At 42.1% G+C, this 144,179-nt stretch overlaps 5 protein-coding genes across 8 annotated transcripts in view; 4 read left to right on the forward strand and 1 right to left on the reverse strand.

Annotated features, from left to right (window-relative positions):
- Positions 1–2,212: 2,212 nt before the first annotated feature.
- On the forward strand, positions 2,213–24,906 carry LOC311127342 (zinc finger protein 280C-like; the record flags this gene model as incomplete). The annotated part of the gene is made up of 29 exons (XM_084159169.1): positions 2,213–2,297; positions 2,850–3,022; positions 3,230–3,450; positions 3,640–3,739; positions 3,951–4,199; positions 4,353–4,421; positions 4,534–4,643; positions 6,114–6,313; positions 7,697–7,854; positions 8,415–8,515; positions 8,713–8,859; positions 9,526–9,660; positions 9,851–10,077; positions 11,222–11,362; positions 12,042–12,104; positions 12,299–12,417; positions 12,521–12,554; positions 13,373–13,415; positions 15,102–15,148; positions 15,266–15,338; positions 21,927–22,151; positions 22,280–22,407; positions 22,978–23,080; positions 23,188–23,417; positions 23,519–23,735; positions 23,884–23,991; positions 24,078–24,335; positions 24,496–24,621; positions 24,796–24,906. The coding sequence occupies exons 2-29, from the start codon at positions 2,857–2,859 to the stop codon at positions 24,904–24,906; spliced, it is 3,909 nt and encodes a 1,302-aa protein (XP_084015295.1). The 5' UTR covers positions 2,213–2,297; positions 2,850–2,856.
- A 207-nt stretch (positions 24,907–25,113) lies between these two features.
- LOC311128557 (testis-expressed protein 9-like) lies at positions 25,114–32,734 on the reverse strand (the record flags this gene model as incomplete). Its single annotated transcript, XM_084160744.1, has 11 exons — positions 25,114–25,449; positions 25,544–25,678; positions 25,851–25,985; positions 29,919–30,092; positions 30,171–30,253; positions 30,494–30,660; positions 30,880–30,953; positions 31,237–31,282; positions 31,369–31,454; positions 31,585–31,648; positions 32,730–32,734. 11 exons carry the CDS (start codon positions 32,732–32,734, stop codon positions 25,372–25,374), a joined length of 1,047 nt encoding a protein of 348 aa, XP_084016870.1. The 3' UTR covers positions 25,114–25,371.
- A 1,975-nt stretch (positions 32,735–34,709) lies between these two features.
- LOC311127335 (DNA-binding protein RFX7-like) lies at positions 34,710–73,321 on the forward strand. 4 transcript variants are annotated; one of them, XM_084159160.1, is made up of 10 exons: positions 34,710–35,133; positions 48,520–48,553; positions 57,503–57,585; positions 60,034–60,072; positions 60,222–60,347; positions 61,157–61,273; positions 62,719–62,803; positions 63,044–63,251; positions 65,198–65,496; positions 65,697–73,321. In XM_084159160.1, exons 1-10 carry the CDS (start codon positions 35,003–35,005, stop codon positions 69,009–69,011), a joined length of 4,437 nt encoding a protein of 1,478 aa, XP_084015286.1. In that variant the 5' UTR covers positions 34,710–35,002; the 3' UTR covers positions 69,012–73,321. The 4 variants fall into 4 exon arrangements, with proteins under 4 accessions (XP_084015286.1, XP_084015287.1, XP_084015288.1 ...); XM_084159161.1 differs by having other exon boundaries at positions 60,225–60,347; XM_084159162.1 differs by lacking the exon at positions 60,034–60,072.
- An 8,221-nt stretch (positions 73,322–81,542) lies between these two features.
- LOC311127338 (E3 ubiquitin-protein ligase NEDD4-like) lies at positions 81,543–125,968 on the forward strand. Its single transcript, XM_084159166.1, has 29 exons — positions 81,543–81,763; positions 82,978–83,051; positions 84,510–84,588; positions 84,683–84,721; positions 89,128–89,181; positions 112,072–112,122; positions 114,175–114,236; positions 114,706–114,802; positions 115,382–115,545; positions 115,793–115,913; positions 118,404–118,562; positions 119,010–119,099; positions 119,382–119,501; positions 119,708–119,911; positions 120,147–120,224; positions 120,380–120,434; positions 120,518–120,576; positions 120,707–120,772; positions 121,025–121,254; positions 121,433–121,554; positions 121,747–121,817; positions 122,079–122,174; positions 122,313–122,386; positions 122,629–122,689; positions 122,784–122,843; positions 122,940–123,047; positions 123,454–123,550; positions 123,715–123,787; positions 123,896–125,968. The coding sequence occupies exons 1-29, from the start codon at positions 81,716–81,718 to the stop codon at positions 123,996–123,998; spliced, it is 2,715 nt and encodes a 904-aa protein (XP_084015292.1). The 5' UTR covers positions 81,543–81,715; the 3' UTR covers positions 123,999–125,968.
- Positions 125,969–133,075: 7,107 nt separating this feature from the next.
- Positions 133,076–144,179, forward strand: part of LOC311128558 (protogenin A-like) — a gene marked incomplete at both ends in the record, with an annotated part of 39,898 nt that continues 28,794 nt past the window's right edge. Inside the window, 2 exons of the mRNA XM_084160745.1 lie at positions 133,076–133,142; positions 134,890–135,192. Coding sequence (XP_084016871.1) covers positions 133,076–133,142; positions 134,890–135,192 — 370 coding nt within the window. The remainder of the gene's footprint in view (positions 133,143–134,889; positions 135,193–144,179) is intronic.

A 144,179-nucleotide genomic window follows, 5' to 3' on the forward strand; every position in this document is an offset into this window, starting at 1 on the left:
AGCATGACAATGCCCCCATGCACAAAGCGAGGGCCATACATAAATGGTTTGTCGAGATCGGTGAGGAAGAACTTGATTGGCCTGCACAGAGCCCTGACCTCAACCACATCAAACACCTTTGGGATTAATTGGAACGTCGATTGCGAGCCAGGTGTAATCGCCCAACATCAGTGCCCGACCTCACTAAGGCACTTGTGGCTGAATGGAAGAGTGAAAGCTGTTATAGCATCAAAGGGGGGACCAACTCCATATTAATGCCCATGATTTTGGAATGAGATGTTTGACGAGCAGGTGTCCACATACTTTTGGTCATGTAGTGTGTGTGTATGTATATATATATTAGTGCCTTTGGAAAGTATTCAGACCCCTTGACTTTTTCCACATTTTGTTACGTTACAGCCTTTTTCTAAAATGGATTAAATTGTTTTTTCCCCCCCCTCATCAATCTACACACAATACCCCATAATGACAAAGCAAAAAGTGGTTTTTAGAAATGTTTGCAAATATATTACAAATAAAAAACTGATATACATTTACATAAGTATTCAGACCCTTTACTCAGTACTTTGTTGAAGCACCTTTGGCAGCGATTACAGCATCGAGTCTTCTTGAGTATGACGCTACAAGCTTGGCACACCTGTATTTGGGGAGTTTCTTCCATTCTTCTCTGCAGATCCTCTCAAGCTCTGTCAGGTTGGATGGGGAGCGTTGCTGCAAAGCTATTTTCAGGTCTCTCCAGAGATGTTAGATCGGGTTCAAGTCTGGGCTCTGGCTGGGCCACTCTAGGACATTCAGAGACTTGTTCCGAAGCCACTCCTACGTTGTCTTGGCTGTGTGCTTAGGGTTGTTGTCCTGTTGGAAGGTGAACCTTCGGCCCCGTCTGAGGTCCTGAGCACTTTGGAGCAGGTTTTCATCAAGGATCTCTCTGTACTTTGATCCGTTTTTCTTTCCCTCGATCCTGGCTAGTCTTCCAGTCCCTGCCGCTGAAAAACATCCCCACAGCATGATGCTGCCATCACCATGCTTCACCATAGGGATGGTGCCAGGTTTCCTCCAGATTTACAATTGGCATTCAGGCCAAAGAGTTCAATCTTGGTTTCATCAGACCAGAGAATCTTGTTTCTCCTGGTCTGAGAGTCTTTAGGTTCCTTTAGGTACCATAAAGGCCTGATTGGTGGAGTGCTGCAGAGATGGTCGTCCTTCTGGAAGTTTGTCCCATCTCCACAGAGGAACTCTAGAGCTCTGTCAGAGTGACCATCGGGTCCTTGGTCACCTCCCTGACCAAGGCCCTTCTCCCCCGATTGCTCTAGAGCGGCCAGCTCTGGGAAGAGCCTTGGTGGTTCCAATCTTCTTCCATTTAAGAATGATGAAGGCCACTGTGTTCTTGACGTCAGTTTAATAATACTTTCCTGTGGATATTTTGTCTCAAATTTCTACCCACAAAAGGACAAAATCAGTGGACAACAGGTAGAGTAAGTGAAATAACATTTGAATTCAATATTCGCGACAGACAGGGGACGTATAGGTTTTCGTCAATACAAATATAATAATAATAATAATAATAATATGCTATTTAGCAGACGCTTTTATCCAAAGCGACATACAGTCATATATGTGACTTAGTTGTCAAAGGGACAGCATAGGAACGTCGGGACTAAGTGCTACAGTGCTTTCACAGGCTTTGTTAGGTAGTTGCCGACCGAGTTCACAACTGACCAAAAGTATGTGACCAAAAGTAGTGTAAAAGTGGTAAAGTTTTAATGGGTGTAGGGTTAGTTGGTAGGCGGAAACACAGGGCTAGATAAGATAAATATATGGCCTCACACTCCAGTACAGTAGGTGGCGGTGTATGCACCTTTCACTTGGTTGCGATCCGCCAATGCACATTTCAAGAAGAAGAATTAAGCCGATCTGCTTAAAACGTGGACAGATTTTGGGCGGTGTTTGTTTGCGGACCGCCATTATACCAGAGAAGAAGAAGACGATTTTGGGCGGAGTAAACCCTTTCGCTTCGCCTCTTCCTCAGTTCGTCACTAGTTACCACTTCCACAAAGTCATAAACCCTGCCTATTTCTACTATTGACCTTATTAAAATGTGATAAACATAACCACACTGCTAACCCTAACTAATTGTTGTTTTCACGATGTAGCAAATTTTTATTTTGTGCTGTCGTAACCTTCCTCTCAGCAAACCCCAAATTTCCCATCAGCCACCACGATATTCACAGGCGCTCCATAGAAGGTATCTTTAATGTTGTACTAAGGACTAATCACCCAGTTAAACGTTAGATTAAAAGGTAAGTGGACTCTGAACTTGACCACTGGTATACTTTGAATGTTTGTATTGTTGAATAGCATTCAAACATCCCTTAGTACTACTGCATCAGGGAAAATGAAGTTGGAACAAAGAGATCGATGTTGTGTTGTCGCGCCAGACGCCATGATTGGTTGTTCACACTGTAATGGCTGGCTAGCAGAGTTAGCTAGCTACTGTAGTGAGCTAAAATAAATGGCAACTGGACGTTTTGTAGATAACGTTAGTATAGCTAGCTAACTATGTGGTGTTCTGCATTGCATTTCCAGCCTTTTGATATAGCTAGCTATGGTTTTTCGACGGGATATAAGCAAGAGGTCCATTAACTAAATTGTCGCGCGGGCGCACGGTGATGAGGAAGCAACGTTTCCAATTTCCGAGCTTTTCCTACTAACGTTAGCTAGTTACCAGGTATGCAAAACATGGTAGCTAACGTTAGCTACGTTTTCAGTTAGCTGCGGGATAACTTATTTTGACTAGTTAACACATAGTTTGTTTCTAGCGAACATTAACGTACCTCTCATCCATTTTTCAGCTTCACGATGTCCGAGCTTTTTATGGAATGTGAGGAAGAGGAGCTGGAGCCATGGCAGAGACAGACACCAGAAGTTAATTTGTTGGACGACGGTAATCATGATGACGACGACGATGAACCTATATTTGTTGGGGAGCTTAGTACTTCAAAGGGCACCATTAACACCAGATCAAGTATGTTTTCTTCTCTTGGTTAATATTACGTCTCCCAGACTGTTGGCTGTTTTCTCTCGTTTGGATAGTTTGCATACACAAGATATTCTTCCATTGGAGGCTTTCACCTTAGTTGCTCTACAAAGTTGGTAAATATGGTTATCAATATATATTTTATTGCTTTGATAATTAACCACTCTTGTTTATGTACATGTCCTGTCTTTGAAGCGAACAACCAAAGAAATGTCAAGACCACCCCAGTTCAGAGTGGTGGAGTTGGAAGACCAGCAGCCCCTAGGATGACAATGACACAACACTCCCCCCAAGCTCATCTCACTAACGTTAGGGGTCCAGTTCCCCAAAACATCATAATTCCTGGGAAAGGGTTGAACAATGCACCTCGAACCTTAACAGCAGTACCTCCACAGCCCATCATTATCAACAACCAGGTATATTGTTTTGCTTTAGCTATATCCCTTATTTCTCTTTGCTATACATTGCAAAGAACACACATTACATTTTAGTCATTTAGCAGACACTCTTATCCAGAGCATCTGTTTAGTTATAGCGATGTAACTTTTGGCTGTAATGGTGTTGGAGCGATGTTTTAAGAAAAAACTGTTTGCCTTTTTTCTTAGGGTTACATTATGACCTCACCACAGTTATCGGCCAACTCAGCTTTCCTCGCTTCCCTTGGGAAACAGTATCCCCCTGGGACATCTTTCACTGTGGTTCCAGGTAAAAATAGAAATATTACGTCGTAACTTGATACCAGGCAAGCAACAAACCGAAACATAAGACACATTTTTATATTTCAGAGCAGACATATAATTGGAAATTCATTTAGTGAATCTATGCTCTCAAGTAAACGTATGGATTCCCTATACAACTACAGCGCACACATACTGCTGTTTTCCATGTTTCATATTTGTGATGTGTGTTTTTTCAGCAGGCCAGCAGCACATTCTGCAGCAGATGACTCCAGCAGCAGGCCAGCAGCACATTCTACAGCAGGTGACTCCAAGGAAGCCTTTACCTGGGGTTATCCACAGGCCTCAAGTGCACATGATACACAACAACGTAGTGACCTTGTCCAATGTGCAGGGCCCCGCTGCATTGTCTTCCCAGCCCAACCGCTCAAATTCTACCAACCTCCAGATTGTGTCCCCAGTTATTCAAGCCAAAGGCAACAGCTGGGGTAAGCCAAAATATCTTACTTGTTTGGCCCAGAGATATTCCTGGCCAGGTCACGTGGTCAGGAAAACTCCTGGCCGTCTGTGTGGCCTCATTATCTGAAGATTGCATGTGACTTGTGATAATAAGTATTCATCTATTTTCTCCCCTCTAACAGACTATGGCAAACGAGGTTTACCTCAAGACCAAAACAACAGCACAGCTAAAAAAGCAAAGAATGATATAGGTAGGGGTTTCCTTACATCAGTTGCATGTTGTGTTATTAGCTAGATTCATTAGCACTGTTACTTTGTTATTTTTAAAGCTGAAATTTAGTTTTTTTTCTTTCGTTTTTGCAGGATCTCCCCACGCCCAGGAGATATTAGAAAATGGGGCACGTTTTTGTAAAAAATGTCCAAAGTGTAAATTTGATTTCTACCAACAAGTTGTCATGAAAGATCACATGGGGGTGAGTTTACTTCAGTCATTCAAAAAATTAATGCCTTTAGCTGTGCCAATTGTTTTACATAAATATTCTATAACGTTACTATTCAGGGCTTGACATTACTTTTTTTTTGCCATTTGTCCTTCGGACAAGTAGGACAGATTATTTTTTTTATTTTTTTACTTGTCCAAAAGCTCAAGTCACTTGTCCAAAAAAAAGGCTAACACCATTTTTACACCATTGTATGATGCAAGGAACCACTTTGCAAAATATATATATATATATTTTAAAACAATTTTAAGAAATCAGATTAAAATGTAGCTAGGCTACACTCTGCCTATTGGCTTCTTTGCATATTCATGCCTGTCTCAAAATACAACACTGCCCCTTTAAGGCTCTCCTGGAGGATAGTTGGCCACCCTTGGTAGCCTATAAAATATTGCAACATTACAAATACAACCAAATACTTTTTGTCTTTATATATTAAAGGGCGTCCCGTCGTCCCTGGGACGATAAAACATGTATACGGTTCAAAACAGACTCTGGGACAGTTCTGAGATCTAAAGATGTATAAACTGGCATGGTTTACTAATATGACTAATATTATGCCTTTGGCTGTTGGACAGTTAAATTATTGTTGAGTTTTGAAAACCAATAGAACATGAGAAAATTGCTGGTTTCAATGGCAATTTAAGTGTTCATAAAATAATTCCCTTTTCTATGGTCATATTTTGCTTAGGCTAGACTACTTTGAAACATGGTAAGACATGCTTAACTGTTTAAAACCTGGACATGAAACTTCCAGGTTTTAAACAATTAAGTTTATTATTAAATCGTTTCAAAATGTTGACCGCCTTCGCTCAGATTCAAGGTGGGTGATGTGCGGTGTGCAACAGGCACTGTCCTTCACTCTCCGGTCTTGTGACCATTTGATCTGAACGAAGCGTGCCTTGAGTATGTCGACAGAATCAAGCCTTTAGACGTTAATGTTAATTATCCTTCATTATATTTGTCAAAAATGACTGGCGTTTAGCCTATTTATGTAATTAAAATTCTCATTGATGTTTGGCTACATTTTCTGCCGCCTCACTCATGTCAGCAACAGTTTGGACATGAGGCTGTTGCCAATATGCATATCACCTACACTTTGACGTGCATGCTTTTTTATTTATGAACTTGAATAATAGATTTAAATATTATTTCAGTGTTGGCTTCTCAGATCCAATTCTGATGGGAGTAATTGTTTGATATTTTTAGTTATTTTGTAAAAAAAAAAAAAATTACTTGTCCATTAGGACAACTTACATCTATATTCTTCTTGTCCAAATATTTGTGTTACTTGTCCCGGACAAGAGGACAAGCGTTAATGTTGAGCCTTGCTATTAGTGCATGTATGAACCAGAGCCTAATATAGAGGCACTTTATGCACTACAATATCAACTCTGCAGGTTGTAATTTGTCAGCCTAATTTAATTTAAATTACTTTAATTCCAGAAATGTTGTCCTCACCTGTTGGAGTGTGTCTTCCCCTCAACCCCGAAGTCTACTTACCTTTTTGCAAGCAAGCGCATCATGCTTGTCACAGACTTCTACTATGGTAGATTTGAGGGAGACAAACCGAAATCGCAGCAGCAGAAGACCCCATTTACCTATAAGTGCCAGAGCTGTTTGAAAGTACTCAAGAACAACGTCAGGTAACTACAGCAGGCTTTGCTTGCTATGCAGCTCTGCTTTTGTTGTTTTCTATAAGCCACTGTATTCCTGAATAATACTATTATTTGTGGTGAAAAAAGGGTGTCAAGTGTGTACTGCACAAAATGTGTTAGTTTAAACAGAAGGTCATTTTCTAATCTAAAGAACTAATCTATATCCTATTTGTCCAGTGGCATAATGAAAACAATACATTTTGCATTTAACATGTTTACATAATGCACACACAACACAATTACTGCCACCAATAAGCAGATTGGTGGACATATCTTCTATATTTATATAAACGGCTCAATGTTATTGGTAATGGATGGATACATCAACCAGCCTTTCGTCAATACGTCACCCCAAGTGGAAATGGTGTTCATGAACAAGTGTTAAATGAGCCCTCTGCCCATGGAGAGTGATTAACTTCGATGTGAAGAGGCAATCCAACATGTTTCAGCCCTCATCACAGTTTTCTCCCCCAGATGGATGACGTTATCAACCCATATTCCCACTTGGGGCCAGAGATGAATAATGGCTGCTAGTTTGGATGGTGTAAGAACTGCTCCTTTGATTAAATAACTTTGCTTCAGAACGTTGCAAGAAAAGCCTCTGTAAGCTTCTTTTAATGGGCAGATGCGTTTGTACTGAACCCAGTCTGGCAGCAGAGGTCATAGTTTGTCTGCATAAAAATCCCTATTAGGGGAGCTGAGGTAACAGACTGCTGGCTGAAAAATGGGCCTTGCCTGCCTTGTCAGGGCAGCGGTTGCATGTAGAGGTAGTGCGGCTGCTGCAGCCGTGGAGCACCACATCATTAAGCAAAACAAAAAGTTGTGTGTAATTGGCGGTATTATAATGGCCATTATGCATGCTTAGGACGCGAGGTGCAAGAAGTGGTTGCTAATTTATCTTTTTTTAAACCATTGGGATCCGAAGCGCAGGTTTGGTGTTGCACATAGGCCACGATCTGTTGAAGTGTTATTGAATACGGCTTCACTGTAATTTGGCTCAATACATTAAGTTAGTTTTTCCAAATGGGGGTTAAAGCTGAAGTAGGGTAGTTAGTTATTTATGCATGTATGCATATATTTCTTTAATTATTTACAGAAACGTTTGACTAAAAAGCTAATTAGTTTTTTTACATGAACATAACATTTTTAATGAAATGTGCTTTGGTGGACTGGATTGTAGTTACACATTTTTCTCTTGTTTTTAATAGGTTGTTTAAAAATAACATCACAGTTTACCAACAAAAAAAGGCAAAAGAAATTGAAAAGATAAACGGCAAAGCTCACACCTATCTTCGTTGCGTTGGCATTTGTGGTTTCTGATGCTACATTGCTATTGATGTCTTATCTTGCACTTTGCGGTGACTCTTGTAGGTTCATGAACCACATGAAGCACCACCTGGAGCTGGAGAAGCAGAACAGTGAGAGCTGGGAAAGCCACACTACCTGCCAACACTGCTACCGGCAGTACTCAACCCCGTTCCAGCTGCAGTGCCACGTTGAGAGCGCCCACAGCATGGTCGAATCTTCAAGTAGGCATACCAGTCAATAGCAACCAACATGAAACTTCAATGTTCCACCTTAACGTATTGAACACTGTCTCAAGCGATCAAACATTATTGTACATAACTTTACGTGTATATATAACTACACTACCGGTTAAAAGTTTTAGAACACCTACTCATTCAAGGGTTTTTCTTTATTTTTACTATTTTCTACATTGTAGAATAATAGTGAAGACATCAAAAGTATGAAATACCACACATGGAATCATGTAGGAACCAAAAACGTGGTAAACAAATGCCAAGAGTGTGCAAAGCTGTCATCAAGGCAAAGGGTGGCTATTTGAAGAATCTCAAATATAACATGTATTTTGATTTGTTTAACACTTTTTTTGTTTACTACATGATTCCATATGTGTCATTTCATAGTTTTGATGTCTTCACTATTATTCTACAATATAGAAAATAGTAAAAATAAAGAAAACCCTTGAATGAGTAGGTGTTCTAAAACTTTTGACCGGTAGTGTATAATCAACCTGTCTTTAACAAGTTGGGCCCATTTTAGTAATTTGTTCTTGTTTGTTTTGTAGCCAATTGCAAGATATGTGAATTAGCCTTTGAGTCTGAGCAAGTGCTCCTGGAACACATGAAGGATAATCACAAGCCTGGGGAGATGCCTTATGTCTGCCAGGTACATTTTGTTTATTGTACATGTTTTTATATTAGTCTGTGTTCACAAAGAAAAGTTATTCAAAGTTGATAGTAGAGATGCCCTGGCACTACAATCAGGAATTGCAACATTTAATTCAAGTTATTGAAGAGATTTGAGTTGTACTCCTGACCCTTACTTTTATTATTCACACTAATACTTGAATTGTCTCCTTGCAGGTCTGCAACTACAGGTCTTCATTCTTTACCGATGTGGACACACACTTCCGTACGGTGCATGAAAACACAAAGGATCTCCTTTGTCCTTTCTGCCTTAAAGTTCTTAAAAGTGGTCATGTCTACATGCAGCACTATATGAAGCATCAGGTAAGAGGCGGAATTATATTGGAAACGTTTCTATTGTTAAATATGTGCAACAATCCATGATCCATAATTATGTTGATTGGGTCATTTTTAATTGATTGGGCTCATGTTCTGACTGACCTGGCACACATTGTATTTTCATGTCATTTTCCTGATGGTTCAACCTCTTAATAAAGCAGTGAATGCTGCAAATAGTTTTCTCTGAGTTTGAGTTTTAAAGCTAGCTGGCTGATTTCAATTCAGCAAAAAATTGAACACGCTTGTGAGTTGCCCTACTGGCTTTCATTCTGAGGTTGGATTGATTTGGTTGTCTGCTGAACACCTTGCTGTAATACATAACTGTCTTACAGTAATGTCTGCTTCCTTTCACCTGCCTACCGGGTGCTCTCTGGCAAAAACTAACCAGATCAACTGCACAAATCACTGTATGTAGCCATAGAACAAAGCCAACAGAAATGTTAGTCCAATACCAAGCCAGCCAATGGTGTAAGAATAGAAAAGGACTCAATGACCCCATTAGCTGTGCCAACCAACAAAACACAGAAATTACCCCTTGTCCTGAAATCATACCTTTTACTAAGGATAGCTGAACCTATTATTTATCTATATGCAGTCTCTTGTTGTCTTGACTCTTGCTTTTCTATTGTACTCGTTTTGTCAATTCGCCAGAAAAAAGGAATAAATCGTTGTGGGAAATGCAGGCTGAATTTCCTCACCTACAAGGAGAGAGTGGATCACAAGACTCAGCACCATAAGACTTTCCAAAAACCCAAAGCTCTGGAGGGCCTTCCTCCTGGAACCAAGGTTTGCTCTTCTTATTTAGTCTAGGCCTACATCTCAATACCACTGTGCCAATTATCTACAATATAGAAAATCAAAAGCAACTGCAATAAACCCTCCATTTAAAAGCATGTTCTAATACAAATGTTAAAATAACGGCATGAATTCAGAGAATCGTACGTTTATGATCTGTTTTTTTAAATACATATTTCAGGTGACTATCCGGGCCTCTCTGACCGGGCCATCACCCAGTTCCGCCCGTGCTGCTGACAAATCCAGTGTCAGTGTCATACCAGAGGTCTCAGGCAAAAAGGCAGCCAATGTAAAAGCTCAGAGCAGTACATCTGCCACACAGGGCAGCAGTGGGGGGAAAGGCAAGGCCACAGTGAGCAAGAAACTCCTCAAGCAGCAGAAGAACAACCATGTGTTGCAGAGTCTCAGGTCGGTCCATCACTCAGTCAATTTGTTTGTTTCCACATGATGCAAACTACATATTTCTACATATTACAGGAACTAAACTATGGTCAGGGCTGATTTGTTAAATTATTGTTTTTTATATATATATTTTTTCCCCTTGGTTGGTTATGAACAGGGCTCTAAATTCAAATGTTTCATTGGTAGCACTGGTGATCTCAACTTAAAGTTAGGAGATAATGAGGTTACATGACTGAACAACATGTAAACAAATGCCTGCGAGTGGTTTTGGAACAGCCTGTGAAATGGTTCATAAATGTATAACCAATTCGCAATAGGATATTGCGCAGGTAATATGGGTCATATCTTTTTACCAGTTTGTGCTAGAAACAATACGTTTTCGTTGTAGTGATGGTATAACCATGACAGTAATGAATCTGTGCTCGCTTTTATGTTTAGGGCACTTGAAAACAATGGTACAGCGAAGCCTAATCATTACAACAATTATTATCTGGGAAATTTGTTTTCATAGTCGCACAGTGCTCCCAAAATAAAATGTCAGGTCGCACAGCAAAATATTTAGGAGCATATGCGACCAAAATAGTCGCACTTCAGAGCCCTGGGCCCAGATTCACAAAACCTTCTTAAGAAGAAATGTCTGCTTAACTGACATTTTTTCCTTAACTATAGACTTAAGAAAGTTAAGCAAAGTTGCTATTCCTCATGAAGGTTCTTGGCAATGTTCTTGCGCTATTTCTTATGTTTCTCCTTAAGAAAAAAGTTTTTGATTCTTGAAAATAAAGTTATTGGAAATGTTCTTAATTCCAAGATGGCTAAACCCTAATTAATGCAATTGAACATGTTTAATTCACTCACAAACTTCATCTGATAGCTAGCTAAAACGGTTGCCTAGCAACACATCTTCAGAAGATTTCTAAGAGTTATTTGAGATTTGTAAGAAAATCATTAAATCTTAAGATATTAATTTATTTTTCTTCTTAAGAAGCTTCTGAAGTTTTTCCGTAAAGTGGTTTGTGAATCTGGGCCCTGGTTATCAATAGATTACACCAATCAAGTAACTTGTATGTTTAATAATGCACCTCGGAAGTAATAGTACTTTAAATATAAAGGATGTAATGATGCTCTAATTTAGTTTTCTCTACCTTTTTAGTATTGGCGAAAGACGACACACCTGCATTGAGTGCTACTCAGAGATTGATGACTTCTATAGTCACTATCCTATGGTTGCAATTTGTGGTGCATGCAAGTATCGGACAAGTTGCAAAACATCATTTGGAAACCATATGATAAGGTAAAAGCTCCTTGAGTATCAGATTCATAACATATATATATTTACACACACACACTGTGTACAAAACTTTAGGAACACCCCTACAAGGTGTCAAACGATCCACAGGGACTCCAATGCTTCCCACAGTTGTGTGAAGTTGGCTGGATGTCCTTTGGGTGGTGGACCATTCTTGATACACACGGAAAACTGAGCGTGAAAAACCCAGCAGCATGCAGTTCTTGACACACTCAAACTGGTGCGCCTGGCACCTACTACCATACCCCGTTCAAAGGCACTTAAATCTTTTGTCTTGCCCGTTCACCCTCTGAATGGCACACATACACAATCCATGTCTCAATTGTCTAAGCTTAAAAGTCATTCTTTAACCCATCTCCTCCCCTTCATCTACACTGTTTGAAGTGGATTTAACAAGTGACATCAATAAGGGATCATAGCTTTCACCTGGATTTACATGGTCAGTCTGTCATGGAAAGAGCAATTGTTCCTAATGTTTTGTACACAGTGTATATGCACATTTTTACAATTTAGTCATTTAGTAGACAGTCTTATTCAGAGCGACTTAAAGGAGCAATTAGGGGTACGTGCCTTGCTCGAGCACATCGGCAGATGTTTCACCTAGTCGGCTCAGGGAAGATGTTTTATTGTTCATATTAAATGTATAAAAAAATATATTTGTCAGGTTCCATAGTGCCATCTCAAAAGAGCGATTCCGGAAAATGAGGAAAATCCCAGTTGTCCTAAGGTAGGTGTCCCTAACTAAACAAATATGGTCTCAAATCAAGTATTTAATGTTGCCATTGTTCTGCACTGTAGTTTTTGGTAATTACTTATGTAGTGTTGCATTTTCACCAAACATGGATCATAATTAAGGACCATGCAAGTTTATTCTATTCCATTAGGTTCATTCTGAATCAAATTTAACCTACGGTCTTGCAGGAATTTAACCCTTGTCTGTCTGAACTGTGACTTCCTGGCGGATGCGCATGGAACTGACCTCATGAGCAAACATTTGATTGACAGACCACACCACGTCTGTAAGGTCATACTAGAGAAAGGTATGAGGTTTATCGCATTCTTCACAACCAGATGCTTGGGCGCCGCATTTTGTTTATATAATAATAAAACCTGTCTGCATGTCACGTATTTCTTCTCTTGCAGGAGAAGGTGGTGCTGTAGATGATGGCATTAGAGGGTGAGTAGCTACCCTCCCAATGCAGCAGATAACGAGAACATCCTAAAAGTAACATGTCTCATAGTGTTGTAATGAGAATCTCAGAATTTGATAAAGTACTTGTGAGACTTCCAACTCCCTGACCTATGAGGTGTTTGGAAGCATCCATTATTTAGAGAAATCTTTACCATATACTTTTTACATTAAGCTAATTGGGATGCATATTAAGTGGATTTTTTAAAAGACCTTCGCAAATGCAAATGGAAGCTTTGGCCTTAATACCAGAGAACATTGCTTAATTAATGTGTGCCAAAAGTAAAGGTCGTTTTGAGTCATTGGGAAGTTGCTGAAATGAAGGGTCATTGTAGAATCTCTTTTGCAAGAATACCTTCATGTCTTAATTTGTTGTATTCCTTTGAGAAGCCAAACACACTAATAATACACATGAGATCCCAAGTTCATATGTAATCATTTCATAAATGTTGTTCCTCCTGAGATTTTAATATGCACAATTCAATGCTAATTGATATTTGTGCTAAATGTCTGTTCTGTTTGAAGAATGATTGTCTGGACAAGGACATTGGTCCTTTTGCTTCATGATTTTAATATAACTTTGTTTTAAAAAAAATACTATTTGGATACTAATGCTGTGCTGATAACCAGCCTTAATTATGCTCTGAAAATGAATGTTAAATTAAGTTTCATTACCATATTCTAATGCTATTGGAGAATTTGTCTACATGCCATGTCAACAAGTAGTTGTATTAATAGTTTTATTAAAAGGGCTCTACGTTTGATGGATTTGTCGTGATTTTCTGTCTTTTGTTCTGTTCTTTCAGAAATAAGCAAGGGATGTCTGCTGTGATGTTCACTGATATCCAGGTATACTACTCTAGCCTGATTGTACCTGAGGAAAACACGACATACAGTGCCTTCGGGAAAGTATTCAGACCCCTTGACTTTTTCCACATTTTGTTACGTTACAGCCTTATTCTAAAATTGATTGAATTCAAATGTCACACAATACACACAATACCCTATAATGACAAAATGAAAACAGGTTTTTAGAAATGTTAGCAAATGTATTAAAAATAAAAACGGATACCTTATTTACATAAGTATTCAGACCTTTTGCGATGAGACTTGAAATTGAGCTCAGGTGCATCCTGTTTCCATTGATCATCCTTGAAATGTTTCTACAACTTGATTGGAGTCCACCTGTGGTCAATTTCAGTTGATTGGACATGATTTGGAAAGGCACACACCTGTCTATATAAGGTCCCACAGTTGACAGTGCATGTCAGAGCAAAAACTAAGCCATGAGGTCGAAGGAATTGTCCGTAGAGCTCCAAGACAGGATTGTGTCAAGGCACATATCTGGGGAAGGGTACCAAAACATTTCTGCAGCATTGAAGGTCCCTAAGAACACAGTGGCCTCCATTATTCTTAAATGGAAGATGTTTGGAACCAACCAGACTCTTCCTAGAGCTGGCCGCCCAGCCAAACTGAGCAATCGGGGGAGAAGGGCCTTGGTCAGGAAGGTGACCAAGAACCCAATGGTCACTGACAGAGCTCAAGAGTTCCTCTGTGGAGATGGGAGAACCTTCCAGAAGGACAACCATCTCTGCAGCACTCCACTAATCAGGCCTTTATGGTAGAGTGGCCAGACGGAAGCCACTCCTAGGTAAAGGCACATGACAGCCCGGTTGGAGTTTGCCAAAAGACTCTCAGACCATGAGAAACACATTTTCTCTGGTCTGATGAAACTAAGATTGAACTCCTTTGGCCTGAATGCCAAGCATCACATCTGGAGGAAACCTGGCACCATCCCTACGGTGAAGCGTGGTGGCATCATCATGCTGTGGGAATGTTTATCAGTGGCAGGGACTGGGAGACTAGTCAGGATCGAGGAAAAGATGAACGGAGCAAAGTACAGAGAGATCCTTGATGAAAACCTGCTCCAGAGCACAAAGGACCTCAGACTGGGGCGAACATACACCTTCCAACAGGACAACCACCCTAAGCACACAGCCAAGACAACAGAGGAGTGGCTTCGGGACAAGTCTCTGAATGGCCCAGCCAGAGCCCGGACTTGAACCTGATTGAACATCTCTGGAGAGACCTGAAAATAGCTCTGCAGCGACGCTCCCCATCCAACTTGACAGAGCTTGAGGATCTGCAGAGAAGAATGGGAGAAACTCTCCAAATACAGGTGTGACATGCTTGTAGCGTCATACGCAAGAAGACTCAAAGCTGTAATCGCTGCCAAAGGTGCTTCAACAAAGTACTGAGTAAAGGGTCTGGATACTTATGTAAATGTGATATTTCCTGTTTTTTTATGTGTGTGTGTGCAACATTTTATAAACCTGTTTTTGCTTTGTCATTATGGGGTATTGTGTGTACATTGAGGGGGGGGAAAAAACTATTTAATCCATTTTAGAATAAGGCTATAACATAACATGTGGAAAAGGTCAAGGGGTCTGAATACTTTCCGAAGGCACTGTATGTTTGATTTTGAACTGTTTGCTCAACTCAGCACCTTTTTTTTATTACTCTTTTTTTACATAGAATGTTGAAACTGCCACTGTGAGTGGAGCTTTTGACCAATTCCACAGGTAATTAAGGGATGTTCCATACAAAATAGAACCTAAAAATATGTTTTCCCTCTTGGATGGAGTCGATTTAGATTTGATTTGGTAAGTTTTTTTCTTCTTCTCCCTTTTAATTCACAGCGTTCCTAGATTGGAGGAGACCTCCGATGTCTTGTGTATCACCTCAGTTGCTGAAAGGGAGGATGGGCCAGAGGTAATGCATGTTCAGACCCAAGAGTCAGGAAGAGGTGACATTATTCGACTAGACAACGATGATGCAGCCGTTAACCAGCTAGGAGAGGCAGAAGTGCAAGAGCTTCCACAGATATCTTTAGTGGATCAGAGCCAGGGAGTCACACAGGCTACAGAGCTAGAAACACCCATGGAAAGTTCAGTCGAGGAAGACCAGTCTTTGCAGTCAGCGCCCATGGATAGAGAAACAACCTTAGGAAGCTCAGTCGAAGGGGAGTGGAGAGAGGAGCAGTCTTTGCAGTCAGGCCCCATGGAAAGCTCAGTCGAGGGGGAGCTGAGGGAGGAGCGGTCTTTGCAGTCAGTGACCAGGTCCCCCTCTAGTTCTGTGGCCTGTGAGTTAGATGGGGAGGCAGCGCGTTTGCATGAGTCATTAAGCAAACCGGAATCTGTGAGCTGTGACGACAGTGAGCAGGTCCGCGTTTCCCTGGAGACCATCCCCTTAAAGGTTGTAGACCAAGAGGTGAAATATATCGTGGCAGCAAAGGACATCTCCTCGTCCTCTCAAAGTCCAGCTGAAGGTCCGCATCAGAGGGCAGATGACAACGACATTCCCTCCAGTCCTGAAACACTGAAGGAATCGGCAGCCTCGGAGTAGAGGAGAAAAGTGTACCGAATGTATTTTTAAGAATACTGCATACTATTGAAATGTATTTCTCTTCCCCATTTTCTTAAAGTTTACTGTCCTTGACCAGATTGAGATAAAATTAGATGTGTTATGTGTTTATTAGATTTGGCAATTGGAAAAACATGTATCATTTTTTTCTAACATCAGTGCAAGATTTTACTTCTGTCAAATTTCCAATTTGGTTGTAAGCTTTCAATGAAAGTGAAAATAGTACACAATGTGAATAATTTGACTTTCTGTAGTTTGTAAGAAAAAATATATACAAAATCTGAATGTTTATGCTTTCCTTGATCTATGAACCTGTACTCAAGTGTGAAAAATCCTTGAAATATCTTCTTGACTATCCTTCCACTAGTAGATATAGGCCTTTATGTTTATTTTGGATACCTCCTCTACATCCATTGACATTTCATAGGTGCTTTTGTGTATTTTTAATATACTATAATCCATCACTTTCTCTTTGATAAGCTGTATGTGTCTGTAGTTTGATAGCAAGCCAATGGATTTGAATCATTGAGGGAGTTTGATTCAAATGAACCGCGGTGCACCGGGCTATGGCCCGTCACGTGAACGGGCAAAAGCAGTGATGGCGGAGCGCCCTTCTCAAATCGAACAGTAGTCTGCGCCACTCGGTCATGTTGTCAACAGGGCAGCATGGTGCATCCTCCAGAAACACTTTGCCATAAAATGTTTGAATTTTCAAACTAGTTTTCATTGGGAAGGCAGATAAAGCGTTTTGATCAAAAGCAATCACTTTTTCATTTGAAACCAGAATCCTACTCATTACTCCACTTGCTTAACCTACGTCACTTTTGTTTCGAGCCGACTTTGCCGTCAGCCAGAGTGGGGCACCTGGCTCAAAAATGAATGCAATCATTTTCACCCGGCGCAAACTCCTCCCACCGGGGGCAACTGGGCCAGGTAATCGAATCCCCTCAGTGTTTCCATTGCAGTTGTGCTAACATGTAAATAAACTTTGGTAATACAGCATGAAATCTGCTATTGAGACTTGATTAAGAACTGACTATCCATGTTCATTATGGTTGAGAGAGGTGATCAGCTGTGTGTAGGCTCATCACTGCCCATCTTTCATTGATTACCCACTTACCTCACAAATAGTTGTCATAGATTACAAGCATCTTGATAGGAGTGTTGCTTGGCACTGAAATGTCTTTACCTTTGCAATGAATGTGATCATTGTGCCATCTTGTGTTAGTTTAGTGCATTTTCATCTGATGGGGAGCTTGAGAATCCAAAAAGCTTGAGGGAGAATGGTGACATCAGTTGATGCATAAACAAGCTAGAGATGGATTGAATTTTTTTGACAGGTGACAGCAAATGTGTCGCTCTTGGCAAGCATGTGCAGATAATACATACAGAATTAGCCCAAGCAGTAAAGCTAGACTGTTTTCTTGCATCCTTAAAATAGACAAGAACAGGGAAGTAATCATGTCTATCTAATGATTCTGTTTATTATATACTGTGTGTAACATCAATTCACCAGAATTGCTTGATAGTTTGTCTTGTGATCAATAGATTGTACTGTACCAGTAATAGAGGACATGACAGTGCAAAAAGGGTACACTACTACATTAATAGTAAACTAAAACCTAGATTTATCCATTGTTTCCTTTGTGGGATCCTCCAGACTGCATGTCACTGTTCAAAATCTTTATTCACATTATTGAGAGGAAAATTAAAACAAAAGAAACAAAACAATGAGAGCAGAGACCAAATTCTGTCATATATATTTTTTTCAGCATCTCCTTTACTAGCGGGGCACAGTAGGCCTAAATACAATACTCAGTTGTCACCTCAGGCTAAGTCGTTTGAAGATTTACAGATGAGGTCACAGAGGGAGGCACACTTCTGTCAAGAAATTTCAGGGCACCTTGAGGAGCATTGCCACCTTGTGAAGTGAGAACACCTCACGTATGCACAGCCCCCACCCCCAGTCATTTCTATCTGTATTTGTTTGCAAGTGTTCCAAATGTCAGCTAATGATGCTCAATGGGAACAAGCTTCATAGAATGGCTGTCAACTATGGCTGACAGTGTGTGACAGTTTCAACCAAGGAGCATGAGACTTTGGAAAGTTAAACTCAAAGATTGTGTCTCCCATTTGACTTCTATGCATATGCAAATCCTGTAAAACCTTCAAAGTCAAATCTGGAGGTCGAAGCCAGTTCCACTGCATTTTTTCATTGTTCCCCTCTAATCAGGGACTGATTTAGACCTGGGATACCAGGTGGGTGCAATTAATTATCAGGTAGAACAGAAAACCAGCAGGCTCTGTTCCTCATAGAGTAAGAATTGAATACCCCTGCTGTAAAGGCAAGATTAAAAGAAAATGACAGGCTTCTGAGAGTTTGTGTTTGTTTATTATGGTCCCTGCATCATTGTGAAAAGGATCAAAATGATTTTTTTTTGCCTTTGGATCACCTGAAATCAAGTGATATCATGGCCCCATCATTTTTCAGGCTTCAAGGAGATGGTCCAATATACCTTCAGAAAGTATACCCCTTGACTTATTCCACATTTGGTTGTTTTACAGCCTGAATTCAAAATTGATTAAATACTTTTTTTCTCTCACCCATCTACACACAATACTTAATAATGACAAAGTGAAAACATGTTTTTAGATTTTTTTGCATATTTATTAAATGAAATACAGAAATATCTCATTTACATGAGTAATCACACCCCTGAGTCAATACTTTGTAGAAGCACATTTGGCAGTGAGTACAGCTGTGAGCCTTTCTGGGTAAGTCTCTAAGAGCTTTCCACACCTGGATTGTGCAACATTTGCCCATTTATTATTTTCTAAATTCTTCAAGCTCTGTCAAATTGGTTGTTAATCATTGCTAGACAACCAATTTCAGGTCTTGCCATAGATTTTCAAGTAGATTTAAGTCAAAACTGTAACTCGGCCACTCAGGAACATTCACTGTCTTCTAGGTAAGCAACTCCAGTGTAAATCTGACTTTGTGTTTTAGATTATTGTCCTGCTGAAAGGTGAATTAATCTCCCAGTGTCTGGTGGAAAGCAGATTGGAGCAGGGTTTCTCTAGGATTTTGCCTGTGCTTAGCTCCATTCCGTTTCTTTTTTTATCCTGAAAAACTCCCCAGTCCTTACCGATTACAAGCATACCCATAACATGGTGCAGCCACCACTATTCTTGAAAATATGGAGAGTGATCCTCAGTAAAGTGTTGTATTTGATTTGCCCCAAACATAACACTTTGTATTCAGGATGAAAGTTAATTGCTCTGCCACATTTTTTGTAGTATTACTTTAGTGCCTTGTTGCAAACAGGATGCATGTTTTGGAATATTTGTATTCTGTACAGGCTTCCTTCTTTTCACTCTGTCAATTAGGTTAGTATTGTGGAGTAACTACAATGTTGTTGATCCATCCTCAGTTCTCATATCACAGCCATTCGACTCTGTAACTCTTTTAAAGTCACCACTGGCCTCATGGTGAAATCCCTGATCGGTTTCCTTCCTCTCCGTCAACTGAGTTAGGAAGGACGCCTGTATCTTTGTAGTGACTGGGTCTATTGATACACCATCCAAATTGTAATTAATAACTTCACCATGCTCAAAGGTATATTCAGTGTCTGTTTTTTTTTACCCATCTACCAAAAGGTGCCCTTCTTTGCAAGGAATTGGAAAACATCCCTGGTATTTGTGGTTGAATCTGTTTTTGAAATTCACTGCTAGACTGAGGGACCTTACATATAATTGTATGTGTGTGAAGTACAGAGATAAGGTAGTGATAAAAAAATCACATTCAAACAAAAATCATGTTTAAACATTTTTATTGCACACAGAGTGAGGCCATGCAACTTATTATGTGACTTGTTAAGCATATTTTTACTCCTGAACTGGTTTAGTCTTGCCATAACAAAGGGATGTAATACTTATTGACTCAAGACCTTTCACCTTTTCATTTTTTATTAATTTGTAAAATTATCGAAAAACATAATTCCACTTTCATATTATGGGAAATTGTGTGTAGGCCAGTGACAAAAAAATCTAAATGTAATCTATTTTAAATTCAGGCTGTAACACAACAACATTTGGAAAAAGTCTAGGGGTGTGAATACTTTCTGAAGGCACTGTAATATAATACTTTCAGACAGCTTTACTGACAATATATCTGTCCCCAGCATCGATCAAAAGGGTCAAGTATCTATTATATACCGAAGAGTAAATTATAACTTTTATATACCAGTAATCTGAAATCAAGTAATATCAGTCCCACCCTTAAGGACCTGCCAATTGAATACTTTTCTAAGATAATTTTTCCAGTTTTTAACTGGACCGGGGTAGTCCTATTATTCATGTCCATCGTTTAAAAAAAATTTAAACTACAAAATACATAGATGTCCATTGTACAACAATATTGTATTTAGATATTTTGGAGGGGGTGTCATAGCATGGGAGGGAATTGGGAGTTGTAAACTATGTATGTGTGTGGATGGGTGGGTGATATGTTTTTGAATAACTATTGTGTCAATAACTGCTACTTATTCTGCGCAGCATCTGTACTTTGGGGAAGACGGGAGACCAAGCAGACTTTTTAACCAATTACATTCGAGTTTATTGTTAGGCACAAAAGGCGCGATGTTACCAAGACGACTGGAAGCAAAACAAATTGATCAAAGTGGCAGATGAAGAAGAAGCTTTCATTAAATTTCTTCCTGGTGAAACATACAAATCAACGAGAGGCTTGCAACAGCTCCACCCAATGATGGTAAATTACTCGGCTGTCGATTATGTTTAATTGTGTTTTCCATGAAAATGATCTAGCTATTCGGTGGTTAACGTCGTTAGCTCGTTTTCTCAGCTAGCTACTGACGTTAGTTAACTTTTAGTTAATTTACCTAGCTAGCGCAGAGGTTCCCAAACTTCAAACTTGTTTGCGTCGGGGACCACATTTGTGATAGCCCCCTCAGAATATCAGAACACAACTCCTATTTAAAGTGCGAAAAAAAAAAAAAAAAAAAGGATACAAGCAGTTTTACTATGACTGCAGTGCACGGACGGACTACCCAAGTCTCGGGCACTGGGAAATAACATTTTAAAGGCTCTCTTGGCATCAGATAAAATGTTGACGTTTTAAAGTACATTTCCTGCAATTCTACACATTTTGCCTTGGGGCAGAGAGAATATTTCACAGTTTTAAAGCTTAAATTACATTTTACATTTACATTTTAGTCATTTAGCAGACGCTCTTATCCAGAGCGACATACAGTTAGTGAGTGCATACATTATTTTTATTTTATTTTTCATACTGGCCCCCCGTGGGAATCGAACCCACAACCCTGGCGTTGCAAACGCCATGCTCTACCAACTGAGCTACATCCCTGCCGGCCATTCCCTCCCCTACCCTGGACGACGCTGGGCCAATTGTGCGCCGCTCCATGGGTCTTCCGGTCGCGGCCAGCTACGACAGAGCCTGGAAATTACAGTGCATTATGTTCAAAACAACATTTTTGAGGAATACAAGAAGAATTCAGTTCAACAAATTGATCATTGATGGAGCACTCTGTGGATACCATATCCCTGTGCCTCCCAGGCACGTGCATCTGGTTTAAGAACATCAATAGCGATGAATGATATTACAGTGTATTGTATTGCACCCTCTAAACTTCCACAGATCCCTTGTCTAAAATTGGTTGATTCTGTTGGTGCTAGCAATATTCATAATAAAAAATACTAAATTGTAATAATAATAATAATATTTTGATCGGGTCCGCAGACCCCACTTTGAAAACCCCTGACCTAGCTGTTAGTGCTAAGTAAACCAAGCTTGAGTGGTACTCCAGAGATTATTTATCTTTGATTATTCCCACTGGTAGTAACCGGTATGTATTTGCTTGATACATTGACCAAAATTAACTAATGCCGTCTTTCCTCAAGGCTTCAATGAGCCAGCGGCGCAACATGACGCACAGTCAGCAGCAGAGGGTGACCTCGGAATTTCGACAGCAGGAGGAGCAACGAGAAGACCAGACAAAACGCATCACTAAGGACAGACAGATGCAAGCCAATCTAATGAGTGAGGAGAGACTTGAAAAGAAGCGATACCTACGCAAGGTGCAAGACGAGCTGCACGAAAGCCAAATTGAGGATGCTCTCATCAAGGTATGCATGCAAGGTATCGCTTTCACACAACATTCATGAAAAGCACCTGCTTAAAGGACAACTAGGCTTCATCTGTGTCTGGGAAACGGGCCCTAAAAGTAATTGCTTGCTTCACCTGACTCTTACAGGCAGAGGAGGAGAGAATATACAAGGAAAAGCAACTAGAACAAGAGGAGAGAATGGCACAAGAACTGGCCCGCATCAGCTATGAAAAGCTTAGAGATGAAAAAATTAGGCAATATATAAAAGAGAACAGGTAAGTCTCAAAATGAGGGGGTTGGCAGGGATTCACATTAAGGGCTGCCCTCCTATTGCTTGGGTCAAGTGAACTGAACAGTCACACCTGCTCTGAGGTTGCCCCTGCTCTGAGGTTGCCCCATTGGGCAGGTAATTTAAAAACAAGAAGTGAAAATAACCAAACTGCAAAGAATTCCAGGAGCCTAAAACGGATTATTCTGGTTCTTTCCCATTGTTTAAGTGAAAGACAGTCAATTTATGGCAGTCAGACAAGTTGAGCCTGCTCTGAGATTATTTATTTGACTGATAACAACCAAAATACAACAAATTCCAGTACCGATCTTTCTGATTCCTTCCCTATGTGTAGATGAAAGACAGGCAATATATGGAACTGCTCATTTAGATTTTCAGGCAAGTGATCATAATCTTTGGGCAACCCAAAAATACTCCTGACTTGCCCGACGGGACGGGAAAATGCCTTTCAGACTTTAATATAAATCCCTGGGTTAGTGTATCAACAAGAACCTGTCCATAGTTGTTGCAGGATAGATGTTTTATGTTGCTGTTAATGTTTCCTTTGTCATTTTAGTGTTGAACTCCGTGAGTTAGAGGGGAAGCTCAAGTCTGCATACCTAAACCGGGAGAGGGCCGCACAGATTGCTGAAAAGGAGTCTATGAGATATGAGACAGTGGTAAGTTCATAAATGTCCTTTCCCGGGGTAGAAGGGACATCTGAGACTTGAACCAAAACACTTGTTGGTTGTGCTTTTTGTTAATCCATATTTTTCTCTGACATTAGCGGCAGGAGGCTGATATTGCTCGTAAGATGAAGAGCGAGCATGAGCGGGCCTCTGTGGAGCAGGAGAAGCAAGACCATAAGCGCTACGAGGAGGTGGTGCAGTACCAGCAGGAGCTGGAGCAGCAGCTGGAGGATAAAGAGCACAAGAGACAGGAGGCTTATGAGGAGTTCCTCAAGGAGAAACTCATGGTCGACGAAATCGTCAGGAAGATCTATGAGGAGGATCAAATGTGAGTGGACAGTGGCAGTGTGTTTTCACAATTTGTCTAAGTTTCCTGCTTGATCAAGTGATCAGCATATAATTAAATCTAATGACCTTTCTTATTTGCAGGGAGAGGCAGTTAAGACTGGAGAAGATAACAGCCACTCAAAGGTACATAGAGGAGTTCAAGAGCCAGCAGACGGAGTGGAGACTGATGGAGCGGGAGAAGATGGAGGCTGAGAACAGACGCATCCTGGAATTTGCCAGTTACCAGCAGCTTAAGGAGAAGAACAGAATGGAGAAAGTCAGAGAACGAGAGCAGGCAAAAGAACACCTTCACCAGATGGTAAGAGGGAGAAAACTCACTTTGCAAAACTCTTGGCTATATTCATAGTTAAGAATATGTTTGTCTTTTTTTGTGTACAAAGTGAGAAATTATTTCAACAATATTGATGGCTGTTGAGGAAGTATGTATGAATGTGTCTTTCTTCTAGCTCACTGAGAAGATTGAAATGGAGAGGCAGCAGCGTGACGAGATGGAGCGTGTTCGTGAAGAGCTTTGTCTGGAGGAGCAAGCCGAGGCTGCAAGGCAGAAACAAATCGTAATCAAGCATACCCTCATTTTAAAATTTCCAAAACACCTTTAGAGGATTCAACCCTTTTGAAAATGTTTTAAATGGCTTAACAGGAGGAGATGGAGAAGAGAATCAGACAGAGACTGGAGTTGCAGCAGACCTGCCAAGAGCAAATAGCCTTCAAGGAAATGCGGAGGCAGGCTGAGAAGGAGGAGGAGGAGGCCTTCAGGCAGATGATGATGGCCAAGTTTGCTGAGGACGACCGCATAGAGCAGATGAATGCCCAGAAACGCCGCATGAAGCAGCTTGAGCACAAGAGGGCTGTGGAGAAACTGCTGGAGGACAGGAGACAGCAGTACCTGGCTGACAAGGTACAGTATATTGCTCTCATCATGAACACCCTTGTGCACTCTTTATCAACATCAAAGTGGTGTTATTGTAACTGAAGCTTTTCTGTTTAACACGGTTTTGTCTGCCTCAGAGGTATTCTGTAGGTACCTTAAGGAACATTTGTTGATCTCTCTTCCCAAGGAACGTGAGGCTGAAGAAAGAGCAATTGAACAGGAGAGGGAGGCATTGCGTCGACAGATCATTGAGGAGGAAAGGCAAAGACTTCTCAAACTCCATGCCACAAAACTGCTGGGCTATCTACCTAAGGTAAGGGAGAGGAGGTTGCCTTAGTTTTTAGTTCTACTGCAAGTGCTTTCTTTGTGTTTTTCTTTAAACTCTTGTCATTGGCTGTCCAAATTCTTTAAAAAAAAACTTTTGATGCAATGTTGCTCCAGCAAGATCCCACTTTTGAAACTGACTATATTATTCTCAAATGTTAAGGGCATATTCCGGGAAGATGACCTTGAACACTTTGATGAGGACTTCAGAAGCAATTTCCAAAAGCGACAGGCCGACATCTTTGATGAAGAGAGCTGGGGAGATGATGAATAACCACTTTCTATACTACACCACTAGATGGCAGTATTGGGTAGATGCCGTGTAGTGTTTGTTTTGTTGTATCAAATGATGGATTTCTTATGGCGATGGTGTACTCAAAAATGTATTAAGTTGCAATGACACATGTGTATTCCACTAGCTGCATATCACATATAAATCCTATCATGGAGGTGCATCAATTTTCAGGTGAAGTCATTTGGTAATTTAAAAAACTACACAATTTCCTTTATTAGGTGATGATGCAACTACAGTTTAAATTGTTTTAACCCATTATTCTAATAAAATGCTAAACTTTTCAAATCCAATTCCATTACAAATATATTCTGTATAAATGAAAAATGCATACAGACTATATAACGTCCACACAATGTTAAAGGCCACATAATCAATGTTGTAGCTAACCATAAGAATAAATTCAAGGCAAGCAGGATTGTATTACATACATTTTTCAGCATTGCTTTATGATTTCCCCCAGTCAAGAGCTTTCATGAATTCCTCTTCTGTAAACGACAACATCTTGGCAGCTTCAAAATGCATCTGCTCAAGCAAGGGGAAAAATGTCAGTTTAAGGAGAAATATCAGTAATGATACGGTCTTTTAATAATTACTTGCATTTAATATGAAGACTTACTTTTTGCCTTTTCAGTATATCAATCAGTTTGAGCTGTTTTTTAAAACCCACTATCAGTTCTGCTTTTTGCTTTTCCAGCTTCTTGTTTTCGGCTTTTAAGGTTTCTATTTTTTTATGCGCCTGGTCCGCTGTGTCCTTATGGAAAGGATAGACATAAAACAAGTCTTTTTAACCTGGGTTATACAACAAGTGACAGAAGCCTAACTTGAATACCAAAATCTGAACTATACTAATAGCATGGCACTATTTGTAGTGTAAATGATGATTGATGTGATCACTAAATGCACTGATAGGTGGTTTAATTTACCTTGCTCATCTGCTTGATCTTGCTCAGTTGTGTCTTGGACCTCTCAACTTCCTCCAAGGCTCTGTTCAGTCTTACCTCTACGGCACTGTGATTGGTTGCTGCCTGTTTTTGTGCTCTCTTCAAACCCTCGATTTCCTTTGTTAAACACACGGGGGGCAAGCTAATTCAGTAAAAGCATTTTGTGTAATGTTTTTATACCGCACCTACACACATTTTCAAAGGCACTGTAATGATAATGGTAATATTTGATTAGATAGCTACAACAACTGACTGTCATCACAATTACTTATTAACTTCATATTTCTGAAATTAAATGCTAATAGTTATTCATTTAAACAAATAATTGTGACTACTAAGCATTAGGAAGCCATCAACCATTAATTTGTATTTTCTTTGGGTGTGGACATACACTGAGTGTACAAAACATTAGGAACACCTGCTCTTTCCATGACAGACTAACCAGGTGAATCCAGGTGAAAGCTATGATCCCTTATTAATGTAACTTGTTAAATCCACTTCAATCAGTGTAGATGAAGAAGGGGAGGAGACCGGTTAAAGAAGGATTTTTAAGCCTTGCGACAATAGAGACATTGAAAGCGTGAATGGGAAAGACAAAATATGTAAGTGCTTTTGGACAGGGTCTCGTAGTAGGTGCCAGGCGCACCGGTTTGACTGTGTCAAGAACTGCAACGCTGCTGGGTTTTACACGCTCAACAGTTTCCCGTGTGTATCAAGAATGGTCCACCAGCCAAAGGACATCCAGCCAACTTGACACAACTGTGGGAAGCATTGGCGTCAACATGGGCCAGCATCCCTGTGGAACGTATTTCGACACCTTGTAGAGTCCATGCCCTGACGAGTTGAGGCTGTTCTGAGGGCAAAAGGGGGAGCAACTCAATATTAGGAAGGTGCTCCTAATATTTTGTACACTCAGTGTATGTCTCTGTTGTGATCCCTCCCAGTGGGAAATATTATACAACCATGTTTCACCCCACCCCTGGTCAAGGCGAGGGCAATGTCGCTGGGGGATTTCTCTGAATTCCAAAGATATCTGTCACATGAGCGCCGCACAACCACCAGCTGCAGGAGAGGTTCACCTTACAGGCTAATCATGTTAATGAGGCCATGCCAGGCATTCCCCTGTTGAGGGGTTGATTTCATCCTTTATTAACCTCTTAAGGATCTGACCCTTTTTTTAAATGTTGGCCTAAAATGACATACCCAAATCTAACTGCCTGTAGCTCAGGACCTGAAGCAAGGATACAGTGGGGGAAAAAAGTATTTAGTCAGCCACCAATTGTGCAAGTTCTCCCACTTAAAAAGATGAGAGAGGCCTGTAATTTTCATCATAGGTACACGTCAACTATGACAGACAAATTGAGGAAAAGAAATCCAGAAAATCACATTGTAGGATTTTTAATTTATTTATTTGCAAATTATGGTGGAAAATAAGTATTTGGTCACCTACAAACAAGCAAGATTTATGGCTCTCACAGACCTGTAACTTCTTCTTTAAGAGGCTCCTCTGTCCTCCACTCGTTACCTGTATTAATGGCACCTGTTTGAACTTGTTATCAGTATAAAAGACACCTGTCCACAACCTCAAACAGTCACACTCCAAACTCCACTATGGCCAAGACCAAAGAGCTGTCAAAGGACACCAGAAACAAAATTGTAGACCTGCACCAGGCTGGGAAGACTGAATCTGCAATAGGTAAGCAGCTTGGTTTGAAGAAATCAACTGTGGGAGCAATTATTAGGAAATGGAAGACATACAAGACCACTGATAATCTCCCTCGATCTGGGGCTCCACGCAAGATCTCACCCCGTGGGGTCAAAATGATCACAAGAACGGTGAGCAAAAATCCCAGAACCACACGGGGGGACCTAGTGAATGACCTGCAGAGAGCTGGGACCAAAGTAACAAAGCCTACCATCAGTAACACACTACGTCGCCAGGGACTCAAATCCTGCAGTGCCAGACGTGTCCCCCTGCTTAAGCCAGTACATGTCCAGGCCCGTCTGAAGTTTGCTAGAGTGCATTTGGATGATCCAGAAGAGGATTGGGAGAATGTCATATGGTCAGATGAAACCAAAATAGAACCTTTTGGTAAAAACTCAACTCGTCGTGTTTGGAGGACAAAGAATGCTGAGTTGCATCCAAAGAACACCATGCTTTGGGGCTGTTTTTCTGCAAAGGGACCAGGACGACTGATCCGTGTAAAGGAAAGAATGAATGGGGCCATGTATCGTGAGATTTTGAGTGAAAACCTCCTTCCATCAGCAAGGGCATTGAAGATGAAACGTGGCTGGGTCTTTCAGCATGACAATGATCCAAAACACACCGCCCGGGCAACGAAGGAGTGGCTTCGTAAGAAGCATTTCAAGGTCCTGGAGTGGCCTAGCCAGTCTCCAGATCTCAACCCCATAGAAAATCTTTGGAGGGAGTTGAAAGTCCGTGTTGCCCAGCGACAGCCCCAAAACATCACTGCTCTAGAGGAGATCTGCATGGAGGAATGGGCCAAAATACCAGCAACAGTGTGTGAAAACCTTGTGAAGACTTACAGAAAACGTTTGACCTGTGTCATTGCCAACAAAGGGTATATAACAAAGTATTGAGAAACTTTTGTTATTGACCAAACACTTATTTTCCACCATAATTTGCAAATAAATTCATTAAAAATCCTACAATGTGATTTTCAGGATTTTTTTCTCTCATTTTGTCTGTCATAGTTGACGTGTACCTATGATGAAAATTACAGGCCTCTCTCATCTTTTTAAGTGGGAGAACTTGCACAATTGGTGGCTGACTAAATACTTTTTCCCCCCACTGTATCCTTGCTTCAGGTCCTGAGCTACAGGCAGTTAGATTTGGGTATGTCATTTTAGGCCAACATTTTAAAAAAGGGTCAGATCCTTAAGAGGTTAATAAAGGATGAAATCAACCCCTCAACAGGGGAATGCCTGGCATGGCCTCATTAACATTAACTAAATACTTTTTTCCCCCACTGTATGCATATTCTTGATACCATTTGAAAGGAAAAACTGAAGTTTGTGGAAATATGAAATTAATGTAGGAGAATATATCACATTAGATAAAAGATAATACAAACAAAAAAACATGCGTTTTCTATTTTTTGTTTTGTTCCATCATCTTTGAAATGCAAGAAATGCCACAATATAATATTGCAGTTTAGGTGCAATCTAGATTTTGGCCACTAGATGGCAGCAGTGTGTGTGCAAAGTTTCAGATTGATCCAGTGAAGCATTGCAATACTGGACTATTTTGTATCAAGTCTGCCCAAATGTGCCGACTTGGTCAATCGATACATTTTCAAGTACATAACTATAGAGAACATACAAAAATGATATGGTAATACAAAATGTAAGTTCACACACTCCCAGGAATGTCATACATGATGGATTATTTGCTTATACACTAACTTTCACACATCTAGATGGCCGGGCGGGGTGGGTATGGAGCCAGAGACAGCAAGGGTTCAAACTGTAGAACCCAGTTCCAACATTTGAATATAAAAATTGATTTTATCAAACAAAACTGCTACATTTTATCTCTGGGACCCTCAGGTTGACAAATCAGAGCAAGATTACTGAATGTAAGTACATTATTTACCTTCAGAGGTGAATGTATCAAACCAGTTGCTGTAATAAGTTTGTTGTTGTGCACTCTCCTCAAACCATAGCATGGTATTTTTTCACTGTAATAGCTACTGTAAATAGGACGGTGCAGTTAGATTAACAAGAATTTAAGCTTTCTGCCCATATAAGACATGTTTATGTCCTGGAAAGTTTGCTGTTACTTACAACAGTCATGCTAATCACATTAGAGCACGTTAGCTCAACCATCCCATATACCGATCCCGTAGAGGTCTAAGCTGTACAATGCCTCCCTGCCCATTCAGCAATAAGACCGGTCTATAAACGTCTTGGTTTCTCTCAGTCACTGTTCATGGACTTCATGATTACAATATGTGCTGTTTATAATATTACCAAAAGACTAACTAGAAAGAGAATCAATGTAATAACTGTTTTATCCTTGACACCCACCTTCTGTAGAGCAGTTACTTCTTGCTGGAGCCCATCACATTTTCTGTTTGACTCCTCCGCTAAAGTTCTGTGTTTCTCTATCTGGGTTTGCTGAATGTTTGTGGTCTTCTGTAGTCTGGTTCGATCCTCCTCTATCCCCTTTATGTTGGTGCTTAAACTACTGTTTGCATCATCCTATAACAAATAAATGTTTTATACTTGTTTCAATGTTACTCCAAAAATATACCTAATCTCTCATATTTCTATCATTACCTTCTTGTTGCACTCATATGCTAGCCGGTTTAATTCTTCTTGCATTACACAAAGTTTTGCTTTGAGAAAACGGATCTGAGCATCTAAAACACAGCACACAAAAAAAAGATACTATAGTTACATAAAGAATGATATAATTTTAAGGATATGCGAGAAGCTCGATGAACAGAAGGCTGAAACAATTGATATTCTGGAACTCTGATAAATAACTTAATTTTTTGTAATGTCATGTTTTTGCAAAGACCCATTCTTGTGCTCCAGATGTGATATTGTGAATGTGTGAGAATGCCACAGAAAGTGTAATACATGAAATCAGAATTCACCTGATCCCATCTCATCCCCAACACTGGGCATGACGTCTTCCATAAGATTGTCATGAGTATCTCCATCATCCAGCTTCCCCTCAATGTTACGTATTGTTTTAGTCAAGGAAAAATCCACAAAATCTTCAAGAACTGCAACATCCTCAACTGCAGATGCCTTTGTTGTTCTGAAATAAAATAACAAATAAACAAAATACAACTCAAACAAAAAGTTAAAAAAGTCATAACAAACATGAGGAACTGAAGATCCACAATGATGGACACTCATTAAGCCATAACCTTTCACATTAATCTTCCAGTGTTTCCAATAGATATTTGTGTGAACATTTGTGACAAGGATTTAAAAAAAAAATAAAAAAAATAAAAAAAAAGGATAACATTCTTACTGTGCCTTTCTCAGGTTTCCAGGAGGTCTGTTTTGTGAATTGGATTTTGAAGTGACCCTTTTCTTTGTCACTACCTGAGCAAGGGAAATATGACTTAGGGAGAATTTCAATTGCATTTCCTTGATTCCTCACATCCTCTCACCTCGCCTCCTTCTCAAAACCCATTGGATGAGAAGGTCAGAGGTACCTCCCCTCTGACCTTCTCATCCAATGGGTTTTGAAAAGGAGGTGAGGGGAGAGGACGCAAGGACTCAAGGAAATGCAATTGAGATTCTCACCTAGTTTTACTAAGTGATTACATTACCTTTGCCTCTCTGAGATTACATTTTACATATCAAACTGAATTGAATACTGCACCTTAGCAGTGGGCTTCCTAACTGAAGATTCCAGCATGTTCACATTCCTAAAGACAAATACAAATACATATATTCTTATCCAGTCTACTACACTGAAATGGTATACGTTTTGAGCAATGCAATATTGTATTACCTGAAATCCTCCTCCTCATCCTCATCCTCAATGTCAACATCAAGGTGGAAAGAGATTGGCTTTGACAAGACTTCATTTTGGTCACTCTGAAAAAAGAAAAGAAAAACACTAATCAGGACAAAAAGTTTAAATAAAACAAATATGATGTCTAAAAATGAATGTTTTATGTTGTTCTGAAGAGTGTCAATTGGTCAGGTAGCTAGCTAAACCACTTACCATAACCTGTTCCGCTTGCCTTACTAGTTCAGCTGTTTTTGCCTCCAGCTCTGCATTTATACGTCTGGAATGGGAGAAATATGCTCATTTTTTATGCTATCTTCATCTGGTTACAGCATCTCATATGATACAGTCTACATTGACTCAACAGATGTTTGGGCAAGGAACCTTACTTGTATTCCTCCTCTTTAGCAAGTAGGTCTATCGTGGATGGATTCTTTGAGGGGACAGAGGCTGGACGTCTCACAGATCTTCCTCCTTGAGACCTTTCTGCCTTGGATAACATGGGTATTTTGGGCTAAATAAACAAATGTAGTAAGTTAGGTAGCTCATAAAAATACAGTAGTTGTTGGTTCTTTTAGCCAACAGGCATATAACATTTCAAAGGAACAACACGTTCATTGAAAGTCAGTCTGCGTATAATGTACAGTTATTCACATAACCTACGATCTATCTCTGAGTTAGGCTAGTTTTAGCGATATCAAAGATATTGATAGGGTTTCCCCATAGACTTAAATAGACATCGCATCATTGTATCTGTCCTATTATGGCGTCTGTGAGAGCATGGGCAGAGCCATTTTGAAGTAGTCAAATGTCTTCTTCTACTAACGTTACTTCTATGAGTAACAAACAAACGGAAAGGGTGCACACTGCCACCTATAGTGTGTTGTTTGAACAGGTAAAAAGTTGGCGATTTACTGCCACCTGCAGTTATGGAATGTTTCCTCAAGAGTATAATTAATCGGCTGATCCCTCGTGACAACGGAATTATGTGATCCTCTGAAGTCCCGCGTTCTTTTATAGCTCAACGCTCCCACCCAGTTGACTACTTCACATTGGTGGAAGTCGTCAATGGCGCTACCCATGCGAAAACGGGTCCTCTATCTATCTCTATGGGTTTTCCCTATTTATCTGTGGCCATACATAACGTATAGTAGCAGCTAACGTACTGTTTTAGCTAGCTAGCATGCTAACTATCTAGCTAGCAGTTAGCTAACTTAGATCTTAAACAGCGATATAGCTAGGACACATAAAGGTGACTATAGCTAGTTAGCTAGTTCTTCTTGTATTTGTGAATGGGTATGTTACAGTTTTTTAGCAGTATAATACTGTAGCCAGTTGTTTGAAACAATACATTGACTCACCTCATGCAGTCTTCTTTCAGACATTTTGTTGTGCTGAATCTGGCGGGTGGCGTTGCGGTTGCATAGCAACAAGTCGAGGCTAAATGTTTTTCTCGACCGTGCAACCAAAGGCGGAGGAACACGCACTTTTGCTGTGTGAGTCTCTGTTTTTCACAATCTTGACTTTGATACATTTAGCAAAAATATGATGTTAGGTGCCGTTGTGGACTAATGAACACATTCATTTGAGTTGTTAGCTAAACATAAAATGTGTTGTAAGCTGAAATGTGCAAATGTGTAGGACAGCATGTGCTAAGGCTAACAGATTCGCTGCATGTCTACACATGGAGCATAATGCCAATATAGACATATTCATGTGTTTACCATTGATTGCAAATAATTGCATTTAAATGAAATAGCAATTTCAAAATGTTATTTTACAAACTCATTGGATTATTGAAGACCACGACCATAGTACTGCTCATTCATACATTTTTATAAAGCATTTTTACTGTGGACATTTAAGCCAAATCATGTTGCCATTAGGCACACAGTACTTTGCTGCTCACCACGGCGGTGTAAAAACCAAAAATAAAAAGCTGGTTATTCTTCCCTCGTGTACTGCGCCTGCGCCGCAGAAGCCTGACAGCAGCAGCAGGAGTAGCAGCAGCATATTACCGTTCTCTTAGCAGCAGGATATTATGCTGGCAGCACGATCGCGGATTTTCTATTTCAAAATAAGAGTTCTCCTGCAAAGACATGCTAAACTGGGAATGTAGATTTTTTTTGACGTATTTTGTATTTATACCATTATTTATTTTGAACGTTTACACAAATACTGGAATGTTGAAAGCGATTCTGTAGGATATATTTAAAGAAATACACTTTTAATAAAATACAAATATATGTTACTGGAATTATTCAAAATATAATTTTCAAAACTTAAATGGGTCTCTTGTGCTGGGCAACGGGTTTAATACAGAGTACTGGTGACTCCTTACTCCACCCACTCCTTTCACTGCAACTCAATACACGGTGGGATACTTATTGGCTTGTAGAGAGATAACTTTTCTACCTGTCTGAGCTAAAGTGGGGTGGGAAATACTCAGTAGGATGTAGTTTTGGAGGGGGACTGTGTCGCACGGCCTGCTGCTGGCTTTTCACTCCGCCCCTCCATAGCCCCCAATGTAATACACTGTAATTGACTGTACATGGGATACATATTGGCTTGTAGAGAGAGAGAACGAGGACAGGAAAAAAACTTTTTGGTGAAAAAGTAACACATTCTAAAAAAATATGTAGAGGGAGCTCTACAGCTATATTGGTCTGCTAATACAGGACTAGTAAAGGCCCAGTGTACAACTTTTGTGAATTTTTTGCACCCCTACTTCCCACTCCCAAAACTAACCATATTTGGTTAGTAGAGACCCTACTGAGTCTTCCCCACCCCCGTTTAGCTGAGACAGGTAGTAAAGTTCTCTCTACAACCCAATATGTATCCCATATACAGTATATTACAGTGTATTGCATTGGGGACTATGGAGGGGGTGGAGAACGAAGTGCTGCTGGGTATGTACGACACAGTCCCTCTCCAAAACGACACATATTTGATTAGTAGAGACCCTACTGAGTATTTTCCACCCCACTTTAGCTGAGACAGGTAGAAAACTTCTCTCTACAGCCCAATATTCTCAACATACAGTACCAGTGTCAACATATTTTCATTATTGGTATTAAAAATTATATTTTTAAAAGCATATTTTTTATTTGTTGTCATAAATTATTGATTGCATTTTCTTGTTGTCACAATAGAAGTGGCCATTGATTAAAATGCAATATATTTTGAATGTGTTATCCACATTGCAATGTTTTGAAATGCGGGCTTTTATTTAGAAGGTGTCGACATTAACATACAAAATGACGTCATTGTTTGTGCTGCTGGCAGAATACTAGTCAGCATCACCAACACTTCCACCACTAGTGTTTGCAAACGCACGGGTCGCCCCAAGGCTGCGAAGGAATCCTGAGGAAAGCGTGCATTTTGTATTCCTCTGTACTTGTGATTTTTTAAAGTAATTTTTTTTCTTTTTTATATGTCTGTGCATGGTGTTCGAAATTAACCGTCTAACCATGTTTTCCCGGCACCGTTTCTACCCTGGAACTGAGTCCACGTACATCGCAAATGAGAACGGGTGGGTCTGTAATGTACAGTAGAAAAATAACTGATTTCTCGAGGTCCAGGTTGAGGCCTGCATGTTAAAGATCCCCTTCCTCCCATCCTGAATCTCATCGTGATGACTGAGGATCAACAACCTGATCAGCACCCGAAGCTGGGCTCTGGAATAAGCACGTTACCATCCCTAGTTCCTGGACTGCAAGGGACTGAGGCCAGTGCGTTGCAGCTCAAAATAAAGAATTCCATCTGGTAAGGAGGACCATTAGCTAGCATTTTGCTACTTTGCTTGCTAGCTAGTTCGCTTACGTTAGTTGAGCCAGCTTAATATGTTTTGCCATTATAGTGTTGCTACCTCTAGCTAGCTAGCCAGATATTTAATTAGCCAGCTCATTACTAACTAGCAGCTTCTGTGTGTAATTTAGCATCCCCCGCCCCCATTTCATCAACGTAAACATGTCAACATTTGTGTTTGGCGTTGACAATATGACATTTTTTACACTTTTTCGTACATTTCCTGGACCAAGAACTAACAATGTTTACTATAAATTATTTTTTATATAAATTGTACGCACATTTTGTTATGAAATAGCGCGTGCGGCATGGCATGTTGGTCACGTATTCATGACGACAGCAGCAAGTTATCGGTGCCTTTTCGTGGTATTCGACAGGTCCTGACTAAAAGGGTCAAAATGGGTGATTTATTAACAACCCGGGTGCTGCAAGAAACCTCGCCGTTGGTAACTAACATTAGCTAGCTGGACCCATTGAGGTATGTATTTGCTGGACCTGTGCATTGTGCATGGTTTCCGTATCCTCATTAGTGCAAGCGCTCTAGCCAATTTGCGTAATTTCTGGAAAACAGAATAATATGTAGCTAGTACGCTTGCCCGCGGTACAACTAAGTTAGCTAACGGGAGTTAGCCAGTGTTGCACGCCTGCGCTAACTGGGTTGAAAACCACTACCACCGTCATTGTTTTTGTTGCATGTCTCGACATGTATTTAAAAATCCAGGTATGAATGGCTATGGTAATAATAGCACAGCCTTCCCTGCACCGTAGCATATATTGATACATAATCAATGACCTGCATGTTGTATCAGTACAAACCTGCAAAATATTATTCGGCTACATTCAACAATCTGTTCACAGATCTGTAGGTAAAGATTGTTGCACTCATACATCAGTCAGCTTCCAGAATTAAATGCTCCATTTGCACTGATATGCACGTTTCACCTGTTGTTGCCTTAACCTTTTTTTCATATAGAAACTGCCTACATTAATTATGAAGTATCATAAGGAACCATAATATGCTAATAGATGTGGGTATTTTTTTGTTGCGTTTGAACAGTTGTTGACTGATGTTTCAGATATTCAGACTTAAATGTTCATGGTCTAACTTAATACCACCGCATTATGTGGTGCACAATCATTCAGAACGACCTGTTATTTGTGATTTGTCTTGGTTGCAATATTGTGTGAATAGTTTATTAGATTATATATAGTGAAATGGCAGGAACTGAAACACACAGACTGTGGAATTACAACATTGGGGAAAGTCATGACTGGCACTTTTATAAACTTTTCTAATATAATGAACATCAGATAAAAAATATAAAACCACTTAGGTAACATGTAACCTTAGCCAAGTCATAAATTGCAAAATGCCACCACCTAGGCTTATATTAATCATATCGGAAAATAATATGCGACAGTATATTTGTTGATTCTCTGCACAGTAATCTGCTGTAAGGCTGGTGTCCCCTAGTGCTACCCCCAAACCAGTGTGAAGGAATTCGGCCCTGGATGACATGGATCCATACGTGGGATATCACTTCCCTACTTTGAAGGGTATCATTTCCATCATCAATACATTGACTTGATGTTTTATGGTCAACATCAGAAATTCTTATGGAAAACATTTTTTCAACTATTTTCCATCCTAAAATTAGGAATAAGCAAAGGCTTTGATTTCTGGTCAAACAAAGGGGTCCCCTCTGTTTCCATTTACTGTAACCAGCGTCCTCAACTGACTCACTGAGCACCGACCGACACCAGACGTGCATGGACGTTGAAAAGTAGTTTCACAAGTTTAGACGGCACATTACAGTACAGGAAAGAAAAGTAGAGTATATATCAGCACAGTACAATACAGCACTGTACAGTAGAGTAAAGCACACTAGAGTACAGTATAATGTACTGAACTCTACTCTGCTGTACTTTACTCTGCTCTACTATGATGTCCAAACTTGAGAAACAGACTTCTATGATTGGTTCAGATTTGGTCAGGTCCGTACCAACCAAATGTGGTCGTGTTTGGGGGGGAGCACATTAGAATAATAGCCAATGTGTAGAATAATACCCAAACATGCAAAGAAGGATATTGCATTTTTCTACGTTTGTGTACCTATTCAGGATACATCACAATGAATACATCACATATCCATAATTATTAGGGATTTGCATCTTTCCCTTTCAAGACGAGTCGATACGTATCTAGATACTTTTGTATATATAGTGTATGTGGACACCCCTTCAAATTAGTGGATTCGGCTATTTCAGCCACAACCGTTGCTGACAGTTCGAGCACACAGCCATGCAATCTCCATAGACAAACATTAGCAGTAGAATGGCCTTACTGAAGAGCTCAGTGACTTTCAACGTGGCACCGTCATAGGATTCCACCTTTCCAACAAGTCAGTTCGTCAAATTTCTGCCCTGCTAAAGCTTCCCCGGTCAACTGTAAGTGCTGTTATTGTGAAGTGGAAACATCTAGGAGCAACAATAGCTCAGCCGCGAAGTGGTAGGCCACACAAGCTCACAGAACGGGTTCGGGCTAGGCCGCTTAGTTCCAGTGAAGGGAAATCTTAACACTACTGCATACAATGAAATTCTAGACGATTCTGTGCATCCACATTTGTGGCAACAGTTTAGGGAAGTCCCTTTCCTGTTTCAGCATGACAATGCCCCTGTGCACAAGGCGAGGTCCATACAGAAATGGTTTGTCGAGATCGGTGTGGAAGAATCTGACTGGCCTGCGCAGAGCCCAGACCTCAACCCCATCGAACACCTTTGGGATCAATTGGAACGGCGACTGCGAGCTAGGCCTAATTGCCCAACATCAGTGCCCGACCTCACTAATGCTCTTGTGGCTGAATAGAAGCAAGTCCCCGCAGCAATGTTCCAACATCTAGTGGAAAGCCTTTCCAGAAGAGTGGAGGCTGTTATAGCAGCAAAGGGGGGACCAACTCCATATTCATTCCCATGATTTTGGAACTTTTGGTCATGTGGTGTACATGGTCACAAAGCATAATACCCATAAAAACATATGGTTCCAATGGTTTTTCCACCATTAATTTTTCACATTGTGAATAAGCTTACCTTGGCATGACGTTTTGATAGCCATGTAATTCTCTCTCAGACAAGGTGAGTTTTATTAATATATTCACCTCAATTGCTATGATAATTATTGATAAAAGTTACCTTGTCCAAGAGAGATTTGTGCGGTTATCAAAACGTCACGCCAGGGTAAGCCTACACGAAACACAGACCTTGTATGAAAAATGAATGGTGAACGATTGGAACCATTTCCAGGTTTTATGACTCTATATCTGCCTTCCATATCAGCGGCGGAAGGTGGCCGAGATACAGCGGTGTTCGTCAGACCATGAGACATCCCGAAAGATCATTATTCTGATGAAAGGGGAGACTCATGAACCCTATGGTGTTCTCCATTTTGCTCTACGACCCCCACAAGTGTCACGGGACTTGTCTGAAGTAACCCATACAAATGAATGGCAGTATGGAGGTAGTTTTGTGCCAACAAAAATAAGATGTTAAGTATGTGTCCAACATTTTTTTATAGGACAGACACTTCAAAATCTTATTCCTTATGATTTATTTTTTGACTGTCGTTTTTGCAGTTTATGAATTTGTTATTCAATGCATTTCTATGGGCTATAGTAGTAAAGGCCAAATTCAATATTTTATTAAATCATATAAAAAATAAATGTGATACCTAAAGGGGTCCTAAAATTCAAACTCAATTAGCTAACGGGTTAGACTTTTAGAGGTTAACTTTCATTCTGAAACAACTTCATATTTCCGAGTTATTCATATATTAGTTTAGAAAAACTTGAAATTGGCATGGAAGCTAGATAGCTAGCTAGCAAAGCTACCAGCTAGCTATAGCTAGCTACTGTAGCTGCTTATCAAAGGTAGATAGCTAACTGGTTAATTTAACAAATAAATGTACAAGGTATTTCTTAATGTTTCTGTAGCTGGCAAATTTATTTGATCATGCTTTGTGATACACGCTGTTTAATCCAAACATATCACCCACTCCCCTACAGTAGAACCTAATAAACAGCATCAGGCGGAAACAATAAAATTTGGCGACACTTTTTGTCCTACCAGATCTGCGACGAGAAGGTTCTAGCTAGTGTATCCCTCTGTCTTTTGACTCTTGTTGGATGTAGTTGTCCTGTTTATCATGTCCCAGGCTCCCATGGCTCTTATGATTATTTATTTACAAGTTAATTACAATTTGCTTTTTGCTGTACTTGATAGAGCAGACCTAGGCTCATGTGCAGAAGTAAGCCTTCTGGCGCGAGAGATTCATAGGGAGGAGGAGACTAGAGCATACTCGGAACGTCTGACTGAACGGACGCACATTTGAGCGCCCCAGTACGGTCCATTTACTTTGTGCTGTTATAATTTATGCTATGAAATCCTGCGATTTCATTGGAGCAGTTCTCCCTCTTAGCAAATAGCTGGCAAAACAATCGAAGCAATGTTCGCTTGACCTTGAACGCAGAGCTGGCAGTCACTGAGGGGCAGAGTAGTATGTAACTGAACAGCTTGTTTTGAACAATATATTTTTGAAACCGGAACATGTACACATTTACCCCAGTTTTATGAGCATTTAAAACATAATCCATATATTTGTTTTTATATACTATAATTTTTTATTGCCAATCAAAGGTGGGGTGCCGTCCCTAACGATGAGCCGCCACTGGTTTACAGAGATCTCTTCTCCTCACTTCGGCCATGCATTATGCCTCGCAAAACTGATTGCTCGTTACCCTGTATATCTAAAAATGACCATATACACACTGATTGTTTTAAAGCAAAACTTCCAAAAACTATTGCTGATGGTGAACCTGAACAATCAAAATAAAATATATTGTAAACCCCGTTCAGCAGGTATAGCCAGATGAGACTTGTCTCCGGTAGCATACTTTATTCTGGTAAAACACAATTTTCAACAACGCATAGATAACAATAACCTAGCAAATTACATAGGTTGTCACTCAACTAATATCATGCAAGCCATTTTAGCATTTGAAAGCTGAAGTTGCCATGCAGATGTGTAAGATCAGGAACAGGCCGCCTACCTCACGTTGGTCAGCACGCAAAACTGGGCACAGTGCGCAGTTTGACTAGGCTACTGATATTGCCTGGGGTTGTCCGGCTCGCGTGCAAAATGACTTGTAGATCAATGACTGTCCATGCAGTTACATGTAGTTCGACACTGAAAGAGAGGACACATCAGTTGTCACAAAATATGAGGTATTTTCTTTTCGGAAGGTAGAAAGAATGTAATAAGAGCAAAACAAATGTGTGAACAGTTGATTTGTAACATTTAAATCCGTTTTATGACCGATGCATGCTACATTTGGATCGGTTTGTGGTCGAGGACCGATGCATTCATCTTAAACATTTGAATATACATATCGGTGAATCGTTACATCCCTAATAATTATGCATTTCTGTATAGTACAGATCAGGGACCCATGATGTAATTCTGTTATCAGGTGTTGATCCACTTCACTTACTGTAGTTCAATAACCAAAGTAGATTTTTTTTTTTTTTACTCAAGGTGTCATATCATAGTTGAGACCCCATTCTTTCTGCTGACATCTTTTGAATCGTAATTCAGAAGAGATAGTTTTTGGAAAACTGAGGGAGATTTTACTGTCATTCTGTTACAAAACTTTACATCTGTTCTTCAAGTAAATGTGTTTTTGTAACATTGTCAGTGGAAATTGTTGAACGTAGTCCTTGTGCATCGAGTTGTATGGTTTGTTTAACTTTGCATTCAAAATCGGAGTCTCGTCATTCTGTTACCATGGTATTGCCCTGATGTTACCTATAGCATAGAGTCCTGAATGGTGCACATTACACTTGACTGGGTGAGTGCAGCTAAATGTTAGTATAGCCTGAGTGATAGACGATACCTATGATCTACATTTGGAGAGCTGGCACACAAGCAAATGCTGCCTCCCATGGAAAATATCTGTCCTTGGCTTGGTTCTGGTGGTGCTGGACTGCCCTTTGGAAAGTTACGATGAGAGCTTTACATGTCTCTCGAGTCCGTGGGAGACTGAGGATTGATTAGGCAGTTCTTTCACTGAATAAAAATATAAACGCAACAATATAAATGTAAAGTGTTGGTCCAATGTTTCATGAGCTGAAATAAAAGATCACAGAAATGTTCCATACTCACAAAAAACCTGTTTCTCTGAAATGTTGTGCACAAATTTGTTTATATCCCAGTTAGAGCATTTCTCCTTTGCCAAGATAATTCATCCACCTGACAGGTGTGGCATATCAAGAAGCTGATTAAACAGCATGATCATTACACAGGTGCACCTCGTGCTGGGGACAATAATAGGCAACTCTAAAATGTGCAGTTTTGTCACACAACTCAATGCCACAATGTCTCAAGTTTTGAGGGAGTGTGCAATTGGCATGGTAACTTCAAGAATAGGCATGGTAACTTCAGGAATGTCCACCAGAGCATTTGCCAGAGAATTGAATGATCATTTCTCTACCATAAGCAGCCTCCAACTTCGCTTTAGTGTTGCCATACACCGCAGACCACGTGTATTGCATTGTGTGGGCGAGCGGTTTGCTAATGTCAACGTTGTAAACAGAGTGCCCCATGGTGGGGTTATGGTATGGGCAGGCATAAGCTACGGACAACGAACACAATTGCATTTTATTGATGGCAATTTGAATGCACAGAGATACCGTGACGAGCTCCTGAGGCCCATTGTGAGGCTCATATTTGTAAAGGTATCTTTGACCAACCGATGCATATCTGTATTCCCAGTCATGTGAAATCCGTAGATTAGGGCCTAATAAATGTATTTCAGTTGACTGATTTCCTTCTATGAACTGTAATTCAGTAAAATCTTTGAAATTGTTGCATGTTGCGTTTCTATTTTTATTCAGTATATTTACCTCAATTACAGATTGTCACATCTTTAGGCTTTGGCGTTGTTTTGCTCACACATATAGGCTAGAGATGCTTGCTTTTCCATGACTCTTGTCTCCTTTTAGGCCAGAAATACAACATCTTAGGAGAAAGAGAGTGAGATTTTAATATTTTGTCATTTCAAGACTCTTGTCAATTTTTCCCCGTGAACCAGCAGATGGGGTTGTCTGAGTAAAATACAGTACATCGGATTAAAATTTAGGCAAGTAAGTCTGTAATACATTAGATTAGGTAAATCTGCCCTTTAATTGACCTTTTACTGATTCACATTCAGTGTGTCTGTTATGCTGTGTGATTGAGTGTTCTGATAGTACGTTTGAAGTTTGAGCATGACATGTTTAGCTCTCTACATTGGAATAGCCAATAGTCTTGTCGCATGATTTATGCAAACACATTGTGGCATTAAAAATGTACCATCTTGCGTCTGTTAATGGAATGAAAATGGAGCTGAATGTAGCGTTTGAATTGATTCCACCGTTGTCTTCTCTCTCTCTGTCTGTAAGGACTGGGGAGGCAGTGTTTATCAGAATAGGAGGGGAAACAGGATAGAATAGGAAGGAGGGGATGAAATACCAACACAATGAGGATGATCGTCTTCAAAGAGAATTGAAAATGAGCTTCACCATGGCAAACATGAGGCGGTTTTCAGGAGTGCAGAATTCAATAGAAATTTTCACCGCTACTGTCGTGGTTAGAATTTCTTTGTAGTCTTGGAGGTCATTTAATTGCGTTTGGTGCTGTTTCTATATCTTGAGTGACATTTCCTGTCAATTTTTGTAGGGAATGCCATCGTAACAAAATGCCTGTAGATGTTTTTCAATTTTTACACTGGTCAGCATTTTATCAGATTTGTTTTTGCCAGATTACTGAATGACTGTCTTTGCATGGGGTCACAAACAATCCCCTGCATTTTGGTCAGCCCTTAATTTCAATTAAACTAACAAATAAAGGAGGAAAATGAGCTATGTGAGAAGGACCCCTTAATGGATTCACTCCCTCCAAGCATGATCAGATACTGTATGTTTCTATTCCCTCTCTCGTTCTCACCTTCCTCTCTCAAGGAACTTTTGGAATTCAGTTTAGAATTGTTTTGTGCTTGGAGCGAATCTGATACAAACCTGCGACGCAACAGAACAAGCATTGTGGCTTGATTTGAATATTAGATAGGCCTGTAAATTCAAAGGGAACAGTAGAACATTAACTAATGTCAGGAATGTCAACTGAAAATGTGTTAAGGATCATTTTCGTTTCTGGCTCTGTGCTTGATGGACATTTTATTAGTTTAAGTGCATTCACATTGAGGGGAGGTAGGCCTACTATCTAGAGAAAAGGAGAAAATACATTCCCTATTCCCTTAACCCTTGCTCTCTTTACGTGACACATGTATGCATTGCATGCACGTGACCAATAGGGCCTGACCTATAGCATATCATAATCACATCAATAAATTGGTTATAACAAACTCTGATCACCGTAACACATGTGAAAGAAAAATGGATGCAGAGGACGTGACAAACTCGAAACGGGGGAATGTTTGTTTACTGGTTGCTCAGGAGGTAAAGGGGAAGTCAGATGTGTGGAATACATTTGACTAGTTGTGGAAAATACTGGAGATCAAGAAAAATAAAGTAAGGAGAAAGCACTGCGTGTGCCAAACAGGGGCTGTTAGATTACAATCAATTTTTTTTGACCATTTGGAACAATGTAAACAACACAAAATAAATTCTAAGTGTACCAGAGAGTATGTTGTAATGTTTTTATTTTTAATTTTTTTGTAAAGCCTTTATTACAGCAAAAAAAAACAGTTGCATGCATTCGTGAATGCAATTGCCGAAATGGAACGGTTTATTTATTGTTTGCAGCTAAGGGTCGCTTTGTTATTTTATTTTAGAACTAAAATGCTTGTTTGCATTTCAAATTATGAATGACCCGTATGCTGTGTGATGACATGAACGAATGAATGATTGGTTGATACAGTAGCTTATAAGTATTGAAATATAGGCATAAGCATAAGGAAGTTACGGTATTAAGACTAAACAGGAGGCTCTCTTAGACCTACAGCTCGATCGATGATGGTTATACAAGGCTGCTATACTAAGCCTTCTAATGATAATGACATGACTTATTATAATGATGATCATAATAGGGATAATAACAATAAGAACATCAAGAAAAAGGAGGGTTATCATTTTTCAGACAATTTGGAACAGTGTAAACAACACAAAATAAATGATAAGTAATACTAGAGAGGCTGTTCTAACGAGAGAGAAACAAAGTGTAAAGCCTTTATAACAGCATAGCAAAGATTAAAAACAGCTGAATTTGTGAAACTGTTTATCCGACATGTGGTTGCGTGAGGCTTGGTGCTCACGGAATCCGTAGGCTATTAAACAAACACTCAAACATGCAACAGAAGCAGGATCTGTCTTATTTTTGTAGATATATAGTGCCTTTGGAAAGTATTCATACCCCTTGACTTCTTTCACATTTTGTTATGTTACAGCTTTATTCTAAAATTGAGTCTGGCCACTCTACCATAAAGGCCTGATTGGTGGAGTGCTCCAGAGATGGTTGTCCTTCTGGAAGGTTCTCCCATCTCCACAGAGGAACTCTGGAGCTCTGTCAGCGTGACCATCGAGTTCTTGGTCACCTCCCTGACCAAGGCCCTTCTCCCCCGATTGCTCAGTTTGGCCAGGTGGCCAGCTCTAGGAAGAGTCTTGGTGGTTCCAAATTTCTTCCATTTACGAATGATGGAGGCCACTGTGTTCTTGGGGACCTTCAATGCTGCAGACATTTTTTGGTACCCTTCCCCAGGTCTGTGCCTCGACGCAATTCCTTCGACCTCATGGCTTGGCTTTTGCTCTGACATGCACTGTCAACTGTGGGACCTTATATAGACAGGTGTGTGCCTTTCCAAATCATGTCCAATCAATTGCATTTACCACAGGTGGACTCCAATCAAGTTGTAGAAACATCTCAAGGATGATCAATGGAAACAGGATGCACCTGAGCTCAATTTCAAGTCTCATAGCGAAGGGTCTGAATACTTATGTAAATAAGGTATTTCTGTTTTTTAATACATTTGCAAAAATGTCTAAACCTGTTTTTGTGAGACAGTCTGTGTACTGAAAAAACCTCTGTGTGGGTAAATGGTGGCTTTCAACGTTTGACTGACTCTTGAGTGGAGAGAGGGGATGTCATGTCTTTGGTGTTAGCTCCATTTAACAGTTGACCTACTGTATTTAAACCTCTGTGAAAGGTATGTTAGAACTGATTATAGTCCAATTGTCTACTTATCAACTTTTACCCCCAATTGTCCTATTCAGTTGAAACACTTTGAACTGTAGTGGGCTGTATCTGCTCCACACTCAATGTGGTGGCTGTTCAGATGGTATGTCAGGCTTCAGTTTAAAAGGTTCACCATCCCCACTCTAGCGTAAGAATATGAGATCCGAGAGGTTCAACGGGGTTGGATGTCTGCTCGCCGGGAGAGAAGTCAGCAATGTCCCCCCCCCCCCCCCCCCCCCCGGTCTCCCCACGTTGATCATTCAGAATAACACAGCTTTGGTGCTCCAGCCTTCCCCAGTGTCATGCTACTGTCTGCGGTCGCTGGGGTTTAGAGGTGAATGTCAGGCAATCCTCTTTCTCCCTGAAGCAGCCATATTGAGGGAGGTTGGCAGACAGTGAGCAGCCAGGGCTGCCCCTTCCTGCCGGCTCTGACTGTTTACGTTCAATAGGGGCCAGCTGGGGGGGTGGGGAGAGTCTGCTCCGCTGCCTTTGGAAATCAGGGCACTCTTCAGGAAAAAAAGATACACAGTCCCTATTAATGTAACATTTTAGGTTGAGTGTTTATTATTTCATAAGATGTGGATTATTTGCACATGTCAGGTCATATTACCAGTTATCTTTTTCGAATGTTGTTGATTTGTGTTTTGACTTTAGGCTCTTATCTCTCAACGTTTCAGAATGATTTATTGAAAGGCTGAAATAAGACCTGTTGTGTGGTAGATGTAGGCACATTAGTTGATGTTCATTCAAGGGTTTCTGAACCAATATGCAGCAGTTAGCTGCTTAGTGCAGAAAGGTTTTTGTGAGAGACAAAATCCAGCAAATATATATATATACAATCAATCATGTAAATCTCAAGCTGTGGCGGTTGGTGCATTACACTAAATAAAGTAAAATAATTAGAACAGACATGTTCAAGTTTACCTCAGTGACCTGGTGCAGCTTGGATATAGATGAATGAGGCCAACATAGGCAGGGTGAGTGGGCTCATCACTCCGAGCTGAACTCCACTACTGCCAGCCCAGGGTTCAACAGGATGTGTTTAGAAACCAGACTTCCTCAGTCTTAACGTACGTACAGCCCTGCATGGCAATGGGTCCATGTTTCACATGAAAATCACCAAACTCAGCATTTAGGGACAGGGAGAGATACAAACTCTGACCCACAGGAATGTTTTTATTTCATTTTTTAAATCAAAATGTCAGAGGAATCTGTGCCATTTTTATACTGCAGGTTGATTTACCCCTAAACCCCCTTTGTAATGCCAGTCATCAATATTATTGTGTACCCTGCCCAGTGAGGTTATAGTCCTGACTAAGTGATTATAGGCAGAGCTTGTTAAGTAATGCTGTGTGGCCAGAACGGGGGTATAATTGCTGCAGAACATTTTAAAACTGGAGTGATGTGCAGTAAGGATCCGGCAGGGAGAATCTAAATCCTGTCTTTCCCTTTCGCAATCCCCTTCCAGCTCTCCACAGCAACAATGGCTTAACGAGGCACTCTCTCTGTACCTGCCTGGCCTTACCTAGAAACAGCTTAATGAGAGGAACCTGGCAGACCTGCTTATTATCAACACTGAGAAATCCTGGCCTCACCTAGTAACAGTCCATTAAAGCTTACTTTCTCCGTCACAGCTAATAACAGTCTCCTGATTCTGACCTGCCCTGAGTAACCTAGTAACAGCCCCTCAGTCTGACCTGGCCCCATATCACACAGCAGCAACCTGACATTTGAACCTGACCTGTACTTTTACTTAATAACAAATAAGTCCTAGGTTCTGCCCCTTCATTGTAATAGATGATCAAATAGGAGCTGCCTGCCTCATTATGACCAGTTCTTGTATTGATTCTTAGTAGTGTGAGAGGCCATTGCATGAGAGCCAAGTGGCGCAGTGGTCTAAGGCACTGCATCGCAGTGCTAGCTGTGCCACTAGAGATCCTGGTTCGAATTCAGGCTCTGTCGTAGCCGGCCGCGACCGGGAGACCCATGGGGCGGCGCACAATTGGCCCAGCGTCGTCCAGGGTAGTGGAGGGAATGGTTGGTAGAGCATGGCGTTTGCAACGCCAGGGTTGTGGGTTCGATTCCCACGGGGGGCCAGTATGAGAAAAAAAAAGATAATGTAAGTCGCTCTGGATAAGAGCGTCTGCTAAATGACTAAAAATGTAAATGTTATCAAAGTAAACTGACTTGAAAGCGAGCTGTGCCACAGAGAGGGATTTACCATGTGGTTCAATTGGAGAAGTGTCATGGACCACTCACCTCTTGAGCTGCAGAATGTGGATGCACGCACGCACACACACACAGAGTGAGAGAAAGTGTTTACAATTCTGCATCTCTCAATTAACCTTTTGAGTTGTGTTGTGGTTCACACCAATATCCAGGACTGGCCTCACGTGATGTTTCTGAAGGCTATGGAGAGGAAATTGGGTCAATTCAGGCTATGGGAGTAGATGTGTGTTGTTTTTGAGTGGGCGGACTCAGCAAGGGGCCACAAGAGTCTCTGACTGTGAAAGCATTAGCGACCTCTCCACTCACTTCACTGTGAGGAACTGTAGCAGGCTGTCTGTGAACGATTGTAACCAACAGTCAGTGAGTCCGTTATCTCTTTGATTTTAACTGGCTGTCAGAGAGCGTGTGTGTGGCTTTTAGGTCCTTTGACTAATATGCTGTGGGATGAATTAATGATAGGTTGACTTTCCTTTCTGTGTTTCTAGCAGTATGACATTGCCGTGAGGTCAAGTCAGATCTTACAGTACCTTTTTATATGGATTAGGCCTAGATACCGGTTTGTACTGGATTGAAGTCCCCTCAATGACCGTCAAGGACTTTCTGAGGGAGGTATTATTAATAGGCATTGAGTGCTATAGGACATTTATGTAGTGTCTGTCTCCATTTTTACATATGACAACATGTTCCTGGGATATATTGGTTATGACCAGGGAGAAGCGGGTGGGAGGGTTGTCTCATGCCTTACGTTCCACAGATTTATTAATACATCCGGTTTATGCATGTTGCTCACATTACACTTGCGTCATACTAATTTGTCTTATGTTTCCCTTCTTTTTCAGCAAATCTGTACAGTCAAATGTGGACAATATTTTGGTGAGTCTTCCTTGTCATAAAGCCTTTAACCACAATGCATGCTCTGTTCACAATTGTTAAACTTTTCCCCCCAATATTTAAGGTATGTTTTTGACTTGAATAAGGTAAGGTACATTTTAGGTTTCTGAAATGTAATCTCTGTGCTTCTCACCTCCTCGCCAGTGTCGTGAGACTATGTTAAAGGATGCAGCATTGAGATCTACTCTGTCTGTAGTATTTAAGCAGGTGGTCCCATGTTTGACTTATTTATACCACACTTGATATCAGAGCTGAAAGTAGCCCCGTTATGAAACAGTTTGCTGACAGCCATTGCTGACCAAAAAATACTGCTCAGTCCTGTTGAATGATCTCACTGAAACTCCACTAACCCATTTCATCTTACATAATGAGTCCTATAGTTATACTACACAGTATTAGGCTCGTAATGGTCTCCAGAAGATGGGATGAAATTATTTACCTCGTTGTGCTTGGTGTTGTAATGAAAACAGTGGTCATGTCCCTTTGTCGTGTAGGCCGTCATTGTAAATAAGAATTTGTTCTTAACTGACTTGCCTAGTTAAATAAAGGTTAAATAGAGGTTAAATAAACAAATAAACAATTGTCATCACTTGATCTTTTTAGACCTTTGTGTTTTTGCTCATAGGTTCTGGACTTCAACTGAAATTCAGTCAACCACGGTGTGATTGAACATTAATAATAATATGCCATTTATCAGACGCTTTTATCCAAAGCGACTTAGTCTATCATCTAAAACTCAACTTGAGATACTTGAACAACTCAGTCAAACGTTCACACAAATCTCCTATTGACATCTGCAGCACATGGTTTACCTGAAAGTTCAAGATGTTTACGTGTGTTCATGTGAGGATTTGGCCCTATGTACTGTAATTGACCAAGTATAGAAATATTATGCCCGTCAATAGAGATGGGTGCTATACAACACTGAGGTAAGATCCAGTGCATTGCCATTCCCAGCAGGAGAGGCAGGAGACTGAGCAGAGGTCAAGGCTACACTCTAGTTACTCTGGGAAACCTGCTGTGTTTACTTTATTCAATACTGCAGGCTGGGCTTCAGCTTGTCAGAGGTGTATCTTACCAAGAGGTATGTTGAGGATAGACGGCTAGACCTGTCAAAGCAATCAAATCACCCACCACCACTGCCACATTGTAGCCTATGTTTTGCACTCAGGCTACACATATAAGGAGGTCAACGAGTGTTTGTCCTCATTGACCTGCCTTGTCCCTCTCTCCTCCTCAGTGAAAGGGGACCACAATCCCAGTGGTTAAAGTCTTGTCTCGTGTACTGTTAAGTGCAGAGTACAGAATCCCTGGAGCCCCAAAGTTTCACACAAATCTCCATGTTCGTGGCAGGTGCCAGAGTCAGCAATACACGCATGAGCTCCCGTACTCCAGTCAGCTTTACAGTGCTAAATGTTGCAATCTCACACGCCACCTTGCATCAGCTGCACTCATTAAAGGTTTATGCCTTCAGTTGTATTCCACAAGGGTCTCTGTTCTCTTACGTTGTTCAATTCCGACAGACTTTATTTTATTTTCCTCTTAAGGATTTCTAGAGGACATGGGAAAGCACTAGCGTCTAATATTAACCCCACTCTCTCCCTCTGTTTTAATTTACAGATGTTGAACATGTCAGCGGTGGTGATAAGTAGAACACACATCAATAATGAAACTTGTGTTGATACTCTGGTTGTTTCCTGCCTCAGACTGTGTCTTATGGAGATGGGAGAATGCTCTCTGGGGAGAGATGGCCGTTTTAGTCTTTCAGTGGAGTGAGTGGTATAACCCATCTGTGTGTTTGCTGAATCACTAATGCCCACGCTCCACTAGTAATGTCTTAATAATATTACTAGTCTTCCACGATCAGGGTCTGCATGAGGCATCTCTTTCTGGTGTCTGGCCTCATCTCAAACTGATTCTGTTCAGATGTCCTCAGTTAGCTGCCCTTTGTGTGAATATTCATTCGCCATAGAGCTTTGGGTTTAGTTGGAAGACTCAGAGACAGGTCAGTGGTTCTTGTGATGTGAGAGAGAGGTCGTCTGCCAGGTGGTTGAGACAGAGTAGATAACGTACAGTAACAAGCCAATGTAACCAGAGGCTTAACCCGTTTCCTCTAACAGCTTTCAGTTTCTCTGAGACTCATCACAACCAATCAGGTTTTCCCTTCATGTCTAGCTCATTCTCCTAAATGGTATCAGACTCGGTAATAATGTTGTCGGGTTGACGCCATAGCTCAGTTTTGCCGACGCATAGCATAGCATAGCTTGTTGTGTAACTGCCATCATTTCTGAACTTGTCTTTCATCCAAAAGAAGCTATAGTAGTTGGCGCCAGAATACAACCAGTCTATAATTGTTCTGTTGATGTTGTTGGTACCGAGGGGACTGATATACGATTAGGGATGGTGGTGGATGGGTATTTAACATTGGCCGTGTGAAGGTGCAGGGGAGTGTAGACTGTCTGCTGACACTGACTCATTTAGGATTGTCATCCGAGTGTGTACACTTGCCCCTGCCAAGGGTGCTGTTTGCTGTAGTTTGTAGGGTCTTCAGACTCAGGCCAGTCAAAGTGCAAATGGAGTTCAGAGATGTAAGGTCTATGAGTGGCTGAAGTTGAATGACTGCAGAAGTAGGGCTGGGCGATATGGAACTAATTTGAATGTGTGTTTTAGTGCGATGTTCCAAATGCCTGTATCACAAGAATCGAGATTTATATATTTTTCAGTTTTTATGAGCATTTTGTCTTTTTGGTCTCGTCTCCTTCGCTCCTTCTCTGCGTGTGCACCTTCCCACTCCCACACAGACACCAAGCCCCTCCTCCTTCTGTGCTGTGTGTACCGAAAGATCTCTTCAACCTCTCTGACAACAAGCAGTTTCAACTTGCTATTTGCGTTTGAGGTTTGGTCCAACAGAATTGGTCGATTCCCCTTCTAACGATGACCTTTTGTCTCAACTCCCAAAATGTAGAACAGAGCAGACCCTACTAAAACTTTGATACTGAACTAATTACCAGTGGTAATGAAAGTAAACCATGGCCAACAGTGAGGGATCTTGGACACCCAAGCAGTGATGACTACTGGTATCCATATACAGTAACAGTCAAAAGTTTGGACACACCTACTCATTCCATGGTTTCTCTTTATCTTTACTATTTTCTACATTGTAGAATAATAGTGAAGACATCAAAACGATGAAATAACACATATGGAATCATGTAGTAACCCAAAAAGTGTTAAACAAATCAAAATATATTTTGGATTCTTCAAAGTAGCCACCCTTTGCCTTGACAGCTTTGCACACTCTTGGCATTCTCTCAACCAGCTTCACCTGGAATGCTTTTCCAACAGTCTTGAAGGAGTTCCCACATATGCTGAGCACTTGTTGGCTGCTTTTCCTTCACTCTGCAGTCCAACTCATCCCAAACCATCTCAATTGGGTTGAGTTCAGGTGATTGTGGAGGCCAGGTCATCTGATGCAGCACTCCATCACTCTCCTTCTTGGTCAAATAGCCCTTACACAGCCTGGAGGTGTGTTTTGGGTCATTGTCCTGTTGAAAAACAAATGATAGTCCCACTAAGCGCAAACCAGATGGGATGGCATATCGCTGCAGAATTCTGTGGTAGCCATGCTGGTTAAGTGTGCCTTGAATTCTAAATAAATCACTGACAGTGTCACCAGCAAAGCACCCCAACACCACCTCCTCCATGCTTCACGGTGGGAACCACACATGCAGAGATCATCCGTTCACCTACTCTGCGTCTCACAAAGACACGGCGGTTGGAACCAAAAATCTCAAATTTGGATTCTTAAGACCAAAGGACAGATTTCCACCAGTCTAATGTTCATTGCTCGTGTTTCTTGGCCCAAGCAAGTCTCTTCTTCTTATTGGTGTCCTTTAGTAGTGGTTTCTTTGCAGAAATTCGACCATAAAGGCCTGATTCACGCAGTCTCCTCTGAACAGTTGATGTTGAGATGTGTCTGTTACTTGAACTCTGTGAGGTGCAATCTGAGGTGCAGATAATTGCCTATTTCTGAGACTGGTAACTCTAATGAACTTATCCTCTGCAGCAGAGGTAACTCTGGGACTTCCTTTCCTGTGACAGTCCTCATGAGAGCCAGTTTCGGTATAGCGCTAGATGTTTTTTTCGACTGCACTTTAAGAAACTTTCAAAGATCTTTAAATTTTCCGTATTGACTGACCTTCATGTCTTAAAGTAATGATGGACTGTCGTTTCTTTGCTTATTTGAGCTGTTCTTGCCATAATATGGACTTGGTCTTTTACCAAATAGGGCTATCTTCTGTATACCACCCCTACCTTGTCACAACACAACTGATTGGCTCAAACGCATTAAGAAGGAAAGAAATTCCACAAATTAACTTTTAACAAGGCACACCTGTTAATTGAAATGCATTCCAGGTGACTACCTCATGAAGCTGGTTGAGAGAATGACAAGAGTGTGCAAAGCTGTCATCAAGGCAAAAGGTGGCTACTTTGAAGAATTTCAAATATAAAATATATTTTGATTTATTTTATACTATTTGGGTTACTACATGATTCCAAATGTATTATTTCATAGTTTTGAGGTCTTCACTATTATTCTACAATGTAGAAAATAGTAAAAATAAAGAGAAACCCTGGAATGAGTAGGTGTGTCCAAACTTTTGACTGTTACTGTAAATATAGTTGAGAATCTGTGTTGGACTTTGATTATAGTCTGGTTTGTAGAGTATTTGGAAAACATTGACTTGCCCTTACTTCTACTTTGGAAGTGTGCTGTGTGAAGTAGTGGGGCTTGTCTGGCAGCAGCAGGGTGTGATGTCCTGTGCTCCGCAAGTGAAGGACCACTAGGAATCATCGCTCCTTTGTCTCACAGAGGGTGTGTAACGTAGCCCAGCGTGTCTGTTTACTCTCTTCCACTCCATCAGACTCTCGTTCTAAAAAGGAGAGTCCAGTTGGCTCCACGACGTCTGTCTGTCTGCGAGCCATTTTTATTTACCCCCCCATCACTAACGCTGCTCAGTGGCTGATAACTTTAGCCATTGGTGCGCTCCCATTCCCCTAGCAACAAAGAGGCGAATAGAAAAGACGGAGGGGCGAATGCGTCTATTCTTATAAACCAATTGAACAGGGGTGGGGAGCAGTGTGTTGGCAGTGTGTGTACGTACGCAGTGTGTGTACGCTGTGGCTATGTTCGGCGGGGGCTGCTGACCACTCCGCTAGCAGAGGCCAGTTCAGGGGAAAGGGTTAACGGCAGGGGATTTCAGTTTAGCTCACAGTCTGCCGGCGCTGCGCACAAACCGATCCCCCAGCCCCGCTGATGGCTTTCTGGCTCTGTGCACTCATGCTGTCAAGACACGCTTGTCAGCATCTCTGTGTGGTGTGTGTGTTTGAGTGTTTGTCCCCTCCCTGCTATGGCACCCAGAGCTTCTCTTTATGATCATGTGTTGGGTGTTTAGCTCTTTTCCATAACGTTGGTGTCAGAGATGCTGCTCTGGAAATGTTGGCTGTCCACTGCAGTCTGCACCACAATGTAAACCACTGGTCTGGTGGTCTGATGTCCCCTAGCATTGGTCTCCTACAGCAGACACCATGAAAACAAAAGCTTGTTTACGTGAGCTTAACTGCCCGCTCTGCTAGCCCCCGGATTAGGTATTCCTCGGATTATTGCTACCTCCGATGACTTCCTCTATGGGGGGTTGGGTGGGTCATTAAAATTCCATGGGACTGTCTGTATCCCTTCTGCTTTTAGATGTTGTCGTTGTGGTCTGTCAATCGGTCTTGAAAGTAAATAAACATCATTATTAATTTGTGTTTGTCTCTGATTTTATTAAATTTTTTGAGATAACAAGTAGGTGCTAGAAAAAACAATCGCACCACATGTTGGTTACTGTTTTAAAACTGTGATTATTGTGTAGTAGACAGAGGCACCATGGCCCCTTCAGATGAGGATGTTGTTTTTGGGTGCTAAAGCTCTACTACGGTGCAGCTCTTCAAGAATCCAGAACGTGATGTGTGAGCCCCCTCCTCCCTGCAGGGCCCTCCCGCTCTGTGTTGGAGAGTTGTGCCTGGAGCCAAAGTCTCTCGTCTGCCGCCTTCTACTCCAGCAGAATTTAAATCACTCCTGCCCCGCCCTATCATCTTCCCTATTCCCTTTGAAGCAGCTAGTTGGAGAGGGTTGTTTGTCGTTTGTAGCTCTGGGCCCAGTCATCCTCCAAACACTGAACTGGGTTGGGTTCAACTAGCACCCACCATCCATTGTAGTACTGGGGTAGAGAGAGGGTGAGATATACAGATTGTGCTTTTATTTATTTTTCATGCCTGTGTATGAGCCAATGTGTTTCACAGCTGAGCTTAGCTGTGTGTGTGTGTGTGCGTGTGCATGCGTGCCAGCACGTTTCAAAGCTTGCCTATGTGTGATTGAGGGGGAGGTTTAAGCGAGAAACAGTGAGTAAGAGTGCAAGTGTGATCCAGTGCTTGCTTGTTTGTTTACTGTTGTAAGTTGTACTTATCTGTGGCATGTGTGGCCACTTGTCGTGCTGTTGTTGTGGTGCTAATGCACTGTCCAGGCGGTGAGTGGATGTGGTCACTGAGCTGTGGAGGTCAGATCAGATCATGGCGTGACACAACCCCAAAGACCATATGTCATGACATCTGTGAGACCCAGTGCTGCACATGCCAGACCCTCTGCCCCCGTGCCAAAACCCTGCAAACACAAATACCAGATTTAGGCTACCTCATCATCTCCTCTGTTTTGGTGGGGACTTTTTGGCATGCTGTCCAGTCACTCAGTGAAATAGCTTCCAAATACTGAAACCATTCTCTCAGTTAATGTTTGTTGATGTGTTGTAAAACATTGGGTAGCTGGGCTACACCCCTAAGGCATCTGTGTGACACCCTAATCATCTGCATTCACATGGAAAAGTCTGCCTCCAGCATTATTTGGCTAACCGTAATGAACTGTCTAAAAGCAGTCTGTTTGTTAGGTTAGCAGGTATCAGTGCTTGTTAAAGTCATAACACTGACCCACGGTAGCTGTAACAACCCCCTCTGGATATTGCAGGGCTCCATCACCTCGTATTTATCCTAATGTTCCTTCAAGGTATCTGTTAGGGTGTTTTCACATATAGTCCTCTTTAAAAAAACAGATATCATATGTCTCATGTTGTCTTCTCACACTATTCAAACCCCATAATCTAATTATGAAGCTCTCTTAGCCTATAGATCACACATTTCAAACAAATAATCTGAACTAAAAACTCCACACATATTTTGGTATTTCTGTGCATCCTTAACAATCGCTAAAATCAATATCCCAAAAATGGCACACGTTTTTCCCGCGAACCTGCACATCATCATCTTCTCTCTTTTGTGGCACCAATGTGAGAGGGTTTATTGCAATAGTCTAGTGTGTGGTGTGGGAATAATGACAAGTGAACCTGGGAACTTTAGTGTTCACATTGCCCTAAAAAAGGGAACCGGACAGTCGGAATTCTAGCGAACCGAACTCAGACCACCTTTCGAGATGGTCTCAGTTCGGTTCGCGTCAGGGACTCTTTTGAGGGGCCTGAGTTCCTTTGGAGTGTTCACACTGCACAAAAAATGTATTGAACTGCACTGAATTTCATTTTTTGCTGAAAGGGACCAAGTGTGAAAACATCCTTAGGAGCTCTCAGTGCAAACCACACACACACACACCAACCCTCTCCCCTCGATGGAAACATTTGTTTGATCTCATTAAGAGATTTCCTCATGGCTTTTGTCATTGCGGCAGGGATGAGGACCCCCTGTGTTGATCTTTAACACCCTGTGGTATTTACTGCACACACACAAATGTTTTAGAAATGTTCAGAATCCATGAGGTTGAGTGTTTCTGTGTAATTTTGTTTATCCTGACACTCGTCCACATTGATCTTAGCTCGAGCACTGTTTATCAGGATGCAGCCAGGATCCTTCTGAACAAGACCGCACAAAGATCAGTGGTTCTCTCTGCAGCAACTTCCAGCCCTTTCCCTATCTCTCTGATTTTATTATCTCTCCTTTACGTCCCTAATCTCATTTGCAGGATCATCCATGTTTTTGTTTTCTTGTGGCGGGGGGGGGGGGGGGGGGTATTTGTTCCTGAACATTGTTTGTTGTCTTTTGGGGTTTTTTCACACACAGTTTTGAGCTATAGTTTGTATCAGAGTTTGAATATTTGTTACATTGTATTTTTTTCATTTGGTCCGGTTGGTTTCACATTACCAAATGTCAAATGAACTAAAACTCCTAAACAAAACCATGTGTCCATGCAAGTAATTTGTTTATTGGACAAAAATGCGTTGTTTCGTGCGCTCCCGGGTGCGGATAGTGTTCAAACTAGTCCAACCGAACTAAGGGGGTTGTTTGAAATGGTTGTTTTAGGTTTCACTGGAACTGAAGAGTCTTTGTCTTACATTTCATAACTGTTTAATTTACATCTTTACACTGATGGTGCCTCAACGAGTCCTACGTTGTACAACTAAACACTTAGCTTTCTGTGTTACTACAGCAGAAACAGAGAACACCTGACTTCACTCAGAGTAGACTAAGAATGGACCATTTAAAAAGGAAACGTTTCTGTATTATTCATGCTCTTCTAGCTGGAGTAGAAGGTAAACTGTCAACCTTTGTGGAACGCATTTTAGTGGATTATTGAAGTAGTGAGAATTAAAAGAAGCATTTCCTTTCTCATGGACTGGACTGTGTTTGGCCTGAGAGAGACATCAGTCAAGCATGTTAAGTCAGTGGCGTGATAAAGACACTACCATGAATACTACTCCTCCTCCTCTTCCTCCTCCTCCTCCTACCCTACTCATCACAGGGATGACAGAACAGAAGAAAAAAAATGGCACTTGAAAAAAAACCATGAACCTATTTGTTATCTCTCTTCTTCCCTGTGCTCCGCTTTTACAGCAAGATGTGGAGAAGTTTACAGACATCGAGAAACTCTACCTCTACCTTAAGTTGCCTTCTGGTCCCAGCAACAGTGAAAAAAGGTAATTGATAATTATTTCATTTGATTGAACAGCGTTTGTTTTGTGTCATGTCTGCATGCATGCAGTTCCGTGCCATATGCACATGACTTAGCCGAATGTTGATGATCTACCCCATTATCCATTAGCCTAGTAGCATAATATACAGTGCATTCGGAAAGTATTCAGACCCCTTGACTTTTCCCACATTTTGTTATGTTACAGCCTTATTCTAAAATTGATTACATTGATTAAAACAATCTACACACAATACCCCATAATGACAAAGCAAAAACAGGATTTTAGAAATGTTTGCTAATTTATTACAAATAAAAACAGAAATATAACATTTACATAAGTATTCAGACCCTTTACTCAGTACTTTGTTGAAGCACCTTCGGCAGCGATTACAGCCTCGAGTCTTATTGGGTATGACGCTACAAGTTTGGCACACCTGTATTTGGGGAGTTTCTCCCATTCTTCTCTGCAGATCCTCTCAAACTCTGTCAGGTTGGATGGGGAGCGTCGCTGCACAGCTATTTTCAGGTCTCTCCAGAGATGTTCGATCGGGTTCAAGTCCGGGCTCTGGCTAGGCCACTCAAGGACATTTAGAGACTTTTCCCGCAGCCACTGCTACATTGTCTTGGCTGTGTGCTTAGGGTCGTTGTCCTGTTGGAAGGTGAACCTTCGCCCCAGTCTGAGGTCCTAAGCGCTCTGGAGCAGGTTTTCATCAAGGATCTCTCTGTACTTTGCTCCGTTCATCTTTCCCTCGATCCTGACTAGTCTCCTAGTCCTTGCCGCTGAAAAACATCCCCACAGCATGATGCTGCCACCACCATTATTCACCATAGGGATGGTGCCAGGTTTCCTTCAGATGTGACGCTTGGCATTCAGGCCAAAGAGTTCAATCTTGGTTTCATCAGACCAGAGAATCTTGTTTCTCATGGTCTGAGAGTCCTTTAGGTGCCTTTTGGGCTGTCATGTGCCTTTTACTGAGGAGTGGCTTCCGTCTGGCCACACTACCATAAAGCCCTGATTGGTGGAGTGCTGCAGAGATGGTTGTCCTTCTGGAAGGTTCTCCCATCTCCACAGAGGAACTCTGGAGCTCTGTCAGAGTGACCATCGGGTTCTTGGTCACCTCCCTGACCAAGGCCCTTCTCCCCTGATTGCTCAGTTTGGCCGGGCGGCCAGCTCTAGGAAGAGTCTTGGTGGTTGCAAACTTCTTCCATTTAAGAAGGATGGAAGCTGCTCTGCTCTTGGACCTTCAATGCTGCCTAAATGTTTTGGTACCCGTCCCCAGATCTGTGCCTTGACACAATCCTGTCTCGGAGCTCTACGGACAATTCCTTCGACCTCATGGCTTGGTTTTTGCTCTGACATGCACTGTCAACTGTGGGACCTTATATAGACAGGTGTGTGCCTGTCGATATATGAATTTACCACAGGTGGACTCCAATCAAGTTGTAGAAACATCTCAAGGATGATCAATGGAAACTGGATGCACCTGAGCTCAATGTCGAGTCTCATAGCAAAGGGGTCTGAATACTTATGTAAATAAGGTATTTATGTTTTTATTTTTAATACATTAGCAAACATTTCTAAAAATCTGTTTTCACTTTGTCATTATGGGGTATTGTGTGTAGATTGATGTTGTTATTTATTTAATTGATTTTAGAATAAGGCTGTAATGTAACGAAATGTGGAAAAAGTCAAGGGGTCTGTATACTTTCCGAATGCACTGTGGATGTTCTGCACCCTATACCATCCCCACATCTATTACAATGGCTGTCAACCTTAGCTTGGACTGTTTTTATGTAAAACTCTGCTCATTATGTTAAACTCTCTCCCTTAGAGAGCAAATAAGCTTTGGCAGTTTCTTTAATCATTGCATTGATTGATTTGATATTGATTTCCCACATAGGACTACAACGTGTGTGTGTGTGTGTGTGTGTGTGTTCTGATTGAAAGTCCTTACTTAATAACTTGTTAATAACGTCTTTCCTCAACCCTTCACATTTTACCTTTTTGCAAAATATGTGTAAATGTATGTCTTGTATTCTCTCTCGTGTATATTTGATCTGTAACACACACACACACACACACACACACACACGCTTAATTCCAAATCGACCGAAGCCCTTACTCCCTAGGAATGTGTGTAGATCTAAAAGGATTGGATATGTATTAGGCCTAAGGAATACTGTTATAGCTTTACCTTGCCTTCTGATAGGCTAAGAGGAATTTCCCTATATTACTTGAACTTATCCAATCCTCTCACATCTACAAAAGTGTCCAGGGGCCCGGGAAGTGGCTTGAAGTTAGTTTAGGATCAGGTGACACACACTGCTCATTGATGTTGTCATTATCACACCTTGATTGAAAAGCAATGATCAATTCCTACTTGTTCTCCACATCTAATCCTCATCACCTCCACCACCTCAACCCCCCAACACTGCACACGATGCCCATCAGGACTGAGAGAGGGTCTGCCAGTCCTGGAGAACTCTCATGGTACATAAACCTCTCTCACTTAAAACACAGAGACATGGGGGGGATTTGTGTTGGTTGGATTTGAAAAATGGGGCGGGAAAGGTAGATTCGGCAGTCATGTTTTTTTGTGATTGTACTGTAAATAACCTATTTTCTCCTGCTTTCTCTAGCAGTGATCAGAGCTCCATGTCATCAAGCCGCACTCAGCAGATGCACGCGTTCAACTGGATCCGCAATCACCTAGAGGAACACCCAGAAACCTCTCTGCCCAAACAGGAGGTCTATGACGAGTACAAGTGGGTATCTGACTGTGAGAAAGGGGACATAGGGAAGTGTGAAGCCAAGGGGACTTTGCCCAGCTCGGGTCATTTTCAAATCACTAGCACTGTTAAATACAAACAGAAAACACTGTCATCCTGTTTTGATGTTCTGGAAACGGACACCACACCAATTTAGAAACATATTGATAGCACTGTGTACAGCTATTATAGGGTGTTTGGAATACCTGACAGGTTAAATTCCATACCAGGTGGAAATGGATGGATTTACTTTTGAATTTGATTTCCATGAACACTTGACTTCTAAGAGGTTTCACAAGAACAAGGTACACATTTGTATGACCGTTTTATTTTATGACGTGAGATGCATGTTATGAAAGTACATAGCATTTGGCATTAAGCACTGTTACTAAAGAAATTATCCTTTACCGTACACTGCCAGCTATGAAGGATCTACATACTGCCAGCCAAAGCACCAATATAGATAGATGTAGAAAGCATGGGAAAAGATGTGCACCATGTGTTGGTAACACTAGAACGGAAAGTCTGAAACAGTCATTGAAATGCTATGTGACTGTTACGTAGCACACAGTTTGACGTCCTCATTCATTGCAAATGAAAGTACTAATAATGGTTCTGATTTCTTTGGGAACGTCTTCACCCAGATGTCACTGTTTTTATGTGACTCTTTATTTGATACTGTCTTTATTTGATATTTAACATTGTTTATTTGGTTTTACTGAGATTTCCAATGCCTTGTTTATCTGAACTTTACTTCCCCTGACGAACAAATGTTTACTCTCTGTTTGTCTGTCTGTCTGTTTCAGGAGCTATTGTGACAATCTCTGCTACCACCCACTGAGTGCGGCGGACTTTGGAAAGATCATGAAAAATGTATTTCCAAACATGAAGGCACGTCGACTTGGCATGAGAGGCAAATCAAAATATCCTTCACTGGAATGGTTTGTAGCGAACAATCTGGCCTCTCTGGACTCTGGTCGCAGAACATCTGTTGTCTCAGTTCATGGAGACTCTAAATATAGAACTGAAATTAAATCAAATAAAGCGGCCTCTGCCTGGAGAGCAGTAGAGTAGGACAGAGACACTTAGGGGAATCACTGTGTACTTGACCTTCAGGAAACAATTTGTGAAATGTCTTTTCAATGTCTTTTCCATGAGATCACGACTCTAGACTTGGCAAAGCTACAGTCTCCAATGAGATTAGTGTCCGTTAAATTAGTATAGTGACAAATGAGTTTATTCTTATTTTGTTGAGGTGGAGTAAAAAAAAAAAAAAGTATAATATACATTTACATTTTAGTCATTTAGCAGACGCTCTTATCCAGAGCGACTTAGTTAGTGAGTGCATACATTTTATATACTTATACTTGCATATGCATGCACTTTTTATTTTCAATGCGGAGCCTTTCTGAAATAGACCTTGTTTTTATATGGCGGTTGCAATAGCAACTGAAACTCAATATGAGCGCCCAAGTCAAATCAGACTAAGTCAGAACATCTTGAGCTGTGGCTTGCTTAGTAATCTATATCTCTCTTTTTAAATGAACTATTTTCTGTTTCCAAATGTAATACACACTCTACGAAGGTACAAGTTAATTCAAGATCACGCTCTTGGACCTATTTGTCTATATTTTATTATTTGTTTTGTGTGAGAGAAAGTGAGTCATTCATAACTGTGCTATAACTCTGAGTAGCTCTTTGCCTGGTTGCGTGAGACACCTCCTAAGTGTCTGGAAGTGTTCAGCAGGGAGCACCTGCTGTCACCCTCTCACACCAGCGTCTGATAAAAGGCTAGCTCTCACCACAAATCCACACCGCCTTATTTTGGGCAGTGGGGTTGGTCACAGCATGAAAGGTTGGAGGGGGAAGAGAAGGTTCAGTGGGAGTGTGAGAGGCCTGAGGGGCTAAGGGATTAGTAGTGGAGTGACTAGAAACTGATGCTGGCTGGGAGATAGCTGTTTTCAGCTTCGGGTGAGAAGGCTCTTCCTTAGATCCGTCTGTGGGTGACAACTGACCTTCTGCCCTGAGGCACTTTTCTTACCCTATCCTGTGGGGCAATCCCAGTCTCTCAGTGCTAGAATGGTCCCTGAAGCACTAATGCCCTGCTCTTTACAGACAAACAACCAACACATTTTAGCACATCCATAAATTAACTCTTAAATAATAATATAATAATAATATGCCATTTAGCAGACGCTTTTATCCAAAGCGACTTACAGTCATGCGTGCATACATTTTTTGTGTATGGGTGGTCCCGGGGATCGAACCCACTACCTTGGCGTTACAAGCGCCGTGCTCTACCAGCTGAGCTACATAGGACCACTAAATGTTTGACCGTTCAGTGTTTTTGACCTTAACCCCTGCTCACATACTGCTATAGTGGACTGAGGAAGAAAGCCTTTGTCCACATGCCATCTTTACCCAACCTGGAGTTACATAAAACAGGGGACGGGGTAAGTTATCTGTACGCCTTCCTCTCTCAAGGTCTTTACCTTACTTAAATAGATTTTCAAGAAAATAAATAAATAAGCATGAAAGGTTTGCCTAACTGTAGTCCAACCATAACATAACTTTATTTAATGTAATGTGTTAAATGACCACATTTTGAGGCTTCATATTGAACTGAAAATGATACAGGGATATATACGACTATAATTCCTAATACCTGTACATGTGTCTGTGTTGTGCTTCAGTGTGAGGTGCTGGAGCCCTCAGGTCAGCTGTGCAGTGCGGAGGAGGAGGTGCGCTCTGCGGCCTGTGGCCTGGTGTGTGAATGGGCCCAGAAGGTGCTGAGCCGCCAGTTTGATGCTGTGGAGGACCTGGCTCGCTTCCTCCTCAACAGCCACTACATCGGCACCAAATCTGTGGCAGCCCTCACGGTCATGACTGGTACACCAACAGGTGACAATACAGTGCATTCAGAAAGTATTCAGACCCCTTGACCTTTTCCACATTTTGTTACGTTAGCCTTATTTTGAAATTGATTAAATGTTTTTTCCCCCCTCATCAATCTACACACACTACCCCATAATGACAAAGCAAAAACGGGTTTTTAGACATTTTGCAAATGTATTAAAATTAAAAAACGGGTATCACATTTTACATAAGTATTCAAACCCTTTACTTAGTACTTTGTTGAAGCATCTTTTTTCAGCGATTACAGCCTGGAGTCTTCCTGGGTATGACTCTACAAGCTTGGCACACCTGTATTTGGGGAGTTTCTCCCATTCTTCTCTGCAGAGCCTCTCAAGCTCTGTCAGGTTGGATGGGGAGCGTCGCTGCAAAGCTATTTTCAGGTCTCTCCAGATATGTTAGATCGGTTTCAAGTCCGGGCTCTGGCTGGGCCACTCAAGGACATTCAGAGACTTGTCCCGAAGCCACTCCTGCGTTGTCTTGACTGTGTGCTTAGTGTTGTTGTCCTGTTGGAAGGTGAACCTTCGCCCCAGTCTGAAGTCCTGAGCGCTCTGGAGCAGGTTTTCATCAAGGATCTCTCTGTACTTTGCTCCGTTCATCTTTCCCTCGATCCTGACTAGTCTCCCAGTCCCTGCCGCTGATAAACATCCCCACAGCATGATGCTGCCACCACCATGATTCACCGTAAGGATGGTGCCAGGTTTCCTCCAGGCATGACGCTTGGCATTTAGGCCAAAGTGTTCAATCTTGGTTTCATCAGACCAGAGAATCTTGTTTCTCATGGTCTGAGAGTCCTTTAGGTGCCTTTTGGCAAACTCCAAGCGGGCTGTCATGTTCCTTTTACTGAGGAGTGGCTTCCGTCTGGCCACTCTACCATAAAGGCCTGATTGGTGGAGTGCTACAGAGATTGCTGTCCTTCTGGAAGGTTCTCCCATCTCCACAGAGGAACTCTGGAGCTCTTTCAGTGACCATCGGGTTCTTGGTCACCTCCCTGACCAAGGCCCTTCTCCCCCGATTGCTCAGTTTGGCCGGGCGGACAGCTCTAGGAAGAGTCTTGGTGGTTCTAAACTTCTTCCATTTAAGAATGATGGAGGCCACTGTGTTCTTGGGGACCTTCAATGCTGCAGAAATTTTTTTGTACCCTTCCCCAGATCTGTGCCTCAACACAATCCTGTCTCTGAGCTCTACGGACAATTCCTTCGACCTCATGGCTTGGTTTTTGCTCTGACATGCACTGTCAACTGTGGGACCTTATATAGACAGGTGTGTGCCTTTCCAAATCACGTCCAATCAATTTAATTTCCCCCAGGTGGACTCCAATCAAGTTGTAGAAACATCTCAAGGATGATCAATGGAAACAGGATGCACCTGAGCTCAATTTCGAGTCTCATAGCAAAGGGTCTGAATACTTATGTAAATAAGGTATTTCTGTTTTTTATTATTTTTAATACATTTGCAAAACCAGTTTTTGCTTTGTCATTGTGTAGATTGATGAGGAATTTTTTTTATTTAATCCATTTTAGAATAAGGCTGTAACAAAATGTGGAAAAAGTCAAGGCGTCTGAATACTGTCCGAATGCACTGTATGTGTTGATAGTCAAACTTCAGTCTCATGTATGATGAACAGTGAAAGGTTTCCATCTAGTGGCAGCTTCTTCTCAATGACCAGCTTTAGCATTTACATACCACCTCCTGTCAGTCCCTAAAAGCCATCACACTAGGCATAGACGTCAATTCAACATCTATTCCACATTGGTTCATCGTTATTTCATTGAAATGATGTGAAAACAATGTTTATTCAAGCAGTGTGTGCCCAGTGGGATTGTTATGCTTTCTGCAAAATAGAAGCTGCTCTGCCTAGGAGGACCATGGCAATTTGTTTACCCAAAACATGTGTTAACCTGTTTCGGTCTTCCTCTGTCTCCTCCCTTTAGGAGTTAAAACGCCGCTGCAATCCTCAGCATTCGCCCCCACAGCTGAAGCCCACTCCTTCCAGCCCCAAGTGAAGACCCTGCCCTCTCCCTCCATCGATGCCAAGCAGCAGCTCCAGCGGAAGATCCAGAAGAAGCAGCAGGAGCAGATGCTGCACTCCCCCCTCCCCGGAGAGGCTCAGGCCAGGCGGGCTGACGTGGGCACGCCTGGGGTTGGCTCCATTACCTGTAGAAGCCCAGCCCTGCTCTCCCCACATCCCACCATTGGCATTGTGGTAGCTGCAGTCCCCAGCCCCATCACGGTAAGCTAAGCTTGTATTCTACTTCTGTGTTTGTCTAAGCTTACTGTATATATCCCACTGTCTTTGCAATGTTCCTGTTACTCGTCTATACAAGCGATAACTTTGTGTTGCCTATATCACATGTGCAACAGAAGCTATTCATAACTTTTACATCTTGATAATACTTTTTTGTGTCTTGTTTTGCTTTGCTGTATATGCAGGTACAGAGGAGCAGGCAGCTGATGTCCCCCAGTCCTGTGGGAACATCGGAGGGCAAGATTCTGCCTGTCAACTTCCAGGTGGTGACCCAGTCAATGCAGCCTGTCAAGTGTCCCAAGACCCCTCAGAACATTTCAGCCAGCCCTGTCGGGGACCGCTCTGCCCGACACCGCTATGCCCAGATCCTGCCTAAACCCTCAGCTACCAGCGCCATCACCCTGAGCTCGCCCCCCACCCTGCTCATCACCAACAGCCCCATCAAGACGGTGATGCAGCCCACACCCCACGTCACCTCTGTCAACGTGGTCAAGATGACCACCATATCCCTGGCTCCCAACTGCAGCACTACAACCACCCTAACCAACACCACCTTACGGCCTGCCTCTGCTGGCATGGGCAGCACTGTGGCCCTGGAGGAGAGCAGGCCCAGCCCACGGGCCAGGAGTGGCTCTGCAGCCCCCATCCTGTCCCCCTTAGCCAGGTCAGGCCGGGCCACCACCACCCCTACCATCGACATCAAGATGATGGAGGGTGAAGCCATAAGTGAGGGCAGCCCGGCCCTGGTTGCTAGCCGGCTTACTATGACTGAGGAAGCTGCAGGGGGCCAGAGGGCTGGAGGGGCTGTACCAAGGGCTGCCAGTGTGCCCACACCTCACACTAAAGGCTCCCTGGGACTGGAGGCAATGGCTGGAACCAAATGCAACGGAAAGTCCTCTTTGAGCAACAACACTGTGGCAGCTACAGCTGGTAGCAATAACACCAATAACGAAAGCACTTTGTATTTGACGGTCTCCAATCAGAATATCAGCACCACTCTGTCACCCAATGGCGGCACTGTTGCCACATCACTCATCGCCTCCAAGAGCCCCAGGAAGCGCCCAGGCGTCGGCCCAGAGTCTTATCCCACGCCTGTCAAAAGGGTTTTCATCTCCCAGCAGCCTGTTGGGGGCTCCGATGGTTACAGACATGGGATTGGTGCAGGAGTGAAGAAACTCCCCAGGGCAGGAACCCCGGTCAGACCTGAAAGTGCACCAGCCATCGGCAAAGTTACTGTGAAACTGAACTCCACTGTCCCAACTCGAATCTTGTCACTCTCTGATTCCCCCATCGGAATCAGAGGCTTCCAGACTGTTGTCAAACCACAGAGCTCCGTGCAGAGAAGAAACACTCCGACCACCATGGACACTAGCAGCATCGGCAACGTTAGTGCCCCAGCTGGTCATGCACGAATTCAGCACCAGCAGCACATGACGGGTAACATGCAAGCCATGCCCAACAACTCTGCCCTACTGGAGCAGTCTGCTGTGAGTGACCTGAGGAACACCATGTGGGCTGGGGACCAGCTGGAGGGAGGTAAGCAACAGCAGCAGGCCTACGCCCAGCAGATCACAGAGCACAAGCAGGCATCCACCCCGATCATGGAGCCCCTGGCCATGATGGGCCAGGCCCCAGCCTCTAGCCAGGTCTCCATGCAGACAGACATGGACTACTTCCACTTCAATGATGACGATATGACCCAGGACAGCATTGTAGAGGAGCTGGTGCAGATGGAGGAGCAGATGAAGCTCAACAGCAGTCTGCAGGCCTTCGGAGCTGACGTGACGCTGCAAGGCCATCAGTCTATAATGCAGGGCAACATGATGTCGTCCAACCAGACAGTGACCTCTTACTACCAATCAGTACACAGCAGCACCACCCCCATCCACACCCCCACCCCTACCCCAACTCCCACATCCACCTCTGAGATGATGGGAGGAGGCCAGGGCCTGACCAGGGAGAGCCCCTGCTCCCGCATAGCCCCCACCACCCCGGTGGACAGTGCCCTGGGGAGCAGCCGACACACCCCCATCGGCACTCCACACTCCAACTGCAGCGGCAGCGTGCCCCCCAGCCCTGTGGAGTGCAGGAACCCCTTTGCCTTCACGCCCATTAACTCCAGCATTACAGGCTACCACGACGGCAGCCTCGTCTCCAGCAGCCCCGTCAAGCCCATGCAGAGGCCCATGGCTACTCACCCAGACAAGGCTAAACTGGAGTGGATGAACAATGGTTACAACAACAGCGGGGGGAACTCCATCAACGGCATCAGTATCCTCCCCAGCTATCAGGACCTGGTCGACGACCACTTCCGAAAGCCCCATGCCTTCGCCATCCCTGGCCAGTCCTATCAGTCTCAGACGAGGCACCATGATGGACACTACGGCCGTCTGACACCCATCTCTCCGGTGCAGCAGCAGGCAGCCACTATGGCCAACCTGAACAAGCAGGAGGGCTTTGCTGTGCCCGCCCCTCTGGACAACAAGGCCACCAGCACATCCTCAGCAGGCGGGACCTTCCGCTGTCGTAGTGTGAGCCCTGCCGTGCGCCAGCGAAACCTGAGTGGCAACCACGGCCTGCAGAACATCCCCCGAACAGTGGTGTCCCCCTTCACCTCCCCTGTGACCCCCGAGATGATCAACATCATCGCCAACAGCCATGGGGACGTTAGTGTCAGCAGCATGGCACAGAGGAGCCAGTCTGTGCCTGTCAACGTGATGATGCAGATGGAGGTACTGCCCATGCAGGGCCAGAACAACAGCAAAAAGATCACCAACGTGCTCCTGAGCAAGATGGACGGGGACAGTGACGACGCGGTGCGGGGCCTTGGCATCAACAACCTGCCGTCCAACTACACAGCCCGCATGAACCTCACCCAGATCTTGGAGACCACGCCCAGCTTCCCCAGCAGTGCCAACCACCAGACTCTGACTTCCAATGCTCAGAATGCGTACGAATTTCAGAAGCCCGGTTACCTCATGAAGAACTCAAGGAACGAACAGATGATTCTCTCAGCAGGTGACAGCCAAGCACAATCAGCTCCTGGAGAACAGCAGCAGCTACAAGAGCAGCAGCAGCAGCAGAGCCAGCCTATGCTGCTGGCCCAGAACCTTCAGCAGCAGCAGCAACAACAACAACAACAACAACAACAACAACAACAGCAGCAGCAGCTAGATTTCAGCACCACCGTTAAAGACCTCTTAGCGGACGGCAGCCTTACTCCTGGCAATCAGCTCGTGGGACAGGTGTCAGAACTCAACGCTGTGGGGTCTGATTTTCGACTGACCTCTGACCTTTCCAGTAGCATCAATGACCTGAACAATTTGGACACAAACCTTCTGTTTGACCCCAATCAGCAGCAGGGACAATATGAAGACTCTACACTGGAGGAACTGAAGAATGATCCGCTGTTCCAGCAGATTTGCGGCGAGACTGCAAATTCCAATGGATTTGATTGGCTGGAAAGTAAAGACCAGCCCACAGTCGGGTTAATGGGTTAATATGGGCTTTGCTTTTATTTCATGAGGGTGAAATTGTTTATACGTATTGTTTTTTTAAAACCTTCTTTGTAATTATTCACATTGACATTGTATAGCACACTGCAACACTCTGGATACAATGACTTTTGTCCAGTCTAAGTGCCAGGCTGAACAGATATTATCACTCTTACAAATATGCTGGTTTTCTCTCTCACAGCTCATCGCTGGTGCTGACTCATCCATTTCTCCCTCTTCAGACGACATAAAGTCATTCAAGAGCATTTAAATCAAGACAGTAGAAGAACAAGTATTTGTACCTTTTCAGAAGGACACAGAGGATATGAAGAGATCTCTTAAAGATGACCAAACATCTATCTGTAGACTGTATCATTTTTTGTTCAGGAGCTGTTGACTAAATAGAGAGGTTTGGCAAATAATTGGCAACTGTTCCTCCCTCTGTAAATTGTTTTACTTCCATGGAAGTAGATCTGAAGATAGACTTTATCAGACAAATCATTTGGAACTGCTTTAGAAGCATACTGTTGTGCAAGAATGTTAAATGGGGTGTATGCTCACCTAATATGCCCCTGTACATCTCAATTAAGAGTTGAGATACCTAGGCTATTGTATGTACAGTACATGACCTTGAGAGGGCATTTGCAGTAGCATGCACTAGTACTAATGTTTCTCATTGCCATTTCAAGTCTCCTTAAGGATTGCAGGTGCTTCCAGGTGCAAGACAAAAATATACCAAAATCAATCAATGGTTTAAAAATATTCCCCATAATCTGTAAATAAAAATGTATCATTGGTCTACTTACAGACCATCCATGTTTTATATATTTCCACTGAGCTTGGAATAATACTGTGAAAATTATGATAATGCCCTTTTTAGTGTAAAAGCTGTTTGAAAAGACCGCCTGAAATTTCAGCCTGTTTTGGTGGGATGGAGTTTTGGCCTGGCTGGTGACATCACCATCACATTAGTTAATAGACCAATAAGAAATAGTTCCAAACCTTCTGCCAAGAACAGCTAGTTTTTAGTTTCCCCCTCCCCACTCAGGCCTTGCAAAATTATTGCTTGAGAAATTGCTCTTTGCTAAGAAACTTTTTGACCATTTTTAATTTAAAACAATCACAGTAAGGTAGTTCATTTTTACCCAGAAATAAATTATGATATTGAGATAACTGCGTTGGACCTTTTAACATTTAATTGTTTGCAATGATATTGAGGCAAACTAGTTCCATTCTCTCAGAATTTGAATTTTTAGTAGTAGGAAAAAGGCAGCAGTTTGAAAGAGAATGTGTGACTACAGAATATTATTCAAACTATAGATTTAAAGCTCAAGATTTACTATCTGTATACTAAACTTGTCAGAAGATGTCTGATTGTCAGTTTTGCTGAAACGTTATGCAAACTTTACAAATAAGATATTGACCACTCAAATTCAAGTGTGCATGGTACCAAAAATTTAGGCTAGGAATCGAGATTTGAAATTGATTGATATTACCATGGCTTTTCGCCTTTTCAAATGTCCTCTCAAGTCCCAGTAGTTAATGCACTTTTGAGTACAGTGAAACTGTGAGAGCAGGTAGCTGAGGAACAACAGATGTTATCTGTTAGTTGTCATTTTCCAGGCTTGCTTCACACATGATATTTTGCCCTGAATGCTGACATTCTTACTGTAGTTGAGCTCCCCAGTCCTTAGTGTCAAAAGGAAAGGAAAATGATTGCTTTGTTTGGAATAGTATGTGTTTATAAGACTTAAAACAATCATAATAGAGACCTGTAATGGGGATAGCTTGCACTTTTGTGTCTGCAGAACTAAAGGAAATGGGCTTTAAGATGGAGCTCAAAGGACAGTTAAATATTGTATTAAACAGTATGTAATACAGAAGATTACCTTTCTCACCTCTATCAAGCTTTTTAAGACTTGTGTAGGGCATTGGTGGTTTTTTATTTATTTACGGTCTTTGACTATTTGGCAGGTATCATTTTAATTAACAGAAATATATTGATTTAAGTAAGGAAGTGAAGGAATATATTAATAGGAATTTAACCTTATGACACCCCTATACCAAAGTGTATTGACTGGAGGAGACCCTGCCCTGTTTCAGTCGTGTATCTATTTGGGGAAAAATTACTTTATCCTGGTTCTGATTTATTTTAAAACTATGCATTTTTTTACTTATCAAAGCGGCTGCTACTGTCAAAGTAGGTTACTGCAGGTTTATGTAAATGTATGTGGTTTTTCCCTTCTCTTTTTATTTGTTTCATATGTGTTACATACATTCAGTTAACAATGTGATGGATATTAAGTAATTTAGATTAAATTAAATCTGATAGTTTTCCTTCTATGGTAAATCCAAAAAGTTTCTCCCAAGGATTTGGAAAAAAATATTATGCCATTGGATATTCAAAGTCATTCCTATAAAAAGGCACTAAAGTGCATAATTTACTGTCATACATTGAAAGCTATTCCCCTTACATTAATCTAGATCCAGTAGAAAATAGAATATTTGAAGGAATGCGGTAATACAGAATTACAAAAACATTTGTATAAATTGTAATTTTCTTCCCCATGAATAATGTTCTTGTTGAGTTCATTAATGCACTGCGTTTTATTCTAACAGTGAAGGGACGTGTTTCACCTGGAGACATAAAAAGGCATTTAGTGGTAAAGTACGGGTCATCTACTACAGGTTTAAATAGCTTATTGTATAGTGAAGAACAGTGTGTGAATAAGGCATGCAACCTATGAAGGGAATAGTGAATTTGCCAGATCCTGTGGTGGTTATGGACTTTTAATCTTCTGAGCCTTATATCCATACCAAAGAAACTAATTAGTGAGAGAAAAAAAACCATTTAAATAGGATTTTTTAGAAGAACCCACAAATTCCCAGTCTTTTGCCTATTTGCCTGACAAAAGTCAAATACCTTTTATATGGCCATTTGGAATTGTCCTTCTTTCAGGTGGGATGGTTGAAACTAATATGAGGAAATGTTGAAACTGACAACTGATCTGTAGCACTGGAAAACATGCTGAAAACCACACTACTGTTCTGGTTTATAAAAACCAATGTAGCAGGACAATATTGGGGTTAATTCAGTTGACTGTTGTAAGTGTTCCTCTCATTTTTAACCCCACAGTTTGTAAATATCAAAGCTCTGACACTGTTATAATCTATACTGGTTCTGTGCACCTGCACCCTCTGAAATGCTATATTGGTGATTTTGGATCAGGAGCCAGCTAAACTGTGCTTGTGTGTTTGGCCGCTGGCGCCCTTTCTTGTACAGATAATGCCGTTTTTTTCTTAGCTTGGTGTTTGTATTTTGTTTGCTTCCTGAGATTTATATTGGTTGGCTTTTTGCTTCGAGTGAGAAAATAGCATGGGTATTTAAAAAAAAGTATTATGTATTAGCAGGTTGCATAGCTATCTTTCTCTGACAAATTTTGTGTCCAGAACATTGCAATGGACACTGGAATGTCATGGTTAAAATTTCAACAAGCTTTGAAGGTTCATGTTATTGCACTAAACGTTTAATGAACCAAGGCTTTGGCACCTCTGATAGGACATGCATCAATTGAAGCCTCCTAAATATTTTTTTAAAGAGCTTAACTAAGTGAAAAAATAATTTAGAGAAGTGTCAATCAAGAAATATGAGAACGCTAATTGTCTTGTGTAGCAATGTACATTAATCTCAATGAGATACAGTTTTTACTTCATTCTCATACATGAGAATATGAAACTCAATTTAAAGAAACATTTTAAAAGAAAATATTCTGAAATAAATCTTTCACCATGTTAATAAATGATATGTGTGCATGTTTGTAGAATTCTATTGTACAGAGTATTTGTAACCACTTTGCTGTAATTCAGGATTGGTCCTGTCAATCGGAACAGAAAGGTATAGCGACTCACAAGTTACTTGCATTGTTTGATGTTTACTAATTCAGATTCATATTTGTTCTGTATGTTCAGGTTTTGAATCCGTTCTGTTTATCTGGATGTTTTTACTTTTTATGTATCTGTGAAAAGTTTTTTTCAGAAACCATTGAAAATAAGCACTGATGTTTGTACTTAAATGAAGACAAACCCTGTCTGTTCTTCTTTAAGTGCACAGGGGCAGCTGAGTCCTGTGCTGTACATTTCACAGACCTGGTATAAAGTCCCTTTAACCCTCTTCTTCATCTATACCTGTAGAAAACCCTATGCCGTGTTGTTGTCTAGTGTACAGCAGACCGTACAGTAATTTGATAAAGTTGCTATAGCATTTCAGCAAAGTTTCTTCTTTCTTTTTTAATTGAAAGTGCTCACTGGTGTTGAGATTTTTTAAAAGGGTTTTAAAAACCAATAAACTTTTTTTTAAGTACTTGAATATCTTGGTTTCAATCGTTGTTTTCCCCCCCCTCTACATGCATTGTCATTCCCTTCACTCTGCTAGAATCTTCTGGTTTGGTCCCACAAAGGTTTCATCCCCAGAGCTGACTAAATATTTATTTACTTTACTGTTAAATCACACTTTTGGTATTCATTGTCATTTTCCTCACCATAGCTTATTACGTTATTCAATATGAAGCTAAAAAGATATGGTGTGCCAAACAACACATTCCATAGATCCTGTATCTATTCTAGTTGATTAAGTCACATGAGTGTGGAAGACTGGTTTGAACTGATCTTCTCGAATCCTGTTCCATAGGGGTTATAGAAAATGTTGCAGTACCACAAAATGAATGGAACCCCACTTGTGGGAAGTGTATTCCCAATTATGGTTTTTGTACGTTTTAGCATTTTAGATGTGAATGTGGTGGTAATGTTCCAGAGTGGCTAATCTGTAAACAGTCTGATGCAGCTCATGATAGGGAAACGATGGCCATTTGGCATCACTCGCACCCTCTGTCTGATAGATTTCAAGCCTCTGCTGATGAGTTGGCTAGTAGAAGAGCAGGAAAAAATGTCTGCTTCTAGTCTTTGTAAACTGCTTATTGCCCCTATGCTAAGTTATATACACTGAGTGTACAAAACATGACAGACTGACCAGGTGAATCCAGGTGAAAGTTATGATCCCTTATTGATGTCACTTGTTAAATCCACTTAAATCAGTGTAGATGAAGGGGAGGAGACAGGTTAAAGGATTTTTAAGCCTTGAGACGGATTGTGTATGTGTGCCATTCAGAGGGTGAATCGGCAAGACAAAATATTTAAGTGCCTTTGAACGGGGTATGGTAGTAGGTTCCAGGCGCACCGGTTTGAGTGTGTCAAGAACTGCAACACTGCTGGGGTTTTTCCCACTCAACAGTTTCCCGTGTGTATCAAGAATGGTCCACCACCCAAAGGACATCCAGCCAACTTGACACAACTGTGGGAAGCATTGGAGACAACATGGGCCAGCATCCCTGTAGAATGCTTTGGACACCTTGTAGAGTCCATGCCCTGATGAATTGAGGCTGTCCTGAGGGCAAAAGGGGGTGCAACTCAATATTAGGAAGGTGTTCCTAATGTTTTGTACACTCAGTGTAGTTCTGTTGTAAAAATGGCGAGAGGAGAGATTACCATTTGGCTTAAAGAGTTTGTCTGCAAAAACATGCTCCAAATTAGAATGGTCCGCTGGTGAGAATGTTCCATTACGTAATGAACCAACTTGAACAGACTACTGTGCAACAGCAAACTGTAATTGGTCTGGTAAATACACTGTCCCACTCCATTGTCTGTTTTTGGAGTTGTCAGCTAGCTGATACTGAACTAAGAATAATAAAACATTCCCAGTGATGTGGTAGTTCAGTGATTTTGTAAATGCTTGGTAATTGAGGGAGAACAGCTGAATCAAGGTTTGAACCCAGGGCAAGTAAACTACCTTCCAAAAAGGTCAATATCTTTTGGTAGAGGACATATTCTCCCAATTATTATACAGTGCACTCATCGTACTCCTTTATAAACCGAAACTGGCTAAAGGTGAGCTAGCTAATGTTACATTTTACAATGCTATCGCCTTGATTTGATCAAGATGACCCTTGCTGAACACTATTACTGAATAAAAAAATTATAGTCCAAGTCCAACCAAATTTCACTCTTTTTTACTGATTTTAATTTCTTGACTTTTTATACAGGTTCCAGAGACCGACGGCATGAACGAAAATACTTCTAAGCAAGGTCAGTTGGATCAAGTATCTATGAATGTGAACAATATAGGTTGAAGGTCGTTTAATGCACGCCTAGTGCTCCTTTCCCCCATCTCATGGGATGTGAATTAGCCTGTGTGTCATTCAACCGGTTTCCTAAATTATGATAAGTAATGCTTGTCTCAAGGTAACCCATTCATAGACGCTAACTACTTTTAGCTCCTATTGACGATAGTATCTTCTGACCAGGGGAGGTTTGTTAAGAGCCCAGACGCTCGTTCTGATTGTTAAAACGCATCGCTTGCGGTACAGTTTTGGAAACATAAGGAACGTATCTTTTCATATCGGCGAGAAATAATTATATATATTTTTTAAAGGTTAAATTACTATACACCTTTTATAGAGTTAGTGTTCCCACACGGCCATATTTGCATGTTACAGCGCTTGTTTACGGAAAACAAATCAACATGTATTTGTCACATGCGCCGAATACAACAGGTGTAGACTTTACCGTGAAATGCTTACTTACATGTTCTTTCCCAACAATGCAAAGTTAAAAAGTAAGAAAAATGTGCCAAATCAAATATAGTAACACAATAAAATGACAATAACGAGGCTATATACAAGGAGTACCGGTACCGAGTCAATGTGCAGTGGTACGAGGTAGTTGAGGTAATATGTACATGTAGTCTGCTAAATGACTAAAATGTAATGTAAATGTAGGTAGGGGTAAACGCAATCAGGATAGATAATAAACAGAGTAGCAGCAGCGTGTGTGGTGTCAATATGCATGTGTGTTTTGTGTGTTGGAGTGTCAGTGTAGTGTGTGTAAGTTTGTGGGTAGAGTCCAGTGTGTGTGTGCATAGAGCAAGTGCAAGAGAGTAATTGCACACAAAAAAGGGGGGGATGCAAATAGTCTGGGTAGCCATTTGATTAACTGTTCAGCAGTCTTATGGCTTGGGGGTAGAAGCTGTTCAGGAGCCTTTTTGTTCCCAGACTTGGCTCTGCGGTTCCGCTTGCCGTGCGGTAGCAGATGGAACAGTCTGACACTTGCCTGGAGTCTTTGACCATTTTTAGGGCCTTCCTCTGACACCGCCTGGTATAGAGGTCCTAGATGGCAGGGAGCTCAGCCCCAGTGATGTACGCACTACCCTCCTTTAGCGCCTTACGGTCGGATGCCAAGCAGTTGCCATACCAAACGGGGATGCAGCCAGTCAAGATGCTCACAATGGTGCAGCTTTAGAACTTTTTTAGGAACTGCGGGCCCATGCCAAATCTTTTCAGCCTTCTGAGGGGGAAGAGGTGTTGTGCACTCTTCAGGACAAAAAAGTACCCAATTGTCATACTTGAGTAAAAGTAAAGATACCTTAATGGAATAATACTCATGTAAAAGTGAAAGTCACCCAGTAAAATACTAAAGTCGAAAAGTATTTTAAAAATATATATATATATATATAAATATACACTGCTCAAAAAAATAAAGGGAACACTTAAACAACACATCCTAGATCTGAATGAATGAAATAATCTTAATTAAATACTTTTTTCTTTACATAGTTGAATGTGCTGACAACAAAATCACACACAAATGATCAATGGAAATCAAATGTATCAACCCATGGAGGTCTGGATTTGGAGTCACCCTCAAAATTAAAGTGGAAAACCACACTACAGGCTGATCCAACTTTGATGTAATGTCCTTAAAACAAGTCAAAATGAGGCTCCCAGTAGTGTGTGGCCTCCACGTGCCTGTATGACCTCCCTACAACGCCTGGGCATGCTCCTGATGAGGTGGCGGATGGTCTCCTGAGGGATCTCCTTCCAGACATGGACTAAAGCATCCGCCAACTCCTGGACAGTCTGTGGTGCAACGTGGCGTTGGTGGATGGAGCGAGACATGATGTCCCAGATGTGCTCAATTGGATTCAGGTCTGGGGAACGGGCGGGCCAGTCCATAGCATCAATACCTTCCTCTTGCAGGAATTGCTGACACACTCCAGCCACATGAGGTCTAGCATTGTCTTGCATTAGGAGGAACCCAGGGCCAACCGCACTAGCATATGGTCTCACAAGGGATCTGAGGATCTCATCTCGGTACCTAATGGCAGTCAGGCTACCTCTGGCGAGCACATGGAGGGCTGTGCGGCCCCCCAAAGAAATGCCACCCCACACCATGACTGACCTACCGCCAAACCGGTCATGCTGGAGGATGTTGCAGGCAGCAGAACGTTCTCCACGGCGTCTCCAGACTCTGTCACGTCTGTCACATGTGCTCAGTGTGAACCTGCTTTCATCTGTGAAGAGCACAGGGCGCCAGTGGCGAATTTGCCAATCTTGGTGTTCTCTGGCAAATGCCAAACGTCCTGCACGGTGTTGGGCTGTAAGCACAACCCCCACCTGTGGACGTCGGGCCCTCATACCACCCTCATGGAGTCTGTTTCTGACCGTTTGAGCAGACACATGCACATTTGTGGCCTGCTGGAGGTCATTTTGCAGGGCTCTGGCAGTGCTCCTCCTGCTCCTCCTTGCACAAAGGCGGAGATAGCGGTCCTGCTGCTGGGTTGTTGCCCTCCTACGGCCTCCTCCACGTCTCCTGATGTACTGGCCTGTCTCCTGGTAGCGCCTCCATGCTCTGGACACTACACTGACAGACACAGCAAACCTTCTTGCCACAGCTCGCATTGATGTGCCATCCTGGATGAGCTGCACTACTTGAGCCACTTGTGTGGGTTGTAGACTCCGTCTCATGCTACCACTAGAGTGAAAGCACCGCCAGCATTCAAAAGTGACCAAAACATCAGCCAGGAAGCATAGGAACTGAGAAGTGGTCTGTGGTCACCACCTGCAGAACTACTTCTTTATTGGGGGTGTCTTGCTAATTGCCTATAATTTCCACCTGTTGTCTATTCCATTTTCACAACAGCATGTGAAATGTATTGTCAATCAGTGTTGCTTCTTAAGTGGACAGTTTGATTTCACAGAAGTGTGATTGACTTGGAGTTACATTGTGTTGTTTAAGTGTTCCCTTTATTTTTTTGAGCAGTGTGTGTATATATATATATATATATATATATATATATATATATATATATATATATATATATATATATATATATACACATACATACACACACACAGATCTGTGGATCTGTTGGGGCGGTATGCAAATTGGAGTGGGTGTCTGGGATGATTGTGTTGATGTGAGCCATGACCAGCCTTTCAAAGCATTTCATGGCTACAGATGTGAGTGCTATGGGGTGATAGATATTTAGACTGGTTACCTTGGCGTTCTTGGGTACAGGGTGGTCTGCTTGAAACATGTAGGTATTACAGACTGGGTCAGGGAGAGGTTGAAAATGTCAGTGAAGACACTTGCCAGCTGGTCAGCGCATGCTCTGAGTACGAGTCCTGGTAATCCGTCTGGCCCTGCAACCTTGTAAATGTTAACCTGTTTAAAGGTCTTACTCACATCAGCTACGGAGAGAGTGATCACACAGTCATCTGGAACAGCTGGTGCTCTCATGCATGGTTCAGTCTAGCCCTTGATCATGACTCTGTTCCATTACATTACACAGTCATTGGACAAAGGCATCTTCTTTAGGGGGGAGTTTTGAACATTAACACCCATCGCTTGCGGTACGGTTTTGGAAGCATAACGACCTTATCTTTCATATCGAAAAAAATTAATAATAATATGTTAAATTGATACACACCTTCATAGGGTTAGTGTTCCCACACTGCCATATTTCCATGTTACAGCGCTTGTAAAGTGGACTGCCTGTGCTAATTAGCTACATTATCTGCATCTCTGAACACCTGTGTGTAAACTGAAGACAGACGCCACAAACGTGTTGTCACTGAAAAATACTGTCGGCAGCAACGATGTTAAAACCGGTTAAACCAGTAAGTTTATATTTTGCATTTGTGAAATTATATTGATGTGATATGAAAGTAGAGGGATTTATGTTTCTAGAACTGTATCACAATTGAGAATCGATACACGTTTAGATGGAGTATTTGGCTGTTTTGGCTTCCAGAGCCAATTCGCCCTTTAAACAGAACATGTAAGGTCCTTGGACTAAGCAGTAACGTTAGGCTCCTTTAGTCCAATATTGGGCTAGGTTCAGTGTTGCTTGCCTCGAAGTGAGCATAAAAGGCATTTAGCCCATCTAGTAGGCTCGCATCACTGGGCAGCTCGCGGCTGGGTTTCCCTTTTTAATCTGTGATAGTTTGCAAGCCCTGCCACATCCGACGAGCATCAGAGCCGGTGTAGTAGAATTCAATCTTAGTCCTGTATTGACGTTTTGCCCGTTTGATGGTTTGTCTAAGGCCATAGCGGGATTGTTAAGCGTCCAGATTAGTGTCCCGCTCTTTGAAAGCGGCAGCTCTAGCCTTTAGCTCGGTGCGGATGTTGCCATGGCTTCTGGTTGGGATATGTACGTACGGTCACTGTGGGGACGACGTCGTCGATGCACTTATTGATGAAGCCGGTGACTGAGGTATACTCCTCAATGCCATTGGATGAATCCCGGAACATATTCCAGTCTGTACTAGCAAAGTCCTGTAGAGTAGCATCCGCATCATCTGACCACTTCCATATTGAGCGAGTCACTGGTACTTCCTGCTTTAGTTTTTGCTTGTAAGCAGGAATCAGAAGGATAGAATTATGGTCATATTTTCCAAATGGAGGGCAAGGGAGAGCTTTGTACGCGTCTCTGTGTGTGGAGTAAAGGTGGTCTAGAGTTTTTTTTTCTTCTTCTGGTTGCACATGTGACATGCTGGTAGAAATTAGGTCAAACTGATTTAAGTTTGCCTGCATTAAAGTCTAGGAGCGCCACTTCTGGATGAGCATTTTCTTGTTTTCTTATGGCCTTATACAGCTCGTTGAGTGCGGTCTTCGTGCCAGCGTCGGTTTGTGGTGGTAAATAGACTGCTACGAAAAATATAGATAAACTCTCTCGGTAGATAGTGTGGTCTACAGCTTATCATGAGGTACTCTACCTCAGGCGAGCAATAACTCGAGACTACCTTAATATTAGACATGGCGCACCAGCTGTTATTGACAAATACACACACCCCCACCCCTCGTCTTACCGGACATAGCTGTTCTGTCCTGCCAATGCATGGAAAACCCAGCTAACTGTATATTATCCGTGTCGTCGTTCAGCCACGACTCGTGAAACATAAGATATTACAGTTTTTAATGTCCCGTTGGTAGGATAGTCTCGAACGGAGCTCATCCAGTTTATTCTCCAGTGATTGCACGTTGGCCAATAGAATGGATGGTAGAGGCGGGTTACCCACTCGCCGACTAATTCTCACAAGTCACCCTGATCTCCGCCCCCTGTATTTCCTTATTCTTCATGCGAATGACTGGGATTTGGGCCTTGTCTGGGAGCAACATTATATCCTTCGCGCCAGACTCATTAAAGAAAACATCTTTGTCCAGTTTGAGGTGAGTAATCGCTGTACTGATATCCAGAAGCTGTTTTCTGTCATAAGAGACGGTAGCATCAACATTATGTACAAAATAGCACAATTGGTTAGGAGCCCGTAAAACGCAGCCATCCAGTCCTGCATCATTCTAAGAAGACAGAGGGGCATACTTATGCTAATTAGCTATCTGTGTCTCAGAACACCTGGGTGTAAACAGAAGATGAACGCCACAAAGGTGTTGTTGTGAGACCCCTGAAAGGGGGCAATATATAAATAAATCACACAGAGATGTAGCTTCGGCTTCAAGTCCCTTGTAATGAGTGAGCTGGGAAGCACCGTGCGCCCCATAGGAATTCCTAGGTATAACCAATCAAACTCAGATCAGACATCAATAGAGCACACAGATCGTATAATCAACATTTAGATAAATTAATAGCTTATTACTTACTGGTACACATTATGATTCTGTGTTATTATTAAGGCACTTTTAATTCTATCAAATTGTCACACAAAAATACTGTTGGCTGTAACTGTTAAAACGGTGTACAGTAAGTGTATATTATGGATTTGTGAAATTATTTTGATGTGATATGAAAGAGAGCTTAATGTTTATAGAACCGTAATGCAATTGACAATCAACTCACGTTTAGATGGAGTATTTGGCTGTTTTTGCTGCCAGAGCCAATTCGCCTCTGAACAGAACATGTAAGGTCCTTGGACTATAAGGACTAAAGTTAGGCTCCTTTAGTCCATTATTGGGCTGGTCTCAGAGGTTTGTAAAATGATGCACTATTACAATATTTGAAATGGGTACATTATTTGTCCTGGTCTGCAATGGAAGTGAAGATGCAAAACTATTCATTACAACCATTTCCACTAACTACTGGACGTTTTGTTGATAACTACTTTGTATCTACTTTTTTGATACATTGTACATCACGATCTCGTGAAATTACTACGTAGGAGGTGGAGGCGTGGTAGCAGAGGAGTCAGGATCCTGGTGGTGGAGAACGACGCACGACACGTTTGAACATTTAACTAGCTATTGTGTCTGGTACAGTTCATTACTTATTGAAAGGTGAATTGGTGGAAGACCACCTACAGTGTTATCATTCGGTATATTTTACTTTAATCGACCTACAGGACATAAGCTACGGCGCTGAGGATATGAGTATGGCTGCACTTCCCGAGGTCCGCGGACTTCAGACTGATGAGGTAAATATTTAGCTAACAAGCTAGCCAATTAACTAACTGGCTACCTGGGCAGATAAATGCCGTTATATCCAAGTGTTTTAGCTAAAGTGTCTTTACATTTCTTTGGGTATTTATTGTCAGCTGTCAGAGTTGGACAGTCAAGTCCCACCATACCAATATCCATTTTATCGATGCAACGTTAGCCAGCCAGCTAGCTAGCTAGTTAGCATGTGTAACAATTGATGGTCACTCAGACTACGTCATCAGCTGTCTGTCAGCTGTCATCGTTGAATAGGCCTACTGTTGATCAGTTAGCTAGCAAACACACAATTTTTAGACAACCTATAGATAATACAATATATTAACTTAAGGATCATTAACTAATCTCTGAAGCTGGAGACTCTGATCTCCCTCACTAACTTTAAGCATCAGTTGTCAGAGCAGCTTACCGATCACTGCACCTGTACACAGCCCATCTGTAATTAGCCCACCCAACTACCTCATCCCCATATTGTTATTTATTTTGCTCATTTGCACCCCAGTATCTCTATTTGCACATCATCTTCTGCACATCTATCATTCCAGTGTTAATACTAAATTGTAATTATTTTGCACTATGGCCTATTTATTGCCTTACCTCCATAACTTACTACATTTGCACACACTGTATATAGATTTTCTATTGTGTTATTGACTGTATGTTTTGTTTTATCCCATATGTAACTCTGTTGTTGTTTTTATCGCACTGCTTTGCTTTATCTTGGCCAGGTCGCAGTTGTAAATGAGAACTTGTTCTCAACTGGCTTACCTGGTTAAATAAAGGTTAAATAAAAATAAAATAAAATAACCATGCCAGTTGGCTAAAAAGCTAGGCAGGCAAGTGGCTAAACTCAGAGAGCAGTGGAAAGGAAAGGGGTATACCTAGTCAGTTGTACAACTGAATGCGTTGAACTGAAATGTGTCTTCCGCATTTAACCCAACCCCTCTGACCCAAAGGAGTCACGCGAGTTATTATCACGTCATTATTAGTGTGGCCTAAGTAGATCTTGAATGTTTGAGATCAAATAAGTATCCACATGGAAAAACACCTACACATTTTATTTCCCTGTGAGTCATTTACTGTAAGTGACATTCATGTAGCTAACATCATTAACCTGATATTTACAGTGTGTAGTGTGTGTTTATATAAGCAGCTAATAATGTGATTTATGTCCTTAATGTGTTTTTTTTTCCAGGATGAGGCTAGAATTCTGAGAGTGAAAGTCATAGCTGGAATTGGATTGGCCAAGAAAGATATCCTTGGAGCCAGGTCAGTCTTGATTTTGAGGAAAATATGTCTTCAAATGGATAATCCAATCTATCGGTATCATTTAAACAAATTCAGGACAGAGAAGTGAACCTCCTATTAGTGAGGATCGCTTCACTGCCCCCTCCGAACGTAAAAGCACGTCCCTGTGCTTCGACCCCTCACACTTCCGGCCTTGCATTCCGATGCAATCCCACTTCTGACACCAATTTAACGAACAGCGGTACAGGGAAGCGAACCCGGGTTGTTGGTGTGAAATGCAAAGACCTTATGCATTGCACCCATAGGGTTAACCCACTTGGTGGGAATTGTTACCAGGCTCATATTAGCGAGGTTTGCTTCAGTATCTCTGAATAATTCTGGTGTCTCGTGTTACCAAAATACAGTGTCCTATCTTTGATACACTACTTTTTAGGAAACTCATGCTTTTGGCCATGTTATACCATAAAATACTAAATTCTGATTCTACACGTTCCTTAGTGTGGACTGTGGACCCTTCCTAACTTATTGGACTCCTAAATCATCTATTAGAGTTCTGTGTGCTTCTTGTGCTGTTTTGGCCAAAACACATCTAGAGTTCATAAGCAGGTCTATTGCCCCAATCATTTTAGGATGAAACCTTACACATCTACCCACTTCATAATAAACAGCAAACTGATTGTCAGTTTATACTGTAAACACTTGGTAATGAGCCCATATTTGTTGAACTTTTTTATTTTGTCAACATTGTGGACCTAGTGGTGTGCGTGCGTACTATACTATATGGTGGTTGAATGCTCTGTGCATTTAGAAATATAAATGTATTCGCCTGATACTTATTGAATACTATTAATCAAACTTGAGCGCAAAAGTCTGAGATTTGCAAAATCATCTTCAAAATGTGCTTTTCCACAGACGGAAAATGGTTGCTGTGGTCCTGTTTTGCCTTGTTGAATGGAAAGTTCAGCACCATAGCAGTGGGTTGAAAGATGGCCTTGTGTTGTCCTGCTTTGAAGAAACCTTGTGTACCCACTTCAAAATAAGAAAAGATTCTTATTCATATTAAGTAGGCTTATGTCATCTTCCAAGCGTTTCTTAAATTGTCAACTCTCCGTAGACCGTACTGTAACTGTCCTGTGCAACCTTTAGATGGCGCTATTATCAGGAGTTCTCTGCCCTTGCATACAGTAGATGCTTCAGAATCTCCAGGCTCCTTTCCCCTAAATAGCCCTCCATCATTTCCAGTCAAGTCAACACAGTACCGAATAAACACTATTTTTCTACACATGTCCATTGTAAAATATCAGTATTTCTTTCAGTGCAACTATTTATGGTTCTGATGATGACATTGGTTTGTGCTCCATATGGCCTGTGGGAGAAAACTGTTACATGCTATCCAGAGATGTTCCCTCGTTTGATCTTTGCACACCAAGGGACAGATAGACATCAAGTTGAGCTTTGTCTTTTCATTTTCTATCACAGTGATCCATATACAAGAGTGTCCCTTTATGACCCTGTCAATGGAGAACTAACAAGTCTTCAGACTAAAACAATTAAAAAGGTGAGTAACTGCGCTATCTGAGTAAGTACAGAGCATTTATTTGTTTATGTTTTGTAAGTATCCTATTTACATTTAAATACATTGTCATTTCCAGACATTGGACCCGAAGTGGAATGAGGAATTCTTTTTCAAGGTAAGTCAAATGTATGATAAAAAGAGCATTGTGAATATGTGTGTGTGTAGTTTCTTTTTTACCCAGGGCTCTGAGGACATTTAAGACTCAACCCTTCCTTGACCTTTCTCTCTATTTTTCTCTCTTTATTTCATCTCTTTTTGCTGCATGCCTCCATGTCTGAATCGTAATGGCCCAGTAATATGTTCCCTATTAGTGTTTGAAGCTGCTCCAGATTCTCACTGGGAGGTTAACATTTCACAAACAGCAAGTTAAAAGTCAGAACGCAAAAACATTTTTGTCTGTGGACATGGGATGTTTTTTTTGGTACAATGTTTACGGGTGTCTGTACATAATGAGGACCAACAGGAAGTCCTCCACTATGTTGGGCGTTGTGATTGGTCAATAAGATCCACCCAGCATCCTGTGAGATTGTTGCCCCTGGCTCCTATCTTGGGCATGTAAACACAGCGTGATTAAATGTTGAACTGGGGGTGTGAAACAGAGCCTCAGTGAGTTAGCTGGTGTTGACGTGAGTCCTTGCTCTGAGGTTTTTGTGTGGAGAGCTGCTTATGTCCTTCTGTCCTGATTGTTTTTCATTAGGTTGACCCTCTATGGTGGAGGAGTAGACATAAATATTCCCAACCCTTTAGTAGCTATGGGAGCACCGATATGAATTTGAATTGTTGTTAGTGTACCTTGAGACCTGAAGTTCAAGAGCACATTTCAAAAGCTGGAACTTTTGCTGACTGAGGTTGAATTCGTTATTTCAACAAAAATACTTTGAAAAATAGTAGGCTTTTAGGATGGTGGTTTCCTAAGCTTATTGTGGTTGCAAAAATTTAATTTTTATGTCTTGCATCTTGATGGAGAAAACCACATTCTTTTATGCATGTGGAGAAAAAGCAGAGAGGGGGTAACTTCTACCGGCATCTGGTTGTACCACATACACTACCGGTAAAAAGTTTTAGAACACCTACTCATTCAAGGGTTTTTCTTTATTTTTACTATTTTCTACATTGTAGAATAATAGTGAAGACATCAAAACTATGCACACTCTTGGCATTTTCTCAACCAGCTTCATGAGGTAGTCACCTGGAATGCATTTAAATTATCAGGTGTGCCTTCTTAAAAGTTAATTTGTGGAATTTCTTTCCTTCTTAATGTGTTTGAGCCAATCAGTTGTGTTGTGACAAGATAGGGGGGTATACAGAAGATAGCCCTATTTGGTAAAAGACCAAGTCCATATTATGGCAAGAACAGCTCAAATAAGCAAAGAGAAACTACAGTCCATCATTACTTTAAGACATGAAGGTCAGTCAATACGGAAAATGTCAAGCGTTATGATGAAACTGGCTCTCATGAGGACCGCCACAGGATTGGAAGACCCAGAGTTACCTCTGCTGCAGAGAATAAGTTCATTAGAGTTACCAGCCTTAGAAATTGCAGTCCAAATAAATGCTTCACAGAGTTCAAGTAATAGACACAGCTCAACATCAACTGTTCAGAGGAGACTCTGTGAATCAGGCCTTCATGGTCGAATTGCTGCAAAGGAAACCACTACTAAAGGACACCAATAATAAGAAGAGACTTGCTTGGGCCAAGAAACACGAGCAATGGACATTAGACCGCTGGAAATTTGTCCTTTGGTCTGATGAGTCCAAATTTGAGATTTTTGGTTCCAACCGCCGTGTCTTTGTGAGACGCGGTGTGGGTGAACGGATGAATCTGTGCATGTGTATTTCCCAACGTAAAGCATGGAGGAGGAGTTGTTGGGGTACTTTGCTGGTGACATTGTCTGTGATTTATTTAGAATTCAAGGCACACTTGAACACCAGCATGGCTACCACAGCATTCTGCAGCGATTCGCCATCCCATCTGGTTTGGGCTTAGTGGGACTATCATTTGTTTTTCAACAGGACAATGACCCAATACACCTCCAGGCTGTGTAAGGGCTATTTGACCAAGAAGGAGAGTGATGGAGTGCTGCATCAGATGACCTGGCCTCCACAATCCCCCGACCTCAAGCAAATTGAGATGGTTTGGGATGAGTCGGACCGCAGAGTGAATGAAAAGCAGCCAACAAGTGCTCAGCATATGTGGGAACTCCTTCAAGACTGTTGGAAAAGCATTCCAGGTGAAGCTGGTTGAGAGAATGCCAAGAGTGTGCAAAGCTGTCATCAAGGCAAAGGGTGGCTATTTGAAGAATCTCAAATATAAAATATATTTTGATTTGTTTAACACTTTTTTGGTTACTACATGATTCCATATGTGTTATTTCGTAGTGTTGATGTCTTCACTATTATTCTACAATGTAGAAAATAGTAAAAATAAAGAAAAACCCTTGAATGAGTAGGTGTTCTAAAACTTTTGACCGGTAGTGTAGCAGTGGACTAGGCCCATCTCGCCAGTAGACCGAGGGAAATATTTGAAATGTTTTAATTTCTCTGGCCATTGACATTGAGCAGGAAGCTTTTGTGTATATATAGTTGCACACATTCAGTAATATATCCACTATGTTTAAGCCTTAGACACTCATTACCCATGTCTAGAAACTATGGCAGTGCTGCACAATGTCCCATTGCCCTGGACAATGATTCAACACTCCCCCCAGTCAATCTGAAATGAGAAAAAAATCACGTCACCATGCCAGTTGAGATTTCTGTCTCCTACAGTCTTTTCAGGGATTTTCTCCATCATGGTTTCTTGGTACAGTAAATCAGTACTCAGTGGATTCTCCTTAGACGGACACAGCTGTTGTAACACTTACAGCTCCCTGCACCTTGTAGTACTTGTCCCAATTGTGAATGTTATTATGTTTATACCTGCCCTGGAAAGCTTTTGAACCTGTTTGATAAAATAACACGCGTTCAAACGAATATCAAAAGATCTTTTAAAACACCTGACCCCCTAGCCTATCTCTTATCTGTATCTTTTGATTGTTCTTTTGACGTTAATCATATATCATAAAGTAAACAAGTTATATTTGACGACCGCACTCTCCCTTTATGGTCTACAGGAGTTGCGGCCGATTTGGCCCACCTTATCAAAGTGGCAGTGTTAATAATGGCTTCACTTAGCAAGAGGGCCCATTTTGACAGAAACACATTTCATTTTCCAGTGGTCATGAGATGGCCTGGGGGCGGTGGCTTTAGTTACAATGCCCCTGAGAAGGTGGTGGCTGTCTTTCACTGTGCGTCTCTTCCCAGCTCTGTCAAATGGTTTCTGATGTTTTTTAGTTATAGATCATTCTCACTCTGTTTTAAGCATTGAGAGGAAATACACCTACGTTCAAAGATATTTCGGAGAAATATATTTATGTACATTTTTAAAAACTATGCATTGTTAGTTCTCCGTGTCAAATGGGATGGGTTTTGTAATTAAAGCTGGAAGATCCAATTAGCTTTCATTAGCGATGGATTGAAATAATAGCCATGTTTGGTGCGAAGCCTACTAGTTTAAGGACCTGTTTGTGCTTTGTGTTAGTCAGCCAGCCAGAATACAACAGGGCTATCTTTGCTTATGAGTGGAGCTTGATTTTAGCTTCACAGCCGACATTGGTCACCTCCATTTGTGGTGCTGAGGACTGTGCTACTGGGGAGTGGGCCTCCCTCCAAATAGTAATCAGAAGCTGGAAGCTAGCCTGAGTTTATCCGCATAGACGACTCATGTTTTACAGACCCTTCAAATCATGGGTGGGCTCGCTCTTGCTAAAATCTAGTCATGACTCAATGCACAAACACTCACCTTATTTACAGTAGGAAGTGCTTGGGAAGTTTTCGCTAGTACAAATATATTTTCTTGTCCGCCTTAGCCATTTAAAAAATAATGAATACAAAGAAGCTCCATATGCAGTCTGGTGTGCCAATGTCTGGTCCACTGAGCAATGGCCCACCTTTCCCTTTGTCCTATTTTACCTTAATTTTGTCTAGACGATGTCGCCGGTGTTGATGTTCTTTTTCTCTGAGGATTTTCTTTTGACTTTGTAATCAGTTTGCTCTGAATGTCATCTTCACCTGGTTGTGAGACCTCTTAGGAAATTGCTTAGGGGAAGTTTCCACTACCTCTCTGTGGGTTTTTGTGACAGAACTTGCTATGCTGTGTAGCCTAACTGTTTTCATGGTATGTGAGCTCTGAGCAACATGAGGTCAAATGTCATGTTTCCACATACCAACGCTTTGTGTTAGCCACAACAGAGATGTTTAGAGGGTACACCCAATTCTAAAGAAACATTCAATTGGAACTTAGAAACCAATAGTAAACTCGTCCAGTTCTATACCTAATGAAGGTAAAGGATTTGTTGTGATTGACAAGAGACTGGTGGTCTTCGGACTATAGCATGTTGGAGAGATTAAGGAGGGGATTGTTGTTGATTTTAGTTTGATGTTCTTGGACCCATTGGTTGAAGTCTATCTTTTCTCTTTCAGGTTCATCCCAGGAAGCATCGGCTGTTGCTGGAGGTGTTCGATGAGAATCGTCTAGTAAGTCATTACGATATTCCTTCAGTATGTCCAGGCCTGTGGCTTTGACACTGCCACCACTACTGCTGACTCACTTTAGTAAAAGTGGAAGTGACCTTGAAGGCACAGATATAGTGATAGTTATTATAATCCTGTGCATATTTATATCTGTTTTACCCTTTAGCACTTTATGTATCTACCCCCCCCATTTGAAGGTTCATAAGTATTTGGACAAATTCACATATGTGTATTAATGTAGTCAGAAGTTAAGTATTTGGCCCCATATTCCTAGCACTCAATAACAACATCAAGCTTGTGACTCTACAAACGTTTTGGATGCATTTGCAGTTAATTTTGGTTGTGTTTCAGATTATGTTGTGCCCAATAGAAATGAATGGTAAATAATGTATTGTCATTTTGGAGTCACTTTTATTGTAAATAAGAATATAATAGGTTTCTGAACACTTCTACATTAACCTGTTACTTGTGGAAATTGGCCTATATGGAAAGGGCCAAATTGAAATGAAGAACAATAAAAAGCATGTTATCAATTGAAAGAGAACATTTAGGAGATTATGGGGAAATGATCAAGCCAAAGGTGAGGACACAACAATTCACCTGATACAAGACTGAATCCAAACATTACACTGTTGATTTTATGTGAATTTTACATTTACTGTACTTTTCACAGCATTTGTCAATAACGAAATCTGAAAATACTGTGAATACATTTAGTCAGATAATAAGAATATTCATTGACATTTTGGAGTAGGTGCAAGATAAGAAAAAACGATTACAAGGGTTTGAGTGAACGGTCAAACTGGTGTTTCCAAGTGGCCACACACCTCTCCAAACTGCACAGTTCCTAAGTAATTTCAATGCACTTTTATGGTATAGTTGAAGGAAAGAGCCCTCAACTATAAGGTTCTTTTTTGAGCTCTCCTGGCTTTGCCATTGAGGAACTGAAGCAAGCACACTTGTAGTTTTTTGTTTGGAACAAAGCCCCACCATCACACATTACTGTTGTTGTATACGAAATCCAAAAACGTTCCATTTATAAATCGCAATCTGGGTCAGGGGGGCATAATTTGAGCTGATTCTATTGCCAACATGGCTAGCAAAGTTATAAAATATGATCTTAATGTTAGGCTTTCAAAAGGCACTTCAGACAGATTATAATTTTGGTGCACATAGAATGGAGTCATGAGTGCATTCAAGTGCGTGTTCTGCGGCAAATCTTCTTCACAATATGACAAACAGGCTCATTCTGTTCAGGACAACCCAGGGTATAACGCATGTCATCCTTGTTACTGAGGATCAAACATAGCGATCATGAATGTTGATAATGTAAATTACATGAGTTTTCAAATATGGACATGTGAAGTGCACATTTGGACTGTTGAGTGTGTGGTTTGCTTGTATGACTTCAAAGTGGTATTCATTATAAACCTCAATGGCTCATCTTTCAGAACACATCGACTCCTCCTGATTTACAGCATTTTCCTCACTCAGACAACAAATGTGCAAAAGTAGCCCAATTACCGGGAGGGACTGGGGCATCTTGTCGCACGGGGTTCTCAAGTTTATAACGTCTGTCAGTCAAAACCCATACAGCCCTGTGAACTGGACAACCGGAGCTCTAACGTCATGTACAGTGGGGAAAAAAAGTATTTAGTCAGCCACCAATTGTGCAAGTTCTCCCACTTAAAAAGATGAGAGAGGCCTGTAATTTTCATCACAGGTACACGTCAACTATGACAGACAAATTAAGGAGAAAAAAAATCCAGAAAATCACATTGTAGGATTTTTAATGAATTTATTTGCAAATTATGGTGGAAAATAAGTATTTGGTCAATAACAAACGTTTCTCAATACTTTGTTATATACCCTTTGTTGGCAATGACACAGGTCAAATGTTTTCTGTAAGTCTTCACAAGGTTTTCACACACTGTTGCTGGTATTTTGGCCCATTCCTCCATGCAGATCTCCTCTAGAGCAGTGATGCTTTGGGGCTGTCGCTGGGCAACACGGACTTTCAACTCCCTCCAAAGATTTTCTATGGGATTGAGATCTGGAGACTGGCTAGGCCACTCCAGGACCTTGAAATGCTTCTTACAAAGCCAATCCTTCGTTGCCCGGGCGGTGTGTTTGGGATCATTGTCATGCTGAAAGACCCAGCCACGTTTCATCTTCAATGCCCTTGCTGATGGAAGGAGGTTTTCACTCAAAATCTCACGATACATGGCCCCATTAATTATTTCCTTTACACGGATCAGTCGTCCTGGTCCCTTTGCAGAAAAACTGCCCCAAAGCATGATGTTTCCACCCCCATGCTTCACAGTAGGTATGGTGTTCTTTGGATGCAACTCAGCATTCTTTGTCCTCCAAACATGACGAGTTGAGTTTTTACCAAAAAGTTCTATTTTGGTTTCATCTGACCATATGACAATCTCCCAATCCTCTTCTGGATCATCCAAATGCACTCTAGCAAACTTCAGACGGGCCTGGACATGTACTGGCTGAAGCAGGGGGACACGTCTGGCACTGCAGGATTTGAGTCCCTGGCGGCGTAGTGTGTTACTGATGGTAGGCTTTGTTACTTTGGTCCCAGCTCTCTGCAGGTCATTCACTAGGTCCCCCCATGTGGTTCTGGGATTTTTGCTCACCGTTCTTGTGATCATTTTGACCCCACGGGGTGAGATCTTGCGTGGAGCCCCAGATCGAGGGAGATTATCAGTGGTCTTGTATGTCTTCCATTTCCTAATAATTGCTCCCACAGTTGATTTTTTCAAACCAAGCTGCTTACCTATTACAGATTCAGTCTTCCCAGCCTGGTGCAGGTCTACAATTTTGTTTCTGGTGTCCTTTGACAGCTCTTTGGTCTTGGCCATAGTGGAGTTTGGAGTGTGACTGTTTGAGGTTGTGGACAGGTGTCTTTTATACTGATAACAAGTTCAAACAGGTGCCATTAATACAGGTAACGAGTGGAGGACAGAGGAGCCTCTTAAAGAAGAAGTTACAGGTCTGTGAGAGCCAGAAATCTTGCTTGTTTGTAGGTGACCAAATACTTAATTTCCACCATAATTTGCAAATAAATTCATTAAAAATCCTACAATGTGATTTTCTGGATTTTTTTTCCTCAATTTGTCTGTCATAGTTGACGTGTACCTATGATGAAAATTACAGGCCTCTCTCATCTTTTTAAGTGGGAGAACTTGCACAATTGGTGGCTGATTAAATACTTTTTTTCCCCACTGTATAACATGTTACTGTACAGCCACTGGTTACGAATTTCGGCGCTTATCAATGACATAATCTGCCATTTTCAGCGAGTAGAAAGGGTTCAAGTGGATGCCACCATGATTATGGATAATCATGAATAAATCGTGAATGATGAGTGAGAAAGTTAAAGGCATAAATATAATACCCCCCCCTAAAAATGCTAACCTCCCCATTTATTGGTAATGATGAGAGATTAGTATGTCTTGGGGGTATGATGTTTGTGCCTCTAACGTTCTCACTCATCATTATTCATGATTAATTCATGATTATCCATGATTATGGAAGTGTTCAGAAACATATTCTATTCTTATTTACAATAAAAGTGACTCCAGAATGACACTACATTATTTACAATTCATTTCTATTGGGCACAACATAATCTGAAACACAACCAAAACAAATTACAAATGCATCCAAAAAGTTTGAAGAGTCACAAGCGTGATGTAGTCATTGCGTGCTAGGAATATGGGACCAAATATTACACGTTTCACTACTTTAATACACATAAGTGAATTTGTCCAAATACTTGTCACTTTCAAATGGGGGGACTAGATACAGTGAGGGGAAAAAAGTATTTGATCCCCTGCTGATTTTGTACGTTTGCCCACTGACAAAGACATGATCAGTCTATAATTTTAATGGTAGGTTTATTTGAACAGTGAGAGACAGAATAACAACAACAAAATGCAGAAAAACGCATGTCAAAAATGTTATAAATTTATTTGCATTTTAATGAGGGAAATAAGTATTTGACCCCTCTGCAAAACATGACTTAGTACTTGGTGGCAAAACCCTTGTTGGCAATCACAGAGGTCAGATGTTTCTTGTGGTTGGCCACCAGGTTTGCACACATCTCAGGAGGGATTTTGTCCCACTCCTCTTTGCAGATCTTCTCCAAGTCATTAAGGTTTCGAGGCTGACGTTTGGCAACTCGAACCTTCAGCTCCCTCCACAGATTTTCTATGGGATTAATGTCTGGAGACTGGCTAGGCCACTCCAGGACCTTAATGTGCCTCTTGAGCCACTTCTTTGTTGCCTTGGCCGTCTGTTTTGGGTCATTGTCATGCTGGAATACCCATCCACGACCCATTTTCAATGCCCTGGCTGAGGGAAGGTTCTCACTCAAGATTTGACGGTACATGGCCCCGTCCATCGTCCCTTTGATGCGGTGAAGTTGTCCTGTCCCCTTAGCAGAAAAACACCCCCAAAGCATAATGTTTCCACCTCCATGTTTGACGGTGGGGATGGTGTTCTTGGGGTCATAGGCAGCATTCCTCCTCCTCCAAACACAGCGAGTTGAGTTGATGCCAAAGAGCTCGATTTTGGTCTCATCTGACCACAACACTTTCACCCAGTTCTCTGAATCATTCAGATGTTCATTGGCAAACTTCAGACGGGCCTGTATATGTGCTTTCTTGAGCAGGGGGACCTTGCGGGCGCTGCAGGATTTCAGTCCTTCACGGCGTAGTGTGTTACCAATTGTTTTTTTGGTGACTATGGTCCCAGCTGCCTTGAGATCATTGACAAGATCCTCCCGTGTTGTTCTGGGCTGATTCTTCACCGTTGTCATTATCATTGCAACTCCACGAGGTGAGATCTTGCATGGAGCCCCAGGCCGAGGGAGATTGACAGTTATTTTGTGTTTCTTCCATTTGCCAATAATCGCACCAACTGTTGTCACCTTCTCACCAAGCTGCTTGGCGATGGTCTTGTAGCCCATTCCAGCCTTGTGTAGGTCTACAATCTTGTCCCTGACATCCTTGGAGAGCTCTTTGGTCTTGGCCATGGTGGAGAGTTTGGAATCTGATTGATTGCTTCTGTGGACAGGTGTCTTTTATACAGGTAACAAGCTGAGATTAGGACTCCCCCCTTTAAGAGTGTGCTCCTAATCTCAGCTCGTTACCTGTATAAAAGACACCTGGGAGCCAGAAATCTTTCTGATTGAGATGGGGTCAAATACTTATTTCCCTCATTAAAATGCAAAATCAATGTATAACATTTTTGACATGCGTTTTTCTGGATTTTTTTGTTGTTATTCTGTCTCTCACTGTTCAAATAAACCCACAATTAAAATTATAGACTGATCATTTCTTTGTCAGTGGGCAAACGTACAAAATCAGCAGGGGATCAAATACTTTTTTCCCTCACTGAACATAAAGTGCTTTTATTTCTAAACGGTAAAACATATGTATGAAAATAACATCAAATAGAAGGTGACATTTTGTACTGTCGCCTCAAATAAAACATTTGATCTCAAATCCAAAATGCTGGAGTTATAGAGCCAAATTAAAAGTTATAGCTTCACTGTCCAAATAAATACGTAGGGGAGTGTAAATGTGGCGTGTTATAACTTGATTAATTCTGACAATGGTCAGAATAACTTTAACTCCATGACTAGACCTAGTTTATATTCAAGTACGGCAACACTATGAGTAGGCCTACCTGTTTGTATCGCTACCTTCCAGGTGTGTTTGGCTTTCATTTGGTTATTTCTGGTCTCTGTAATTGTCACATACACATATTTTGAATGACCCAGTTCCCTCTATTTCATGAGGTGTACTGACCAATATCAAGCAGTGAATGCCAGTTGCATGTATGACCTACAATACTTAAAGGTGTGTGTGTGTGTGTATGTTGCTGCCTCAGTAACATTTAGTCTAGGCCTAGGTTGTTAACATTGGTGTTTTGCACAAAAGTACAGACATATGTTTTAACTGGTCATGTATACCAGTATACCTTTTTATAGCAATTTGTCTAAATTAAATCCAGGTATGGGAAATAGAATATCCCCTTAGGTCTTATTAAGAGTGAAAGGTAGGCTAACTGGTTCTGAACACATTAAACTAACTCAAGTATGACCAAGCAGTGATTGTTTTTGTAGCTTTATGATTTGCCAACGACCACATAGCTGAATACTTATGTGGGGCTAACTAGCTACAGCTCTGGCCTAGTTGCTGTTGATGGAATGGAGTGACAGGAGTACTGCTGTCACTGAGACCTAGTATAGTCTCCCTTTTGAGTTCTAAGTGTGTAAAGTTGTGCAAACATGAAGCCTCGTCCAAACTTAAGACACGCCATGTAGGCCTGACTTTCATGTAAATTGATAATTAATTGATATCAATAGAAGATTTGCGCAGAGCTCAACCTACTGTACATGTACACAATAAATCAGTGTTGATACTTTAGTGGTTACTGAGATTACCTGATACCCCCATGCCCATCACGGGTTGTTGTGGGAATAGTCACTATGTGGCACGTGGTGTGACGTGGGCGCCCTGACTGCGTCAGTCTCAACTGGTGAGTCATTATCACATCCAGCCTGTGCCCCTTTCATAGCATTACAGTATGGAACTGACCTGCTGCAGGCCAGGCTGACAGTAATGCCCCAGAATAGCCCCAGCCTAACACAATAGCTTTTGGTTGATATGGAGTGGAATGTCAATGACAGCATAGCAGGAATTAAACCAGCTACTGGCTGTTACATGAGGTGTCAAATGACAGGTGATGCTGCCTATATCCCTTTATGCTTTTCAAAGCTGCTTTATACATGAAATTAAGCTCTCTATAGTAGCCTACTTATGTGCCGAGCTACTGTAGGAGTGAAGTTTGTTTGTAGTAGGTGTGAATGTTTAAACGTTGAAACGAAGTTGGGATTGTTCATGTTAAGAAAAATCCCTAGCTGATAAACATTATTTTTTGTTCTTTTCCCCCCCCACAAAATTTAAATCACAGTGCAGTTACCAGAAAACATATTATTTTCTGTAGACGGTAGGCTATAAAGGCCTGGGGAAAGTTGTGTAAGTTAAATAAAACCAAATAGGAAGAGGCAAACTTGATGAATTTTTGTTATCGTTTTAACGGAAGAAGTTAATGTTTTCCATTTGTCACATCCCTAGTTTGTAGATGATCTTTATTACATTTTCCAGCCCCTTGTTCTTTTTCAATTCTTTGTTTATGTAAGTGCCATCAGCTGAAGCTTTCATGGCTTTATCCAAGCTTCAAAGAGCTGCCGATGGACTCAAGCATTCAGTTTATGAGCTTGCTGACTTTTGCAGTTTGTAATAACTATTAGTAGCTTCCCTACATATTTCCCCGGCCACGGTGGTTTCCCAGTACGGATGCTATTAGTTTTTCTGCACCTTACATGTGGAACAATCTCCAATACACCCTGAAATTGGGGGAATTGGTGCCTCTAGGGCTTTTCAGACTGCTGTTAGGGGGCCCTTCATTAATTAACTTATGAGTTTGTTATGAGTGCATTGTGTGGATGATTGTTTTGTGTGGATGCGTTTTTCAATGTTTTTTTGTGTATATTAAGTGCTTTTATTGTATAGATGTGTATTTTTGTATCTACAGGGCTTACCTGTCAAAATAATAATAAAATCAAAAAGTGTGTGTGTATATGTGTGTGTGTGTGTGTGTGTGTATGTATGTATGTGTATGTATATATATATACACACACACACACACACACACACACACACACACACACACACACACACACACATACATACATACATACATACATACATACATACATACAGTAGTACGCAAGTATAAACACCATGGGACCACGCAGCCGTCATACCGCTAAGGAAGGAGACGCGTTCTGTCTCCTAGAGATGAACGTACTTTGGTGCAAAAAGTACAAATCAATCCCAGAACAACTGCAAAGGACCTTGTGAAGACGCTGAAGGAAACAGGTACAAAAGTATCTATATCCACAGTAAAACAAGTCCTATATCGACATAACCTGAAAGGCCGCTCAGCAAGGAAGAAGCCACTGCTCCAAAACCGCCATTAAAAAGCCAGACTACGGTTTGCAACTGCACATTGGGACAAAGATCGTACTTTTTGGAGAAATGTCCTCTGGTCTGATGAAACAAAAATAGAACTGTTTGGCCATAATGACCATTGTTACGTTTGGAGGAAAAAGGGGAACGCTTGCAAGCCAAAGAACACCATCCCAACTGTGAAGCACGGGGGTGGCAGCGTCATGCTGTGGGGGTGCTTTGCTGCAGGATGGACTGGTGCACTTCACAAAATAGATGGCATCATGAGGAAGGAAAATTATGTGGATATATTGAAGCAACATCTCAAGACATCAGTCAGGAAGTTAAAACTTGGTCGCAAATGGGTCTTCCAAATGGACAATGACCCCAAGCATACTTCCAAAGTTGTGCCAAAATGGCTTAAGGACAACAAAGTCAAGGTATTGTAGTGGCCATCACAAAGCTCTGACCTCAATCCTGTAGGAAATGTGTGGGCAGAACTGAAAAAGCGTGTGCGAACAAGGAGGCCTACAAACCTGACTCCCTGTCAGGAGGAATGGGCCAAAATTCACCCAACTTATTGTGGGAAGCTTGTTGAAGGCTACCCGAACCACTTGACCCAAGTTAAACAATTTAAAGGCAATGCTACCAAATACTAATTGAGTGTATGTAAACTTCTGACCCACTGGGAATGTGATGAAATAAATAAAAGCTGAAATAAATCATTCTCTCTACTATTATTCTGACATTTCACATTCTTAAAATAAAGTGGTGATCCTAACTGACCTAAGACAGGGAATTTATACTAGGATTAATTGTGAAAAACTGAGTTGAAATGTATTTGGCTAAGGTGTATGTAAACTTCCGACTTCAACTGTATATATACGTGTGTGTGTGTGTGTGTGTGTGTATATATATATATATATATATATATATAAGTTAAATAATCTGTCTGCAAACAAAAAATAAGTCTTAACCGACTTGCCAAAACAAATTTAACAAGAAATGTGTTATTGTTGTGTATATATGTATGTGTCTGTGTGTGTGTGTGTGTGTGTGTGTGTGTGTGTGTGTGTGTATGTGTGTATATATATATATATATATATATATATATATATATATATATATATATATATATATATATATATATATATATATATATATATACACACTGCTCAAAAAAATTAAGGGAACACTTAAACAACACAATGTAACTCCAAGTCAATCACACTTCTGTGAAATCAAACTGTCCACTTAGGAAGCAACACTGATTGACAATACATTTCACATGCTGTTGTGCAAATGGAATAGACAACAGGTGGAAATTATAGGCAATTAGCAAGACACCCCCAATAAAGAAGTGGTTCTGCAGGTGGTGACCACAGACCACTTCTCAGTTCCTATGCTTCCTGGCTGATGTTTTGGTCACTTTTGAATGCTGGCGGTGCTTTCACTCTAGTGGTAGCATGAGACGGAGTCTACAACCCACACAAGTGGCTCAGGTAGTGCAGCTCATCCAGGATGGCACATCAATGCGAGCTGTGGCAAGAAGGTTTGCTGTGTCTGTCAGCGTAGTGTCCAGTGCATGGAGGCGCTACCAGGAGACAGGCCAGTACATCAGGAGACGTGGAGGAGGCCGTAGGAGGGCAACAACCCAGCAGCAGGACCGCTACCTCCGCCTTTGTGCAAGGAGGAGCAGGAGAAGCACTGCCAGAGCCCTGCAAAATGACCTCCAGCAGGCCACAAATGTGCATGTGTCTGCTCAAACGGTCAGAAACAGACTCCATGAGGGTGGTATGAGGGCCCGACGTCCACAGGTGGGGGTTGTGCTTACGGCCCAACACCGTGCAGGACGTTTGGCATTTGCCAGAGAACACCAAGATTGGCAAATTCGCCACTGGCGCCCTGTGCTCTTCACAGATGAAAGCAGGTTCACACTGAGCACATGTGACAGACGTGACAGAGTCTGGAGACGCCGTGGAGAACGTTCTGCTGCCTGCAACATCCTCCAGCATGACCGGTTTGGCGGTGGGTCAGTCATGGTGTGGCATTTCTTTGGGGGGCCGCACAGCCCTCCATGTGCTCGCCAGAGGTAGCCTGACTGCCATTAGGTGCCGAGATGAGATCCTCAGACCCCTTGTGAGACCATATGCTGGTGCGGTTGGCCCTGGGTTCCTCCTAATGCAAGACAATGCTAGACCTCATGTGGCTGGAGTGTGTCAGCAGTTCCTGCAAGAGGAAGGCATTGATGCTATGGACTGGCCCGCCCGTTCCCCAGACCTGAATCCAATTGAGCACATCTGGGACATCATATCTCGCTCCATCCACCAACGCCACGTTGCACCACAGACTGTCCAGGAGTTGGCGGATGCTTTAGTCCAGGTCTGGGAGGAGATCCCTCAGGAGACCATCTGCCACCTCATCAGGAGCATGCCCAGGCGTTGTAGGGAGGTCATACAGGCACGTGGAGGCCACACACACTACTGAGCCTAATTTTGACTTGTTTTAAGGACATTACATCAAAGTTGGATCAGCCTGTAGTGTGGTTTTCCACTTTAATTTTGAGGGTGGCTCCAAATCCAGACCTCCATGGGTTGATACATTTGATTTCCATTGATAATTTTTGTGTTGATTTTGTTGTCAGCACATTCAACTATGTAAAGAAAAAAGTATTTAATAAGATTATTTCATTCATTCAGATCTAGGATGTGTTGTTTAAGTGTTCCCTTTATTTTTTTGAGCAGTATATATATATATGTATATGTGTGTGTGTGTGTGTGTGTATATATATATATGTGTGTATGTATGTGTGTGTATATGTATATATATATATATATACATACATACATATACATATATATATATATATATACATACATACATACATACATATACATATATATATATATACATACATACATACACATACAGTGGGGAAAACAAGTATTTAGTCAGCCACCAATTGTGCAAGTTCTCCCACTTAAAAAGATGAGAGGCCTGTAATTTTCATCATAGGTACACGTCAACTATGACAGACAAATTGAGAAAAAAAAATCCAGAAAATCACATTGTAGGATTGTTAATGAATTTATTTGCAAATTATGGTGGAAAATAAGTATTTGGTCACCTACAAACAAGCAAGATTTCTGGCTCTCACAGACCTGTAACTTCTTCTTTAAGAGGCTCCTCTGTCCTCCACTCGTTACCTGTATTAATGGCACCTGTTTGAACTTATCAGTATAAAAGACACCTGTCCACAACCTCAAACAGCCACACTCCAAACTCCACTATGGCCAAGACCAAAGAGCTGTCAAAGGACACCAGAAACAAAATTGTAGACCTGCACCAGGCTGGGAAGACTGAATCTGCAATAGGTAAGCAGCTTGGTTTGAAGAAATCAACTGTGGGAGCAATTATTAGGAAATGGAAGACATACAAGACTACTGATAATCTCCCTCGATCTGGGGCTCCGCGCAAGATCTTACCCCGTGGGGTCAAAATGATCACAAGAACGGTGTTCAAAAATCCCAGAACTACACGGGGGGACCTAGTGAATGACCTGCAGAGAGCTGGGACCAAAGCCTACCATCAGTAACACACTACGCCGCCAGGGACTCAAATCCTGCAGTGCCAGACGTGTCCCCCTGCTTAAGCCAGTACATGTCCAGGCCCGTCTGAAGTTTGCTAGAGTGCATTTGGATGATCCAGAAGAGGATTGGGAGAATGTCATATGGTCAGATGAAACCAAAATAGAACCTTTTGGTAAAAACTCAACTCGTCGTGTTTGGAGGACAAAGAATGCTGAGTTGCATCCAAAGAACACCATACCTACTGTGAAGCATGGGGGTGGAAACATCATGCTTTGGGGCTGTTTTTCTGCAAAGGGACCAGGACGAATGATCCGTGTAAAGGAAAGAATGAATGGGGCCATGTATTGTGAGATTTTGAGTGAAAACCTCCTTCCATCAGCAAGGGCATTGAAGATGAAACGTGGCTGGGTCTTTCAGCATGACAATGATCCCAAACACACCGCCCGGGCAACGAAGGAGTGGCTTCGTAAGAAGCATTTCAAGGTCCTGGAGTGGCCTAGCCAGTCTCCAGATCTCAACCCCATAGAAAATCTTTGGAGGGAGTTGAAAGTCCGTGTTTCCCAGCGACAGCCCCAAAATATCACTGCTCTAGAGGAGATCTGCATGGAGGAATGGGCCAAAATACCAGCAACAGTGTGTGAAAACCTTGTGAAGACTTACAGAAAACGTTTGACCTGTGTCATTGCCAACAAAGGGTATATAACAAAGTATTGAGAAACTTTTGTTATTGACCAAATACTTATTTTCCACCATAATTTGCAAATAAATTCATAAAAAATCCTACAATGTGATTTTCTGGATTTTTTTTCTCTCATTTTGTCTGTCATAGTTGACGTGTACCTATGATGAAAATTACAGGCCTCTCATCTTTTTAAGTGGGAGAACTTGCACAATTGGTGGCTGACTAAATACTTTTTTTCCCCACTGTATATATATACACATACATATATATGTATGTAATATATATGTATATATAATATATTATGTGTGTGTATATATATATATATATATATATATATATATATATATATATATATATATATGTATGTGTGTATATATATATATGTGTGTGTGTGTGTGTGTGTTAGGACACCCATTCCTCAGTTTCATATAGAATTATGCCGGAACTCATTCCTCTTGATTTCCTGTAATTCTATACCAGTGGGTAAAAATATGTGTAGGGGCACAGCGCAGGAGAAACATTAGAATCATAGCTGCTGCTGGGAGCCAGTAGCGCCAGAGTCTTGAGTGAGTGGCCTGAAACAGAAATGAACAATTCTCCTGACAGACCTCCAGTCTGAGATGCCGAAGAGACTCCTGTGTTCTTTTTTCTAGTGAGGCGACCAGGAGGAGTGAGGCTTTTGGAAGAGGCAGGGAGGTGTTGTACACGGTCTGTCTATCTTTCAGAAGGCACAGTTGCAACAAGGCTGAGGTTTGGCTGGAATGGGAGTTCTGCCCTTTAAAACCTTGGTGCAGCTCTCTGTGACTGTGTTGAGTTCAGCTTCTTAAAGAGGCGGACCACTGGGGTTACTTCAGTCTAAGGGGCTTGTGCGTTTGGGTTGTGCCTCCACAGAAGAGCGCCTGACCTCCCCTGACTACTAGCCTCACAGAGCAGCCAGAGAGGAATGTAGGTTGTCACCAGAGCTATTTTGTGCAGCCGCTAATGATTGTAATCACAGAGCAGAACGGGACTCGGAGAAGTTGCCTTGCCGCCGTTCGTTTTTCATCCCAAGCAGGTCTCTTGCCATGCCATGCTCACTACTGGCTCCCAGGGATTAGAGAGTTAGACGAATGGCACGCCGGCTCCGCTTGCATTTTGCGTCGAGAAGAAGCAACACAGATCCTCTGTCAGAGAGCCTGAGCAGCCATGGTGAGGAGAGCGGTCTCCGTGTGTCAGTCCGCAGCCCCACAGAGAGCCTAGCGCACAGCTCTGTCCACATGAAGGTGACTCCAGGGCAGCTAGCTCTGGCTTTGCCTCCCCTGTCACCGGAGTACGGTAATTTACAGCGCTACTCATCCGTATTTATACCCAAGGTGAACACAGGCAGCGGCAGCAAGAAGAGTACTCTGCAGATCTCCCTGCAGCCCCGTGGCAAGCTGAATGGAGAGCTGGAGAACAGCATTGAGGGTGGGGAGCCAGGGGTCGGCGAGCTGGGAGCGGGCAGTGGCTCAGACGGGGGATCCTGTAGCAGCAGCATGGCCAGCGACGCAGGCTACTGCAGCAGCAGCAGCAGCAGCATCTTTGAGCCAGAGCTCCCAGATCAGCGTAGGGCAGCCCAGGAGAGAAGTCTGCCCCGTAGGAAAGCCAGGGTCCCCCTGAGACGCTGCTCCTCCTTGGTTATATTTCCACGGAGCCCCTGTAATACACCACCAGCCTCCCCGGTCAGCCCTGTGGCTCTACCCTCCCTGCCTCCAGCCAGGGGCTCCTACCAGACTTCTCACCAGCTCCAGTTGTCCCCCAGTGAGACCCCGCAGGAGGACGAGACGGGTACCTCGAAAGCGTCCATTGCCACGGCGATGAACGGCCTGCGACTCTCTAAGAGCAGCTTTCCGTCAGCGGAGTTCAGAGACGCCAGGCCCATGGTGCATTTTAACGTTCCGCTACCAGATAAACCTAAAGACAAAATGGAGGAGAGTGAGAAGACTGACCGCTCGGCTACCTTAGCTCGACTGTGTCGCGACAAGGCTGACCGCTCTGCAAATTTAGACAGACACTCCAGTGTGCTGCTGCACTTTGCCCACCAGCGACCAATGTCTGGGAAGGCATCTACAAACAGAACAACAGTCAATGTTGAATGTCCTGACTCTCCAACCCAGGTCCCTCAGTCGCAGGGTGAATGTGGCCCTCGCCACATTAAGCTGTTTCGCAGCACCTCTGCTTGCTTACTCCCCTCAGCTAAACTTTCAGAGAGCAGCCACAGTGCCGGTCGGGCAGACAATGGAAATGGAAAGGAAATGCCTGAGGAAAACCATTGTCATCACGCCTTACAAAGGAGCTTTTCTCTGGAAGTCCCCTACCATAATACTGGTATTTCATGTGATGTTTCCAACCAAAAACTAGCTAACTCTCCACATGTACACATCCATGTGTCCCACGGCTCTGGGGCAAGGTTCTCTAGCCCTGTCATTGATGTAAACACTAATCACAAAAGGGATCACATACAAAAGAGCCCTGCAAGAAAGACCACGGTGAGTTTTTTTTCCTTCACTGGGTAGGATAGGAGCAAGACTGAGAATAGAGAAATCAGGCCTATGCTTTGGCAAAATGTAGTAGAATGGGTGGTACATTTATTGGTTAACTTATGGAATTGATGTTTTCAGCTGTGTAGTATTATAGTGGATTGCCTCATTGTGATTGGTCTGTATTTGTACCATTCACATTCACTTCTAACCTCAATAAATAGAGATTGTGGTGTTCATTAAGTGGTGTATTTATGTTGTACTTGTTATGTCTGTCACCCTTAAGATGGCCTATCTGAAATGCTCCATTTGTTTCCATTTTAAAGATATTGTGCTGTACCCTACATGTTGCTCTGTTTACTCAGCCTTTGGGCTCCCTGCGAGCAAGCAGGAGCTAAGTTCAGTAACTGAGAAGACGGCTACAGCTAAGTCATGCAATTAACAAGCCCAATGTGGACAAACATTCAAAGGTATTCAGTTGTATAACAGTAAACCAGTAACATACTTGCAACCAGCAAAATGCTAAAAGAGAAAGAAAAGAAAGCCTCCCTCATGCGATACTTGTCTGCGGGGGCCTTATGAGTGTGTGTGTGTTTGAGTGTTTGTGTACACACGTGCTTTGGTTAAGAGGGGTTCTCAGTTTTTATTATTCTATTAACGCTTTGAGTAATCACTTTAAGTATTTACCCCTGGCTAAATTTAGTTGCGAGAAAAGCAGCCCCCCCTTGCTATAAATAAAGCGCCACTGAAATATTCTCCCCGACTCCAGATAGTCTGGCCCGTTGTAGTACTGGCCAGTCCTATGATTTCAGATTGAACAACGTGATACTAGAGTAGCGTTCAGACATGCCAGCCATCCGCAGGCCTGGGGATCATGTTATGTAGGTAGGGGGTGTTTGGAGACGGAGCCTTTTACAGTAAAAGGATGGTGTGTTCCCTTCCTCGCGTGTCCCCCTGCTAGACCATGTTTGTAAAGCATCATGTGTCAGTCCTTCTCCCCCTCTTTATCGCTCATCCTCCCTCGCTCCATCTCCCTCTCTGCATTTAGCAGCTTGTCAAGTAAGACCTGCACCAGCAATTAGCCAGAGCTGCTACCTTTATAACAGCTGAACTCTTATATAACCTCGTTTAGGACATGCGATATCCTCCGCTGCATACCTCTTGCTTAAGCCCAGCAGGTCATAAGCATCTGTACTCCTGGTTTATGATTTATTTGAATCCAGTGATAGAGCCTTTTAGAGAAGCTCCTCTGGAAACCTAATCTGATTAACAGTTGTAAAACATGTTTATTACATTTATTCCACAGGACACCTTTGTTGACATTTTTGACTGGTAGATTCTGGTTTTATTAGCTCCAATCAGTGCTTTTGCCTGGCAATAGCTTGTGCCATTTCAAGAGGACTGACTGATGCCATATGTTCCTCTATTTTGATGCTGTTCGTCTCAAAGTAAGAGTTATCTCTGATGTAGGGGAAACTAGATACTTGAAATGCTGGTGTATGTGTAGCCTGTCAGTGGAGCGTGAAGAGAAGGTAGAAAAAGGCATGCTGCCAGAATTGTGCCTGAATTGTCCCAGTGTGGTTTAGCCACGCGGAGAGAGCTTTGTTGTTGGAATCAGAGGCGAGCCCTCATGGCCTCCCCTGTGGCTACATCTCCTCCCCCCTTACTTTCTCTCTCTTTCCCACTCTCTCTTCTTCTGTCTGCCTCTCAGGGTCTCTTGCCCAACTCTCGCGAGCTGACCAGATGCCTTTTGGACATTGACAAGGCTAAGCACCATGTTGATTTGAGCCCTGATACCTCACTGAGCCTGATAAGAGACCATTTCTCCTGGTCAGTCGATGCACCTTAATTCCTGTTAAGGTCTTTGGCTGTTTAAAGAGCCCAAGAGTAGCAGCCCCAGAATCATGATCAGCTCAGTGTTGTGGCCAAACACCAAGTGTAAACAAGACACCAAGAATGAAGGAAAGGAGAATGAGATGAATGACAGTCTCCTAATGGAAACATTGAATCTCCCTAATCATGACTATCAGTCCCCAGGCACTGAAGTTCAACAGAGCTCAAAGGTCATGCTCGTTATATGCATCCCATCTGAGTGTTGTCCTGGATGATGCAAGAATTAACTGCTTTTCCTTTCAAGGTTATGTGTACAGATACTGTACAGTAGCAGAGCTGTTGGCACGCAACACTGTTTTCCAGGCTGGTTAACTACAGTAATCAGACTCTACTGAAAATGCATAGCAGGTGACCACATGCAATGTTCCCTAAAAAAGAATTAGCCACTAAGCTAATTTCAGGTCTGCTGAGCTCAAACATGAACATTGTGAAACTTCTGTGCAACTTCCGACGCGCGCGTTTACTGTGAACACTGGGGCTGTACCCACTTTAATTTACTGTTTTAACAGTGGCCAAGTAGGCTACTGTGACTGTGACCATAATGTAGGCCTACCAGAGTGGCCTACCATTTAAAAAAAACAATGGAGATAATGCGTCGCATAACATTTTAACATGGAAATAGCGGTTCTATCATTCAGCCCACAGAAGCAGCCAATGTGTGGTGTTCAATGTAGGCCTGCATTCCATGAGACTTTTGAAAATAAACATGCAGGTCTTGACATTGACCTGTTTATCCACTTGTCCATCAGTTAAGGAGGTGACTGAACATGTTGTTGTTTGATGCAAGAAACCACTTTACAAAATAAAATGCATTATTATTCCCATACCATTATTACAGAGAATCAGACAAATTATGCTACCCTCTGCCTATTGGCTACTTAGCTTATTCAAGCCTGTCTCAAAATACAACACTGCCCCTTTAAGACTCTTTACCTGGCTAGAAATGTTCATGTTTTGTGCTCTTGTAGGAAGCAATCAGTCCCAGGTACCAGCTATAACTGGGCTAATAACTCACTAACTAGCAAAGAATATGAACAAATGTACCCACGTGGCTACTGGCAGTTCTCGCTTTGATCTCAAAAGAAGCGCATAATAATCGTGACCGCTCATGCTGTAAAACAGTCCAGTTCAAAGTGAACGGCACAAATCCATATATGGCAATGGTCGATTTGCCTACTGCAGCTCTGATTGCACACCGGTCTGTGTAGAGTACGGGCCTGAGTCGTGCCAGTCAATGTAATAGAAATCCTACTCCGATGCGCTCTGCCTACAAGAAAATCTCTTGCGTAGTTTTGCATACTAATTATTGCGTAGTTCGTTTTGTTTCGGTATGTTGCATTGAAAATGACTATTGCATTGATTCGATCACAATTCCTACATTAAAGGGAAACGTTGATAGTGTTAAATAACGGGGAAAACTCTAGAAAGTTGAGTGAAGTTCTATCTCGTGCTTCTCTGCGCATGCTGATATTTCTTCTGCGTGGCAGTCCCTGGGACGCAGCTTAGAGGGAACATTGACCGCATGTATGTTTTTGTGTTATTTGATGGTGCATCAGAGCACCAGAACAGATTATTTTTCTAAATTGCCTTAGTAAACCAAAATGATCTGTCAGAATTGTGTAATTTGTTCCCCCTGAACTCTTTTTTTTTATCTGGCCTGTGATCTTATCGAGATCTGAGGCAAAAATTCAAGAATGTATACAAGACCACTTGTCTTGATGGATTTAGTTTCAGTAGAGAGAATAAATACAAAGTGAGTAGAGGGTATGTAAACAGTTTTTAAGATGAGAAAGGATTATGGGATTCGTCATGTTTTCCATGTTGAGGCACTCATAACGTCCATGGATACGTGTATGGAAGTTTGAGCAGTACAGTATGCCTGGCTGACCCCGTTTTTCAGCCAGCTGTGGTTTTGGGAGCTGCTACTGTAAGCGGCTTTGTTTTGTGGCTGAGTGGCTGCAGAGCAGGTGCGTCCAGACCAGAGGACCCCACATGCAGGCCCAGCTCTGTCCCCCTCTGAGGTGGTTTGTTGGTAGGCTGACTCCCTCCTTGGAGCAGAAAATTGTCGTCTTCTCCTGCACAGACCATTAACTAACTCCTTGCAGTTGAAACACTTGGCCAAGGCCATCCTTTCCCTTACATTACCATCACAACTGAGGCTTAAAAACAGAGGCTAATTGCAAAGCATTCTTCTACCTTTTTTTTTCTTTTCTTTTTTTAAGATACCGGTAAGTGGATGTTTTATCTGATAACCCTCATCAAAACAAATCACTCTGGCCTTTCTCTACCCCATAATGGCAAAGGTCTGTTCAGTAGGACCTGCACTTATTCAGAATTCTACACAACGTTTTCATTGTTTTCTATTTTCATTATTGAACTTTTCTTTTTTTAAAGGACATTCTTTATGAGAAGATAATATATCCACCACACCGGGGTTCCAAAGACTGTGTGAGAGAGAGAATTCCTCTACTTTGTGGTTTGACGTTCATTTTCAACATTTGCTGTGTTTTCCTTAGAGAACCAGGGCATGGAGGAAGACGATGAGTAATATAGTCTAGTACTTTCACATTTTGGATGGACTGTTTACTGCTCTGTTTGTGTAGAGGCCTTCCATACATTTGCGTTGTTTGAAAACCAGTTCAGACGTTAAGTAATCTACATTTAGAAACACTATACCTTTGAGGTGGACTAAATGTTTGCCTCTGCACATATGAACTTTGTTACACCTCACCAGTTATAGTAATTGTTTTATCCTTTATGTATCCCATTAAATGTTGAGATATTTTAATGTCTGGAGTGTATTTGAGCCTAGCTAGGTAATGGCAATAACAAATGTTCATGTTTTATATTGTTGAGTGAAGAAATCCGTGCTCTTACTTGAAAGTTACCCATTTAAAATCCAGACTTATTTCACCAGCTGGAAACAGTTTAAAAAATGTTTTTGTTCCAACAACAAAACTTGTAAGTTTGCCTGCTTTTGTCTGGTGGCTTTGAATCTATCATACACATACACTTCCTCTCGTTTTCAATACAATTACAATGCTGTACATCCAATATTTGGAAATAGAATAATGATGATGACTATTCGTATAGATTTGGAAACTTTAAGAAAAGAACAGTATCATTGCTATGACCTGGTCAGAAATACACAATATATACAAAAGTATGTGGACACCCCTTCAAGTTAGTGGATTCGGCTATTTTAGCCACACCCGTTGCTGACAGGTGTATAAAATCGAGCACACAGCCATGCAATCTCCATAGACAAACATTGGCAGTATATGGCCTTACTGAAGAGCTCAGGGACTTTCAACGTGGCACCGTCATAGGATGCCACCTTTCCAACAAGTCAGTTTGTCAAATTTTCTGCCATGCTAGAGCTGCCCCGGTCAACTGTAAGTGCTGTTATTGTGAAGTCGAAACGTCTAGGAGCAACAACAGCTCAGTCGCGAAGTGGTAGGCCACACAAGCTCACAGAACGTGGCCGCAGAGTGCTGAAGCGCGTTGCGCGTAAAAAAACGTATTTCCTCGGTTGTAACACTCCCTACCGAGTTCCAAACTGCCTCTGGAAGCAACATCAGCACAATAACTGTTCGTCAGGAGCTTCATGAAATGGGTTTCCGTGGCCAAGCAACCGCAGACAAGCCTAAGATCACCATGAGCAATGCCAAGCGTCGACTGGAGTGGTGTCAAGCTCGCCGCCATTGGACTCTGGAGCAGTGGAAACACGTTCTCTGAAGTGATAATTCATGCTTCACCATCTCGCAGTCTGACGGTCAAACTGGGTTTGGTGAATGCCAGGTGAACGCTACCTGCCCCAATGCATAGTGCCAACTGTAAAGTTTGGTGGAGGAGGAATAATGGTCTGGGGCTGTTTTTCATGGTTCGGGCTAGGCCCCTTAGTTCCAGTGAAGGGAAATCTTAACACTACAGCATACAATAACATTCTAGATTATTCTGTGCTTCCAACTTTGTGGCAACAGTTTGGGGAAGGCCATTTCCTGTTTCAGCATGACAATGCCCCCGTGCACAAACCGAGGTCCATACAGAAATAGTTTGTCGATCGGTGTGGAAGAACTTGACTGGCCTGCACAGAGCCCTGACCTCAATCCTATCGAATACCTTTGGGATGAATTGGAACACCGATTGCGAGCCAGGCCTAATCGCCCAACATCAGTGCCCGACCTCACTATTGCTCTTGTGGCTGAATGGAAGCAAGTCCCCGCAGCAATGTTCTAACATCTAGTGGAAAACCTTCCCAGAAGAGTGGAGGCTGTTATAACAGCAAAGGGGGGACCAACTCCATATTAATGTCCATGACTTTGGAATGAGATGTTCGATGAGCAGGTATCCACATACTTTTGGGCATGTGTAGTGTATTTAAAACCATTTTGGGAATGGGTAGCTAGATTTACATGGAAATTAAGTTTATTTCCACCAGAAACCAATCTTGCTCCCATACACCTCTGACTTGATCAATCACACACTCCACTCTTGATAATTTTAATATGGCTGGTTTGACAGTTCGTTGAGCGATGTAAGTAAGCATGTGATTAATCCCTTAATGAGTCCCCTCTGTGATGTTCCTGAGAGAATGTCACAGAGCTCAGAGTAGCACCTTCACAAGGCTGTACATTGTGTCCCTCAACCTGGACTCCCCAAAGCCTGCTTGTCTTGGCTTCACCGCCAAGGAAAGGCATGGGGAAGGAATGAGAGGAGGAGGGGCACGGTCTATATCGGTTCATATGAACTGTCTCCATACCACTGCTGGGCAGTTTGATGTGCCGAGGGTGTTTATTTGGTCATGAAGCCGACCCGCACAACAGTGTTTTCAGTTGTTGTTGATGTTGGGAGGTGGGTGATGCATGTTGCATAGGAACATGTTTCAGTAACTGCATTATAGCAGTGGTCACATTGGAGCCTGTCTCTAGACACGTCACTCAGTCAGAATCACCTTTTCTAGAAAGGACACTGCTCCACAACTACATATTAAGACATGTAATGCTCTAGCTATACTGTGGGCTGATAATCCCTGAATTATTCAGTACACATGTCTAATACAGTGGGTTCAAAACTTGGGGTTGGGTCCCCTGAAATTGAAATGGGGTCCCCTGAGAATCTGCAATCTTATCCAACAAATTAATAACTTTTTTTCTCTTCAAATAGGTGTAGAATACAACGTTTGTGTCAACCTCTTACAATAACTTCTTACACTATTAGAATGTGATTTAATGTAATTATGTGTTTTATGCGGGATGTAAAATGTAGTGAATATGAATACACAGCATTAAAGGGATACTTTGGGATTTTGGCAATGAAGCCCTTTATCTACTTCTCCAGAGTCGCATTAAGTCATTGATACCATTTTTATGTCTCTGCATCCAGTATAAATGAAGTTATAGGTAGTTTCGAGAGCCAATGACATCTAGCATTAGCGCAATGACTGGAAGTCTATGGTATATACTAGCATGCTAGCACTGCAGTTACATAGACGTCCAGTCATTGCGCAAACGCTAGTTAGCAATTGCGCAAAACGCTAGTTAGCAATTGCGCAAAACGCTAGTTAGCAACTTCCTTCAAACTGCACGCAGACACAGACAAATGCTATCCATGAGTTCATCTGACTCTGAAGAAGTAGATGAAGGGCTTCATTGCCAGAATCCTGAAGTATCCCTTCAACTAGATATGATTTTTCCAAGTTGGGTTCCCAGCATTTTCTAATGTCAGTTTACAACTAAATCATCCATGAGGGCTGATGGCACATACTGTAGTGGTGATGTAAAGGTGACTGGATCATGGAAAAGTATTTATCTATCTAGGCCAGTCATGTGGTATACTCTGTGACTCATACCTTTTGAGCTTGAGAGGTGTGTGTGCGCGCACGAGTCCGCAAACATACCCATTACATTGTAACCACTCCCTTTTTAAAATCGACTGACTCATGAATGACTACTGTATATGACTCCCCACCAAACCAGCAGGGCGGCAGGTAGCTTAGTGGGTAAGAGCGTTGTGCCAGTAACCGAAAGGTCGCTGGTTCTAATCCCCTAGGTGTAAAATCTGTCGATGTACCCTTGAGCAAGGTACTTAACCCTGAATGCTCATGTAAGTCGCTCTGGATAAGAGCGTCTGCTAAATGAGTAAAATGTAAAAATGTAAAATGTAAATTTACAATCTCTTATTTCCTTACACAGACACGTGATGACTTTCTGGGGCAGGTGGACGTACCTTTACACCAGATACCGGTGAGCCTAGTGCAAGGAAATACTTTATTTAGCACTTGCATAATGTATGTGGAAATCAATTCTCCTAAATCAACATTTCCAATCCCACGTCTAAAGGAGTAGGCTAGTCTGTGCTGTTTGGTGTTCCATGTTCTCCTTTAGATACAGTGGGGGAAAAAAGTATTTAGTCAGCCACCAATTGTGCAAGTTCTCCCACTTAAAAAGATGAGAGAGGCCTGTCATTTTCATCATAGGTACACGTCAACTATGACAGACAAAATGAGGGAAAAAAATCCAGAAAATCACATTGTAGGATTTTTAATGAATGTATTTGCAAATTATGGTGGAAAATAAGTCTTTGGTCAATAACAAAAGTTTCTCAATACTTTGTTATATACCCTTTGTTGGCAATGACACAGGTCAAACGTTTTCTGTAAGTCTTCACAAGGTTTTCACACACTGTTGCTGGTATTTTGGCCCATTCCTCCATGCAGATCTCCTCTAGAGCAGTGATATTTTGGGGCTGTCGCTGGGAAACACGGACTTTCAACTCCCTCCAAAGATTTTCTATGGGGTTGAGATCTGGAGACTGGCTAGGCCACTCCAGGACCTTGAAATGCTTTTTACGAAGCCACTCCTTCGTTGCCCGGGCGGTGTGTTTGGGATCATTGTCATGCTGAAAGACCCAGCCACGTTTCATCTTCAATGCCCTTGCTGATGGAAGGAGGTTTTCACTCAAAATCTCACGATACATGGCCCCATTCATTCTTTCCTTTACACGGATCAGTCGTCCTGGTCCCTTTGCAGAAAAACAGCCCCAAAGCATGATGTTTCCACCCCCATGCTTCACAGTAGGTATGGTGTTCTTTGGATGCAACTCAGCACTCTTTGTCCTCCAAACACGACGAATTGAGTTTTTACCCAAAAGTTCTATTTTGGTTTCATCTGACCATATGACATTCTCCCAATCCTCTTCTGGATCATCCAAATGAACTCTAGCAAACTTCAGACGGGCCTGGACATGTACTGGCTTAAGCAGGGGGACACGTCTGGCACTGCAGGATTTGAGTCCCTGGCGGCGTAGTGTGTTACTGATGGTAGGCTTTGGTCCCAGCTCTCTGCAGGTCATTCACTAGGTCCCCCCGTGTAGTTCTGGGATTTTTGCTCACCGTTCTTGTGATCATTTTGACCCCACAGGGTAAGATCTTGCGTGGAGCCCCAGATCGAGGGAGATTATCAGTGGTCTTGTATGTCTTCCATTTCCTAATAATTGCTCCCACAGTTGATTTCTTCAAACCAAGCTGCTTACCTATTGCAGATTCAGTCTTCCCAGCCTGGTGCAGGTCTACAATTTAGTTTCTGGTGTCCTTTGACAGCTCTTTGGTCTTGGCCATAGTGGAGTTTGGAGTGTGACTGTTTGAGGTTGTGGACAGGTGTCTTTTATACTGATAACAAGTTCAAACAGGTGCCATTAATACAGGTAACGAGTGGAGGACAGAGGAGCCTCTTAAAGAAGAAGTTACAGGTCTGTGAGAGCCAGAAATCTTGCTTGTTTGTAGGTGACCAAATACTTATTTTCCACCATAATTTGCAAATAAATTCATTAAAAATCCTATAATGTGATTTTCTGGAGAAAAAAAATCTCAATTTGTCTGTCATAGTTGACGTGTACCTATGATGAAAATTACAGGCCTCTCTCATCTTTTTAAGTGGTGGCTGACTAAATACTTTTTTTCCCCACTGTATAATTTGTTGGAGATCTGTACACTTTACATAGATACCTTCACCCTTGAACTGTCATAGGCGCACTCATGTAAACATAAACACCCTCATGTCAGAGTCTGTTCCACAACGTTGTCCATAGTTATGGAAATACAGTCCACAATGTTTGTTACTTTTTCCTATCTTTACATGGCATTTAAATTAGACCTACTATACATCTGTCCACTGTCTATACAGGGCTTGTTTACTGTTGATATATTATACAGTTACTGCATGCGTAGATGTTATTCAGCAAACATCTTTATAGAGCATTTCAGCTGTTAAAATACTTTTTATTTATTTTTATTTCAGACAGAAAATCCTAACATTGAAAGGCCATACACATTCAAGGATTTTCTACTTCACCCGAGAAGGTTGGCATTATTTAATGATTATTCAAGCCGCTTATCCTTCCTGGTGTAACATGGATTTACTTTGTGACATTTTCCTTAACATTTTTATTACATTCAGTCTCTTGGCATTGCATAAATCTATTTGAATAATATCTTGAGTTCCATTCCAGTGAGTTTGCCTAACGTTCAATACCTTTCTTTCCTGAGGTGTATAAATTAAGCTCAAATAGCTACATAAAGTAACTGTAAGTCGCTCTGGATAAGAGAGTCTGCTAAATGACTAAAATGTGAATGTAAAATATTGATTTTACCTTGGAGAAAGCTCAAGTTCATGTTTAAGTCAGTCACAATGATAGATTGTTAGTATGACATTTATTGTGTAACTGATATTTGATACACCTAAGAGGCTCACATTACTCTCATTTAGAAAGTGCACTGTTTTCCATGTATATTTTTGGGGGGTAAGTGTTAACTTTTTTTTTTGATGCAGTCACAAATCCAGGGTCAAAGGTCATCTCCGGCTGAAGATGACCTACCTACCCAAAAACAGTTCAGAGGGTGCTGCAGAACAGACTGAAGACATGGATGTAAGACCGCCACCCACCCAACCTACCCCTGTCCTCCTGCCCTCTGTCCCCCCTGACCCCCTGATATTGAATATTCCCACGCCGTCACCCCCCTCCTCCTTTGATTATACAGTGTCTAATCTACGTGCCTTGGCTGTTGCTCAGCCGGCGTGCTTCAGTATATACATGTAACAGCATATTGGTGCTCAGAGCCAGGAGAAAAGACACCAGGCTCGTTTTACCAGTGTCAAGCCAAGATGGCTGATTGCCTGCGATTTCCCTCCTGATGTAGTTATTGATAAAACCAGCCAGTCATCATTCTTGAACATGCTTAATGTAAGCACTGGCTAGGAACACCATGTCCAAAAGGCAAATCTATATTTGTCTCACCATGGGTCCATGGCCTTTGAGGAATATGCTGACATCTTCCTTAGAATGACTTGAATCCAAGCTTCAGTACAGTATGAGTCCCTATGCTTGCTACTGAATATTCTGAGTAGTGGCCAAGACATTGTTTGACTTGAACAAACATGTAGAGGATTTGGGCAATTTTGACGTCTGCGTGTGCCGTGTTGTGTAACAGCTGTTTTTGTTGTGCAGCCTAGCTGGGAGTTTCTAGAGGGCCAGGACATGTCTGGTCCCAGGCACAATCACCTGCTGCCTGCAATGCCCCCTGGCTGGGAGGAGAGGCAGGACAACCTGGGCAGGACCTACTATGTCAACCACGAGACCAGGACCACACAGTGGCACAGGCCCATAGTACAGTAAGTCTGGGGTTATCCTGTCATGTCCTTATTCTGACAGCTTGAACTTAATCTATTTTAACACATTGGTAGTATTGGAATACGATAACACCCGGTTGGAATACAATAACACCCAGTTGGAATACAATAACACCCGGTTGGAATACAATAACACCCGGTTGGAATACAATAACACCCGGTTGGTCAAGAGATGAAAAGTTGACTGTGATCTCAGGTTGACAGAGTGTGTGTGTGTTTCCCTGTATAGAGACAGCCAGGTGGAGGCAGAGCAGAGGCAGAACATCCACATGGAGGCCCAGCACGCCTTCACCGCCCGCAGGCAGATCTCCGACCAAGAGGACTCCGACAGACAACAAGAGTCTCCTGAGGTAACTTTCAAGTCAATCGAAATTCAATTCATGTATTGAAAAATTCACATTGAAGTTAAATTACACTTTAAATTCATAAATGTAATTACAATTCTCCTGAATTGGCTATTGAAATGGAGACGAGACTGTTGTATCCTTTTGCGGTCTCTGGTACGATTATGAAACAACCGTACATGGTGTGCGGTCTAATTATACGACCTGTCCTATAAGATATATACAGTGGGCTCCAAAATTACTTGCACCCCTGACTGGCAATGCACAAACAATACTTAAAAAAATATAAACAATATAATTATAGAGAAACTCAAAGTACCAATGTGAGAAATACTGTGCTATATTAATCTTCCAATGGAACCCACCAAAATTATTTATTGATTTAATTAAAAATCAATGTCCTCCAAATCAAGGTTTCACAATTAATGGCACCCTTAAAGATTATTGTAAATAACATCTACCAAAATTAATCCATTAATTAAATTCCACTTATTTAAGTCTTAAGGAACTATATTGAGCCATTACATCACTTCCTGTTTCACTAGGGTATAAAAATGAGGTAACGCATGCAATATCCCTTTGTCGTCCAACACCATGAAGAAAACAAAAGAACTGGCAGTTCAAAAGAGACAGATGGTTATAGACCTTCATAAATCTGGTAATGGCTACAAGAAGATCCACAAACGATTGAATATACCACTGAGCCCTGTCAGGGCAATTATTAAAACATTTAAAATAAATGGAACAGTTGAAAACCTCACGGGTAGAAGGACGCAAATGCATTTTGCCCCCCAGGATAGGGAGGAGTATGGTGAGAGAAGCAACAAAATCCCCAAGAATCACTGTGAAAGAATTGCAGGCCTTGGTGGCGTCTATGTTTCAAAAGGCACCATCAGACGCCACCTCCACAACCACGGGCTCTTTGGAAGGGTTGCCAGAAGAAAGCCCTTTCTGACCCCAAGACACAGACGCAAGCACTTGCAGTTTGCCAAACGTCATTTAAATGATGACTGGAAGAAGGTGCTCTGGTCAGATGAGACCAAAATGGAATGTTTTGGTCAGATACAGCATCGGCATGTTTGGCGTCGAAACAGAGATGCATACAAGGAGAGGCACCTCATACCCACAGTGAAATATGGTGGTGGGTCAGTGATGTTTTGGGCCTGTTTTAATTCCAGAGGTCCAGGGGCACTGGTTAAGATTGATGGCATAATGAATTCCACCAAGTATCAGGCAATTTTGGCTGACAATCTAGTTGCCTCTGCCAGAAGGCTGGGACTTGGCCGTAGGTGGACTTTCCAACAACACAATGACCCAACACATCCAGATCCACGCAGAAATGGTTCTGTGACAACAACATTTACATTTACGTCATTTAGCAGACGTCTTATCCAGAGCGACTTACAGTTAGTGAGTGCATACATTATTATTATTATTATTTTTATTTTTTCATACTGGACCCCCGTGTGAATCGAACCCACAACCCTGGCGTTGCAAACGCCATGCTCTACCAACTGAGCTACATCCCTGCCGGCCATTCCCTCCCCTACCCTGGACGACGCTGGGCCAATTGTGCCCCGCCCCATGGGTCTCCCGGTCGCGGCCGGCTACGACAGAGCCTGGATCTCTAGTGGCACAGCTAGCACTGCGATGCAGTGCCTTAGACCACTGCGCCACTCGGGAGGTTTAAATCAATGTTCTGCCATGGCCATCTCAGTCGCCGGACCTCGCCGGACCTCAATCCAATCAAAAATCTGTGGACTGAGTTGAAGAGGGCAGTTGATGAGCGCAAACCCAAGAATGTGAGGGATCTTGAAAGGATCTACATAGAGGAATGGTCCAAAATCCCTCCAAATGTGTTCCTTAACCTTGTCAAACATTACAGGAAAATAATCCATGCTCTTGTCCTTGCCTGAGGTACTAAATGAGGAGTGCCAATAATTATGAAACCTTGATTTTGGTGACATTTATTTTGTATTAAATAATTGTATGATTTTGGTTGGTTCCATTGAAACATTAATAAAGTACAGTATTTTTCACATGTTGGTATTTTGAGTTTATCTCTATAATTATATTGTTTATAATTTTTAAAGTATTGTTTGTGCATTGCCAGTCAGGGGTGCCAGTAATTTTGGAGCCCACTGTAGGCCCAGACCTATTAGGACCATATCTTACGACCATGTGGTCTGGTCCTAGCCCCTCTTTAGAAGCTGCTAGCCGAGCAAATGACTAAATGTCAGGATAGTCCAGAGTGGCCCTTAACAAGTTCAAGTTCAGGATCAGGGTGTTCCTCGAAGTGCAAAAAAAAAAGTTGCCCTACTGAAACCATATCACATGTCAGTTTTGGGTAATAACGTCACTCCATGCCAGAACAAGCAGGCCAGAACTGTTTTCTTAGTTTATAGCCAGATGAGAAAACAATGACGGAACACTATCAAGACATCCTTCAGAACAGATGGAAAACTCTTCATGTGTCTTGTTTCCTGTCTGCTCCAGAGCTGGGAGATCATAACAGAGGATGAGTCCACCTTGTACAACAGCCAGCGCTCCCCCCCTCCACCCCACTCCCCCCTGGAGTTTCACAACTTCTGTGATGAGCTGAGTCGCCTCCAGGCCTCGGGGGTCACATCCAGCAACCGACGCACCTCCCTCCAGGTGAATAATTTACTGGCCAGCGCTGACCGGGCTCCCGTTACCAATTGACCGACACCCAAAGCCAGACTGGGGATACGCTTCCTGAACAGGTTCCTTCCACAGTTCCAGGAAGGGACTGAAACACACGTTATATCTTGTGTTATAACAACACAGCTATAATCAGTCCCAGGTTTCCGCTGTGATTTTTTGTGATATGCAAAAATTGATTTTGCTACATTAATTCTGACATTTTACATGGCAATATGCATGGTTTTATCTGTGTGGCTTGATTGGTTGAAATTGCAAGCCCTCGCATAATATTGTTGATAAAAATGCAATTGCGGAATCCTGGAAGAACTGTAATATATTAGTATTAGATGGGTATTAGTGCCTGTCTAGAGCTGGAGAGTATGTGCCTATTAACACGTGTATCGGTAATGACTGTGGTTTCTGTCTTGCTCTCTTCAGCTGCAGGGCCCTTCCAGTCATTCAAGTCACTCCAGCCGCAGAGGCAGTGCCCAGACTCTGACAGTAGAGGAGCACCCTGTTCATCCTGTGGTGTGTTACATTCTGTGAATCCCCTCCGCCCTCACACAAACACACACCGCAGCACAGGGAAGCACAACACTCCTGTATTACAGCAGTATTTGTGGGATAGGGTCATCTGAGCTTTAGCATGTAAGCGTGGCTTGATGTAAGGACGGTGTGAGAATACGGTCATCAGGTTTGAGCACGTAGCTCAGCGATTCAGAGGGATGTTGTTCTATTCACAGACCTTGAGGTATTGTTGTATGGATTGTTTGATGCCTCCTCTCTCTCTCTCTTTCTGTTGTTCAATAGTTGTTAGCAACATCAGCGGGGCTGCCTCCAGGCTGGGAGGAGAAGCAGGATAGTAAGAACAGACCCTACTACGTCAATCACAACAGCAGGATAACCACTTGGACACGGCCACTCATCCAGGTAGGCTCCATTCCTCCTCTCTCGCTCGCTCTTTCTCTCGCTCTATCTCAAACCACAGTGCACTAAAGAAGTATTCAAAGGGATGTGAAAAGCCCATCAGGACCCACTTAACTTGTGTAGATAGATAATGTTGATGTAGGATCCAGTCCACCCTCCTATTGAGCATATCAATAGTGTTATTCTTCATCTCTCCTTCCATGGTCCAGATAACGTCAGAGGCAGCAGCTCAGGCTGTTCTGTCCCAGAGCTCCACGGTGTACCAGCCCCCCATGCTGTCTCCTGAGGGCTCCCCCCAGCACTCCCCCGGCTCACAGAGGGAGTGTGGCTTAATGCCGGCAGGCTGGGAGGTCCGCAGCGCCCCTAACGGAAAACCCTTCTTCATCGACCACAACACTAAGACCACTTCCTGGGTGAGAGAGCAAGCATCTGCATACCGCCCCTCTTAAAAGGACATATATGTTGTTTTTCTTGATCAGGTCACATGATCATGTCAAATGGTCAAGAAATACCCCCAGGCCCTACCTATAGGGTCTAGTCACGCATCATCATGGCCAGAATGACCAGTTATCCACTGGACAATACTGCCATTCTCACTGCTCCTTCCTGTTTGTGTGACTTATTTCCTGTTTATCTGGCTGTGAACAGGAAGACCCCAGGTTGAAGATTCCTGTGCACATGAGGAGGAGACCTTCGCTAGACCCAACTGACCTCGGGCCAATGCCGGTAAGCGTTACAATGACATCATACCCAATAATAGCATTCTAGGAAGGCAATTAGCAGCCCAATGTGATGAGCCTCTTAAAGTTGAAGATTGCTGAGTGAATGGTTGATTTTAAGGGGGGAATGATGGTGTGAGTAATGTTTGTGCTATCCCTTAGCCTGGCTGGGAGGAGAGGGTCCACAGTGATGGGAGGATATTCTACATAGATCACAGTATGTATGACATGTACTACAATTCGTCGAAATGAGTGAAAAACGCCTCCTACCAATACTGAATAAATCTGATGTATTTTCAGACACGAAGAACACACAATGGGAAGACCCCAGACTGCAGAATTCAGCCATAACTGGACCAGTAAGTACAGATTATATATTTAAAAAGGGGGGGGGGTCAGGTTCTCCAGGTTGTCCATAAAACCGCACAATTGGTCATGTGTTCATAATTTATTTCCGGACATTGGATCTCCCATCCTTGTCTATTCTAGGCGGTGCCTTACTCCAGAGACTATAAACAGAAGTATGAATACTTCCGGAAGAAGCTGAAGAAACCGGTAAGCATGGGTTTTTCCCAAAACAGGGAATCATTGTAATTACTGAAGGCCTTATGCTCTTAATGTTCTGTAATTACAGCAAACCTCACAAATAGGTCAAATATACAGCACATTCACACTGTAAAAACCTATCTTGTCTTTCTCTCAATCATCCTCACAATATCTTCTATGTCATTTAGTCCAGCGACATCCCCTGACCTGATGTCACCTCAGGAAGTCCACTCACTCAGCATGCTCTATTTCCATTTCCAGGCTGACATCCCCAACCGCTTTGAGATGAAGCTCAGGCGGAACGCCGTGCTGGAGGACTCCTACAGACGTATCCTGTCAATCAAGAGGGCCGACTTCCTGAAGGCGCGGCTATGGGTGGAGTTTGAGGGAGAGAAGGGCCTGGATTACGGGGGCGTGGCCAGGGAGTGGTTCTTCCTCATCTCCAAGGAGATGTTCAACCCCTATTATGGGTTGTTTGAATATTCTGCCACGTGAGTCTATTTGAATGTGTTAGAATTCCATTTTCAGGCACTCAATGGGGCCTTTAGTGAATAACATCTCTGACAGCATTATGAATCATTTTAATGATGGGATATGTTCTGGAATGGATCAGAGAAGGATTTGGACGAGCTGTATTGTTAAGTTTCTCCTCTGCCTGTTCTGTGTCAGTGACAACTATACTCTGCAGATCAACCCCAACTCAGGCCTCTGCAATGAGGACCACCTGTCCTACTTCACGTTCATTGGCCGTGTGGCAGGCATGGCTGTCTACCATGGCAAGCTGCTGGACGGTGAGTCTCGCTGCTAGTGATTTCACTCATAAACTTTGTGTCTGTTTAATAGAGCATTCATTTGTCTAATAGTAGTGTGACATGAGTGTGTGTGTAGAGAAACTAAGAGCTGAGGACAGCTCTAGGCTAGTGCCACAAGGATTAGGTGTGTTATGTGTGTGTTGAACAGATCCTGACGTTATTTTTTTCTAGCCTTCTTCATCAGGCCTTTCTACAAGATGATGTTGCAGAAGCCCATTACTCTACAGGACATGGAGTCTGTGGTAGGTGCCTAATACTACTGTCTAGGTTACGTTCACATCTTCCCATCACCTACAACTGGTAGAGCACGGCTCTTGTAACGCCAAGGTAGTGGGTTCGATCCCCGGGACCACCCATACACAAAAATGTATGCACGCATGACTGTAAGTCGCTTTGGATAAAAGCGTCTGCTAAATGGCATATTATTATTATTATACATCAGGCATCTGAAACAGCAGTGTTTCACCATAAGAGGTAATGGTGTTTGTGTTTTGTTATTTCAGGACAGTGAGTACTTCAACTCCCTGAAGTGGATATTGGAGAATGACCCAATAGACCTTGATCTGAGGTTCACCATAGACGAAGAGCTCTTTGGACAGGTGGGACCTGCTTCCAATTTGTTGTTTGACAGAAGTATTTTCTGCTCTTTCTTGTGCCTATTGAGTGAAGGGGTTAAAGTGGATGCTAAGTGGTACTTGGGTATCAGTCATGCTGACATCACATTTCTTCCTATTTAGACACACCAGCATGAGCTGAAGCCAGGAGGATCTGAAATAGTAGTCACCGACGACAACAAGAAGGAATACATCCAGTAAGCACCAGAGCCCTCTGCTGGTAGAAAGAGGAAACACGCCTCATACCCACTGCCATGTAGGGCTGTTCCACTGGTTACCTGTAGGTGACCCACAAGTCACATATTTGGCCTTCGAAGGGTTTGCAAATTGACAGTGAAACCACCACCCACCACCACATAATGTCTGCATCATTAGATAAATTAGAAATGATTAGGGCTTTTGAATGCTTCCATTTCAAAGTAAACATTTTCTTTGTCAGTCTTGTCATGCAGTGGAGGTTCGTGAACAGGATACTGAAGCAGATGACCGCATTCAAGGAGGTAAACACTAGGTTTTAGCGATATGTTTTGATTGAGTTGTGATAAGATTTAAAGAAAAGGTTGACTTATTGCATGTTCCTCTCTCTTGTCTTAGGGATTCTATGAGTTGATACCCCAGGATCTCATCAAGATCTTCGACGAGAATGAGCTGGAGGTGGGTGTCATTCCTATCACTCTGAGATGTATGCATGACTGATACGCTGTCTTTCCAGAGCATTGTGTGATGTTCTATCTGCTTTTTTCTCTTTAGCTACTGATGTGTGGCCTGGGAGATGTGGATGTGAACGACTGGAGGGAGAACACCAAGTACAAGAATGGCTACTGTCCCAACCAGCCTGTCATCCTGTGGTTCTGGAAGGTAAGAGGATACTCTACCACTAGAGCAAAAGCCTCTGGACTCTGTAATGTTTTCGTTAGGGATGCACGATTTACCAGTGACCATATCGGTATCGGCCTGTGATTGGGGCTGAAATGTATCTGCTATTAGCTGCGGAGACAAACTGAGCGGTCTGTAGTGTTTTTTTAAAAATGGGTATCGCAACTTGACGAAAAACTCTTCCTATGAATTTGGCTTTAGCGGTCAAACGGTTTGAGTTATTAGCTATTATTAGCCCATTCCTGAAAGCGAAGACTCCCAGGAACACGTTGGATATCGGCAAATATCTGATATCGGCCCAGAATTTCCACGTCGGTGCATCCTTCGTTTTTTTGGTGAATTCTCAATATTCATTACAACTACTTGACTGATATTTTGTCCTTCTCAGACTGTTCTGCTGATGGATGCAGAGAAGCGTATCCGCCTGTTGCAGTTTGTGACTGGCACCTCCCGGGTCCCAATGAACGGCTTTGCAGAGCTCTACGGTGAGTCCTCTTCTCTACTTCTCTGTATGAAGACTATTTTGTATAATACAGTGTACAAAGATTGATATGAACTTTGAAACATGGATTCTGAGTTGTGACCAGAGGTGTTTTTGTTTGTATATGATTCTCTCCTCCTAATCTTGTTTTATGTTGTGAAATCACAGGGTCTAATGGACCACAGCTGTTTACCATTGAGCAGTGGGGAACACGAGACAAACTACCTAGAGCCCACACATGGTGAGTAACTAACAATACAGCAGTTTGGCTAATAGTCCTACCGGATTACTGCAACAAATGTTCATTTTAACTATTGTTGTTGATTTGGTTTTGCTTTACCATTTTCAGCTTCAACCGGCTGGACCTGCCTCCCTATGAGTCGTTTGAGGAGCTGAGGGAGAAGCTACACATCGCCATAGAGAATGCACAAGGCTTTGATGGAGTGGATTAGGGGAGTGGCGCAGATGTTAAAATGGCATTTACTGCCAGTGAACTGAGGGCTATTTCCAAGTTTTGTGCCGTAGTTCTGTTTGATGCTGATAAAACACATCATATTCAGGTCCAGACCTGAACTGCCAACAGCCTGAGAGGATGGAGAACAATCACAGAGAGGAAAGTATTTGGTGCTCCTCTCTCCTGCACAGTGGAAGGGATGGATGACGAGTGAAAATCACTTAAGTCATTCTTGGTCTGTGAAGTTTACAAATTGTGTTTTTTGTGTCTCGTAAATATGTATGTATACTTAAACCAGATCTATATACAATTTATCAAATGCATTATAGCATACAGATATTATTGTTCATCTATGATAAACATTCTATCATGAGGAGATTTAAATTGGACTTCGATATACATTACCGTATATACACTGGTGTCGAAAGCGTTCCACAGGGATGCTGGCCCATGTTGACTCCAATGCTTCCCACAGTTGTGTGAAGTTGGCTGGATGTCCTTTGAGTGGTGGACCACGGGAAACTGTTAAGCGTGAAAAACCAAGCAGCGTTGCAGTTCTTGAAACAAGCCGGTGCGCCTGGCACCTACTATCATACCCCGTTCAAAGGCAATTAAATATTTTGTTTTTCCCATTCACCCTCTGAATGGCACACATACACAATCCATGTCTGAATTGTCTCGAGGCTTAAAAATCCTTCTTTAACCTGTCTCCTCCTCTTCATCTACACTGATTGAAGTGGATTTAACAAGGGACATCAATAGGGGATCATAGCTTTCACATGGATTCACCTGGTCAGTCTGTCATGGAAAGAGCAGGTGTTCCTAATGTTTTGTACAATCAGTGTATGTGTCTGCGGAATGGACAGTGAATACACCTTTGGATAGCTTACTGAGGAAATCATAGAACTGACATTAGACTCCATTGAAAAAACATGTTGCCATTGCCCTCTCATTCTTGCGCACACACACACACACACACACACTTGCAAAATATGCGTTTCTTCTGCTGTTTTTTATTCAGTGATGGATGTATAATTTTCTATTCCGCTATTCCAGGGCTCTCAACCCTGTTCCTGGAGAGCTTCCCTCCTGTAGGTTTTTGCCTCCAACCCCAGTTGTAACTAACCTGATTCAGTTTATCAAACAGCTAATTCATATAATCAGGAGCGCTAGACTATGGTTGGACTGAAAACCTACAGGATGGTAGGTCTCCAGAAAGAGGGTTGGAGAGCCCTGCTCTATTCATGGGTGTTAAAGAGCAGTACAATACTCAATTTTTTGGAGTACATTTATTTTTTGCAAATTGCTCTATGTAATAACTGTTGAATTAATATCAAGAAATTGATGATACTATCATTCTCAAAGATTTCTGCGAATGTCTTTCTTTTTGCCTTTGATTTTCTTGAGGGAATTGACTGTACATATGCAGTGGTGTGCTCTATCAAAGAATGTATTGTATGAATGGTAGAAAACATATGTTTACACTATCTGGTATGTTTACAGATATGGTATTTTTCATTTCTCTTAAATCAACATTTTATACTTGTGCTTTTATAAGGTAAAGCACTTTGTTAAAATAATTATAAAAGTCTTAGTGTCTTGATTTTGGCCAAACTATCAATTTCAGAATGCATACATTGAGTATGATTTCATGCTAAAAATCCTCTGCTTTTAAGTGACTTGAGTACATTTTACTTGCCATGGAAGAAAAAAGCACAGTCTTTCCTTTCACTGGTAATTTAGACTTAAATTACAATGCCTTCATTTGTAATGCATCATAAATTTGATCATCCAAATCTTTTGAGATGTTCTTATCCTTTAGTTGAATGGATATACTGTTAACATCTGATACTGTATAATTCATTATTTTAAGATAGATACTTAATTTATATATTACAGTGGGGGAAAAAAGTATTTAGTCAGCCACCAATTGTGCAAGTTCTCCCACTTAAAAAGATGAGAGAGGCCTGTAATTTTCATCATAGGTACACGTCAACTATGACAGACAAATTGAGGGAAAAAATTCCAGAAAATCACATTGTAGGATTTCTAATGAATTTATTTGCAAATTATGGTGGAAAATAAGTATTTGGTCACCTACAAACAAGCAAGATTTCTGGCTCTCACAGACCTGTAACTTCTTCTTTAAGAGGCTCCTCTGTCCTCCACTCGTTACCTGTATTAATGGCACCTGTTTGAACTTGTTATCAGTATAAAAGACACCTGTCCACAACCTCAAACAGTCACACTCCAAACTCCACTATGGCCAAGACCAAAGAGCTGTCAAAGGACACCAGAAACAAAATTGTAGACCTGCACCAGGCTGGGAAGACTGAATCTGCAATAGGTAAGCAGCTTGGTTTGAAGAAATCAACTGTGGGAGCAATTATTAGGAAATGGAAGACATACAAGACCACTGATAATCTCCCTCGATCTGGGGCTCCACGCAAGATCTCACCCCGTGGGGTCAAAATGATCACAAGAACGGTGAGCAAAAATCCCAGAACCACACGGGGGGACCTAGTGAATGACCTGCAGAGAGCTGGGACCAAAGTAACAAAGCCTACCATCAGTAACACACTACGCCGCCAGGGACTCAAATCCTGCAGTGCCAGACGTGTCCCCCTGCTTAAGCCAGTACATGTCCAGGCCCGTCTGAAGTTTGCTAGAGTGCATTTGGATGATCCAGAAGAGGATTGGGAGAATGTCATATGGTCAGATGAAACCAAAATAGAACTTTTTGGTAAAAACTCAACTCGTCGTGTTTGGAGGACAAAGAATGCTGAGTTGCATCCAAAGAACACCATGCTTTGGGGCTGTTTTTCTGCAAAGGGACCAGGACGACTGATCCGTGTAAAGGAAAGAATGAATGGGGCCATGTATCGTGAGATTTTGAGTGAAAACCTCCTTCCATCAGCAAGGGCATTGAAGATGAAACGTGGCTGGGTCTTTCAGCATGACAATGATCCCAAACACACCGCCCGGGCAACGAAGGAGTGGCTTCGTAAGAAGCATTTCAAGGTCCTGGAGTGGCCTAGCCAGTCTCCAGATCTCAACCCCATAGAAAATCTTTGGAGGGAGTTGAAAGTCTGTGTTGCCCAGCGACAGCCCCAAAACATCACTGCTCTAGAGGAGATCTGCATGGAGGAATGGGCCAAAATACCAGCAACAGTGTGTGAAAACGTTTGACCTGTGTCATTTCCAACAAAGGGTATATAACAAAGTATTGAGAAACTTTTGTTATTGACCAAATACTTATTTTCCACCATAATTTGCAAATAAATTCATTAAAAATCCTACAATGTGATTTTCTGGATTTTTTTTCATCATTTTGTCTGTCATAGTTGACGTGTACCTATGATGAAAAGTACAGGCCTCTCTCATCTTTTTAAGTGGGAGAACTTGCACAATTGGTGGCTGACTAAATACTTTTTTTCCCCCACTGTATATCAGCATGTCAGAACTGTAACTGCATTTTTTATCAACGATTTAATGAAAACTTCTGTATCTTGTTGAAAACATATTTTGATGTTTTGATTGTATGCCAAAGTAAATGGCGGCATATTTAGAAAAACAAATAAATGGAAAATGCCACCTAATGTTGTATTCTCCTTTCATATTATACTGAACAAAGATATAAACCCAACATGTAAAATGTTGGTCCCATGGTTCATGAGCTGCGCCCCTGCCCAGTCGTGAAATCCATAGATTAAGGCCTAATTTATTAATTTCAATTGACAGATTTCCTTATATGAGCTGTAACTCAGTAAAATCTTTGAAATTGTTGCGTGACGCATTTATATTTTTGTTCAGTATAGTTGTTCGATATCTACCAGCCAGAGGGTAACCTTTATTCTGCACCTTTTGAGGACAGAATTTGCCTATTTTAAGACTTGTTTAATTTCTCAAGACACGCAGCTCTTTACTATTCAGTATGTGCCATGGGATCTTTAAGTCAACTGTGCAATAAGCACATTTTTTTTATTATCCACCTTTAAAAATAGCTTTTTCCCGTCACTGGGATACAGAGATTTTGTTTGACCACAATTAACACTGCCTACATATTGGCTGTGTTCGAGCGCATCAAATCAGTGATGCATTGTTAGTCAATTCAGACTAATTCTAAACCCTAACTTCATGTCCACCTCCCAGTTCAACCCTAACCCTAGCCTTAATCCTAACCCTAGCTTTATGTCCGCACCCTGGCTCAACCATAACCCTAGCTATGACTTTATGTTCAACCCTAATCTTGGTATATCATATTTTTATCCTACTTTTCTCTTTGGACGTGTAAGGTGCTGGAGTTCGGCTCCGCCTAGCTCTCCCTTTGACCCAAAATGCAGGAGCCTGTCCTGTTAGCTCCGGCCCAAATTAACCACTGGCTGTAATGCAGATTCCTTCCAGTGGGTGGCATTGAAACACTTGACGGTTGATCATCACACTTGCACAGTTTACACATTGTTACAATGTTAGGATGCAGTTGTTACGTGGTGTCACAGAAGCTTGATCATTTTATAGACAGCTCATTGGTCTGATCATACATTAGGCTATTTGTTGATTCACATTAGTCTTTCAAGCAATCTGTAACTTTCAAGTAACTAACTTTCAAGTTCCCTCTACAAATTTTACAACCTTCACTTGGTAAAGCAGATAACTAGACGTAGATGCCAACTTATTACAAGCTTCTACTTCCCTTCTCTGTTTGTTTGCATCTCAAGTGAGTCAGTGGTGCAAATAATTATGCACGTTATGCATTAAATGTTGAGGTTTAGGCATTAAAATAAGCGCTGTGATACACACTACTAGTTCCACAGATGAGAGCGCCAGCTGTTCCGGACGACTGTGTGATCACGCTCTCCATCCACAGATGACTCAATCGCACTCCACACTGCCCTTTCCCACCTGGACAAAAGGAATACCTATGTGAGAATGCTGTTCATGCTGACTACAGCTCAGTGTTCAACACCATAGTGACCACAAAGCTAATCACTAAGATAAGGACCCTGGGACTAAACACCTCCCTCTGCAACTGGATCCTGGACTTCCTGACGGGCTGCCCCCTGCCACGCTGATCCTCAACACTGGGGCCCCTCCTGTACTCCCTGTTCACCCACGACTGCATGGCCAAGCACAACTCCAACACCATCATTATGTTTACTGACTACACAACGGTGGTAGGCCTGATCACCGACAACGATGAGACAGCCTATAGGGAGGTCAGAGACCTGGTAGTGTGGTGCCAGGACAACAACCTGTCGCTCAACATGAGCAAGACAAAGGAGCTGATCGGGGACTACAGGAAAAGGAAAGCCGAACACGCCCCCATTCACATCAACGGGGTTGTAGACAACACCTTTTCCCCCTCAGGAGACTGAAAAGATTTGGCATAGGTCCCCAGGTCCTCAAAGTGTTCTACAGCTGCACCATCGAGAGCATCCTGACCGGTTGCATCACCGCCTGGTATGGCAACTGCGCGGCATCCAACCGTAAGGCGCTACAGAGGGTAGTGCGTACGGCCCAGTACATCACTGGGGCCAAGCTTCCTGCCATCCAGGACCTATATGCTTGGCAGTGTCAGAGGAAGGTCCAAAAAATTGTCAAAGACTACAGTCACCCAAGTCATAGACTGTTCTCTCTGCTACCGCACGGCAAGCGGTACCAGAGCGCCAAGTCTAGGTCCAAAAGGCTCCTTAACAGCTTCTACCCCAAAGCCATAAGCCTGCTGAACAATTAATCAAAAGGCCACCCAGACTATTTACGTTGACCCCCCCCATTGACACTGCTGCTACTCGCTGTTTATTATCTATGCGTAGTCACTTTTCCCCTACCTACATGTACAAATTACCTTATTTTATTTTCAACTTTAGTTTATTTAGTAAATATTTAACTCTATTTCTTGAACTGCATTGTTGGTTAAGGGCTTGTAAGTAAGCATTTCACGGTAAGGTCTACACCTGTTGCATTCAGCGCTTGTGACAAATAAGATCGGATTTGATTTGAATAAGCTAAGAAGCTTTAAAATCTGTTCTCGGCAGTCAACACAAGTAAGTGAATGGAAAGCCTCCCCTCTAAAGCAGGCAGGGCCCATTCATATGATTCAGCTTAACCACAACTGTCCTGTTTTCCCCAACCCCCAAAGTGCTGGCCGAAGGGTCATGTGGTAGGTCACACTATTCAGGCCAGTCTTTTGGACGCTGCTGGGGTCGGTGAGGATGGGTCTGTATGGGAGCAGGATGACACTGGGCTTATCCAATAGCAGAAGCCCCCCCCCCCCCCTTTATTTCATTGATCTGGCCCCAGAGCTCGACCTCCGTCCATGTGCAGCTCTATCTTCACTCCACCCCCAAACAGTGTCATGTTGGCAGGTGCCCAAAACCAATTCTTAATCGAACACCCTCAAGAGACCACCCCCCCCCCCCCCCCCCCGTGAGCGGTCACCATAAATTAGGCTGCATATTCACTTTCACATGCTATGTAAGAGCAGAAGCCATAAGGTTAGCTTGGGCCACAAACAAACATTTTTCTTTCTAATACAATGATTTGTCAGGACACTACTGAAGTATATCTCTATGCAGCCTACTGGGTGTTAAAAGGTTGTCATGATGGATCACATGGTTGTAGTAATATCACATAAGAGGATCATAGTATGTCCACATTGATTGTTCAGATCAACAAACAATATTAGGCTGTGATTTTAGTTATTACACAGTCATAAGGCACTATACATTGTAAATTAATGTGTGTTCAAAATTAGCAGATCTTCAATTATATATTTTTTTTCCAGTGAAGAATCATAAGTCCTTGCACTTGCATTTTCATTTGAAATATTTCACGAGTTCAGTTATATTTCCTAAAGTAGCCATTGCATTTCCACTCCATGTTTTGTATCACCACTTTTACACCTTAACTTTCATCAATTTTCTCTGTGTTGAAGTGCACACCTTGATCCTTGACTGTGAGAATCAGCTTTTGGTTTGGTTATATTTTGTGCTGGGGGATTCTCAAGGAAACAACAGCTGGGCCTCGACCCTGCTGCTGAATGAGAGTCCGGAGCGGGGGAGGAAGGTCAAACTCACTCCATAATAAAACATGGACACTGGATCAATATCTGCATTTTCTGCATTTATGCAGCAGCTGTCCTGCTCCTACCAATGCTTTGTGGTAATTGCTGAGCCCAGTTCTCAGTGGTAGAGAGTGCCTCATTTCCATAAACAGTTTTTTCTCCTCCAGAGTGACCATTTGCAGTGCAGTTGCCCTCTTTGACATGGAGTGACTATTACCGGCCCACATATGTTGAAGCAAACACAAATGAATCTCTCTTTACCCATATGCCTTAATAAAGGTCTATGTGACCGAAACATTTTAATTTGTCAATTGTTTAATTATGAAAGTATTTTCAGTGTGTGAGTCCTTCTACCAGTTCTCTATCTCCATGTCATCACTTCAAAGTGGGAACATTAGTCAAGATGTTTTATGGACAATTTTCTCAACACCTTCTTTCCGTTGGTCAAGTGTCCCTGAGTTGTCTTGATTGCATCATACTGGTGTTGGAATAGAGCCGTGTCCTTGAGAGCCATTAAAAATAAATGCATGGTGTAAATAGTATATGGCATTGGCAACTGATAGTTTGTAAGGCCAATATGCCAAGAGCTTTTAAAAGCTTTAAGATGTCCATAAGTGTCTGTGCATTACGCAATGGAGGTTGCTTTTGTAATGACACTTCAGAGTTATGTTGTGGGATTACTCAATAATCAAGTTACTAAATGATTGAGACTAACTGGGAATTGTTATGATGCTCTGTCAACCTAAACACTTATGATAGGTAAGTATCCTCTTTTCCTCTTCCACTGTTCATCTTCTTCTGTCAGTTTGTTCTCTAACTGCGGCTATTAGCAGTCTAAACTGCAGCTCATTTGTGTTAGAATACAGCCTCGTCATTGAGGGGCATTAAAGATAAATGCATGCTTGGAAGACAACATGATAACTCACCTTGTCAGGTGTAAAATATGTTATCTTGCTTATAATCATCATGATTTGTTGGACCAATAACCTTTTGGTTATACAGTATCTGAAATTAAATGCAATACCTTGGATGGAGTGGGAATTTGATCTATAGTCCAGCTAGCTGGTAGACGATGTTTCTGAGTATGTGAATGGACTTTTGAATAGACAATTGTTGGAACAGCCTAGGGATCCCTAATATAATAACCACACACTAAGCCAACAATATAACACATTGCCCTGGTTCTTTTTACAGACAGCATGAGAAATGATTTCTTGCAAATCCAAACTATTCACATGAACTACAACTCCAAAGCCATTTCCACACAAACTTTTCCTGAGGAACTGATGCTTCCCAGGAATTACATTCTGAGTAAGCAGTAGACCCTAGTCACACCTTGCACATGAACAACTGTGAGTTTCATGGTGGGTTTCCTCTAGTCATCATTCAGCACTGCACTCAGGCCATGATAGCTGTGCATAATGCTCCCCAGACCTATGAGGGCATGTGGATCATATTTAATGATACTCAATCATGTTCCTTGGTTGAAACTCTATATCCTTCTTTATACATGTGTCTATGTCCATGTGCATTATCATTCTAATCCCCACGCCTCTTAGTTATCATTGAATTATCATTGATCCTGATGAGTCATCAAAGGAAAGGTCTGCTCCATGTTTCCAAAAGGCATAAGGGAAATGCATAAAACTATATGCATTAATCACACAGATGTGTTGTATGCATTAACTTTCGTGTATTAACTTTGCACTAATACCAGTAACACCTGACCAAATTTTACCTGCTATGGCACTCATAAAAAAATAGAATTGATCAGATGTTGGCCTGTGTATTAATTAGCCGACTGATGGTGGCGGAGGAACTCTCCCATACATTTCCCCCATGAATTACTCAACCGTAGAACGCAGCAATGGGTGGGGTGATGTCCATCTGCTCCGAGAAAAAAAGTAATCCCTGCTGTGATCAGGAGCGCAGTCACTTTCCTCTTAGATTAGCACGTAGTTCGACTGGAGGTAGGGGCTGAGAGAGTTAGTATGCGAGAACAATTTGAATAGATGGAGTATTTTAAAAGGAAATTATATCAGCGCTTGCTGTTTTTTGCGTTTTTTCTTCCAATCTCAGGTAAGAAAGGTAATATTTTGTTTGAGTTTATGTAAAATTGAAATTATAGTGACTGGTTTAGTTGGGGGGGAATACCGAACTGGACATCGGATGTGTGACCATACTCATGCTCCTATACTAATAGGGTTTGCTATTTACACTGAAAAATAGTAAGTTAGTTGAAGTGTTCTGTACTAACGAATATTCAATATTGAAGTGTTTAGCCAATAGCCTATGTTGCGACTTCTATAGCTGAGTGGACGCACTGCCAGTGCCCGGAGTTTAGGGGGCAACGAAATGGCCACGATGACCACTGACTGCTTCGACTATTGCCCGATGTAGGCTATACATTTAGATAAGCACAGAACCTATACAAGTTTATGTTTGATTTTTGCTTTTGTCTCGAGTTACACGATAACCCGGGTTTCTGCATGAATTTGTATACGTGCAGCACAACACAGCAATCAGATACACGTGGATTGTACAATATTGCCAGCCCTGCTTTGAGATATTGATAAACGCGAAAACATATAGGTTAGCTATTCCCTACTCATGTTCGCTTCATTCAGTACATAAAAATGAATTATTATATCAATAGAAAAACTGGCTACTGATTTTCTTTCCATAAATAATCCACTTTGACAGTTAACATAGGCAATTAACAATTAATATAATGTTGTGTAAATTGCTGTTTGAAGTAGCTACTCTGAACATGGTGATCAGCTCAATGTTTAAAAAATATATATATAATCTACATTTAAATTGATTTCCAACAATTTAATTAGTGATTTTTTTATTCTAGTAGCCTACATCAAACCTTTTTGACAGCTTGTATTTTTCCCCTTAAGCAAATGTGTAGGCCAATTTGATTATCAAAGTGCATGTGGTATTTCAGAAATATATATAGTAGGCTATACTCTCCTATAATTTAAATAGGACATGCTTTCATCTATTCATTTACCTCATCTTAAGCGTTGGAGCATAGAGGGTCCTAGAGCTCAGATGGAACTTGGCCAGATCAAGTATAGTGTTTGTTTATTTGAGAATATAGAACGTGTTATGTGAAGTCTTATACTGCTGAACATGGCTCAAAACATGTGAATTCTGATAAACCAAAGGAAGGCTACAAGGTTTGCAGTCTAAAGTGTTAAATGAAATGGTAATAAGCTATTTGCATACAAAAGGCACGTAAAATGATTGTGTGAAGGTAGTGTGAATCCCATAGTTTCACAATAAATGAGGAATTGTTTAACATGAAACGATTAGTAGCCAACAGAGCCATTAACATTTCCATTAGGACATTAGACGTGTATAGCCATCACATTTGATTTGGAAAATTATAAAGGCTTTTGCTTCCTGTCTGGATTGTAACTTTTTTACAGCTGGGAGTCTTATCATTGAAAGGGGAGCTACTTATGAATTTCATGCTGGTGGTGCAATAAAACATTTGTGACTGAATGGAGCCATGGAATCAGTGACGTCACAGCTTTATGAGATGAGTAACAGGATTAAATTGGAGCAGAAAGAAATCAAATAGGAGTACTATACCTCAGTACAATGAGAGCTGCTGTTGGATGGGATCCAAGCCCCTCTCTGTAGGCACTATGATGTTAACATGCTTTCAAGTTTAGATCCTACCAATGCAATATGCCTATGGAAAACGTAGAATAGTTGTAAGCCCTTGCCTAGTATTGTCGCTAATTTCATCACATTGCTTCTTCTCCCACTCCAGCCAGGCACTGACTCTGTTCTCTTCTCTTCCCCACAGGTGTTTTATGTTTTAGTGAGTTATTTTTTATCAAGGAGCCCCACGATGTTACTGTCATGCGGAAGGATGCCGTTATATTGGACTGTCAAGCGCACGGAGAGTCGCCTATTGCCATCAGGTGGCTTAAAAATGGAGTAAAAGTTGCAGAGAACGACCGCGTCTACATTCTCTCCAACGGCTCCCTTTATATTTCGGAGGTGGAGAGTAGGAGAGGAGACAAATCAGATGAAGGGTTTTACCAGTGCCTCGCTCAGAACAAGTATGGAGCCATCCTGAGCCAGAAAGTCTGTCTTACAATCGCAAGTAAGTATCATACTGGAGTTGTGTATAGGCATCACATGGAATAATGGATAGTTTATGCAGGGCTTCCAACCTTTGGGCCACAGAAGATGGACCTCCTAATATGTCTCATTGTACATAATTGGTCATGTTTGTACCTGGTCATGGGAACATCCTAAACACAGTAGAAAAGTAGACAACATTGGATGTACATGGTACGTGTACATGGTGACTTAAGATAAGTAACATAAACCATCCACGTTCTCTTTCGAATCTCTTAGTTACTGTGTAGTTACATATAATTACAATTTAATGTAACTGCATGGGATCTGTGTGCCCTACACTGAGGATGTTATGTCATAGCAATAATAATAATAATATGCCATTTAGCAGACGCTTTTATCCAAAGCGACTTACAGTCATGTGTGCATACATTTTTATGTATGGGTGGTCCCGGGGATCGAACCCACTACCCTGGCGTTACAAGCGCCATGCTCTACCAATTGAGCTACAGAGGACCACAATGAAGTGATCCACATGACAGGACAACAGATACTATGCCCCTCGAAATAACATTTACTTGATGAACAGAGGAACTCCTGTGTTTTCATCTTGAAAGCATGGTAATGATATCCACTTTAGAGGTGAGCTTAGTACAAGCCCCGCACTATCAGCACAAGTTCTTAACTTCTTAGCAGGTATACAACTGGACAAAAGGTTTGATGTACACTCTTAGAAAAAAGGGTTCCAAAAAGGTTATTCGGCTGTCCCCATAGGAGAACCCTTTTTGGTTCCAGGTAGAACCCATTTTGGCTCCAGGTAGAACCCTTTTGGGTTCCATGTAGAACCCTCACTGGAAAGGGTTCTACATGGAACCCAAATGGGTTCTTCAAAGGGTTCTCCTATGGGCACCTTTTTTTCTAAGAGTGTAGAGCCACAATCTCTGTGTTGAAATGATAATTAAACAAAGTGAGAGATCTTACTTGTAGTTATCTGCTAAAATGTTTGAAGCTGACATAGTCATTGGGGAGTAGATAGAGACTTTACACTCTTAACAGGCATAAAATAGGCCTTTCCCACCTCTGAAATCAAGGGAAAAAGGGTATTTCTCTCATCACCAGCAGGGTGCTATCATTTTCTATGTAGTCTGGTGCGTCTAATCTCTCTTCTTTCTTCGCCAGTGTAATGCCCAATGTTGCGTTTTGGGCATTCCGGTTCTCTAATCCACCTAATAGCTGAGGAAGGGAAGGCATTGGATGCTTCAGTGGTGGCATTGGGGGGAGGGGGGTACGGCCTTCAAAGTTCGAGGCCTGAAGCCAAAAAGATACTCTGAGTGGAGGAGAATATGTCCATTGGTGTGTAAATGAGGGAGATGCAGGTTTGAAAGGTTAGGAGCTGTCCAGGATGCCGGTTACACCAGTGCTAAAGAGCAGATGACCCTTATTCACTGGACTGGGCTTTCATGTCGTTGCTCCATGATCACTGGGGAATTGTTCTTTTGGAATGTTTTTTTTTCTCCCAGTGGCACGTATATGAGCCTGCTGCCTATTCTTTTAAAGGGCCAGTGGAGCTGCTCTTTAGGGACCCTGTTCCCGGGTGACACCACCCCCCAGGCCATATTTTTTGCTGTGCTTCTTTTGCACAAAAGAATGTGTCTTTTTTTCGCTCCCTTGCATTCCCTTTCACAGGGAAACCTGAGGTTTTACGTGGCACTTAAGACAGAAAATGGCCCCTCCATGCACTCGTCCAAGAATATTGTGATTGTCTCTAATTCGAATTGTACATGGAAAAGTTAAGTCCTGATACATGTCAAATTGGGCAGGATTGTTGTGAAATGATTTAGTTGTGAAATTGTTCAAATTTACCACTGTGAGGTTCCTGAAGAGCCCACCGGTTGGAATACTATTCTTTAGGAGCACATCTCCTGTCTGATATGATCCTGACAATCCACTGACAAGTAGATGTTGAGAGACAACAATGTGTCTGTCCTGGTTCAGTTCCCTAAGCTGAATTCTACTGAAGACCTCTAAAACAAACAGACACCATTGATAACATTTTTGCTTTCCAGATAGGCCTAGATTTATATGTAAAAGATAAAAAGTTACAATTTTTTTTATTTTTGGGCCTTTACAAGCACTTTTGAAATTACTATCAGGGTAATCTCTTGTGGACAGATCTACGTAAACATAACCGATACCGTAGAATCTGTGGGGAAGGAATGGGAATCATTCCGGTTCCGCTCCTCGTTCTAGCATCTCTTGATCCCTTCTCTTAACATGTATGGACCCAAAACTTAATCGAGCAGCTGACCAATTACTTTAGTTCTGGGTTAACCGAGATTACTATCAAGACAATTGAGTGCAATACAACATCAATCTTTTTTTGTTTTGGAAGATGCCACACAGACTTGTAGATGCTATACCAATAAAATACAGAGTTAATGAGCCTAGATTTGCATGAGGTCCATGAAAACAGTGACTGCCTTAAAGCCACTAAAACTACTCTGACCCTCTCACATGCTATACAGCCAGTTTCAGCCCGGTATTACAGTGGCCTGTGTCCTTACTGTGATTTTTACAGGATGCTATGTTTGTAGTTTTATTAATTGAGAGGGTTTTCTGTTTTATATTATGAACTTAAGAGGTGATAAAGGCTGCCAGCGGAGTTTACAGGCTTGTTTTAAAGGGACACTTAGACCTGCTTGACGGTCTATCTGGAAGCTCATAAAATTTGCACGTACCTGAGAAATGCTCAGTGGTAGAAAACAAAGGTGGCAGCGGGGGTTGTCGAGAATCACACACACACACACACACACACACACACACACACACACACACACAAATGTGAATTTGCCGTTCCCTCATACCACAGCCTTTCCTTGACTGTCTAAATGGCCTAACTTTATTGCATGGCCAGCCAGTGAGGCAGAGGCTAGTGGTCTCCTCACTATGATTTTCTGCTCTGCTACTCTGAAGAATTCATGAAAAGCTTTTCACTCTGGCCTTCTTTGTCCGCCTTGCCCCAAACTGCCCCCTGACTAAAATGAGTTATTTGGGGGGCATTTGTATGTCCAGAGATCAATGGTTAGGACAGCTGGGCCTATTCACCGCTGGAAGGGTAATTATGAGAATGGCACTGCAGAGTTTGATTAAACTTTTTTAATTTAGATTTTGTTTTTGGAAATCAAAATCTAATTTGATTATCCTAACTTCAATTATGCTTTTTCAATCAACTCTTTTTAAAGTTGAGAAAGTGACTTTTTGTAAATGATATCACTTTCCGACATGGCCTATTTGTTTTAACATACAGTGTATCCTTAGGTCTTAAGATGCTTTTTATTTATGTTACTGTGCCCTAGGTGGGGTTTATGACGCCCCTGTTTGCATTGAAAAAACACTCCTCATTGAATGCTGTGAAAAGATTTCAGAGTGAGCGTTACTATGGCTCAGGGAGCTTTTCATGTGCATCCTTCACCAGGAAGATTGATAGTGCAACATGTGGGGACCTTTTGCACCTTCTGCCCAGAGGCTCTTCTCACCTCTGGCCTTAAAAGATATCCCTCATTATCAGTCATGCTGCCAAGTCCTTTCTGACTCTGGCCTTTAGAAAGACAGTGGCATTATTTAACAAAAAATAACAACAAATTGAGTTTATTGTTTTATGTTATAAATGTGGGAAGACCATCCCTAACACCATCTTAGGCTAGTTCTGTTTTAAGATCTGGTTTCTACAATTTGAAAATCCCTTTGTCCTCGGAGCAGATGCTCCCACTTTGAAGCCAGGACTTCCTTTTTTACCTGGTATTTTTCTGAACAAGTAAATGTTACAGTGTTGAGTCAGAGAGAATGATTTAAGTCGACCATTACAGGCAGGAAATGGAGGGTTTGAGAAACATTCAATGTCAGTTGCCCTGAGGGAAACGATGAGAGGGGATTGTGTCTTGATCAACGGCCATGTGACTTGGTAGCTAACCACATGAGTGCTGTCAATAGGCCTCCTCAAAATGATGGGGTTCTCCGTAGAGACATGGTCTCGTGTATGATCCCTCCAGGCCTCCTATACCATGTTTCCAGAGGTTCACAGGGTGTTATGCAATACACAAACATTGTAAAACCATATCCATGTCCTTGCCCATATCCTTATCCATCGGTTCCGATGCAAGGTCTTACCGTGAGAGTGCTGGGATGTTTTTAGTTGATTCGAAAATCAGCTCCCAGTTATGTTTTTTCGAGGTTACAAAACCAGTGGAGAGAATATATCTCGCTCATTGATGTCATAAGAGAGGATAGATAAGGATAGATAAATGTTTTTGCTGGTGACCAGCTTTACCTGTAATTTTACTGGTGACCAGCCTTCGCTGTGTTTTTGCTGGTGACCAGTCTTTGCTGTGTTTTGGACACACAGATCAGCTTGACCAGCTAAAACCAGCTTAGTCACCAATATACCAGCAACACCAGCATAAGCTGGTATGTGTCCAAAACACAGTGAAGACTGGTCACCAGTGTCCAAAACACAGCGAAGGCTGATCACCAGCAAAACCAGCTATACCATGCTGGCCAACCAGCATAACCAGCTAGACCATGCTGGCCAACCAGCATAACCAGCTAGACCATGCTGGTCAAACCAGCTTGACCAACATCTGACCAGCATAGACCAGCATGGACCAGCAAATATGCCATTTTTTTCCAACAGGGATTTGGGACCATTTTTGACTACCCCAATAAATGACAAGCATGTAGTGCAAAGACACTTTGCCTCTGGAGTAAGCATACAGAATACAGGTTTAAAAAAGCTGAGTACATGGTTGAAAAGATTCCTAATGCTGAACAGTTTACTAACTTCATATTGTGGTCCACAATAGAGCACCCAAATGACTATTCCACAGCATACTTTGTGACTCCAACAAAATGGTTGTTTGACCCCACCAGCTCTCTCCTTGTGTGACCACAACCCCAGTGTTTATGTTGGTTGCTAAGGAATGTATTAGACCTACAGAGGCTCTGCAGCATTAGGGTCACAATAAAGGAAAAGCAAACCTAAAGGCACAGTAATGGATTGACGTGAATGTTTGAAATAATTCTTTAAGAGGAATACGTCTCTGAGCATGGCTTATTTTTTCCCTCATCTGCATCTGTGGGAGATGAATGGTTTCCATGGTTTCCTTGGACCGAAGTTCCAGAGGTCCAAGGTTTCTTTAGATTGCCCAATAGATGTTAGGTACTGAGAGTACTCACAATTTAAATCCTCCCTGCAATAATGCTAGACATTCCTTCTCATTTATCAATTACTTCAACAGTCCCCTATCAGTGTCCACCCAATCTATGTCTAGCCAAAAAATTTGTTATGCTTTCAAGATTTACTCCATTGGCACCATCTCCTATTGGATTTTGAGCACAAAGCCTTATTTTGTGGTGACTTGTTTTCATTTTAGAGAAACAAAGCATGACACGATAATTAAGTAGAAGACTGTACTGATTTGAAAATGGACTGTTTAAAACCAGCACTCTGATGAAGAGATCAGACACAATGAAAGCACTGTCTCTGGTGGGTGAAGGGCTGATGTTGAATGATTGGAGAACTTTGACACCAGATAAGAGATGGGAGGAGGGGGCAAGTGTCCCTCTCCTAACCCCACGCCCCCACTGCCCAGGGGACTTCGAGGTCACAGTGCTCATGGGGTATGTGCTTTGTTTGGCCTGGGCCAATGACCACTGGGCCCTCCAGCAGCCTGCTGCCCGGCCCAGCCCAGCCCAACTCGCCCGGCCAATGATTGATTTGTGGGGCTTTTCAGCATTGCATTCTTCCCCTCAGTTGCCAGGCTGAGCATTCTTTTTCAGGAGCCCTTATTATTTATTAAAGGGGGAGAAGACAAACGTGGTGTTGGGTCATTGAACATTATGAAGGAGCTCATCACTCAAGAGTTTCTTGGGTTCTGTTCCATTGGAGGCATTCAATTTGAAACTCAAGAAATAGCCTCCTTTAAAGCAATACAAGGAAACAAAGCAAATGATCGATTTGACAACAAGCTCCTTTTGTTTCCACTCAGAGTTAAGGTTACGAGGGAGAGAGACTAGCCTGAGCTATTCTTGTTACATTGTGTTAAATACATAGAACTCATTCTGATGTGTGATGCATTCCAATGTACAGAAAAAGACCCAAGCACTACATGACTTAAAATAGAGACAGACCTGGGTGTTCCTCTTATCTTAATGGATAGTTTCTGGTATTTTCTGGGATCCTACTTTTGACCTTTCATAAAATGTGGGCAGCAACCCAAGGCAGTGACCATTTACATGAAACCTCAACAGTTTGATATTTATTGCTTGCTTCCTAAACTGTTTCCTCATTCCCAGCATTAGGCCATTCATGGTTCATTTGCATAAGAAGTCATGAAAGGAGCAGTCCTCCCCACCCACTTTCCCTCCCATGCTGAACCCTTCACTGCCCACTCTGTCCACAGCCCACGACACAGATCTGCTGTCCCTCATTTGAAATAATAGCATGAATCAATATCACTATACCAAACATTTGTCACATCATAGTAATTATCACTGAATGAAATGTTTCTGGAAATTGGTTGAAATGAAATGTTATGACTCTTGATGAGCCCTCTGACAGGTCTGATGACGTTGAACGCTTAAGTGGTTAAATGTTCTGTTGGGTTCAGTACGGAACTGTTCAGAACTGTCAGTATTAGGACCTTGATGTCGAAGCCAAGGATTTTTGTTGAAGTCATAAATAGATGTCTCCTTCTTACTCTCTCTTGCAATGCTATTCAAAGAAAGCATCCTTCAGTCCTACTGTTTAACACTTGCAGTAATGTTATTTGTCCTGTCACTTATGACTCATAAGGGTGGGAGTTTTAAATACTCCCCTATACTTTAATTGATAACTGTAGATCTCCTTGTGGACATACTGCCTGCTAGTGTTATGAGTAGGGTCAAGAGTGTTTCCTGACCACATGACCTGACCAGGACCAACTCCAGTCCCTACCCATTCATGCGTAGTGAAGCTGCAGGCCTGGCCCAGGTCATCTGCAGGATTAGGGCCAGTGTTTCCACTCAATTGCTCTGCAGATCGCCTTAGACAAAGCTGCCAGAGCAGATCCCTGACCAGCCACTCTGGATCTGGCCTCAGTGCTCATCCACCTTGTTCCAATCAGGAGCGAGGAGAACCCACACACGTAGCCAGGGCCTTGAAGTGGATAGAAAAGCTTCAGCGCTGTCTCCTGCTTGACCACTTACTGCGTTTGTCTACCACTGGGAACCAAGAGGCCTGGAGGAAATTAGTGCTGCAGAGCAGAGCGCAGCAGCAGCCATTGACCTGTTGACAGACGCCCTGGCTAAACTCTGAGCTCCTCTGCCCCTAAAAAACAAAACAAAAAAACATGGAATGTTTCTGAGTTACAGCTTAGAGAACAACAAAGTCAACCCCTGACCACAGAGGGATATATCTGAACGCACACATATACTGACTCTGCACACTATAAACATTTGCTTTACTATGAAGATATTAATAATAATATGCCATTTAGCAGACGCTTTTATCCAAAGCGACTTACAGTCATGTGTGCATACATTTTTACGTATGGGTGGTCCCGGGGATCGAACCCACTACCCTGGCGTTACAAGCGCCATGCTCTACCAATTGAGCTACAGAGGACCACCCATATGTATGTATATTCTTTGCTTTTTATTATTAGTGGATTATTAATGCTCATTGGGCATGCTCAGTGGCTGTGTTGAACATTTCCATAACAATACCTCTCCATACAGCACGTATAGAACACATTCTTTCCACCACATTTTGAGAATTGTTTTAACCAACATAGTAGTGAGGTAGAATTTGTGCCTGCAGTGTGATCGTTCAAGCTATAGTAATTAGAAGAGAGCATACAACTACTCTGAATATTGGATTCCCATATGTTAAAGAGCATGTCCTCAGGGTGGGGTGGGAAGGGGGGGTTTGGGTTGATAACCCTGCACTTTGGCAGGACGTTTAGCTGGAGTGACCAGGGGGAAGGGGGACAGAGCTGGCCCCTGAAGTTTCTAAGGGAACCTTTGTCCGGGCTTGACCCGTCCACTGACCTGATGTTTGCTGAGCTTTTGGCTTCAGCAGGCCCGTCTGCCACTGGAAGACAAAGAGATTGGCCAGCTGGGAGGCAGGGCACTGAATAATTCTATAGTTTAGTTCGGACATTGGTGAAAGTGTTTTCAGTGGTCACTCACTGATTTTTTTGTTGCTGTCAAACTTGTTTCTGTTTCTTAGGATAAGGGTGCAAAGTCTGCATGCCGCAAAACCTTAGACAAGGTTTTAAATGGTCATTACTAATAATGGAACGCCCTTCATTATGTTTTGTGTTAGAGATGTGATTTATTGTGAATCACCACTTTGTTCATGATCAATAGTAACAGATTTGTTTTTGCAACTCCGCACCAGCCCCAACATCTCCCATCTGCACAGTAACTAAATGAAGAAAAGCATTATGCAAAGCATTGTTCTACTGTGCCAGTATGGAATGGCAGTGGACAGGGTTGAAGAGAAAGAGGATGTTAGTGGGGGCATTTCGTATCTGTAGGAAGGCAGAGTCCCCTCCCAGTTTTAGGAGGCTCTGAGTAATTGATTGGCAGTTTGCAGAGAGCCAGCAGGGGAGCATTAGCGTTGCAGCAGTGCTGGGGTGGCCTTGCAGGGCTCTGCCTGGATGGGCGGTGTGCCAGCCAGGATTTGTGGAGGTTGGAGGTCAGAGGTGGGGTCACTGCAAGGGGCAGATGGCCAGATCCTCTTTTTGTGCTTCTTGGAGCAGGCATTCACCCCCTCATTAGAAACAAGCTGGGCAAAACAGCCGGGTAAACAATACATTATTCAACCGATCGATTCTGCTTTTACATTTTAAGCTAGGTGGGTTTGATAGTTATATATTCTCTATGTGGTTGAATGAAATCATTAAGTAACAGAAACAAATTGTGAAAGGGGGAGAATAGTCAAGTCACCTTTTCATTCATGGAGGCCTT

This window comes from Coregonus lavaretus (assembly GCF_964263955.1).
Source record: "Coregonus lavaretus genome assembly, chromosome: 4".
Taxonomy (NCBI): domain Eukaryota; kingdom Metazoa; phylum Chordata; class Actinopteri; order Salmoniformes; family Salmonidae; genus Coregonus; species Coregonus lavaretus.

Bases quoted from the DNA above. Each gene is read 5' to 3' on its own strand.
- LOC311127335 (XM_084159160.1), top strand. From the start codon at position 35,003: ATGACTGAGGATCAACAACCTGATCAGCACCCGAAGCTGGGCTCTGGA. The intron at 60,073-60,221 runs GTACATAAACCT...TGCTTTCTCTAG, and splicing joins AGTCCTGGAGAACTCTCATG to CAGTGATCAGAGCTCCATGT. The intron at 63,252-65,197 runs GTGACAATACAG...TCCTCCCTTTAG, and splicing joins CATGACTGGTACACCAACAG to GAGTTAAAACGCCGCTGCAA.
- LOC311127338 (XM_084159166.1), top strand. From the start codon at position 81,716: ATGAGTATGGCTGCACTTCCCGAGGTCCGCGGACTTCAGACTGATGAG. The intron at 119,502-119,707 runs GTAGGCTCCATT...TCCATGGTCCAG, and splicing joins GGACACGGCCACTCATCCAG to ATAACGTCAGAGGCAGCAGC. The intron at 120,225-120,379 runs GTAAGCGTTACA...GCTATCCCTTAG, and splicing joins CTGACCTCGGGCCAATGCCG to CCTGGCTGGGAGGAGAGGGT.